At 53.4% G+C, this 122633-nt stretch overlaps 9 protein-coding genes across 15 annotated transcripts in view; 5 read left to right on the top strand and 4 right to left on the bottom strand.

The window, feature by feature from the left end:
• Positions 1-17756: 17756 nt before the first annotated feature.
• On the top strand, positions 17757-19173 carry Rpp25 (ribonuclease P and MRP subunit p25). Its single transcript, XM_070042893.1, has one exon. It carries the CDS (start codon positions 17965-17967, stop codon positions 18568-18570), a length of 606 nt encoding a protein of 201 aa, XP_069898994.1. The 5' UTR covers positions 17757-17964; the 3' UTR covers positions 18571-19173.
• A 5354-nt stretch (positions 19174-24527) lies between these two features.
• Positions 24528-38853, top strand: Cox5a (cytochrome c oxidase subunit 5A). Its single transcript, XM_070042867.1, has 5 exons — positions 24528-24715; positions 31250-31366; positions 34180-34301; positions 36503-36626; positions 38684-38853. Exons 1-4 carry the CDS (start codon positions 24616-24618, stop codon positions 36614-36616), a joined length of 453 nt encoding a protein of 150 aa, XP_069898968.1. The 5' UTR covers positions 24528-24615; the 3' UTR covers positions 36617-36626; positions 38684-38853.
• Positions 38854-41478: 2625 nt separating this feature from the next.
• Fam219b (family with sequence similarity 219 member B) lies at positions 41479-45982 on the top strand. Of its 3 annotated transcripts, none has more exons than XM_070042870.1 (5): positions 41500-41705; positions 41805-41892; positions 42898-42975; positions 43357-43402; positions 44577-45982. In XM_070042870.1, exons 1-5 carry the CDS (start codon positions 41549-41551, stop codon positions 44730-44732), a joined length of 525 nt encoding a protein of 174 aa, XP_069898971.1. In that variant the 5' UTR covers positions 41500-41548; the 3' UTR covers positions 44733-45982. The 3 variants fall into 3 exon arrangements, with proteins under 3 accessions (XP_069898972.1, XP_069898971.1, XP_069898969.1); XM_070042868.1 differs by having other exon boundaries at positions 41515-41705; positions 44574-45982; XM_070042871.1 differs by lacking the exons at positions 43357-43402; positions 44577-45982 and adding an exon at positions 43228-43346 and having other exon boundaries at positions 41479-41705.
• Positions 45983-49015: 3033 nt separating this feature from the next.
• Mpi (mannose phosphate isomerase) lies at positions 49016-55274 on the bottom strand. Its single transcript, XM_070042872.1, has 8 exons — positions 55211-55274; positions 54678-54805; positions 53394-53594; positions 52188-52329; positions 51707-51889; positions 50537-50710; positions 49729-49937; positions 49016-49628 (listed from the first exon to the last, which is right to left on the bottom strand). Exons 1-8 carry the CDS (start codon positions 55224-55226, stop codon positions 49410-49412), a joined length of 1272 nt encoding a protein of 423 aa, XP_069898973.1. The 5' UTR covers positions 55227-55274; the 3' UTR covers positions 49016-49409.
• Positions 55275-59867: 4593 nt separating this feature from the next.
• Scamp2 (secretory carrier membrane protein 2) lies at positions 59868-81549 on the top strand. 2 transcript variants are annotated; one of them, XM_070042890.1, is made up of 10 exons: positions 59879-60031; positions 71106-71174; positions 71324-71422; positions 71964-72086; positions 72995-73112; positions 74015-74143; positions 74855-75020; positions 76881-76982; positions 79842-79962; positions 80177-81549. In XM_070042890.1, exons 1-10 carry the CDS (start codon positions 59975-59977, stop codon positions 80309-80311), a joined length of 1119 nt encoding a protein of 372 aa, XP_069898991.1. In that variant the 5' UTR covers positions 59879-59974; the 3' UTR covers positions 80312-81549. The 2 variants fall into 2 exon arrangements, with proteins under 2 accessions (XP_069898992.1, XP_069898991.1); XM_070042891.1 differs by lacking the exon at positions 71964-72086 and having other exon boundaries at positions 59868-60031.
• A 386-nt stretch (positions 81550-81935) lies between these two features.
• Ulk3 (unc-51 like kinase 3) lies at positions 81936-90807 on the top strand. Of its 2 annotated transcripts, none has more exons than XM_070042873.1 (16): positions 81936-82121; positions 83179-83319; positions 83888-84008; positions 84759-84863; positions 85783-85926; positions 86084-86166; positions 86811-86966; positions 87085-87190; positions 87817-87857; positions 88059-88161; positions 88256-88320; positions 88402-88480; positions 88569-88609; positions 88723-88770; positions 88881-88947; positions 89040-90807. In XM_070042873.1, the coding sequence occupies exons 1-16, from the start codon at positions 82020-82022 to the stop codon at positions 89054-89056; spliced, it is 1419 nt and encodes a 472-aa protein (XP_069898974.1). In that variant the 5' UTR covers positions 81936-82019; the 3' UTR covers positions 89057-90807. The 2 variants fall into 2 exon arrangements, with proteins under 2 accessions (XP_069898974.1, XP_069898975.1); XM_070042874.1 differs by having other exon boundaries at positions 83182-83319.
• Positions 90808-95699: 4892 nt separating this feature from the next.
• Cplx3 (complexin 3) lies at positions 95700-100357 on the bottom strand. The gene is made up of 3 exons (XM_070042694.1): positions 100016-100357; positions 98675-98762; positions 95700-97389 (listed from the first exon to the last, which is right to left on the bottom strand). Exons 1-3 carry the CDS (start codon positions 100177-100179, stop codon positions 97165-97167), a joined length of 477 nt encoding a protein of 158 aa, XP_069898795.1. The 5' UTR covers positions 100180-100357; the 3' UTR covers positions 95700-97164.
• Positions 100358-101018: 661 nt separating this feature from the next.
• Lman1l (lectin, mannose binding 1 like) lies at positions 101019-114712 on the bottom strand. Of its 2 annotated transcripts, none has more exons than XM_070042696.1 (13): positions 114450-114712; positions 111899-112053; positions 111705-111812; positions 111566-111624; positions 109669-109768; positions 108854-108974; positions 107829-107884; positions 107494-107623; positions 106409-106560; positions 105328-105383; positions 103758-103881; positions 102709-102836; positions 101019-101297 (listed from the first exon to the last, which is right to left on the bottom strand). In XM_070042696.1, exons 1-13 carry the CDS (start codon positions 114613-114615, stop codon positions 101135-101137), a joined length of 1518 nt encoding a protein of 505 aa, XP_069898797.1. In that variant the 5' UTR covers positions 114616-114712; the 3' UTR covers positions 101019-101134. The 2 variants fall into 2 exon arrangements, with proteins under 2 accessions (XP_069898797.1, XP_069898796.1); XM_070042695.1 differs by having other exon boundaries at positions 101019-101300.
• Positions 114713-119074: 4362 nt separating this feature from the next.
• Positions 119075-122633, bottom strand: part of Csk (C-terminal Src kinase) — a 17572-nt gene continuing 14013 nt past the window's right edge. For both annotated transcript variants that reach the window (XM_070042875.1, XM_070042876.1), the window contains exons 6-13: positions 121419-121512; positions 121212-121277; positions 121035-121134; positions 120850-120940; positions 120546-120619; positions 120264-120459; positions 120084-120170; positions 119075-119988 (exon numbers count right to left, since the gene is read on the bottom strand). In XM_070042875.1, coding sequence (XP_069898976.1) covers positions 119806-119988; positions 120084-120170; positions 120264-120459; positions 120546-120619; positions 120850-120940; positions 121035-121134; positions 121212-121277; positions 121419-121512 — 891 coding nt within the window. In that variant the 3' untranslated portion in view covers positions 119075-119805. The remainder of the gene's footprint in view (positions 119989-120083; positions 120171-120263; positions 120460-120545; positions 120620-120849; positions 120941-121034; positions 121135-121211; positions 121278-121418; positions 121513-122633) is intronic.

The following is a 122633-nucleotide window of genomic DNA, read 5'->3' on the forward strand; positions in this document are numbered from 1 at the left end:
CCGCGGTGCTAGTTCTCGGGCCTGCCCGGGTCACGAGGTGAGAGGGCACCTAGGGGTCAGAAGGCACCTGGCAGGCCGGAGCAGCGCGAGGGAGAAGGGAAGCCTGTCACCCGCAATCCACGCTGCGGAGAAAGAACCTTCCAGAGCATCTGGGGCGAGCGCCAAGGCCCTCAGACCCCAGGCCGAGTGACGGAGGTGAGACAGACACGGACATCGGAAAGACGTGGACCGGAGGGTCGGTGTCCCGCCTGTCGTCCCAGCTACTCTGGAGGCTGAGCTCTGAGGACCGAGGTTCGAAGCCAGCCTGGGCAGGAAAGTCTGTGAGCCTCTTATCCCCAATGAGCCAACGAAAAGCTGGAAGTGGAGCCGTGAGTCAAGTGGTAGAGCACCAACCAGCCTTGAGCACAAAAGCTAGGAGACAGTGCCCAGGCCCTGAGTTCGAATTCTAGCACACACACACACACACACACACACACACACACACACAGAAACCCAGAAAAATAGATACTGCTGACCTATGGAAAGATCAAGACTTAGGCCAGGGTGTGGTTATGCTCCTCTGTAATTCTTCCTCCTGAAACAGGGTGAGGATGAAGAGTTCAAAACCAGTCTGGACTAGGTGATGTAATCTTGTCTCAGGAAAAATAAAGACATGAAAAGAAAAGGAGCAGGGCTGGGAAGGTGGCTTAGTTCGATTCCTCAGCACCACATATGCAGAAAAAAGAAAAAAAAAAGCTGAAAGTGGTGCTGTGGCTCAAGTGATAGAGTGCTCATTGCTGAGGGACAGCACCCAGGCACAGAGTTCAGGCCCCACAACTGACAAAAAAAAAAAAAAAGCCAAGTGGAAAATGATGAAAAGAAGTGACAAGAAAAAGGGACAGAAAGCTATCTAAAGCAATACATAGAGAGGGACAGGATTAGAAAAAAATACAGGAGGAAAAAGATTGAAGGAGCCAGGTATAGTAGTGCACACCTGTAGTTCCAGCAGACAGGAGGCTGAGGCAGAAGCATCATGAGTTCGAGACCATCCAGTACTGCATAACATGACATTGACCCTGTCAGAAAGGAAAGGGGAGGGGAGGGGAAGGAAAGCAGGAGAGGGGATGATATTCAGAAAAGAAACCCGGATAAATCTTCTCCAACTTATCACCTTGGAGAGTTGGTGAGAAGTGACCATTTAGAGATACAGGGCTGGGATGGGAAACAAGCTTTTATTGTGAGTGCTGTTTACACAGTGAGCCTCCTGTGGGATCTCCATACATAGCCAGCACCATTCTCTGTCCTTTCCCGACAGTGCCCTGCCACGTCCCACCCCACACCCCCACCATCCCAGGCCTGGAAGGGTGCCTCTGGCCGAGAGACACTGTAGAGATTCATGGGTAGAATAAAGGCCCATTGTCTTGACTCCAGCCTGCCAGGAGTAAGGCCTCACTCCCACAGCTGGGGTGGGAAGGGGAGAGGCGAAGAACAGGCTAGCAAGAACTAATGCAGGAAAGAAGAAGGAGTCCAGGTTGGCCAGGGCTGAGCAGGAAGGAACATTTACCAACTGACTCACCAGGAGGTAAAGAATCCTGGGTTATAGCTGGGCACCAGTGGCTCACACCTGTCATCCTAGCTACTCAAGAGGCTGAGATCTGAGGATCGAGGTCCAAAGCCAGCCAGGGTAGGAAAGTCTATGAGACTCTTATCTCCAGTGAACCACCAGAAAACCGGAAGTAGAGCTGTGGCTCAAGTGGTAGAACTCTAACCTTGAGCTGAAGAGTGCAGGGACAGCGCCCAGGCCCAGAGTTCAAGCCCCAAGACTGAAAAAAAAGGGGGGAGGGGGGAAGAGTGGAGTTGTGACTTAAGTGGTAGAGTACCCACCTTGAGAAAAAAAAACTCAGGAAAGGGAAAAACAAAGGAGGGGTTAACAATGCTCCATAGGAAATATACTCATTGCCTTACTCATTTAACTGTAACCCCTCTGTACAGTATCTTTACAATAAAAAATATATATATTTGGGCTAGGAAGGTGGCTCAGTGATAAAGTGCTTGCCTTGCATGCATGTGGCCCTGGGTTCGATTTCTCAGCATCACATAAGTAGAAAAAGCCAGAGGTGATGCTGTGGCTCAAGTGGTAGAGCGCTAGCCTTGAGCTGAATCACTAAGGGACAGCACCCAGGCCAGAGTTCAGGCCCCACGACCGACAAACAAATAAAATAAATATATATATTTTATAATAAAAGGAAAAGCCACCCAGGCCCTGAGTTCTTCAAGCCCCAGGATTGGCTCAAATAAAGAAGAAGAAAAAAGAATCCTGGATTATAGGCAGGACAACTGGGGCTGTCCCTTAGTGATTCTTGTCCCAGACTCATTGGCCTGGTCACTGTTCTCTGCCCCTGTAGCAATGGCAAGTACAGGCTGATGTTCAGAGCAGAACTGTAGGGAGGAGCCAATGAGAGCACAAAGCGGAACCAGCAGAGATCATAAGGCACGGCTCCTATAGGAGAGATGTTGAAGAAGATGGAGGACTTTGCATGGGTCTGAAGGAGAGGGGTCTGGGTTCCTCATAAAGTCCAAAGGGAGAAGAATCCACGTGGAATTTGACAAAAGGTATAATGTGGGTTATGTGGTTCTTACAGGGGAAATGCTGGGGTTCCCATCTGAAAGGGAGAAAGAGAAGGAGAGGGAGAGAGGACAGAGGACAAAGACGGAGGAGGAGGAGGAGGAGAAGGAGGAGGAGGAGGAAGAAGAGGAGGAGGAGGAGGAGGAGGAGGAAGAAGAGGAGGAGGAGGAGGAGGAGGAGGAAGAAGAGGAGGAGGAGGAGGAGGAGGAGGAGGAGGAGGTGGATAAGAATTGAGGTAGAAAGAAGATTGGAAGAATGACAGGGTCTTAGCCAGGCACCATGGCTCACATCTGTCATCCTAGCTACTCAGGAGGCTGAGATGTGAGGATCCAAGCCAGGCTCCAGTGGCTCATATCTAAAATCCCAGCTACTTAGGAGGCTGAGACTTGGAGGATCAAAATTTGAAGTTAGCCCAGGCAGGAAAGTTTGGAAGACACTATCCCTAAAATTACAAGCACAAAGCTGATCTGGAAGCGGAGCTTAAGCGCTAGAGCACCAAGCAAGCAGAATGAGCACAAGGCTCTGAGCTCAAACCATGGTTCTGGCAGGGAGAGAGGGAGAGAGAGGGAAGGGGGAAGAAAAAAAAAAGTGACCAGGTCCAAAATCAGAAAATAATTATAATAAAATGATTATAAAATAATAATACACAATAGAAGGAGCAATGCAGTGACAACCATTTAACAACCATTAAACAACTTTTATTTCACAGGTATGTGTGGAGGTATGTATGAGAAATAGTATACAGCAATGGTTAGGAATATGGACCATGGGAGATGGAGAGGGAAGGGGGGGACACTGTCCAAAAAGAAATGTACTCTTAAGACAGGCGCTAGTGGCTTCCACCTATAATCCTAGCTACTCAGGAGGCTGAGATCTGAGGATCATGGTTCAAAGCAAGCCTGGGCAGGAAAGCCCATGAGACTCTTATCTCCAATGAACCACCAGAAAACTGGAAGTGGCAATATGGCTCAAGTGGTAGAGCGCTTGCCCTGAGCTGAAGAGCTGAGGGACAGTGCCCAAGCCCAGAGTTCAAGCCCCATGACCTACCAAAAAGAAAGAAAGAAAGAAAGCCAGGTGCCAGTAGCTCATACCTGTAATCCTTGCTACTCAGGAAGCTAAGATATGAACATTGAGATTTGAAGCCAGCCCAGGCAGGAAAGTCCTTGAGACACTTATCTCCTATTAACTACAAGAAAACTGGAAGTAGCACTGTGGCTCAAAGTGGTAGAGCACTAGCCTTGAACAAAAGAGCTCAGGGATGTTAAGTGCCGACCTAGAAAACCATTTGGAAGAAAGAAGCATTTAATGTCAGCTGGAAGCTGACAGGCTATTTCTCGTGGGACAGAGAGTAGCAAATTGCTCTTGAAGCCATAGAGGTAGATATAGTGTCTGGAGTCTGAAGGCAGAAGGGCCTGGAGCAGGAAATCTCTGGGGGGGTTTTGTGTGTTGGTTTGTTGGTCTGGGCCTGGGCACTGTCCCTCAGTTCTTCAGCTCACAGTGAGCTCCCTACCATTTAAGCCACATGAGCACCACTTCCAGTTTTCTAGTGGTTTACTGGAGATAAGAGTCTCACGGACTTTCCTGCCTGGGCCGGCTTTGAACCATGATCCTCAGATCTCAGCCTCCTGAGTAGCTAGGATTACAGGTGTGAGCCTGGTTTGGGGCAGGAAATCTTTGTAGTCACAGCTGGACACTGGAGATATCAGACAGCCAGAGCAGGACATCCTATAGCCAGGGAAACTATCCTATATCTGGCACGGAGCAGAGACAATACATCTTATAATTGTCATGTAGCCAGGGGAAACATCCTATAGTAGAGACAATACATTCTGTAGCTGGCATCTTGTGACTATATACTAGAACCCACATGTGACTCAGACTGGGCATCCAGACTGTTACTGACACAGCTAGGGCTGGTGAGAATAGACAACTGTGCCCGGGCCTGGCTTGTGCATGACCCAGGGTGAAAGCTGTCAATCCAAAATAAGGGTGAATAAGTTTCCAAGGGACAGCGCCCAGGCCCTGAATTCAAGCCCCAGGACTGACTGACTGACTGACTGAATGCATGAGTGAATATGGACCATAAGCTAGGTACAGGTGGCTCATGCCTGTAATCCAAAGGAGATTGAAACCAGCCCTGGCAGGAAAGTCTGTGAAACTCTTATCTCCAGTGAACCACCAAAAAGCAGGAAGTGGAGCTGTGGCTCAAGTAGTAAAGCATTGGCCTTGAGTGAACAAGTCAAATGTGTATGTGAAAGGCCCCAAGTTCAAGCCCCACTACTGGAAAGAAAGGGGAAAAAAAGTCTTCAAAGAATACTCACAAATAGCCATAGACACATGAATACAGGCTTAACATAACTAGCTATCAGCAAAATGCAAATCTAAACCGCAATGAGAAACCACTTCACATCCCCTGGAATGGCTATAATCAAGGAGACAGACAAGCAGTAGCACTGAGCGGGGAAATGGGGCCTCTCAAACCATCCACCCATAGGGGAATTAAAAATGTAAAGAGCTACTTGCAGAAACAGTTTGCAGCCAGGTACTGGTGACTCACACCTGTAATCCCAGCTCCTCAGGAGGCTAAAATCTGAGGATCCCAGTTCAAAGCCAGCAAGCACAAGAAAGGCCGTGTAAGATTCTTATCTCCAATGAACCACCAAAAAAAGAAGAAGGAAGAGAAGGAGAAGAAGGAGAAGAAGAAGGAGAAGGAGGAGGAAGAGGAGGAGGAGGGAAGAAAGGGAGTAAGGAAGATAAAGAAAGAAAGAAAGAAAGAAAGAAAGAAAGAAAGAAAGAAAGAAAGAAAGAAAGAATAGAGCTATAATGCAAGTGGCAGAGCCATAGCCCTGAGCAAAAGCACCTTAGGAAAGGTGTCTAGCCCTCCTTCCTTTCCCCCAAGTTCAAACCCCAGGACAGGTATACAAAAGGAAAAGAAAACAGTTTGCAGTTTCTCTGATTTCTATTTTTTCTTTTCTTTTCTTTTTTTTTTTTTTTTTGTCAGTGGTGGGGGCTGAACTCTGGGCCTGGGTGTTGTCCATCGGCTCTTCAGCTCAAGGCTAGCACTCTACCACTTGAGCCACAGCACTACTTCTGGCTTTTTTTTGCTTATGTGGTGCTGAGGAATCAAACCCAGGGCCTCATGTATGCAAGGCAAGCACTCTACCACTGAGCCACCTTCCCAGCCCTATTTATTCGATTTATTTATTTATTTATTTATTCTATTTTTTTCTTCTGCCAGTCAGTCCTAGGGCTTGAACTCAGAGCCTGGGCACTGTCCCTGAACTTCTTCTTCTTTTTTTTTTTTTTTGCTGGTCATGGGGCCTGAACTCTGGGCCTCGGTGCTGTCCCTCAGCTCTTCAGCTCAAGGCTAGCACTCTACCACTTGAGCCACAGCGCCAATTCCGGATTTTTCTGTTTATGTGGTGCTGAGGAATCGAACCCAGGGCCTCATGCATGCTAGACAAGCGCTCTACCACTGAGCCTTCTTTCCTAGCCCCTGTCCCTGAACTTCTTTTGCTCAAGGATAACACTTTGCCATTTGAGCCACAGCACCACTTCAGGTTTTTTCTGTTATGTATTACTGAGGAATTGAACCCAGGGCTTCATGCATGCTAGGTAAGCACTCTACCTCTAAACCACTTTCCCAGTCCTTCTATTTAGTTATTTATTTTCTGTTGTCAGATGTGGGGCTTGAACTCGGGCCTGGGCACTATCCATGAGCCTCTTTGTGCTCAAGGCTAGCACTCTACCACTTGAGCCACAGTACCACTTCTGGTTTTTGAGTAGTTAATCAGAGGTAAGAGTCTCACAGTGATAGATTAAATTAGACTTTGCCAGAGAACCACGCAGACATACAGGTACAGAGAACAAAAAAAGGTTGATTGCTGACAAGACCCCTTCTCACAAGGGAGAAGTTTGAAGAAGCACCGTCTATTGTCTAGGATGATCTATATAACCTAGGAGGTCTAGGAGGGGCTAGAAGGGGCTAGGAAACAAGACCATGGTGTGGACGTGTGGGCCAGGGGCTTCATCATGGCCGACTAGGACTGATGGCTGCTGCCCAAGTAGTAGATAAGGGTCCTGCAGCTGCCCAGAGCTGAAGGTCACTCTAAGGGGCTCCTGTTGCCTTATATGGTGGTAGCTGCCCCAGAGAAGTGCCATCCCAAGGTAAAGGGGGCTGGCGGCTGATGATTTACTGCCTTTACTAAGTGAGCCTAGTGTTGCCTAGGAAGGGAGCATGCTCAGCTGTGGAGAGCGAAGGAGTGTGCTAGGCTATGGGAAGGCAGCTCATTTTGCTAACACACAGGAACTTTTCTGTCCTGGCTGGTTTCAAAGCGTGATCCTTAGATCTCAACCTCCTGAGCAGCTAGGGTTATAGGAATGAGCCACTGGAGCTCAGGATTTTTTTCTCTTTTTTTTTGCAATGCTGGGAATCAAATCCAGGGCCTGGCACACAAAGCACAGAATTCATGAACCTCTGAGTCATCCTCCCCAGCCCAGTTCAGAAATGTAAATACAGAGTTTCACTGGGCCTAGAAATTCTACTCGAGGGGCTGGGAAGGTGGCTCAGTGGTAGAGTGCTTGTCTTGCATGCATGAAGCCCTGGGTTCGATTCCTCAGCACCACATAAGCAAAAAGAAAAAAGCCGAAAGTGGTAGAGCGCTAGTCTTGAGCTGAAGAGCTGAGGGACAGCGCCCAGGCCCAGAGTTCAGGCCCCACGACTGGACCCCCCCCCCAAAAAAAAAAAAAAAAAGAAATTCTACTCGAAGAGAAATGAAAGATGTTCATAAAAAGATCAAGAATATTTATTGTAATGTCATTGATAGTGGCTAAGCCAGGGGCAGGTGGCTCATACCTGTAATCCTAGCTTCTCAGACAGTTAGATCTGAGGATGGCAGTTCAAAGCCAGCCAGAGCAGGAAAGTCCTTGAGACTCTCATCCAGTTAACCACCAAAAAAAAGAAGTAGAGCTATGGATCAAGTGGTAGAGCTCTAGCCTTGAGCAGAAGAGTTCAGGGACAGCACCCAGGTCCTGAGTTGAAGCCCAGGACTGGCACAAACACTCAAAAAATATACATCTTCTGATACATAAACCATATTTCAGTGTGTTATCATAAAAAGAAGATACTTCTGAGGCAGCTTGAGTCTCCAGGGCAAAAACACAGCCTGACCTCCTGTCTTGCCTTTCAATGGCCGCAGTGACTCCAAAAGACCACATGGGGGCACCCTTGTCTGCATGGACCAACACGTGCCAGCCAATTCTCCACTCTGGCCAGTTTCCCCCACAGCTCTAAGTGGTGCGGGATGCTGAGTAGCACACAGGCCTAGGTACAACCCAGCCTAATGATCACCTCTGCCAGCCTCGCCAGCAGCTCTGAACGTGGAATGAAGAACTCTGCACTGCTCACTTGTTCGTGTACAACAGGGACAGTAGCCAGGTGTGGGCTCAGGCTTGCAATCCTAGTTACTCAGGAGGATTGCAGTTCAAAGCCAGCTCAGGCAGGAAAGTCCATGAGACTCTTATCTCCAATTAAACAGCTGAAAAGCTGAGGGGCAGTGTCCAGGCCCAGAGTTCAAGTCCTGTGACTACAGGAAAAAAAAAAGAAAGAAAGAAAAAGCTGGAACCTACCAGCAACCACTTTTGCTGTCTCTGCCAATTGTTAAAGTTTCAATTTTAGACACTGATTTTTTTTTCCCCAGTCCTGGGCTTGAACTCAGGGTCTGGGCACTGTCTCTTAGTCTGTGCTCAAGGCTGGCACTCTACCACTTGAGCCACAGCACCACTTCTGGTTTTTTTCTGTGTATGTGGTACTGAGGAATGGAACCCAGGGCTTCATGCATGCTAGGCAAGCACTCTACCACTAAGCCACATTCCCAGCCTCCTCCAGCACTTTGTTTTTTCTCGATTGAGAGATTTGAACTCTGGGCCTGGGCACTATCCCTGAGCTCTTCAACTCAAGGCTAGCACTCTACCACTTGAGCCACAGTACCACTTCTAGTTTTCTGGTAGTTTATTGGAGATAACAGTCTCAAGGACTTTCTCAGCCTCTTGAGTAGCTAGGATTACAGGCATGAGCCACTGGTGCACAGCTACCTCCAGCACCTTTTATGCTGGCTATTTTGAGACAGGTTCTTGCTTTTTGTGTGTGTGCCTGTACTGGGGCTTGAACTCAGAGCCTGGGCATTGACCCTGTGCTCCTTTTACTCAAGGCTAACACTCTAATATTTGAGCCACAGAGCTATTAGTGGCTTTTTCTGTGATTAATTGGAGATCAGAGTCTCAAGGACTTTCCTGTCTGGGTTGGCTTCAAACCTTGATCCTCAGATCTCAGCCTCCTGAGTAGCTGGGATAATAGGCGTGAGGAAGCCACCAGTGCCTGGCTGCCGTGCAGTTCTGAGGGAAGTTTACAAGTCCCTTGGGGCGTCTGCTAGCTAAAGTCCACCGTCTTTGCTCCTCAGGAGTGACACGCTGTGCTGTCATTATCTGGAACAGTCCTAGGAAATTCAGCCTTGGCACAAAGGCAGTGATGAATCTGGGTTGCCCTTGGTTAATTACACTCCCTGCAGACAAATTTGGAAGAGCCATTCTCCTGTGCACCACAGGCAGCAAACACATCCATAGTATATGTGATGTGCATTTAGCCTTGCTGCCTAGAACACAAAACCCAGCTAAAGGTGGCTTGCACAAGACAAGTGTGTGTGTGTGTGTGTGTGTGTGTGTGTGTGTGTGTGTGTGTGTGTGTGTGTGTGTGTGTGTGTTGCCATCCTGGGGGTGAACTCAGGCTGGGCACTGTCCCTGAGAGTTTTTTTTTTATTTTATTATTTTTTTGGGGGGGATCTGGTCGTGGGGTCTGAACTTTGGGCCTGAGTGTTGTCCCTCAGCTCTTCAGCTCAAGGCTAGTGCTCTACCACTTGAGCCACAGCGCTACTTCCGGTTTTTTGCTTTTTGCTTATGTGGTGCTGAGGAATCGAACCCAGAGCCTCATGCATGCAAGGCAAACGCTCTACCACTGAGCCAACTTCCCAGCCCTCCCTGAAAGTTTTTTGCTCAAAGCTATCTGTGGCTCTACCACTTGGGCCACAGCTTTACTTCTGGTTTTGGGGTAGCTAATTGGAGATAGACTTCACTGCCCAGGTTGGCATTGAATTTTGATCTGATTCAGATCTCAGCTTCCTGAATAGCTGGGATTATAGGCATGAGCCACTGACACCTGGGTAAAACTTTTTCTCATATGAGAAGCCTAGGAAGGGCTGGGAATGTGCCTTAGTGGTAGAGCACTTGCTTTGCATGCATGAGGCCTCGGTTCAATTCCTCAGCACCACATAAGCAGAAAAAGCCAGAAGTAGTGCTGTGGCTCAAGTGGTAGAGCACTAGCCTTGAGCTGAAGAGCTGAGGGTCAGTGCCCAGGCCCAGAGTTCAAGCCCCACAACCAACAACAACAACAACAAAAGGCCATGGGGGCTGGGAAGGTAGCTCAGTGGTAGAGCGCTTGCCTTGCATGCATGAGGCCCTGGGTTCGATTCTCACCACATAAGAAAAAAAGAAAAAAGCCGGAAGTGGTGCTGTGGCTCAAGTGGTAGAGTGCTAGCCTTGAGCTGAAGAGCTGAGGGACAGTGCCCAGGCCCAGAGTTCAGGCCCCACGACCAGACCCCCCAAAAAAAAGAAGAAAAAGAAGGAGGAGGAGGAGGAGGAGGAGGAGGAAGAGGAGGAGGAGGAGGCCAGGCACTAGTGACTCACACCTGTCATCCCAGCTACTCAGGAGGCTGAGATCTAAGAATCGCAGTTCAAACCCAGTCTGGGCAGGAAAGTTTGTGAGACTCTTATCTCCAATTAACCACCAGAAAACTGGAAATGGTGCTGTGACTTAAAGTGGTAAAGCATTGTTAGCTTTGACCAAAAGAGTTCAGGGACAGCACTCAGGGCTTGAGTTCAAGCCCCAGTAGTGGCATGCCTGCATGTGTGCATGAACACACACACACACACACACACACACACACACACACACACAAAATGGTGACAACAGAAACAGTTCTTTTTTATTTTCTGTTGTGCAGCTTGAACTCAGGGACTGGTCACTGTCCCTGAGCCTTTTCATTCAATGCTAGTGCTCTACCACTTGAGCCATAGCTCTATTTCCAGCTTTTTGCTGGCTAATTGGTAATAAGATTTGCTTAGAGCCGGGCGCCGGTGGCTCACGCCTGTAATCCTAGCTACTCAGGAGGCTGAGATCTGAGGATCGAGGTTCAAAGCCAGCCCGGGCAGGAGAGACCGTGAGACTCCTATCTCCAATAAACCACTAGAAAACCGGAAGTGGCGCTGTAGCTCAAGTGGTAGAGCGCTCGCCTTGAGCTGAAGAGCTGAGGGACAAGCGCCCAGGCCCAGAGTTCAAGCCCCACAACCACCAAAAAAAAAAAAAAAAGAAAAAAAAAAAAAAGATTTGCTTAGACATTCCTCCCCAGGCTAACTTCACACCACCATCCTCAAATCTCAGCCTCCTGGGTTGCTAGGATGATAATACAGGTATAGGCTACCAGTGCCTGGCTTATTCTTACCAATGTGGAGAGAGGGGGAAGGGGAAATGGGCAGGAAGAGAGGTGACCCAGGAAAGAGGGTCCCATCTCCAGTGGTATTCCTAGTACTCCAGATCCAAGGTGTTGGGAACAGCAACAAAATGACTGTGTTTCTCAAAGAGCTGAGTCTGCAGCATGTGAAGTGAAGGCTGCAGGCTCTATGTAGAGAGCTTTCAGACAAGCTGATTCAGCCACTCCCCCACTGAAATGAAGCAGAAAATGTTCAATCACACACAATCACAATAAAACCACTGGGCCTGAATTCTTGCCTGTCAACACAAGCAGCTGGGGCCGGGCAGGCGGCCTTGGCTGCTCCGGAAGCTAGAAGCTAACATCCGTTTGTCTTTCCCTCCAGGCTGGCTTCTAAGCTTTACTGCTCTGTAGCTGAGTGGACCAGGCCAGGGTCCAGTCTATCTATGAAAATTGGGGTGACGATGTCCTGTAGGTGCCGTGAAGGACAACAAGACACAACTCCAAGAAGTAAGTCCTGCTACCATCATTTCCATTTTATTTTATTTTGGTGCCAGTATTAGGGCTTGAACTCAAGGCCTGAGGGCTACCCTTTAGCTAGCATTGATCACTGGAACCACAGCTTCGTGTGTGTGTGTGTGTGTGTGTGTGTGTGTGTGTGTGTGTGTGTGTGTGTGTGTGTGTGTGTGTACATATATATTTGATTTCCAGTCCTGGGCTTGAACTCAGGACCTGGGCACTGTCCCTGAGCATCTTTTGCTCAAAGCACTCTAACACTTGAGCCACAGCTCCACTTCTGTTTTTTTCTGTGTATGTGGTACTGAGAATCAAACCCAGGGCTTCATGTACGCTAGGCCAGCACTCCACCACTAAGCCACATTCCCAGTCCATTTCTATCTTTTTGCTGGTTAGTTGCAGGTAAGAATCTCATAGCGTTTCCTGCTGGGGCTAGCTTTGAACTTCAATCCTCAGATCTCAGCTTCCCGAGTAGCTAGGAGTTCAGGTTCGAGTCATTGGCACATGGCTTTCGTTTCCATTTTGCAGAGAAGGAAACTGAGGCACAGAGAAGTCCATGCTTAGCTTGACCAAGGGCAGAGTTTGCCAGGGTCAGAGTTGGGATTTAAATCCCTCCCTTCCACTAAATATATGGTAGACTGCCAGCTAAGCAAGCAGGTCCAGTTAGCACAAGGCCCTGAGTTCAAACCCAAGCACAACCAATAAAATAAGTAACCAACTAACAGGATTTCAACAGTAACAAGGGACTTCAGGGATAATAGCTGGCTTTTGATAAGTCTCTCAGGAGACATGAACTTTGCACAACTGAGTGGCTCTTCTGGTTATTCTGAGTCTGGTCTTTTGGCAATACTAGGGTTTGAACTCAGGGCCTCACATTTGACGGCCAAGTATTCTCTCTACATCTGTGTGTATGTGTGTGCGTGTGTACCAGGACTTGAACTCAGGGCTTGAGTACTGTCCCTTAGCTTTTTCACTCAAGGGTTGCACAGCTCCATGTCCAGCTTTTTGCTGGTTAATTGGAGATAAGTCTCACAGATGTGTCTACCCCAGCTGGTCTCAAACCATGATCCTTAGAGTTCAGCCTCCTGAGTAGCTAGGATTATAGTCGTGAGCCACCAGCACCCAGCCAGAGACCTTGTCTTTTTATTATTTTTATTTTATTTTATTTTGTTTTTGTCGGTTGTGGGGCTTGAACTTGGGGCCTGCTGTCCCTGAGCTGTTTTGCTCAAGGCTTAAACTCTGCCACTTTGAGCCATAGTGCCACTTCTGGTTTTTTGAATGGTTAAGAGTCTCATGGAGACTTTCCTGCCTGGGCTGGCTTTGAACCATGATCCTCGGATCTCAGCCTCTTGGGTAGCTAGGATTACAGGTGTGAGCTACCAGTGCCTGGCTTTAATTTTTTTATTGTTATTATAACAGTGATATACAGAGGGGTTTCAGTTACATAAGTAATGACTGCATTTCTTTTTGGACAATGTCTCCCCCTTCGCTCACTCTCTCCCACTTTTTCCCTCTCATCCCCACCCACAACTTGTATAATTTTCCATATAGTGTCTAGTACCACTGCTGCATCTGTTCACCCTTTATCCCTCCATTTCTGTGGGAGACGTTGTCTTTAAAACAAAAAAACTGGAAGCTAATTTCTCTGCTCTGAATGTGAGCTGGGCTCTCTTCCAACAGATAAAATGAAGCAGAAATGATGTGGAAATGAGGGTGGGCAAATTCAGAGGGGGCTGGGCTGCCAAAGGCACGGAGCCCCTGGCCTGCCTGCACACTCTCTCATCATAGCTCACTGTGGGGGAGGAGTTGGGGGGGGAGCCAGCTGCTCTGACATGGGTTGAGCAGTGAAGGAACCAGAAACCTCTGATCAACAGTCTGAATAAACCCAGCCAGAACCGGGAGAAGGGGGGGGGGGCTGGTGACTCACACGGAGTCCCCCTTCTGACTTTCCTGCAACTGGGAACAGAGGAGGAAGAGGAGGCTGAGCTCAGCATGCGCTGAGAGATTTGGCCACCAGGATGAGTGAGCCACAGAAAGAACCCCAGAGGCAAGGACTCTGGCAGGCCAGGCCACGCCCCTCCACCCACAGTGAGAAGAATTTCATTTGCCACTATGAGTTTGAAACACATTAGGGAAAGTAAGCCAGGCCCCCCAGCAGTGGCTCACACCTGTAATCCCAGCTACTCAGGAGGCTGAGATCTGAGGATGGAAGTTTGAAGCCAGGTCAGGCTGGAAAGTCCATTAAGATGCTTATCTCCAATTAACTCCCAAAAAAGGCTCAAGTGGTAGAGCATCAGGCAGGTGCCAGCGGCTCAGGCTTACAATCCTATAATGCCTACAATGTCTATAATCTCAGGAGGCTGAGATCTGAGGATCACAGTTTGAAGCCAACCAGGCAGAAAAGTCTGAGAGACTCAATTCCAATAAACTACTCAGAAAAAGCTGGAAGTGGCACTGTGGCTCAAATGGTACAGTGCTAGCCTTGAGCATAAAGAGGGGACAGCACCCAGGCCCTGAGTTCAAGCCCTAGGGCCAGCAAAAAATTATATATACATACATACATACATATATATATATATATATATATATATATGGAAAGTAGTGCTTTTTTCCAAGTCTTTCTCTACTTTTGCTCCTTTACCCCAGCTCTTTTCATCTCCCTTGTACAATTTTTAAAATTTATATTAAGCACGAATACTTGTGAAAAGTGATAAACAGCCAACAGCCTTGGTACCCAAGGCTCAAAGAGTGTCGCCTTTCTCCAGCCATTCTTTGTAGCAGTTTACTACAATGTGCCCCCTTTTGCAGATGACAAGCAAAGCCCGGGCCCAAAGAGGAAGAAAATCTTGCAAGGTCACAAAGGGGCAGGAAGAAGCTAATGAGGCCTTAACTCCAGGGTCTATATCTCATTTATCCAGACTCTTTGTTTGTGGTGCTGGTACTGAGGCTTGAACTGAATGGCTCATTGCTCTTGCTTTGTGCTCCTCCTCCTCCTCTTCCTTTTCTTCTTCTTCTTCTTCTTCTTCTTCTTCTTCTTCTTCTTCTTCTTCTTCTTCTTCTTCTTCTTCTTCTTCTTCTTCTTCTTCTTCTCTGGCTGGCACTGTACCACTTGAACCATGTCTCCACTTCTGGCTTTTGGCTGCTTAACTGCAGACGAGAATTTCTTGGATTTGTCTGCCTACTGAATAGCTAGGATTGCAGGCATGAGCCACTAGCATCTTAGTAGTTCTTTCTTTTGCAAGTAGAGCAACAAAAAATAAGTGTGGTAGAGATGTGACAAACCAGTGTACTGACTTCTTACAGGTTATTAAAAAAAAATTACAGAGCCAGGTACTGGTGGCTCACACCTGTAATCCTAGCTACTCAAGAGCCTGAGATCTGAAGATCAAGGTTTGAAGCCAGTCCAGGCAGGAAAATCTGGGGGACTGTCATCTCCAGTTAACCACCAAAAAAGCCAGAAATGGAGCTGTGGCTCAAATGGAAGAGCCCTAGCCTAGAGCAACAAAGTTCAGGGACAGCTCCAGGACCAGAGATCTAGCTGACAAAATACATTTACACTTAAACATACAAAGGGGGAAAAAAAAACCCTCTAATCTTAAAGTTAGGACCCTGCAGTCTTTGACTGTCACCTTAATCTTTCAGAATAATGTCCTTTTGTTCCTTTTTTTCTTTCCTTTTCCTTTTCTTTTCTTTTTGCCGGTCCTGTGGCTTGAACTCATGACCTCGCTGCTGTCCCTAAGGTTTCACTCCAGGCTGGCGCTCCACCACTTGAGCCATACCTGTACTCACGGACTTTCCTGTTTGGCCTCAAACCTTGATCCTCACATCTCAGCATCCTGCGTTGCTGGGATGACCCGCTTTCTCAGATGAGCCTCCTCTCTCCATCCTTAGGCGTTTGTCTCCTTCCCCAAGGCTCCCGCGTTTTGGCGGGGGTCCCCACCCCGCTTTCCTGCCATCCTTTCCTCTCCACCCTCCCTTCCCAGCCTGGTGAGTTTCTCCCTTGTCCCAGGTACTCTGGGCTCTTTCTGGCCTCCCCAGCTCACTCGTCTCTGCGGCCTCCCCCCACTCCCCTTCCCCTGTCCCCCCCCCCCTCTCCAGCCGAGGCTGCGCACCCCGCAGCGCCCGCGCTGACAGCCTAATGAATGGCTTCGGCGGTAATTAGCGACCCCGCGGCTAATCAGGACGCGCATTTCCATTTTAAGTGCTGCGGTAAGGGGGGGGGGGCTCCTCGCCGATCTCTCCCCGAGTCAGGAGCGGGGGCGCACGGGGGGAGGAGAGGAGGGTCGTCCGCCGCTGGGCCCTGGGCGGCCAGCCGGGGGTCCCCATCTCCACTCCGGGGAAACCGCCGCTCCAGGCCTCTGTCTCCAAATGGCAGACCGACCCCGGCGTGCATGCGTGTGCGTGTGTGTGTGTATGCGTGTGCGTGTGTGTGCCACAGCTTGAGCCACAGCTCCACGTCCAGCTTTTTCTGTGTAGGTGGTACTGAGGAATCGAACCCCGGGGCTTCTTGCAGGCTAGGCAAGCACTCTACCACCGAGCCACGTTCCCAGCCCGGGACAAACCTCTCGTTCGCGTTTCCTGGAGTTCATTTCCATAAGCATTACTTTGTGTGATCGGATGGACGGCCTCCTTTCCCAGTCCCCGCCGCCCTCCTCGCGCAGGCTCCGCGAGCCCGCAGGACCTGGGGCGCGAGGGTGACAGCACCCTCCCCCGGACCCCAGGGCTCGGTGCATGCGCAGGAGATCGGAGAGCCGGGGGGGGGAGGGCCCGGGGCTCCAGCACCCCCGGGGGGCGGGGAGGGTGTGGAGAAGGGCGCGCCCCGACCGCTGGAGCGGACAGCTGTCACTGGCGGGAAGACAATAATGGCGAGCGGGAGAGGAAGGCGCGCGACCCCAGGCACTTAGCGCCCCCGCATCTTTCGGGGTCACCTACACAAGCCCCACCCTGGGTGCGACCCTCACCACGCCTGGTAGTTACCAGCGCGCGCCCGATCAGATCTGCCCTGCTCCCTCCTCGGTTCTGTCGGGGAGGGGGGGGGCCCTGGGCGGCTCCGAGTCCATCCCCCACCCCACACCCCGTTTCTTTTGGGCCTTTTCTGGGTTCTGAACTCAAGGCCTCGCGCACTCCCTTGGGCCACACCTCTACTTCTAGCTTTGGAGGTGGGAGGGCTGGTCGGTAGTGGGGCTTGAGCTCTTTTGCTCCAGGCCAGCGATTCACCACTTTGAGCCTCGGTGGGGCGTTGGAGGCTGAGATCTGAGGGCCACGGTTCAAAGCCAACCTGAGCAGGAAAACCCATGAGACTCTCATCTCCCATAAACCACTCAAAAACCGGAAGTGGCGCGGTGGCTCAAGTGGTAGAGCGCCCGCCTTGAGCTGAGGAGCAGGGGACGGCGTCCAGGCCCAGAGTTCAAGCCCCACGACCGACCAAAAATAAAAATAGAGGAACTCAAAGGGCCTGAGAGGCCCAGGCCGACCAGGGGTCCCACCCACTCGGGGAGCAGTGCGGGGCGCACCCCACAGCACGCGGCCCGGCGGGCCACGTCCGGGCCCGAACCTCGGCTCCGCCCCCCGCCCTCGGGGAAGTCATCCCGCCGAGCGCAGGGCGGCCCTTGGGGCAGGAGGGAAGGGTCCCCGAGGGTCCCGGGCCGAGGTCCCCCGTAAGCCGCCGGGAAGCCGGGGAGCGGGGGACCAGGGAATGAACCGGGCAGGGCTCGGAACCTGGGGTACGGAGAGCCGTTTTAATTCAGGTCGTTCCTTTAGGGAGGTCGAGGGGGATTCGGAAGGGACTTGATGTCGATTACCGGGGAGACCTCGCCTCCCAAGTTACCCCAGGGCGCTGCTACCGCGCGCCGCGGACTGAGCCACCCCGGCGCCGGGCAACTGAGGACGCGGACTGGACACCAGAGGCGGGACGGGGCGTGGCCGGACAAGGGGCGTGGCTTCTTATGGTGTTTGACGGTCGAGGAGGGGCGGGGCTTGGAGAGCGGGGACGTAGCCTCTTAGGTTCCAGGGAGGCCGAGTTGGGGGCGTGGTCTATAGAAAGGGGCGGGGTCTCGCGCTCCGGGCGTGGCCTCGGCCAAAGGCGCGGAGCACAAGGCTCGGAGCGCGCGCGGGTTAGAGCTGCGCCCACCGGAGCGAGAGGCGTGGGAAGCCGGCGATCGCGGGGTCCCGCCAGCGTCCACGCCTTTCCTGCATCCTTGGTCCCCTTTCCGGGCGCCCCTCCCAACACCGCCGCGGCCATGCAGCCCCGGTGGGGTTGAGGCGTCCCCATGGTCGAGCCAGCGGTCGCGACGACCAGGGCGCATGGAGAACTTCCGTAAGGTGCGCTCGGAGGAGGCGCCGGCGGGGAGCGGGGCGGAGGGGGGCGGCGCAGCCCCGGGGCCCTTCGCCGACCTGGCGCCGGGCGCCGTGCACATGCGGGTCAAAGAGGGGAGCAAGATCCGCAACCTGCTGGCCTTCGCCACCGCCAGCATGGCGCAGCCGGCCACGCGCGCCATCGTCTTCAGCGGCTGCGGCCGGGCGACCACCAAGACTGTCACGTGCGCCGAGATCCTCAAGCGCCGCCAGGCCGGCTTACACCAGGTCACGCGGCTGCGCTACCGGAGCGTGCGCGAGGTGTGGCAGAGCCTCCCGCCCGGGCCCGCGCCCTCCCCGGCCCCCGCTCCCGGAGAGCCCGCCGCCAGCCTCAGCGTTCTGAAGAACGTGCCCAGCCTCGCCATCCTACTTTCCAAGGACGCGCTGGACCCGCGACAACCCGGCTACCAGCCCCCGAACCCCGATCCCGGTCCTTCTGCGGCGTCCACCGCGCCCACGTCTAAAAGGAGCCTGGGCGACCCCGCGGCCGGAGAAGGCGCCGCGAAGCGGTCTCATCCTGGACCCGGGGAGGGGGGCGCGGGCCGGACTGCCTGAGGTGACAACTCCCTGGCTTGGGCCACTTAGAGCCACTGGATCTTTTCCCCCCAACACCTTCAGTCTTCTGTATCTGGGTACCCCCCGGGTGCCCACAGCCTGGACACAAACTTCTCAGACTGGTGTCATGGACCCCTCTCCCCCGCAAGGCCACAAGAGAGGGGGCCCAGGAGTGGCAGGAGGAGAACCCGGAGTAGCTTCGAGGGATGTGTTGGCCGAAGAGGCAAAAACTTCACTTTTTTTCTGGGGCTGTAACTAACTGGGACATGCTTCAGGAAGGCAGGGGTGGGTGGTGGGACAGGACCCTCAGTATGGATGAGTGGGGAGCGGGGACTCTGGTAGCTAGGGAGAGCCCTTGGAATCAGCCCCGCAATTGACTGGAGGGCACAAGCTAAGGAACTATAGGGGAGTCTGAGATGTGGGGGAGTCCTAGTCTGTGTCATCGTGTCCCTCGCCCCCCTGTAACAACCTGGTGGCTTGGCCCAGAGCGAGAAGCCTGGACAGAATATCCCAAGCTTTCCCCCCTTGAGCCCTACAGCTGGAGGAGTTTTGCTCCCAATAAAACAAATACAATAATAGCTCTGTCCCCAGGTCTTTTCCTACTCACCTGCCTACTCCCCCTCCCCCTTCTGTCTCCATCTTAGCCTTGGCATCTTCAGGGTTAAGCAGAACTTCAAAATGGTTGCAAGGGGACACACTGCCCAAGGCCCGGCTCTCCTGCCCTGCTTGGCTGGGCTCTGGGAATCAGCAACTGCATGGCTGGAAGAAAATCTGTGCCCCCTCCCCCTTTTATGTCCCTACAGAGGGGGAAAGGGGCAGCTCCTCCTTTGGGGGTAGGGGAGGGAGAAGAACATGGTGGAGCTCTTGTGAGGGTCACCGTGAAGGGCACGAAGGTTCCTAAGCTTGCAGTCTTCTTTGCCATCCACAGCCTTGCCCAGAAGCCTGGCACGAAGTGCCCGAAGCAGGATCTCCCCTTGACTGCCCTTTCTCTGCAAAAGGACAGCACACCCTTGGGAAGAGGGGGGAGGAGAGAAGCTGAGCACAGATTCACGGCCAGAAATTACTATTCAGCACAGAAGCTGGGACTTGGGCTCTGAATCACTGCAGGCTCCCTGATAAGCTGCCGCTTCCAGCTACCGAACAGCTGTGCTGTCAGATAACAGCCTTGGAGCCCTGCCTGTCTCCTCGCCCAGCTCTGAAGTAGGCTGAGATGGGGGGTGGGGGGGGGTACTGTGTGCAAAGAGTGGGAGGGGTGAGTGTAACCCCATGGTCTCAGGAGCAGACTCCCCCCACTGCAACTCAGCAGAACCCCTGAAAAGGGAGAGATGGGAAACAAAGCCTGTGTGAGTTATTTTGCTGGCAGACCCCCTAAAAGAAATCCTGTGCTGGGCTGGGAAGGTGGCTCAGTGGTAGAGCGCTTGCCTTGCAAGCCTGAGGCCCTGGGTTCGATTCCTCAGCACCATATAAGCAAAAAGAAAAAAAGCCGGAAGTGGTGCTGTGGCTCAAGTGGTAGAGCGCTAGCCTTGAGCTGAAGAGCTGAGGGACAGCACCCAGGCCCAGAGTTCAGGCCCCATGACCGGACCAAAAAATAAATAAATAAATAAATAAATTAAAAAAAAAAAAAAAGAAATCCTGTGCTAATGACAAGAGGTAGGCTTCAGTAATTGTGGGGGGGGTCTCCAGGGAGGGTGGACATCCCCCCCAAAAAAAATCTCTGCTTATACTTTGAGCCTTGTCCAGACTCCCTGATTGCCCCTTCTGATTTCCTTTGTTGTTGTTTTTTCCCCCTTGTATCATCCCTGGTGCTTGAACAGGGCCTAGATGTTCCTGAGCTTTTGTGTTCAAGGCTAGTGTTCTACCGGTTGAGCCACAAACTCCACATCTGGCTTTTTGGTGGATAATTGGAGATGAGTCTCACAGACTTTCTGCCTGGGCTGGCATCCAACTGTGATTCTCAGATCTCAACCTCCTGAGTAGCCAAGATTATAGGCCTGAGCCAGGGGCTCTTGTGTGTTTTTCTTTCCTTTCTTTCTTTCTTTCTTTCTTTCTTTCTTTTTTTTTTTTTTTTTTTGAGACAAGAGGTAGTACAGCCTGATCTGCTCTTGAACTCTAGATCCTCTTGCCTCAGCCTCAGGGTGCTAGGATTACTGCCATTAACCTTCTCTAGCTTGATTTGCTCTTCTTGATGAGTCCCTAAGGAGAGTCAATAGGTTTAGGTGTTCTTGGCTGACCCTCTCATAGGCAACCCAAGAAGCATGGAAAAGGCCAGGCACAAGTAGTTCATGCCTGTAATTCTAGTCCATTTAGGAGGCTGAAATCTGAGGATCTAGGTTTGAAGCTAGCTTGGTCAGGAAAAGTACATGAGGGTCTTATTTCTGATTAACCACCAACAAGCTGCAAGTGAAGGTGTGGCTCAAGTGGTAGAGTGCCTTGATTGAAAAAGGCAACCAAGAGCATGAGGCCCTAGTTCAAGCTCAGTTGCAACACACACACACACACACACACACACACACACACACACACACACACACACACACACACACACACACACACACACACACACACACACTGTAGTCATGGGGATGGAAATGGGGCAGACTGGAAAGCTAGCGAGGCCAGGCAGCCTGGAACTATAGGGCTTCTCTTACAGCATTAGGTCTTCTGACATCCAGGAGACCGGCTATGCGAGGACCAAACAGTGAATTAGGGGTTTGTAGAGGAGGAAAGGGGAGGCTTCCAGATTCAGCACAGTAAAAGCTTCAGAAGCCCAGTGCCAGTGACTCACGCCTGGAATCCTAGCTACTCAGGAGGCTGAGATCTGAGGATCAAGGTTCAAAGCCAGCTTGGGCAGGAAAGTCCCAGAGACTCTTATCTCTAATGAACCACCAGAAAACTGGAAGTGGTGCTGCGGCTCAAGTGATAGAGCACTTGCCTGGAGCTGAAGAGCTGAGAGACAGCGCCCAGGCCCAGAGTTCAGGCCCCAAGACCGACAAACACACACAAAAGCTTCAGAAGCTGCCTGTCCTCTGTTAGCCACGAATCTGCCATGGCAATCATTCCAACTTCCAATCAACTTCATACACTGCCCAGTTGTGGAGGGAGATATGTCCTTTGTGGGGTGACATACACATTGTCCTCTCAACCCTGGCTCTTTACCTTCCAACCCCATTAATTGAGTAGTTTATGTTGTTGCTTTTTATTTTCTTTTTGATCCCAGTCCTGGAATTTGAACTCAGAGTCTGGGTGCTATCTCTGAGTTTCCTCCCCTCCCCTCAGGGCTAGCACTTGACCAATTGAGCCACAGCTCCACTTTTGACTTTTTTTTCTTTGTCAGTCATGGGGCTTGAACTCTGGGCTTGAACCCTGTTCCTCAGCCCTTCAGCTAAAGGCTAGCGTTCTACCACTTGAGCCACTGGGCCACTTCCAGTTTTCTGAGTGGTTTATTGGAGATAAGAGTCTCATGGACTTTCTTGCCTGGGCTGGCTTTGAACCGTGATCCTCAGATCTCAGCCTCCTGAGTAACTAGGATTACAAGCGTGAGCCACTGGCATCTGGCACACTTTTGGCTTTTTTGATAGTTCACTAGAGACAAAGTCTCATGAGCTTTCCTGCCCAGGCTGGCTTTGAACTGTGATTCTCAGATCTCAGCCTCCAGAGCAGCTAGGATTACAGGTGTGAGCAGCCAGAGACCAGCTTAGGTGGGTAGTTTTTGTCATCATCCTGTCTATAAGGGCTCACAGATGGTGTAGACTCCTAGATGGCTGAAGGAAGGGGTAGAGAAGAAAGAAAAGAAAAATTCAGCCTCAAGATTCTCACAGATACTTGTGTGAAATTGTGCCCTCACCAGTATAATCCTTTGGCAAGCCTTATGGGCACCTGCTGAAGCTTAAGCCCATAATTGAATGAATCCTGCCAGCCTGCCCTGCTCCCTGCCCAGCTCCTGACACATGAGAAGCCATTGGAGAGTTTCTGAATGGACTCATAGAGCCACATTTCTCAACTATGATGATGCTGGTGGGATTGGAGGTGACTAAATTGGTAGAGCACTAGCCGATGAATGAACGTGTCAGGTATTGAGTCCAACTCTCAGTATTAGACAAAAGGAAAAAGAAAAGAAAGACCGGGGCTGGGAAGGTGGCTCAGAGGTAGAGTGCTTGCCTTGCATGCATAAGGCCCTGGGTTCGATTCCTCAGCACCACATAAGCATAAAGAAAAAAGCTGGAAGTGGTGCTGTGGCTCAAGTGGTAGAGCGCTAGCCTTGAGCTGAAGAGCTGAAGTACAGTGCCCAGGCCCAGAGTTCAGGCCCCACAACCGGACCCCCAAAGAAAAGAAAAAAAGAAAGAAAGAAAAGAAAGACCTGATGCCACATGAAAGTCTGCAACTGTCCAGCCCCAGAGACAATGTCCAAAGTTGTCTGTCCTCACTGCAATCTCATTCATCTGCACTCTTGGAGTCTCCTGCCCTGCGAAGATGCCAGGGTTACCACGGTGATTGGGTGTTTATACCCAGCAAGAGGACTCCAGTGTTTCTTTCTCCTTTGTTCATTCTGGGGTTTGAACTCAAAACTTGGGCTCTGTCCCTTAGCTTTTTCTTTTCTTTTATTCTTTGTGTTGGTTTTAGGGCTCAAACTAAGGAACTTGTACTCTCCCTTGGCTTTTTTTTTTTTTTGCTCAAAGCTGATGCTCTACATACTTGAGCCATGGGAGCTTTTTGCCACTTAATTGGAGATTAGAGTCTTACAGACTTTTTTTGGGGGGGGGTTCTGGTCGTGGGGCCTGAACTCTGGGCCTGGGCGCTGTCCCTCAGCTCTTCAGCTCAAGGCTAGCGCTCTACCACTTGAGCCACAGCACCACTTCTGGCTTTTTTCTTTTTGCTTATGTGGTGCTGAGGAATTGAACCCAGGGCCTCATGCATGCAAGGCAAGCGCTCTACCACTTAGCCACCTTCCCAGCCCCTTACAGACTTTTTTTTTTTCTGCCTGGACTGGTTTGGAACCATGATCCTTAGATCTTGGCCTGCTGAGTAGCTCGGACTGAGCCACTAGTGCCTAGCTTCCTCTTTTATTTTTAAATATAATATACCTTAGTTATACAGAAATGGAAGGATAAAGCATGAACAACTGCAGCAGTGGAACTCTCTAGATACTATATTGAAAATGAACTATACAGCTTGTGGGTGGAGACAGGAGGGAAAAACTGGGAGAGAGTCAAGGAAGGGGAGACACTGTCCAAAAAGAAATGTACTCATAGTCCGATGCTGATGGCTCACGCCTGTAATCCCAGCTACTCAGGAGGCTGAGATCTGAGGATCGAGGTGTAAAGCCAGCGCAGGCAGGAAAGTCTGTGAGACTCTTCTCTCCAGTGAGCCAGCAAAAAGCCAGAAGCGGGGCTGTGGCTCAAGTGGTAAGGCGCTAGCTTTGAGCAGAAAGCAGCCCTGGGACAGTGCCCAAGCCCCGAGTTCAAGCCTCACGACTGGCACCAAATAAAGAAAAAGACAAAACAGAAGTCAGACTCATGGACTTTACGCATGGGATTCTGAGATCTCAGCCTCCAGAGCCGCTGGATGACAGGCGTGCGCCTGGGGCGCCTGGCTCACAGTAATTGCTATTATAATCCTGTCCTTGTTATTGTCATCCTTCCCATAAAGAAGTGGTAAGGTCTGCTCCACTACGGGACTCGAACCTTGATATTGTCTATTGTCTGTCCCTTACTTTCCTCCCACCCTCAACTCACTCCGACCCTCCAGGTCGCGGGACTAGCGGGAGAAAAAAAAAAAAAACAATACGCGGAGCTAGCTAAGTTTGTCCTCCACGCGCCGCCTTCGTCCGCCCAGGGGCGCAAGGTGCGTCCTCCCGGAGGCTCCGCCCACCGGCGTTTGGTGCGTCCTTTCCCCAGGCTCCGCCCACAAGCGCGTGTTTCGTCCTTCCGGAGGCTCCGCCCCTGACGTCCGTGCGTGAGTCCGGCCCCCCGCGCGCCGGATCCGGAGCGGCCCGCGAGCTCGCACCGGCTTCTCCGCAGCCTCCGCCACCGCGCCGCCATCGCCGCGATGCTGGGCGCCGCTCTCCGCCGTTGCATCGTCGCCGCCGCCGTCCGGGCGGGTCCCCGAGGCCTGCGGCACTCAGCCCCGGCCCTCAGCCCCGCCGCCGGTAAGCCCAACGGCTGCCGCCGCCCGCGCCCGCGTGTCCTTGCGGTGACCTGGGCCCCCGCCGCCACTCGAGGGCAGGCTCCCCCCGCGGCCTAGGCCGGGCCCCGCGCGCCGGCGGCCGAGCCCGGCCCCCGCGGCCGCCCCGGCTGCTCCCCGGGGGGTCGGCCCGCGGCTCGGCCGGCCCCGCGGCGGGTCGGAAGCGGGGTGCGGCGGACCCCTTGGCGTCCCCGGGGGCCCGGCCGTGACCCGGGCCGACCCCGCCGCCGGCTGGCCCGCGGCGCCCGGCGAAGGTGACATTGAGCCCGGGGCGCGGCCCGCCCTTCCCGCCCCGAGACCCCGACGTCCGGTGAGCGGCCGGATCCGGGCGCCGGGGAAACGGTCGTGCCGCGTTCCGACCTCTCGGCGCTCGGAACCGACGGCGGCGAGGTGCTGGGATACGCGGCGCTGGCTGCCCTGACCCAGAGCCCGGCGGCTTCCCGGGTTCCCCTCGCTCCGAAGGTCATCGGCACCCCCCCCCCCCCCCCAGCTCGGAGGAAGACTCTGGGTTGCTGGAGTGCGAACCATGGCTCCTCTTTCGCGGCCTCTCTGCATATGTGCTGGGAGATTCCGTGTCCCAAACGATGTCGTTGATTTTTCTTCTGGTTCTGGGCCTGGTACCCAGGACGCTGCACCTGCAAAGCTTTGCCACAAAACTACCTACGTCGCAGCCACGGCTTATTTACATCCCAGCCATATTTTATTTGTCTGACGCCAGGAGAGAGGGTCTCGCCTGGGAACCCGTTAGTGCTGTACTCTTCCTTTCTTCCTTCTTTTCTTTTCTCTTTTCTTTCTGTGTGAACTCAGCTTCTGGGCGTTGGTAGATTCACCCTTCTCTCCCCCCCCTCCCACCCCCCCACAGGCTGCTGCTGCTCTACCACTTGAGCTTGCAGCTTCCTCCTTCCCCCGCCTTCCCTTTTTCTGGTCTTAGACTTTAACTCAGTCCGGGCGCTGTCCCTTTGTTTTTTCCTCGCCTCAAGGGTAGTGCTTTACCAGCTTTACCACTCGGGCCACACCTCCACTTTCGTCTTTTCCGGGGTTAATTGGAGATTAGAGTCTCCGAACTTGTCCTGCCCTGGACCCACGATCTCAGATCTCAACCTCCTCTGTAGCTAGGATTACAGTCTTGAGCCACAGGCACCTACCTACCTAGCACCTTGCCTTTTAGTTAACAGTCGTTGCCCTTGAATGCTAGTCCATGATTATGGTGTAAAATATGAAATGTAGGTTTTAAGGCCTACATTTAGGCCCATTGAAACATTAACTCACACATTGAAAAACTGACATTATCTGACTCTTTGAACCTAAAGGATACTTTTCACCTCATTCAGTTTGGGCTTAAGTGTCCTAGAACAATAGGGCTGGAGTAAGCTTAGACACCATAGAAATTCTTGTTTTAGAAGAAAATGAGGCCCACCTTGAGAACTAGCTCTTCAATTAGCAGGGGAAATGTCTTCTGTTTCTTAGCTTTGGTTGTTAGCCTTGACTCACTCTGCTGTTCGGACTTTGTGGAGTCATTTTTTTTTTCCTTACTGCAAAAGTAGCAAATACTTTCTTAAACTTTTTTTCAGATGACATTTTGGATTTTTTTTTTTTTTTTTGGTCAGTCGTGGGCCTTGAACTCTGGGCCTGAGCGCTGTCCCTCAGCTCTTTAGCTCAAGGCTAGTGCTCTACCACTTGAGCCACAGCGCCACTTCTGGCTTTTTTTCTTTTTGCTTATGTGGTGCTGAGGAATCGAACCCAGGAGCTCATGCATGCAAGGCAAGCACTCTACCACTGAGCCACCTTCCCAGCCCCTCTTCTACATTTTTAAAGCAGGTTTGGGAAATGGCAGAAATTTTTGGCAAACCATACAGTAAGTAAATTATTTCCTTGTTGATTTATCTCTCAGGTATTCTGTTCACCCTCCCAAGCCAATAAACTAATGGCTTTATTTTAGATGTTTGTCCCATGTCATTGCCACTAGGAGGCAGTGTTGGTCATAAGCAATGTCAGCTGCTTTTTATATGTGTGATTCTTGGCATGTTACTTTACCTTAAGTCTCAGCTGCCTTTTGTGTAAAGTCAAAGTAATTTGGGGTAGTTGTGAAGCTAAATGAGATAGTGTAACTTATCATCTTGTCTAGCAGAAGTACTTAATACAACTGTGCCTTGGTAAAGGATGAAATTGAGTCTGATTAGTGCCTCCTAAGGGTTAGGGGATTTTGTGGCCAGAACATAACAAAGACATAGCTTCAAGGCTACATAACATATTCCATCCTCTATGTAGCGTAGTGTCTAAACTGCATGGATTTGCTGTATTACTATGCATTTCAGTTTTGGATTTTTCAATGCTATGGATGGAATCTAGGGCCCTATAGGCAAGCACTGTACCACTGAACCATGTCCCTAGCCCATTCATTTTTGGGTAACACTAGTGAAGATTTGTGCCTCATAAGGACCAGTATGAGACTAGAGGTTTACTCTATTGAAAGTCAGAGAAGAGAGCCATTATGGTGCTACGCATCTGTAATACCAGCTATTTGGGCGAGGTGGAGGCAGCCAAGATAGGGAAAGTGAGCCGCGACCCTATCTCAAAAACAGAGTAGAGAACAAAAGATTGGGTTCGGTTCTCAGCACCACAAAAGCCAGAAAAGCTAGGCATAGTAGCCTGCATATATATCATCTCAGCACTAGGGAGGCTGTTACTTAAAAAACCCTGTCTCAAAAAACAAACATGAAAATTAATTTTATTTCTTTTTTTGGTCCAGGCGCTTGTACTCGGCCTGGGGTCTGGGCACTGTCCCTGAGCTTTTTCTCTCAAGGGTGGCACTCATCACCCAGAGCCACAGGCTCCACTTTCAGTTTTCTGGTGGTTAATTAGAAGAGTCTCATGGACTTAATTTTCCTTCCTGGCTTTGAACAGAGGTCCTCAAATCTCAGCCTCACGAGTAGTTAGGATTATAGGTTTGAGCCACTTAGCATTCAGCATGAATTTCTTTTTCTTTTTCCTCTCTGTTCTGGGGCTTGAACTCAGGGGTTGGGTACTGTCCCAGAGACTTCATGCTCAAGGCTAGTGCTCTACCATTGAGCCACAGCCTCACTTCCCAGCCTTTTCTGTTCTCTTTTTATGTGGTACTGAGGAATCGAACCCAGAGTTTCATGCATGCTTAGACAAGCACTACCAGTAAGCCACATTCCCAGCCCAAATTTCATTTCTTGAATGAGGATAAGGTCAAGTGAATCTAGAGGATTTAGAGAGGAGTCTAACAATAAAAAAGTTAAGCCGGGCGCTGGTGGCTCACGCCTGTAATCCTAGCTACTCAGGAGGCTGAGATCTGAGGATCGCGGTTCAAAGCCAGCCCGAGCAGGAGAGACCGTGAGACTCCTGTCTCCAATAAACCAATAAACCACCAGAAAACCGGAAGTGGTGCTGTAGCTCAAGTGGTAGAGCGCTCACCTTGAGCTGAAGAGCTGAGGGACAGCACCCAGACCCAGAGTTCAAGCCCCACGACAGACAAAAAAAAAAAAAATTTAAGTCTCCAGTTTGAAACATAATATAATAGTTTCCCAGTTACATGCTGAGTTGATAGATTATTCCAACTAATGGTTAAGTTCTCCAGTCGGGCCTTTAGAACCTGTGAAGTCCAGGCCGGCAGCCTCACCTGGGAGTGGGTAGGGCTTCTCTCCCTCTGAGCAGCACAGGCAGCTTATCAACCTCTCTCTTTTTCTCCTCTGGTATCTTCAGGTTGTATCAAAGCAAAGGAATTCACCATAATTTGCCTTTTGAGTGTAACTACTAGGTGGTGGTAGAGATACCTGTATCATTTCCTCTAAAAAACAATGATGAGGGCATGAATTTGTATAAAGTACACAGTATACATGTGGAATTATCTATCCCTTATAGTGTTAATATATACTAATAAAAACATTAAGTGTATGGGAGAAAAGTATTAAGAATACATCTGCTGTAACACTGCAGTTAAGGACTTTTTTTTTGTGCCAGTCCTGGGGTTTGAACTGAAGGCCTTGGCAGTGTTTCTGAGCTGCTTTTGCTCAAGGCTAGTGCTCTACCACTTGAGCAACAATTCTACTTTTGGCTTTTTTTTGTAATTTAGTAGAGATAAGAGTCTCATGGAAGCTGGGCGCCGGTGGCTCATGCCTGTAATCCTAGCTACTTTGGAGGCTGACATCTGGGGAACATGGTTCAAAGCCAGCCTGGGCAGGAAAAGTCTGTGAGACTCTTATTTCCAATAAACCACTCAGAAAACTGGAAGTGGCGCTGTGGCTCAAGTGGTAGACTGCTAGCCTTGAGCTGAAGAGCTGAGAGTGCCCAGGCCCAGAGTTCAAGACCCACAACTGACAAAAAAAAGTCTCATGGACTTTTTTGCCCTGGCTGTCTTCAAAGTGATCCTTAGATCTCAGCCTCCTGAGTAGCTAGGTTTATAGGTGTGTCACTGTTGCCTGGTTTAGGAATATAATTTTATTCATGGAAGAGATGTATGTGTATTCCCAATGCATGAAGTCCCATATGGGCCCAGCAGTGAGCAAACTGAGTAGAAGAGGGTAAACTTACTAGGGCTAGGATAAAGATTGGAGATGAAGCTTTTTTTTTTTTTTGGTCGGTTCTGGGGCTTGAACTCTGTGGACCTAACCTTGAGCTCTTCAGCTCAAGGCTAGTGCTCTGCCACTTGAGCCACAGTGCCACTTCCGGTTTTCTGGTGATTCATTGGAGATAAAGAGTCTCATGTACTTTCCTGCCTGGACTGGCTTTGAACCATGATCCTCAGATCTTAGCCTCCTGAGTAGCTAGGATTACAGGTGTGGAGCCAACAGCCTGGCAACAGATTATCAGTGGAGAAGAGGGTTATGACAACCTATGTTTTCTGATACATCAATGTATTAGTCTTGTAAGCTCATTAAATGTCTACATAGTCTCAATTATTTGGGTATATTGAAGTGGAAACATGCCTCCCCCCTCCCTTTTTAAAATTTTTGCTAGTCCTGGGGCTTGAACTCAGGGCCTGAGCACTATCCCTGAGCTTCTTTTGCTCAAGACTAGCTCTCTACCACTTGAGCCACAGTGCTACTTACAGCTTTTTCTGAGTGGTTTGGGGATGAGAGTTTCATTGACTTTCCTGCCCAAGATGGTTTCCAACCTTGATCCTCAGATCTCAGCCTCCTGAGCAGATTACAAGTGTGAGCCACTTCAGCATGGTTTTTTTTGTTTTTTTTTTTTGTCGGTCGTGGGGCTTGAACTCTGGGCCTGGGCGCTGTCCCTCAGCTCTTCAGCTCAAGGCGAGCGCTCTGCCACTTGAGCTACAGTGCCACTTCCGGTTTTCTGGTGGTTTATTGGAGATAGGAGTCTCACGGTCTTTCCTGCCCGGGCTGGCTTTGAACCGAGATCCTCAGATCTCAGCCTCCTGAGTAGCTAGGATTATAGGCGTGAGCCACCAGCGCCCGGCGTGAGCCACCAGCGCCCGGCAACTTCAGCATGTTTATGCACACATTTTACTTCATTCTTGCCCTCTGTTGTGAAGATAAGTTATATCTCTGGGAAAATTGAGGCAGATATTTTGCTATAAGCTTAAACAACAATTTAGGTGAGAATTACAATCTAATAGTGACATCCATCTCCTGAATTGGCTCCTCTTCTCTGATTTTCCTCTATTCTTCCTCTTGCCCACTCTTACATTAGAGATACAGAAGATCCTCTTAGCATTTAGGTTTCTGTGTGTCCTTAGCACTATAGTATTTATCGAGAGGTTTTTGGTAAGGTAGGGTGTGTGTGTGTGTGTGTGTGTGTGTGTGTGTGTGTGTGTGTGTGTGTGTGTGTGTGTGTGTGTGTGTGTGTGTGTGTGTGTGTGTGTGTGTGTGTGTGTGTGTGTGTGTGTGTGTGTGTGTGTGTGTGTGTGTGTGTGTGTGTGTGTGTTGGTAAGGTAGGGTGTGTGTGTGTGTGTGTGTGTGTGTGTGTGTGTGTGTGTGTGTGTGTGTGTGTGTGTGTGTGTAGCATGCAAGAGCCCAACCTTAAAAAATAGAGCTGCTAGCACTCTTGGCTCATGCCTGTAATCCTAACTACTCTGGAGGCTAAGATCTGAGAATCTCAGTTTGAAGCCACGCCAGGCAGAGAAGTCCCTGTGAGACTCATCTCCAATTAACCACTCAAAAACCAAAAGTAGGACTGTTTCACATTGGTAGAGTGCTAGCCTTGAGTAAAAGGGCCCTGAGTTCAAGCCCCACAACTGACCAAAAAACCCCAAAAAACAGAGCTGCTGTAATCCCATATGGCTGGAGGATTGTACATTTGGGGCCAGCTTGTGCTACACAAACCTTGTGTCAAAAAAAATAACTAAATACACTAGGCAATATATGTCAAGGACTGGCTTTATTACTTTTCTTCTCGTTACTGAGGTTTGAAGCCAGCCTTGGGCTTCTTCATAGGTGTTCTTACCACTTGAGCCACTCCACCAGCCCCCAAGGACTATATCATGCATTGAAATCATTATTCACTTTCCTTGTAGCTATCCAGTCAGCTCGCTGCTATTCCCATGGGTCACATGAGACAGATGAGGAGTTCGATGCTCGCTGGGTGACATACTTCAACAAGCCAGACATAGATGCCTGGGAACTGCGTAAAGGTAAGTGGAATATGGGCACAATGTCTGTTTTGGTATGTAAGAATGAACTGAATTCACTACTTGGTTGAAAGCAGTTATTTTGAAAACATACATAGTGTAAACAAGTTTCTAAAGTGTTTCCGTAAAGTAGAATTTTTAAGCCTGGAATTTTTTTTTTTTTTGTTGGTCATGGGGCCTGAACTCTGGGCCTGGGTGCTGTCCCTGAGCTGTTCAGCTCAAGGCTAGCACTCTACCACTTGAGCCACAGCACCCACTTCCAGCTTTTTCTAGTTATGTGGTGCTGAGGAATCTAGGGCCTTATGCATGTAAGGCAAGCACTCTACCACTGAGCCACCTTCCCAACCCCAAGCCTGGGTTTGTGTTTTGTTTTGTTTTGTTTTTTTGTCGGTCGTGGGGCTTGAACTTGGCCTGAGTTCTGTCCCTCAGCTCTTCAGCTCAAGGCTAGCACTCTACCACTTGAGCCATAGCGCCACTTCTGGTTTTCTGGTGGTTTATTGGAGATAAGAGTTTCGCGGACTTTCCTGCCCGGGCTGGCTTTGAACCGGGATCCTTAGATCTCAGCCTCCTGGGTAGCTAGGATTACAGGCGTGAGCCACCAGCACCCAGCTAAGTCTGGGGTTTTAAACCAGGATTTTTAAACTACTTAACATTTTGAGCCAGACAGTTCTTTGTCATTGGAGGAGGAGGGTGTCCTTTGCACTATAGAGTACTTAAGCAGTATCCTCGCCCACTAGATACACACATAAATGCACACATACACATGCACACACAAAAACTATAGTTGTAGAAATAGTTGCTCAGTGTTCCTTGGGTGGCAAATTCCCTAATTGAAAACCATTGCAATAGAAATAGGGATAGCTGAGTAGAGAGAGGTGAGAGTTCTATCCCTTTCACATACTTTATACAAGCTGTCACTTGATTCTCCTCTAGTCTGGGTAATGGGCTGAGGGTTTTCATTTTTATTCTCAATCATGAGTTGCTTTGTTCTGGACTTGCATGTTTCTTTTAACATGAACAAGTGGCATTAATTATTATCTCAAACCAGAAATTCCATATCTGGTTGTATGGCTTACACATGACTATGTTCACTTGTATCCTTTGTTTAAATATCTTACAATAATGACAGCAATAAACCTAAGTGCTTTAAGGCTTCTCTGCTGGAATGTAATGACTTCATTGTGCTGTAGCCAAGGAACTTGTTACTGAATAATCTTTAGAAGAAGTAATGAAATAACAGCAATTCTGCATTCCCATTAAGAGAGTCTAGTGGATCTGTCATTTGTGCAGACACAAAAGTAATCATGCCCAGTCATTTTATGGTTGAATGTTTATGAGTCTGCCCACTAGCATTTCTCTATAATGTCTCCTTAATACACTCATTTGGGCTTCATTAGCTCTCTCTCCTTAAGCATTTCTCTGCTTTCAATTGCTTTCCCAGGGGATCTATTTTAAAGCATTCAAAATATGTACATGTTAAGAGTTGAAGAGGTGAATTGCAAGTTACTTTCTTTTTTTCTTTTTTTGTCGGTCATGGGGCTTGAACTCTGGGCCTGGGCGCTGTCCCTGCGCTCAAGGCGAGTGTTCTGCCTCTTGAGCCACAGCGCCACTTCAGGTTTTCTAGTGGTTTATGGAGATCAGAGTCTCATGGACTTTTCTACCCGGGCTGGCTTTGAATCGCGATCCTCAGATCTCAGCCTCCTGAGTAGCTAGGATTACAGGCATGAGCCACCGGTGCTCAGTTTACTTCCTTATTTGAAAAGATATTATTATGAAAATAGAACTTTAATTGGTCTGGGAAGGTGGCTCAGTGGTAGAGTGCTTGCCTCACATGCATGAGGCCCTGGCTTTGATTCCTCAGCACCACATAAGCAGAAAAAGCGGAAAGTAGTGCTGTGGCTCAAGTGGTAGAGCACTAGACTTGGGCTGAAGAGCTGAGGGACAGTGCCCAGACCCAGAGTTCAGACCCCATGATCAACTGAAAAACAAAATAAAATAGAACTTTAGTTGATAAAGAGTTTTTCCTTTAGCCTGTGAGCGATTTATTTTTGAATCAAAAAATTCAATCATCAATTTTATTATTAGCTGGGTTTTTTTTGTTTGCTTTTTGGTTCCAGTCTTGAGGCTTAAACTCAGGGCCTGTCCCTGAGCTTTTGTACTCAAGGCTAGTTAGTGCTCTACCATTTGAGCCACAGCTTCACTTTCAGCGTTTTGGTTAATTGGAGATAAGTCTGAGATTTTCCTGCGTGGGCTGGCTTTGGACTGTAACTCTCAGATCTCAGTCTCCTGAGTAGCTGGGATTATAGGCATGAGCCAGCTTACTATTATTTTTTTTTTAATTGTGATTAAGTGATTACATAAATTTCACAAAATTCACAGTATTGTGAGATAATGATATTTAAAGTCACAAACACATTCTAACCTTCCTGGGGCAAGTTGTTTTTTATCATGGTCTATAAAGTTTATGAATTCTATGAGCTTTGATGATACAGTTATTTCTTCCACATCGGGTAATATGTACATTTCTATCCTTTCGCTTTGTGTCAGTTGTTCCCTCTTTCCTGCTCATTTCCTCCCTCCCATCGCTGCCATTGAGTTGCTTAGTTCATTTTGATCAATGACCAGTGCAGCTAAGGGGTCCTGCTGTTGTATGTTTTCCCCTGTGTGAGTTATTTATCATATAATTCAACTAATACACTGTGGAAGATCCCCTCTGATCTTACCATCTAGAATGTGTTAATGCTAGTTTCTCATGGGTTTCATAGAAAATAGAGGCTCAAACAGATAAAGTTGCTTGTCTTCTTTTAAATTGACAGGGATGAACACACTTGTTGGCTATGATCTGGTTCCAGAACCCAAAATCATTGATGCTGCTTTGCGGGCATGCAGACGGTTAAATGATTTTGCTAGTGCTGTTCGCATCCTAGAGGTGGTTAAGGTCAGTGAAACAACAGTGAATGGAACTGGGAACCCTGTTGATAAGGTATCAGTGTATTGTATATTTGAATTTGTTAAAATAATCTAAAATTTGGGTTTGTTGTTGTTGGGAGTGGTGGTCGTGGGGCTTGAATTCTGGGCCTTTGTGCTGTCCCTCAGCTCTTCAGCTCAAGGCAAGCGCTCTACTACTTGTGCCACAGCGCCACTTCCGGTTTTCTGGTAGTAAATTGGAAATAAGAGTCTCACAGCTTTTCCTGTCTGGGCTGGCTTTGAACCGCGATCCTCAGTCTCAACCTCCTGAGTAGCTAGGATTACAGGCGTGAGCCACCAGCGCCCAGCCCTCATGACTTTTACCTCCAGCAAAAAGCTGGAAAAGGAGGCATAGCTTAAGTGGTAGAGGTTTGGTGATCAAGCTCCAGTACTGACATTTAAAAAAAAAATGCACAAAGCTGGGCGCTGGTGGCTCATGCCTGTAATCCTAGCTACTCAGGAGGCTGAGGTCTGAGGATCGGTTCAAAGCCAGCCTGGGCAAGAAAGTCTTTAAAACTCTTATCTCCAATAAACCACCAGAAAACCAGAAGTGGTGCTATAGCTCAAGCGGTAGAGCGCTAGCCTTGAGCTGAAGAGCTGAGGGACAGCGCTCAGGCCCAGAGTTCAAGCCCCACGACCAACCAAAAAAAAGAAAAAAATGTACAAGATATCTTTTTATTCAGTTGTTTACAATTCTATTTGAGAATTTATCTGAAGGAGATAACGGACATGAGCAAGCTTAACTGCAAAGTTTTTTTTCTTTTGCTTTTGGGGGAGGGGAGGTTCCATTTGTGGGCCTGAACTCTGGGCCTGGGCACTGCCCCTCAGCTCTTCAGCTCAAGGCGAGCGCTCTACCACTTGAGCCACAGAGCCACTTCTGGCTTTTTTTTTTCTGCTTATGTGGTGCTGAGGAATCGAACCCAGGGCCTCATGCATGCAAGGCAAGTGCTCTGCCACTGAGCCACCTTCCCAGCCCTGCAAAGGGTTTTTATCTTGTTGCTCTTTGTGATATGAAATGAATGTTAGTGGTTTCAGAACAGGTTATATCCAACTCAGTACTGTAGAAATGACTGTTAAACTAAGTATTTGTCAGAAGTCTCCTGTCCTGGACATGCATGTTCTCTGTCTGTAACAGAGAAGTTCAAGGGGGAAGTGACATTCTTTTTTTTTTTTTTGAAATGGAAGTGACATTCTTTATAACGGGTAAGATAATTAAACGGCTCTGTAGGCGATCAATCCATTCAGCACTGGTAGTTAATTCAGTTAGGGTCTCAAATTGGAAGCAAATTAAAAAACTTTCCCTGTGTTAATTTAATTTTTCTTGTTGCCTGCTGGGCATATTTAATTATCTTTACAAAATTCTGTCATCACCATCTTCTTTTCCAATCATTCCAGATTTGTCATTTATTTTTTTATTTTTTTGTTGGTCATGGGGCCTGAACTCTGGACCTGGGTGCTGTCCCTGAGCTCTTCAGCTCAAGGCAAGTACTCTACCACTTGAGCTACAGCACCACTTCCAGCTTTTTCTGCTTCTGTGGTGCTGAGAAATCGAGTCGAGGCCTCATGCATGTAAGACAAGCACTCTACCACTGAGCCACTTTCCCACCTGTCTTTTGTTATTTTTATTTATTTTTATTTTTTGTAGTATTGGAGGTTGAACTCAAGGCCTAGAGCATGCTAGGCAAGTGTTTTCACATATGGGCCATGAACCCCGACTCATTGTTCTATTGGTTTTTTGGTTTGGGTTTTTTTTTTGGTCAGTTGTGGGGCTTGAATTCTGGGCCTGGGCACTGTCCCTTCACTCTTCAGCTCAAGGCGAGCACTCTACCATCTGAGCCACTGTGCCACTTCCGATTTTCTGGTGGTGAATTGGAGATAAGAGTCTCACTGCCTTTCCTTCCCTGAGCTGCCTTTGAACCATGATCCTCAGATCTCAGCCTCCTGAGTATCTAGGATTATAGGCATGAGCCACTGGTGCCCAGATATTTATATGAGTTTTTGAGACAGGGTCTCATTAACTTCAAGGCTCAAATTATCTTTAAAACTATGAGCACAGAACCTGTGTTGAGTTTGCTACCAGCTTCTATATATGATTAAAAGCTTTTTCAAATTCCTTTTGTTAACAGACAGCTTTTCAAGAAAGTTAACTGTGACTATTCTCTTTGCCAACAGGACAAAGCAGGACCTCATAAGGAAATCTACCCCTATGTTATCCAGGAACTTAGACCAACTTTAGATGAACTGGGAATCTCCACGCCTGAGGAACTGGGCCTTGACAAGGTGTAAACCTCCACAGGTAAGGAGCATGCCACTTCCTGAGAGAGGAGATTGGAGGTTGATGCTCAGCACCCACAGAGGCTGGTCTGGCCAGAGGTTGTGGCCCAGTGACAAGTGAGATGAAGGTTTCTAGCTGTTAGCATTTGTACCTCTTTCCATGATGTAAAGATGCCATGAGGATGCCATAACTGAAAAGTGTCCATGTGAACTCCTTCAGGCATAAAGTAGCATAGATGACAGACAGCACAGTGTGTTCATGTATCTGCACTTGCATTTCCAAATGAGGTCATTTTGCCATAGTTCATTTGTGGGTTGGTTGTTTTTTCCCCAAGAAAACAGTACTCTACATAGTTACATTAGAAGCCTCTGTGTGCCCTTATTTGTAGTAGAGTTTGTGTGATAGCACTGACTGTTTTATTAGAACTAAATAATAGGTCCATACCCATCATTCAGTGATAAAGCTTTGTGGTTAACTTGTTCTCTATGGAAAGACCAGACCAATACAACCACAGGATAGGGTACAGAGCAGTTCTTTCTCAAAAAACCACCAGATGGCGGGGGCTTATGCCTGTAATCCTAGCTACTCAGGAGGCTGAGATCTGAGGACCACTGTTCAAAGCCAGCCCGGGCAGGAGATTTATCTCCAGTAAACGACTAGAAAACTGGAAGTGGTGCAGTGGCTCAAGTGCTTGCCTTAACAGCTGAAATGCTGAGGGGTGCCCAGGCCCAGAGTTCAAGCCCCACAACTGACAAAAAAACAAAAACTAGGCTAGGTGCAACTGGCTCACATCCATAATTCTAGCTGTTCAGAAAAGCTGAGGTTGCTGGGAATATGGCTCAGTGGTAGAGAGTGCTTGCCTAGCATTCATGAATCCCTGGGTTTGATTCCTTAGTACCACATAAACAGGAAAGGTCAAAAGTGGCACTGTGGCTCAAGTGGTAGAGTGCTAACCTTGAACAAAAGAAGTTCAGGGGCAGTGCCCAGGTCCTGAGTTCAAGTCCCAGAACTGCAAAAAAGAAAAAGAAAAAGAAAAGAAAAAGAAAGAAAAAAAGGCTGAGATCTGAAAAATATTGTTCAAAGTCAGCCTGGGCAGAGAAATCTGAGAGATTATCTCCAGTATATGAGGCCCCGAGTTCTGATCCTTCCATCAGAAATAATGCAAATAAAACAACTTTAAAAGCTTTTATTTTTATGTATTTTAATTTTTTTTTTAGTTTTGTCAGTTGTGGGGCTTGAATTCAGGGCTTGGATGCTGTCCCTCAGCTTTTTTTTTTTTTTTTTTTTTTTGCCAGTCCTAGGGCTTAAACTCTGGGCTTCGGTACTGTCTCTTAGCTCCTTTTTACTTAAGGCTAGTGCTCTACCACTTGAGCCACAGTGCCACCTCCAGCCTTTTCCATGAGTAATAGGAGATGAGTATCACAGACTTCCTGCCCAGGCTGGGTTTGAACCACAGTCCTCAAATCAAATCCTCCTGAGTAGCTAGGATTGTAGGTGTGAGCCACCAGGGCCCCGCTAATTTTTTTTAATTTTTGGTGCTGCACCTCAGGCTCTCTTGCTCTCACTTGGCTTTTTTCCTCAAAGCTGGTGGCCTGTTACATGAGCCACAGCTCCACTTTTGGCTTTTTGCTTGTTAATTGGAGCTAAGAGTCTCCTGGACTTTCCTGCCAGGGCTGGCTTTGAACGACAATCCTCAGATTTCAGCCTCAATCCTGAATATCTAGGATTACAGGTGTGTACCACTGGTTCCTGGCTTACTTTTTTAAACACTTTTTACCAAACACCTTTTTTTTGTGTGTGTGCTGGTCATGAGCTTGGCCACTGTCCCTGAGCTTTTTCACTGAAAGCTAGTACTCTACCACTTAGAGACACAGCTCCATTTCTAGTTTTCTGGTGATTAACTGGTTATCAGCATCTCGTGGACATTACTGCTGGGGCTGGCTTTGAACCATGATCCTCAGATCTCAACCTCCTGAGTAGCTAGGATTACAGGTGAGCCACTGGCACCTGGCTTATTTCTTAAATAGAATTGCTACCTATTATTAATCCTTTCTTTAATGATTCTTCATGTTTTACAGATGGGCTTCCCACAGACTTATTGGAACTGCTACTTGATTGTCAACAGTCACCTGGAAATGCTGATGATGACATATTACCTTATTTGAACAAATTTTCCTTTATTGAGTATCAAACCATGTAATGGTAACTTGGACTTTAATAAAAGGAAAATGAGTTTGAACTGAAACAAGCTGTCGGCTGTCTGCATTGAGAAGTAGAAGATGCAGTGTGCTGGGGCACTGCTTTCGGTTTCGTTGTCTTCCTATAACACACTGGCTGCAACGCTGGAGAGCTTCGGACGTGAAGGCTGTTGCCCCAGCATAGTTAGTGCTCTGCCTGATAAACTAGCTGAAGGCTAACATGTCACTGCAGCGATCCTATTGCTTTAAGTGGCAGGGCCATCAAGCACCTGTGTTAGGAACAGATTATATAATTCCCGAAGCAGGCAAAGTAAGTTTCAAAGTGGTCACTGAGAAATGGTTCCAGTAGTAGAGCACCTGTTCAGTAAACGGGAAGTCATGCATTTAAGTCCCAGTCAGTACTGGAGAGAAAAATGATGCTCTTTTGCGTTGGGATGTGGCTCAAGTGGTAGAGCACAGGTCTAATAAGCATAAGGTCTTAAATTTAATATTATTCTCCCTCTCACCACCCCCCCCCCCAAAAAAAAAAAAAAAGAGAAGTGATCACTGAAATAGTCTGGAGAATGCTCACGCCTGTCATACCTGTGTTGTGTTCTTCCCTGCCTGCTTTTTTTTTTTTTTTTCCCTTGGCCATTCCTGGGGCTTGAACTCAGGGCCTGGGTACTGTCCCTGAGCTTCTTTTGCTCAAGGCTAGCACTCTACCACTTGAGCCACAGCAACACTTCTGGCCTTTTCTATGTATGTGGTACTAAGGAATTGAACCCAGGGCTTCATGCATGCTTGGCAAGCATTCTACCACTAAGCCATATTCCCAGTCCTGCTCTTTTGTTTTTTTTTGGGGGGGGGTCCGGTTGTGGGGCCTGAACTCTGAGCCTGGTCTCTGTCTTTCAGCTCTTCTGCTCAAGGCTAGCTAGCACTCTACCACTTGAGCCACAGCGCCACTTCTGGCTTTTTTTTCCCCTGCTTATGTGTGCTGAGGAATCGAACCCAGGGACTCATGCATGTAAGGCAAGTGCTCTACCACTGAGCCACCTTCCGAGCCCTAGCCCTGCTTTTTTATTATGTGCCTGCCGTTACTTGGGCTTGAACTCAGGATTTAGGCACTGTCCCTTAGCTTTTTCTCTTAAGCTTAGTGCTCTATCACTGGAGCCACAGCTCTGCTTCTGGTTTTCTGGTGGTTAATGGGAGATAAGAGTCTCAAGGACTTATCCTGCCTAGGCTGGCTTCAAACCATGACCCTCAGATCTCAGCCTCCCAAGCTAGGATTACAGGCATGCACCACCAGTATCCAGCTTTTCTTTTCCTTTTTTACGGTTGTCAGGCTTGAATTCAGGGCCTTGCTTGTGTCCCTCAGCTCTTTTGCTCCAAGCTAGAGCTCTACCACTTTGTGCCACAGCTCCATTTCCAGTTGTCATGTGGTTCATTGTAGATGAATGTCATGGATTTTCCTATCTGGGCTGGTTTTGAATCAAGATCCTCAGATCTCAGCCTCCTGAGTAGGAAGAATTACAGGCATAAGCGTGCTGGCTAAATCTGAGACTCCTACCTTCAGCAATTAACCAGCAAAAAGCTTAAGCAGAGCTGTGGCTCACGTAGAGTTCCAGCCATAAGTGAAAAGGCCAATTGAGAGGCCAAGCTAAAAGAAATGTATGTTATTGGGGTTGGGAATGTGGCTCAGTGGTACAGTGCTTGCCTAGCATGCATGAAGCCCTGGGAAGTGGTGCTGTGGCTCAAGTGGTAACGTGCTATCCTTGAGCAAAAAGAAGCTCAGGGACAGTGTCCAGGCCCTGAGTTCAAACCCCAGGACTGGCAAAAAAAAGGAAAGAAAATGTCATTTTTGTCTTCATTTTTAGTTAACTTAGACCCATAAAACTTTGAAGACAGAAGGATTTACAGAATAGTTTAAATAAATTAATAAATTGTAATCTGGTGATAATTATGCTGAACTTTCTTGGCCCATTTAGACATCAAAATAATGAAGTTTTATATTACTGATTTTTCAAAAACTTCCCTCCTATCTGGTTAGGACCTACTTGTAATCAGCACTCTTACTTGGTTGGCTCTAGGGGCTTGGAGCTGCAGTGTTGACCTACCCTTCGGAGGCCAATTTATTAGCCTCGGAACTAGTCTCCTGAGATTCGGCAGTTCCAGCAACCATCTGGAGCTTATTTCCAGCCAGCCACAAACGAGCAGAAACATCCCTGAGGGGCTGGGGAAGTCAAGAGCCTCGACACGGCCCCTGCCCTGCCACACACACACTCAAGGGTGCGCCTCGCCCCTGTTCATTTGGGTCTGGGGAACAGGTACTGACGGGCCCGCCTTTCCCCGGCCGTGCTGGGCCCGGCCCGGCCAGCCTAGCGCCCTGGCCCCCGCGCAGCCCTCCCCGCTCCAACGTTCCATTTTAAGAAGCTGGGGCTTGGCTGAGGGTCAGCCTTAGCCAAGCCTCAGGCGAGCCCAGGGCCTCCCCGTCCGCGCCCCGACCGTGGCGGCTGACCTGGGGAGCTCCAGCCGGCCTCCGCCCCACCGTGTTTCCCAAGGTGCAGTTAAAACCACTGAAAAGGGCGGGGCGGGGCGGGGCGGAACCTTTGTGCCGACCCCCCCCAGCCGGCGGGCCGGAAGGCGCGGGCAGGCACGGCGGCCCGCGTCTGCGCCTGCGCACCGCCTGCACGCTGAGGGGAAGCCGGCGGCGGCGGCGGCGGCGCGGTCGTCGCGAGGCGGGGCTGCGGGGCGGGGCGGGGCCTGGCCATGGCGACCGCGGAGCTCTGCGGGCACGCGGTGCGGGGTTCCGCCCCGGGGCCGCGGCCCGGAGGGACCCCGCGGCCGGCGGAGCGCGCCCCCGGGGCCGTGGAGAAGCGGGGGCCCTACATGGTGACGCGCGCGCCGTCCCTTCAGGCCAAGCTGCGTGAGTGGGGCCGGAGGGGGCCGGGGTGCGGGCCGGGTGCGGGGGCGCGGGGACGCCCGCGCGGGGCAGGCCGGCTGACCCGGGCCCTTTGGCTTGCAGAGAAGCACCGGGACCTGGCCAAAGCCGTTCTGCGGAGGAAAGGCATGCTGGGGGCCTTGCCGAGCCGCCCCGACGCTTCAGGGAAAAGGTCTCCGCGGGCGCCGCCTCCTCGCCGGCGGCTTCCCCAGGCGGGCCCGGGTCTGCGCCTGCGGGGAGGCCGAGCTAGTGATGCCCAGCCGGCGACCCGGCCAAACATGGGAGGAGGGACCCCCTCCTTCCTCCCTCTAAGGCCTTGACAGTGTGGAGCGAAGGGCATGAGAATAGGGATTTGTGTCAGCCGATAGGATCCATCCCAGGATCTCGGGGTTGGGGTGGAGGGGGTCTGCGGGGACGGCCATGCTGAGTGGTGGTGGTGGTGGTGGTGTTTAAATCTTTTGTGGGTTTTGTTTTTGTGTGCCTGTACTGGGGCTTGAACTCGGGGCCTGTGCAGTGTTCCTTAGAGTTTCCGTTCAAGGCTGGAGGGTCTACCACTTGAACCAGACCCCCACGTCCGGCTTTTTGCTGATTAATTGCAGATAAGAGTCTCATCGAGTTTTCTGCCCAGGTTGGCAGATCCTCTGATTTCTGCCTTCAGAGTAGCTGGGACTACAGGCATGAGCCACCCACTCCTGGCTCTGTGCTTCTTTTTTTTTTTTTTTTTTTTTGGTCAGTCATGGAGCTTGAACTCTGGGCCTGGGTGCTGTCCCTAAACTTTCAGCTCAAAGCAAGCACTCTACCACTTGGAGCCACAGCACCACTTCCGGTTTTCTGGTGGTTTATTGGAGATGAATCTCAAGGACTTTTCTGCCCAGGCTGGCTTGGAACTATGATCCTTAGATCTCAGCCTCCTGACTAGTTAGGACTATGGGCGTGAGCCACTACTCCCAGCATTGCTTTTTATTTTTTTAAATCCTCCATTTAAATAAGGGAAGCAGGGTGGTTGCTTTCCTTGGTTTATGAAAGGGGGATTGGTGTGGTGGTATTTGGAGCTACAGTCATGAGAGCCGAGCAACCAAGTAGAAGGCAAGTCCAGAGGATGGCAGCTCTCCCTCAACAAGGGCGAGGCCTCTGGCTTTCTCTGAACTTCCCGGTGTCTCATCCCCTCTCCCCTCAGGTCAGTGAAGTTTAACAAGGGCTACACTCCTCTTAGCCAGAGTCCAGATGAGAACCTGGTGTCCCTCGACTCTGACAGGTGAGTGCTCCTTCTGCAAGTACCCCTTGGGGGAGTGGCTGGGAAACACCGCAACGCTTAGTGCCTCTGCTTGTTTCCTGACTCCTGCAAGCCCTCCGTGTGCATTTCAGGGCTGTTCTTTCCCTGGCATGGCTGGGTTCTAAGATTCATTGGTGATTGGGAGATTGTCCTGACCTCTGGTCCCCGCACTGTTAGTGTAGTGATCCTAGTCCTGCTGGAGCCAGGTGAGGGAGCCGTTTGTACTCCCCGCAGGTGCTGGGCTTGCATCCTGTGGTGTGTGGTCTTTGCTTCACAAGTCCTGCAGACCCTGCTGCATGCTCTGCTCTCTGTCAGCCACTGTGCCCAGCAGGCCTCCTGCAACTGACCATGTTCCTCTTCCAGCGACGGGGAGCTGGGATCCAGATCCTCCGGCTACTCCTCTGCAGAGGCAAGTCCAGAGCGTCTGCGCAGGGCCAGGCTGCAGGCTGCACCTCCACCACTGGCAGTGGTGTACGGTGTCTGTTGTATGCAGGGCACTTTATCGGGCTTCTGGGCTGCTCTCCGACTTTCCATTCTACCCTCTTCCTCTAGCAGAGGTATAGGTATCTTAGGAAAATCCAGGGCTGTAAATGACCTCAATCATCTTTAAGTTTTAGCTGGATAAATGCTGGTGGCACACAGCGGTACTCCTGTTCAGAGGGCTGAAATCAGGATTATGGTTCCATGTCAGCCTGGGCAAAACAGTTCATAGGACCTCTACTCAATAGAAGAAGCTGGGTGTGGTGGTGTACTCCGGCCATCCCAGCCATACAAGAAGCATAAACAGAAGGATTACTGGGCACTGGTAGCTCAATCCTCTAATCATAGCTACTGAGGAGGCTGAGATCTGGGGAGTCTGGTTAGAAGCCAGCCAGAACAGACAATCTGAGAGACTCTCTTCTCCAGCTATCCACCAAAAAGCCGGAAATAGAGCTGTGGCTCAATTGGTAGAGCGCCAGCCTTGAGTGAAAAAGGTAAGGGTCATTGCATAGGTCCTGAGTTCAAGGCCCTAGGACCAGCACACACAAAACCTAGGAAAAAGGAAAGTTAGCCCAGAAAACTTTCCCCAGCTTTGCATATTTCATCTACTCAGTTGAATGGTGAAAGCCTGTTGACTGCCCCACTTTATGGAGCCCCAGAGTTCTGCCAGTGGGAGGGTGGTGAGCCTGAGGGTGGCTGATCTGACAAGTGCAGACAAGACTACCCCCTCCCACCCAGACCCATCCTCCTGGACCACTCCCTCCATCCTGCCCTGCTGTCACACCTGTATTCAGCCTTGCTTCCCAGTGGGGAGGGGCCATAGAATAACTTAGAAACCTTCTAAAATATGACATTTGTATCCAATGTCTCAGGACTTCTCATGAGATCGGCTCCCCCAGGGGTGGAGTCCAATAAGCCTGGACAGTACTGGCCAAGGCTGCTGGTGCCCATCCACCCTGCTGCACCATGACACAGATGTTGCCTGCTCCTCTAGTCACAGGATTGGGTCTTGGGGGCAGGGTGTGGCCAGGAAGCACTGGTGTGGAAGCCCCGCCTGCCTTTTGCATCTTTGCTCATAGTTCCCTGTCTCCACCTCTTAGCAGGTGAACCAGGACGTGAGCCGGCAGCTGCTAGAAGATGGCTACCACCTGGATGAGATCCCAGATGATGAGGCCCTTGACCTCATCCCTCCCAAGCCCATGGCGTCCTCATGCTCCTGCTCCTGCTGTCTTGGGGACTCGTCCTGCACCCTTCAGTAGGCACAGCCTCCCAGCACGGGCCCTGCTGTCAGCCCGGAACTGCTGGAGGCACAGTTGGGGACTTGCAGGCTGCTGCCCCCCCATGATTCAGGAGTTAGGTGGAATTGTGCGGTTCGTTAGAGTCAGGGCGCTGTCTGTGATGGTGGCTGGCAGAGGTGGCTCAGAACCCTGCAGACATCTTGACTGGAGCTTGATAGTAGGGTGTTTAAGGGAAGGGGAAGAGCTGCACCCAGTCTGCGCCAGGCAGCAGCATATCAGGGTAGAAAACAGCACTCCAGCTTGCCGCTGGAGTCTAATGACTCTGGGTCCATGCGTGCTCCTCGTTCTAGCTCTCAGGTGGACTAGCAGCAGCTTCACCTGTAGGGATGCACAGTGCTAGGGCAGGAAGTCTTGAAGCTGGTCTTGTGTGCAGCTAGGCTGTGACCTGGGGTGTGTTCTGCTGGTCTAGCCGTCAGGGTGGGGCTTGTGACTGGCCAGCCCTTCCCAGGTAGGATAAAATGTCTCATACTTGTGTATTTATTTGTATTTCCTTGCCTGGGATGTTTCTTCAAAGGTTAAAGTTACTGCTGCTGTTCTCGTAGCTACCAGCAGGGGGCAGCGCAAGGCCAGTCAGTGCCTTCCTAGTTGGCCTTGTCCAACTTGAGTAGCAGTGGGTGAGAGGGTGTGACTGTGTGGCTTTGGCCACGGGACAGGGAGGAAAGCCCTGAGAACTCCCAGGCCCTGCCTGAGGTCAGTCTGCAGCTCAGAAGCATGGGCAAGGGCCATCCCGGGGCCTTTTCCTCTGCCCAGCTCCCTCTTACTCAGAAGCTGGAAGTGTGCCCCTGCCAGAGCACTTGCTTGGCATGCGGAAGTGCTGTGCTCAGGCCCTGTGTGCAGAGCCAGGCCTGAAGAGGACAGCTGGGGTGGGCAGCCACATTTCCGTGAGGGACCTGGGCTACTGGAGAAAGTGGCAGAACCCAAAAACCACATCCTCTTCGTGGCCATTGCTGTAATGCACAGAGAAACATGGCCGTCTGGGGGGAGGGCCTCAGAGCCAGTGACCCATGGGGGAGGCTGCAGGACCAAGCAAGGTGGAGATGGCTGGGTGTTTACCACAGACCCAAATACAACCCATAAAGGGTGCCAAGAGCCAACCTGCCTTAATTCTGAGATGGGCTATGGAGAAGGTGATGGTGGAGCGCTCACCTGGGTCTGGATGCTTTCCAGAGGTCTTGCACTTGACCTTTGTAAAAATAAATGCAATCATTCCAGCTGTGCTGTGTCTGTTGAAACAGGTTTAAGAAAGGCCTGGGTGTCCTGAGGTGAGGACAGCAGAGCGTGCTCGTGTCTGTGGCCAGGCCTCCCTGGTGTCCCTCCCCCTCTGTGCTTCCCCCTGAGCCTTTTTTCCTTTTCTGGTTGTGGGATCTGAACTCAAAGCCTTGGCACTGTCCTTAAGCTTCTTTTCTTTTCTTTTTTTTTTTTTTGGGGGGGGAGGTCGGTCATGCGGTTTGAACTCTGGGCCTGGGCACTGTCCCTGCGCTCTTCAGCTCAAGGCGAGCACTCTACCGCTTGAGCCACAGCAGCCACTTCCGGCTTTCTAGTGGTTTTATTGGAGATTAGAGTCTCATGGACTTTCCTGCCTGGGCTGGCTTTGAACCATGATCCCTTGAGCTTCTTTTGCTCAAGGCTAACGTGCTACCTCTTGAGCCAAACCTCTACTTCCAGCTTTTTGGTGGCTAATTGGAGATGAGTCTCATGGACTTTGCTGCCCAGGCTGGCTTCAAACCACCATCCTCTGATCTCAGCCTCCCAAATAGCTAGGATTGTGAGCTACTGGTGCCAGGCTGGTTTTGGGGGTTTGTCTCATTATAGGCCATGAGTGAAATGAGTAAGGTTTTTTTGGTAGTCGTGTCTTGAACTCAGGGTCTGGGCGCTGTCCCTCAGCTCTTCAGCATAAGGCTAGTGCTCTCCACTTGAGCCACAGTGCCATTTCCAGTTTTCTGGTTGTTTGTTGGAGATGAGTCTCATGGACTTTTCCTGCCTGGGCTGGCTTTGAACCGTGATCCTCAGATCTCAGTGTCCTGAGTAGTAGCTAGGATTACAAGTGTGAGCCACCGGTGCCCGGTGAAATGAGTTCTTATAAATCGACTTTCTTTATAGTGGGCTGCCCTTTAGTAAAAAGTTTGAAGCTCAAAACACAATTTTTTTTGGTGGGGGGGTCCGGTCTGGTCATGGGGCCTGAACTCTGGGCCTGGGCACTGTCCCTCAGCTCTTCAGCTCAAGGCTAGTGCTCTACCACTTGAGCCACAGCGCCACTTCTGGCTTTTTTCTTTTTGCTTATGTGGTGCTGAGGAATTGAACCCAGGGCCTCATGCATGCAAGGCAAGTGCTCTACCACTGAGCCACCTTCCTAGCCCTCAAAACCCAATTTTGCATGATCTTTCAGGACCACGTTTGTATAGCCCAGGCTGATCTTGAACTTACAACCCTCCTGCCTCAGTCTGTTCTAGCTTGCAGTGGTGCCACCATACCAGCTGCAAACCATTTTGAAGGTGGTTTCCTGATGAAACTGCGGTGTGAGCAGAAGCCCAGCTTTTTTGTCTTTTTGGTTTGTTTTGCAGACAGGGTCTGTGTAGCCCAAGCTGGCATGGAACTTGGGGTCCTCCTGTCCCAGCCTTCCCATGCCAGCCCCTGAGATAATTTCTCTGAGCCATAGCCCATTGGAGGAAACCAGTGGACCTGTCTCTGCTTACTGTGGAGTGACAGCATTTCTGAGCACCACTGCACAGGCATGAAGGGGACGTGCTCTCCTCTCCCTGCCAGCTTGGGAGAGGTGCTAGGCTTCAGTATTCCCTGCCTCCTTGGAGGAGGGACTGAGCCTCAGTACTTCCTGCCAGCTTGGAAGAGGCTTTGGCCCTCAGTACTCCCTGCCTCCTTGGGAAAGGTGCTGGGCCTCAGTATTCCCTACCAGCTTAGGAGAGGCACTGGGTCTCTAATCCTTGCCAGTTTGGAAGAGGCACTAGCTTGGGCTCACAGCGCTACATTGGGGAAAAAGACCTGGCAGTTCCCTGGGCCACATGTAGCCCACTGGGCTAGGGCTGGAGGTGCAGCTCCACAAGCACACACCTCGAAAGCACCAGGTCCTGGGTTTGATCCCAGCCGTGCCAAAAAAGTTGCAGCTTTGTGGCTCAAGTGGTAGAGCACTAGCCTTGAGCTGAAGAGCTGAGGGACAGCGCCCAGGCCCAGAGTTCAGGCCCCACGACCGGACCCCCCCCCCCCAAAAAAAAGTTTCAGCTTTGCAGGCCAATTGGTGGGGTAGCCTCAGTGTGTGAGCAGAGCCAGAACTTGCCTGGTGGCCGATGTGCTAACCCCTACTGAGGCATGAGTTCCAGGCCAGCCAGAGCCACACAGCCTGACACCACCCACTCCCTCCACTGGGGTGCTCTACCATTTGAGCCACACCTCCAACCTGGCTTTTTGCTGGCTATGCTGGACTTGGAGTATCATGGGCTTCCTGCATTGATCTCACCACAATCCTCCAGATCTTGGCCTCCTGAGTAGCTAAGATTACAAACTTGAGCCCCTGGCCACACCCTGTTTAAAACAAACCAAAGCAGCTGGGTTCAGCAGCTCACACCCATAATCCCAGCTCCTCAGTAAATGGAAATTGAGATGTGTTTGAGGCCAGCCCAGGCAACAATGTTAGTGGAACCCCATTGGGAGGTACACATGTAACCACAGCTATGCAGCATGCTACGTGTGTGGCCAACATTGAGGCCCTTTGTGAAAAATAATCTAAAAAGGAGCTAGAGGCATGGCTCAAGTGACAGAGCCTTGCCTAGCAGGGCCCTAAGTTCAAACTCCAAAACAGCCCTAAGAAGTTGAGAAGCTGGGTTGCGAATGTAGCTTAGTGGTAGAGTGCTTGCCTAGCATGCATGAAGCCCTGAGTTCGATTCCTCAGTGCCACATACACAGAAAAAGCTTGAAGAGATACTGTGGCTCAAGTGGTAAAGTGCTAGTCTTGAGCCAAAGCTGCTCAGGGACAGTGCTGAGGCCCTGAGTTCAAGTCCCATGACTGACAAAAAGAAGTTGAGAAGCTAGATGTGGGTGTGGTGACTACTGGAGGCTGCTCAGCAATCATGACCTTCAATTCGGGTCTGCAAACCTTCAGGAAAGGAGCAGAAGGCCTGCCTGCAAGCTGCGCAGCGGAGGCCAAGGCAGCCTCCCTCCCACACTTTCCACGAAGAGGCTTCTGGAATCCAGCCCACCCACCCCAGAACACTGAATAGAGCAAAAGCAGTCACTTCCAGGGAGAAATTCCCGCCCACTTTGGGGGAGAGGAATACCAGAGGCTGCGTGCACACTGCCCCACAGCCTCTGCACGCTATCTTTAATTGCACAGACAAGATGATCTGGGATTCTCTCTGCCTCGCTGGAGCCGAGGCCGCTGCAGGAGTGGGTCTAGAGCCTAGGAGTCACCACAGCCTTATGGCAAGGCTGGAGCTGCGGCCCGGGGAACGCGGGCCTGGCTCAGTGCATGAGGTCCTGGAGTGCTTGACTAGGGCAGGGCCAGGGCAGCCTGGACCTGGACTCCTCCAACAGCTCCTCTGGCTCCGCCCCCAGCAGGGAGGGGCCTGAGAAGGCTGAGCTAGCACAGAGTTGGGGTGACTGGCCATGAGGGCAGGGAGGCTGTGGCCTCTACAGCAGACAGCAGGCCCGGAAGAGCAGCAGGTCTTGGGGTGCGGTGAGCTCCAGTGAGACATTCTCATTGGCCCCGATGAACAGCACAGCGCCCCGCTGCAGGGGGATGGGGGCCTGGGCCGCGGGGGTGCTGGCCGTCACCAAGCCCCGCACCACCAGGAGGATGCTGGCCGAGTCCACCGCCAGAACCTTGTACTCGGAGACGGAGCCAGGGACCTGGTCGGGAAGCAGAGGGGGGCAACATGGCTGGGCCTCCCTGAGCACAGCCCACCCCAGGCCCCGGCTGCCTGGTGGGGTGTGGCTGACCCCCACTCACCTCCATTTTCATGACAGTGAAATCTGGCACAGGGGGGTCGTAAATGAAGAGGTAGGGGTCCCCCGGACTCTGTGTTGGGGGGAAGAGCCGGTCCTGGCTGGGGCTTGGCGTGTAGTTGAGCATCTCACACAGGGTTGGCACGTCGATGAACTTGGGTGTCAGGCCAGCGCGCACCGTGTTGTCGGAGCACGCCATACACTCCACACAGTCTAGGGACCGGCAGCCGTCAGGACTCCCCTGGGCCCACTGCCCTCCCCCAACACACACAGCCTTCAAATCCCAGCAAGCTGAGCTCAGGCTGGGCATGGGGGGGGTCGCATCAGCCACAAGGGGGCGCCACTACCCTGCAGTGGCCTGTGCAGAGGGGGCCTGAACTCAGCGCCCCGGAGCTCTTTTCCCTCAAGGCGGGCCCTTTACCACTTGAACCACAGCAGCCTTTTGGTGGTTCATTAGCGTTAAAGAGTCTCACGGACTTTCCTGCCTGGGCTGGCTTTGAACTGCGATCCTCAGATCTCAGCCTTGTGCGTAGCTGAGATGACAGGCGTGAGCCACCAGTGCCCAGCTTGGAACATGGTGTTTTAGTGTGGGAATCTGGGTGGGGACTGCAGAGGCGGAGGCTGGAGGAGAGGACGGCAGGCAGCCGGCCCGTGTTCAAGCTGGGTCCCTCACCCGCCCCTCGGACAGGCACAGCACACGTAGGGCCTACTGTCAAGCTGACCTTCACCACCCCTGCTGACTGGCCAGGCCAGAGCTGGACGCCTCTCCTCTCCCTGCGCCCCCAGGACCTCGCTGATCACCCGGAGCTCACCTCCCTTCAGGTAGGCGTGGGGTACGTTGGCCTCCAGAAACATGGCCTCTCCAGGCTGGAGGGTAAGCAGGTTCAGGAAGTAGATGGCAAAGCACCCGATGTCTCCCGGGTACTGCCGGTGCAGCTGCAGCAGGAGCTCCCCGCAAATGTCCTCCACGCTGTTCCCAGCAGACACTAAGGGTTACAAGCGCCCACGGCTGTGTCCACAGCCATGCCCTGGCCGAGGAGACTCAGCGTCGAGTCCCTGCCTGCTCAGGGCTGTGCTGTGCTGGGCGGCGACCACCAGCCCATCTCTTCAACTGCCTGCAGCCTGGCCTCTTTATGTTTGCATCCATACTGGAACTTGAACTCAGGGCCTGAGCCTTTTCACTCAAGGCTGGCACTCTACCACTTGAGCCACAGCTCTGCTTCTAGCTTTTTTGGTGGTTATAGGAGAAAAGTCTCACAGAGGTTCTTCCCTGGGCTGGCTTTGAACCTCGGTCCTTAGACCTTAGCCTCCTGAGAAGCTAGGATCACAGGCATGCCCACTGGTTCCTGGCAAGTCTTTGTCTAGGTTTAACTGCTTGTCCAAAGGTGAGTGACACACCCATCAGCCATGTCTGGTACTCTCCCCAGGCCTGCCTGCCCCCTGGAATGCATCTGAGGAAGAGCTACCTACAGAGAGCACTAGACTTGGTCCTATAGGAGAGGGGTCTCCTGTCCCCTTCCTGCTCTCCAGCCACCAGACACTAGGTCTGTCTACACACAGGAAACAACCGCAAGGCTGGGAAGCAGCTCTGAATGTGTGTGGGAAGATACCAGAAGCTTCTAGGCTAGCCTGCCCTCAACCACCTAGAAAGGCCAGGAAGTAGCACTCCACAAACGGAGGTGGCCAGCCGTAGATTGCAGCTGGGCTAAGTGGTTAAGAGCCCTGTTCTTGGCTGGGAAAGTGGCTCAGTGGTAGAGTGCTTGCCTTGCATGCATGAGGCCCTGGATCTGATTCCTCAGCACCACATAAGCAGAAAAACCCAGAAGTGGCGCTGTGGCTCATGTGTTAGAGCGCTAGCCTTGAGCTGAAGAGCTGAGGGACAGTGCCAGGCCCAGAGTTCAAGCCCCACGACCGACAAAAAAAAAAAAAAGCATCTTGTACCTGTCACCTGGGCACCTGCTCCACCCAGCCGCCACGCTCACCTTGCTGGGAAATCCTCTTCACCAACAGGTTAAGCTGCTCCACCACCACCTTCTTTTCACTCCTCATGAGATTGGAGAAGCAGCTGCGCAGAGCTGAGGCTGCAGCCTGGGTGTCGCTACTCGTGCTTTGCCTCAGTTGCGTGGCTGCCTCATCTCCTATCAGGAACTGGAACTCAGGCACCTCTGCAGGAAGCCACACATGGGCCCGTATCAAGAACTGTAAGATAGAACCCTTGGGGTTCCCGTCCCATATCTAACCACAGAGCCAGGCAACACTGAGCAAACTCGGCACTACAAAACGGCTGCTCGGTACCAGCCCTTGACAAGCCCACCCAAGCCTGATCTCAGTAATCTGGCCCCAAGCAGTCCTCTAGTTCCTGACATCCAGCCCTGTGCCTCATCTCTGTTCCTGCTCTGGCCGAGGTCCCCCCACATATCCCATGTTGAGTGCACATGCCCTCAGCGCTCAGCCCCACCGTACTCTTCAGAAAGGTCACAATCTCCTCAACTGGTCGGAAGCCACACAAGCCCTGGAAAGGGGTGAGGGCAATGGCCATCTCGGGCTTGTGGTTGGCATCGGGGTAGTGCTGTGGAGCCTGGAGATGCAGCTTCTCTGCTAGGTCCTGTGGGTGGCAAGGGAGAGGATGGTCAGGGAACAGGGTTTACTCAGCAAGAACCTCGTCCCAGCTGGGCGCTGGTGGCTCATGCCTGTAATCCTAGTTATTCAAGAGCCTGAGATCTGAGGGTTGTGGTTCAAAACCAGCCCGGGCAGGAAAGCCTATAAGACTCTGATCTTCAATAAATCACCAGAAAACCCGAAGTGGTGCTGTGGCTCCAGTGGTAGAGCGCTTGCCTTGAGCTGAAGAGCTGAGGGGCAGTGCCCAGGCCCCAAGTTCAAGCCCCACAAACCAAAAACCAAAAAAACCTAATCCCAGCTGTGCACTAGTGGCTCACGCCTGTAATCCTAGCCATTCAGGAGGCTGAGATCCGAGGATCACAGTTCAAAGCCAAGCCTTGGCAGAGTTCTCTCCAATGAACCACCAAAAAAGCCACAAGTGGAGATGTGGCTCAAGTGGTAGAGCATCAGCCTTGAGCACAAAAGCTCAGGGGCAGCGCCCAGGCTCTGAGTTCAAGCCAGTCACGCTGAGGCTTGCTCTCCACTCTTTACCAGTTTCAGACATCAGTGGCTTGCTTCTTGTATCTGGTCAAGGCATGATGCAGAAATTAGGGGGTTCAGCCAACCCAGGAAAACAGTGCCAAATTTGGGAGGAGGGGAGGAGACTTGGACAACCTTTTAAGAAGCTTGGCCCATGAGGCAGGAAAGCCAAACAGCAAGCCACGCCATGTGTGACTTTGGCGACTCCTTCCTTCCCTCTTGTTGACCTATTTGGGCATGGCTGGGGTGTGGAGCCTCGGGAAGACTGGCTGCCTGGGTGCTGCCCGCTCCCACAGAGCCAACTGGAACACAGCAGGGTGGGTGAGGGGCAGCCAGAAACAACTCGGGCTTGGAGAAGCTCCCCTGGCACAGGCTGGCCAGCTGTTCACTCAGGACTTCAGACATGTCACCAGCTTCCGGCCTTCTGCAGCTAAATCAGGAGCCATCAGGCCTGCATTTAGCTCTGGGCTGGACCTCGGCCTAGGTGTCAGGGCCTTCTCTGTCGTGACCTCTGCTCCCCTCTGGCTTTACCTTGTTGGGGTGCGCCTGGATGGACAGGGCTGTTTCCACTGAGAGCACTTTGAAGAGGAAGGGAAGCTTGCCCTGAAAGGTGTCTTTGACCTTGGAGCCCAAGCAGTCCTGGTTCTCGGCAATCCACTGGCCGAGGGTCTCCTGGGCGATGCGATTGTCAAGGATCTTGGCATCACCCCGGGGGTGCGTCCCCATCCACAGCTACAAAGACAGGAAAAACCTGGTACCAACAGTTGTGGTCTGAAGGGTAGAGTCGGGGGGGTGGTCCCCTAAAACATGCTCCAGGCCTGGGCATGAAGGATCATGCCCTAGACAAGAGAGGCAGCAGACCCTAGAACAGCAGGCCCTGCCTTGAAGCAGCTGGAGAGCCTTGAGCAAGTTTCACCCTTCTCCTAGTTTTCCTTTGGTCAGTTGGGGGCTTGAAATCAGGGCCTGGGCGCTCTCTGGGCTGTTTTGCTCAGGGCTACTTCTCTACCACTTGAGCCACAGCACCCCATCTGGCTTTTTGTGGCTCATCAGAGGCCTTTATTGGCTGGGCTGGCTTTGAACCACGATCCTCACATCCCAGTCTCCTGAGTAGCTAAGTCTATAGGTATGAGCCACTGGCACCCGGAATTCTTTTATTTTTTTCCTAGGTTTGAGAACAGGACTTGAACTAGGTACCGTGGCCTCGTTCACTCACAGGTTACTGCTATACCAACTGAGCCACGCCTCCAACCCCAAGTGTCAGTTTCCTTATCTGTCAGTGAGAATGACCACTGCACTGTCAAGGTCACTGGGAAAGGGAGTGTCTCAAAACACCTCAGTAGATGTTGACTACATTCTAGTAGCAAAAGAGGATAAAGCTGGACTGCTGGTGGCTCATGCCTATCATCCAGTCACCTGTCACCTTACTACTAGGAGGGTGGGATCTGAGGATCTCAGTTCAAAGCCATGTGGAGGAGGAAAGTCTGTGAGAGTCTTATCTCCAGTTAACCAGCAAAAAGCCAGAAGTGGAGGTGTTGCTCAACTGACAAAGCATTAGCTTTAAGCAAGTCACTCAGAGACAGTGCCCAGGCCCTGAGTTCAAGCTCTCAGATTGGCACACACACACACACACACACACACATGCACCAGTAAGTGCTGAGTTGCTGGAAAGATGGAGAGCACCAGAGATCTGAGATTGCTTTTTCTAGGACAATCTCTCCCTTCTTTTTGTTGCCATCCCCTGGCTCACTGACCAGGAGCCAGAAGGGCGTCTCCTGCTCCCTCGCTTCCCAGCCGGTCAGGTCTCTCTGGTCTCACCTCGGCGTAGGGCTTGTCCTCGGCGATCTGGGCCAGTGGGTCATTGCTGGCCAGCAGACAGGCCACTTCGCTGGTGGAGCCCTTCTTGCCCCAGGCGTACTGCTGGGCGACGCAGGAGAGGGGGAACACTGCGGGGACAGGCGGAGGGTCAGCCCTGGCCTGGGGTCAGCCCTGGCCTGGGGGCAGCTCGGGCTTGTGATCAGACCTGGCCTGGGGGCAGCGCGGGCCGAGGCTCCAGAGGAACCAGGACCAAGGGGCGGGTTCTGACTGGGGACTGAGTGGAACAGGGGTCTGTGTGTAGGCTGTGGGGAGGGACCCCTCTCTTCTGCAAGCCTGTGTCCCGTCTGCGGGCGGTTGCAGCCCAGGCCGCGCTCCCGCGGGGGGCGGGGACCCCCCTCAGGCCCTCCCGGCGCCCGCCACCCCCCCCCCCCGTCTCCCCTCCAGCCTCAGCTGTGAGGCTCGACCCCGGGCCGCGATCCTCCCCCCGCACCCCCGGCGCCCCCGCCTCGCTCGCGGGTCAACCGACAAATCACCTCTCGGAGTCGCCATCCCGGCGGCCGTGGACCCGGCTACCGGCACGTATGCCTTCCCGGCAGCCCCCGCGGCTCCGCGCGCGGAGCTTCATGGGAAATGGAGTTCCTGGCTGCTGCCTCCGCGGTCCTGCGCGCAGAGCTCCACGGGAAATGTAGTTCCTCCCTCCCCCCCACCCCCCCACCCCCCCAAGAGTCTGGGTCTCAGCCTTCCTTCCTCCCTTCTCTCAAGTTCCCTGGACGGTGTGCGATGGGCTGGGAAGAGATGTCAGACTCCGAGAAAACAGCACCATTTTGCCTTTGCAGAACTTCTCCTCTGGCCTAGGAAGACAGGTCTACCAGTGTAATGCGTGAATCATAGAGTATGGCAAAAGGCACTGAAGAGCCGGGCATGGCTCCTGCCTGGGATCCCAACTACTGGTTTTCTGGTGGTTGATTGGAGATGAGGCTCACCTGCTTTCCTGACTGGGATGGCTTTGAACCAAAATCCTCAGATCTAAGCCTCTTGTGTAGCTAAGATTATAGGCAGGGGCTGGGAAGGTGGCTCAGTGGTAGAGCGCTTGCTTTGCATGCATGAGGCCTTGGGTTTGATTCCTCAGCACCACATAAGCAGAAAAGGCCAGAAGTGGTGCTTTGGCTCAAATGGCAGAGCACTAGTCTTGAGCTGAAGAGCTGAGGGACAGTACCCAGGCCCAGAGTTCAGGCCCCATGACCAACAACAACAAAATAAAAATAAAAATAAAAATAAATAAAATTACAGGCATGAACCACCAGTGTCTGCCACTTGATTTTTTTCTTTTCTCTCTCTTTTGTGTCAGATCTGGAGCTTGTGATCTGGGCCTGGGCCCTGGTGTGAGCCACCGGCTCCCAGCTTTCCCACTTAACTTACCATTTCTTCTTTTGGTGTTGGGAATCAAATGCAGGCTCTTGCACATTTTAGGTAAGTGCTCTACCACCAAGCTATAGTCCCCAGTCCTCAGCCCTCTAAAATGTAGAGATGAAAACTGAGTCTGTGGAAGGTGGGGCATGCAGCTACCCTTTCCTCACTGAATGAATGAATGAATGAATGAATGAGCAAAATGGTGTCTCTCCCAGGGTAGAGGGCACATCCTAGAAATGTTCAGAGATTGATGGGAGGGCAGCCTCCACAGTGATCAAAATGTTTGTTGCTTCACTGGTCCAGCATCATAGCTGCTACAGCACAAGGAGGGGTAGATGGCCTGGTAGTTTAGTTTTGTTTTGCCAGTTTTGTTTTGCTTGAATTCAGGGTCTGGGTACTGTCCGTGAGCTGCTTTTGCTCAAGGCTAGCACTCTACCACCTGAGCCACAGCACCATTTCTGGCTTTTTCTGTGTATGTGGTTGGGAGGACTCAAATCCAGGGCTTCATGAATACTAGACAAGCACTCAATCACTAAGCCACATTCCCAGCCCAATGGCTTGGTTCTTATGCCAGGGACTTCTCCCAGGATGCAGACAGCCAAGATCCCTGCCCTTGGAGGATGACCTTAGGGGCTGGGAGATGGGGGTTTGGTACTCATCCTCCACCCCTATCCTCACTCCATATCCTGAGGATAGTGCCTGGAAACAATAAAGTTGAATCTTTTTTTTTTTTTGTCAGTCTTGTGGCTTGAACTCAGGGCCTGGCCCCTCTTCCCGAGCTCTTTTGCTCAAGGCTAGTGCTCTACCATTTTGAGTCACAGCACCACTTCCAGTTTTCTGGGGGTTAAATGGAGATAAGAGTCTCACAGACTTTCCTGCCCAGGCTGGTTTTGAACTATGATCCTCAGATCTCAGCCAACTGAGTAGCTAAAAATATAGTTGTGAGCCACCCATGGCCAGTGCATGATACTCATCTCTAACTACCAAAAGACTGTAAACCAGTGGTGAACTGTTAGCCTTGAGCACAAAAGCTCTGGGATGGCACTCAAGCCTGAGTTCAAGCCCCAATATTGATACATTCTCACAGAGTGAGGCAAAAACACTCTTGTGGCGTTTCCTGTCTAGTGGAAGAGACAGACATAAACAAATAACTACCTATACAGGTCTACAATTACAATCTGTTAATGAGCTTTATGAAGGAAAATTACAGGGTGATATGAAATTTTATGATGGGAGCATGGGCTGAACTAGCAAAGGAAAGCCCTTTTTTTTTTTTTTTTGCTTGTAGGGCTTGAACTCTGGGCCTGGGCGCTGTCCCTCAGCTCTTCAGCTCAAGGGGAGCTCTCTACTACTTGAGCCACAGTGCCACTTCTGGTTTTCTAAGTGGCTTATTGGAGATAAGTGTCTTACTGACTTTCCTGCCTGGGCTGGCTTTGAACCAGGATCCTCAGATCTCAGCCTCCTGAGTAGCTAGCATTACAGGCATGAGCCACTGGCACCTAGCTTGGAGAGTCTTTCTAAACATGGACTTCAAGAGTAAGTTGAAGATGGGGCATAAGGAATGGGGAAATACCAGTGATAAAGGAAAGCATGTGCAAGGATACCAAGGTAGGAGGGAACAAGGGAAGTGTAAGGAATTTTTTTGTTGTTGGTCGTGGGGCCTGAACTCTTGGCCTAGGCCTGGGCGCTGTCCCTCAGCTCTTCAGCTCAAGGCTAGCACTCTACTACTTGAGCCACAGTGCTACTTCCGGCTTTTTCTGCTTATGTGGTACTGAAGAATGGATCCCAGGGCCTCATGCAAGGTAAGCGCTCTACCACTGAGCCACCTTCCCAGCCCCCAAGTAAGGAATTCTTGTGTTACTAAAAAGGCTAAAATATAGCAGGGTAGGCAAGTGAGGGGGAAAGATGGATAGATGAAGGCAGATCCTGAAGAAACTTGAGGCTAACTTAAGAAGTTAGGCCTCAATAGACGTTAATAGACGTTAAATAGCAAGTTTCATGACTGTTTTATTCCCTCCTAACAGATCTCTGGAGCTAAGCATGGTAACACAGGCCTATAGCCCCTACTTGGGAGGCTAAGGCAAGAGGGTCATTAAGTTCAAGACCAGTCTGGAAAACATAATAAGACTCTGATCTCAAAACAAACAACAAACAAACAAGCAAACAAAAATGATGTTTGTTGCCAGTGGTGCACATCTGTAATCCTAGCTACTCAGGAGGCTGAGATCTTGAGGATTGCAGTTTGAAGCCAGCCTGGGCAGAAAAGTCTGTGATGTGTGTGTGTGTGTGTGTGTGTGTGTGTGTGTGTGTGTGTGTGTGTGTGTGTGTGTGTGTGTGTGTGTGTGTGTGTGTGTGTGTGTGTGCCAGTTCTGGGGCTTGAATTCAGGCCCTGGGCACTGTCCTTGAGCTTCTTTTGCTCAAGGCTAGTGTTCTACCACAGTACCACTTCTGGCTTTTTCTGTTTATGTGGTACTGAGGAATTGAACCCAGGGTATCATGCATGCTAAGCAAGAACTCTAGCACTAAGCTACATTCCCAGTCTAAGTTGGTGATATTTCTCTCTCCAGTTAACCACTAAGAGGCCAGAAGTTGAGCTGTGGCTCAAGTTGTAGAGTTTGAAAAAGCTCAGGAACAGCGCTCTGGCATTGAGTCTCAGTTCTGGCATACATGTGTGTGTGCGTGTGCGCGTGCACACACACACACACAATAATGATGGTTTATTCCTGTAATATCAGCATTAAGGAGACCAAGACAGGAGCCTCACTCTACATAGCAAGACTCACAAAACCAACACCCTACCTGGTTGCCAGTGGCTCACACCAGTAATCCTAGCTATTCAGGAGGCTGATATCTGAGGATCATGGTTCAAAGCCAGCCAGGGCAGGAAAGTCAGAGAGATTCTTATCTTCAATTAACCACCACCAGAAAACCGGAAGTGGGGCTACGGCCCCAGTGGTAGAAAAATAACATATCTGTAGTTACGACACGAAGAATAAGATATCAATAGCAACTGTCATCTAGTCCTGGGTAAAAAAATGATGGCGGCTGAATTCCATAGCAGATATGTCAAATTCTGAATTGGGCACGGTGGTGCACACCTGTAATCTCAATTCTGAATTGGGCACAGTGGTGCACACCTGTAATCTCAACGTAAGTATAGCTGAGACAGGAGGATCAAATAGAGTTTGATGACAACCTGGGCTACATAATGAATCTGAGGCTGGCTTGGAGCTAGAAGCTGAGATCCTGTATAATAAAAGAATTATAATGTCAAGGGAAACAAAACCAGGAAGGTATGAGTTTGTAGGGAGGAGATAGCCAGGTTCCCACGACTGATGGACGACTCCATGACTGACTCCACAAAGAAATGACTCCATCCATAAATGCTGATGTCCAGGTTCAAATCCCCACTCGCAGGAGCCAAGGGATCCTCAAGCTTGACACACAACTGGGGACCAGAAAGCTTTTCTGCCAGACCCCAAAAGAAGAGGGGGCTCAGCCAGGGTGGGGTACTTTTGCATGGCCCTCTCTGCTGGTCCTTGTCACCCCGGTCCCACTTTGGGGAGTTTACTGCAGGCTGAGAGGCATCTGGGAAGGCCTGCGGCCCCTGGGTTCCCCCTGCGCCCCTGGGACCCCGGGGTGGGAGTGCCGGGGGGAGGAAGTAGAAGGAAAGCAAATGTCCATCCTTCACTGTGCAGAGGGCGGGGCGGGGGGCGGGGCTGGCCTCTGTGACGCAAACAGACCACGCTCCCTGGGAGGGCACTACGCATGCGCCAGAACGGCTTCCTGGCTCCCGGAAGTGGAGGGTCTACACAGATCGCCGCTGGGTCTGGGTGCCCGGAGGCGGCAGCGCTCTCGAAGTTCGCTGGCTGCGGCCTCCGACCGCCATGTCGGCCTTCGACAACAACCCTTTTGCGGACCCAGTGGATGTGAACCCCTTCCAGGTAGGACTCCCCTCAACTCACAGTAATTCTTTCTAGGGCAAGGGCCGACGCCCGGGCCTCTTTCGCCGGAGCCCGGAGACGTGGCGTTGGAGGGACGGGGCCTCTGTCCAATGGGAGAGCGGGCTCTGAAGAGCTGGCCTATTGGAGCGTGCGGGGGGCGGGACTAGCAGCAGGTGGCTCCGCGAAGGGGGCGGGGCGCCACCGTGTTGGGAGAAGTGGGGTTTTCTCGCACCGGGGGGGGGGGGGGGGGACTCGGTACCCTTGCGTCTGGGGGCTGCCGGGAAAGGGCCTGGAGCCGGCGCGATAGGACCCTCTCGGGGCCCCCTTCTAGCACGAGAAGGAAGCCTTAGTGTGGCGATCGCGTTCCTGAAGTTGTGAGCACACACCTGTTTCGAGTCACCTTAGGAGAGGGGGGTGACGGGAACCATAATGAGGAAGTCGTCTGATGGGATGGAGAAGTGTGGAAAGCCCAAGACATGCCGCCACCACCACCACCTCCACCACCCCCGTCACCAGCAGCAGCAGCAGCTGCTACGAAACTGGCAGAGAAAAAGTCTAGGAGAGTCCCCTCAAGGCTGGGAGAACAGAACAGGAGAGCCCAAGTTGAAAGACTGGATGAGAATTCCACACCTTGCCTGGTGCTGGTGGCTCACGTCTATAATCCCAGCTGCTCAGGAAGCTGAGGTGTGAGGATGGACGTTCGGAGCCAGCCCCCCCACTGCGGCAAGAAAGTCTGTTGTGTGACAGTTTCATCCCCAATAACCCACCAAAAAAGCTGGAAGTGGAGCTGTGGTTCAAGTGGTAGAGGGCCGTCCTTAAGAACAAAAAGCACCTTGGCCATGGTTCCCCTTGGGAGTGGTTTTTGGGGACTGATAGGAAAATCCCCCAGTTTGGTATGGAGGAGCGGTGAAGGGGCACCGAGTGCGTCTTGGAACACGGGAAACACCCATGAGTGGTTTAAAGTGCACTGACCTATGAGCTGGACTGACCTTTGGAACAATCGAGCAAGAAATGATCTTCTGACTTAGTGCCAAAGCTTCCTGCCCGTGAGCAGAGAGCACAGAGGTGTTCATTTTCTAAGGTGAAGGGGCTGGGACTCTCTTCATGACTGCTCAGAACCAGTTCTTGGGGAAGCGTGTTTGGCTGACTGCTGACTGATGCGCCCTGATGTTTCTGCTCAGTCAGGATGTCAGCAGGCACATGAACTCATCTGACTTGCACTTTAGGTCGATCATGGGTAATTTCCAAATTTCCTGCAGGTGTTAGGGGAGCCCTTTCTCTGACTCGGACCTTGAATCCTTTCAAGGGTCAGAGCAAAGGAAAGGAGACTTCAACGGAAAAATTCCACAGTCAGCCAGGCACCAGTGGCTTTCACATGTCATCCAGGCTGCTCAGGAGGCTGCGATCTGAGGATTGAGATTTGAAGCCAGCAACTTGGGCAGACAAATCTAGGAGACTCTTATCTCCAGTTAATCAGCAAAAAATCTGAAGTGGAGGTGTGGCTCAACTAATAGAGCACCAGCTTTGAGCAGAAAAAGCTAAGCAAGGGTTCAAGGCAAGCCCTTGGACCAGCGCACACACAAAAACATTTCCAGTCATAAGAGTGGAAATTTCAAGCTGCTTGGCCAACAAGGTGACTTAGCCAATAGGAGCCCTGAAGGTGAAGTGTGGTTGCTCATTCCTCGCTACACTGGAGAATCCTGAGCATTCCTTTTGGGCTTGATGCTCCCTGGCAGAGTGATTGCAAGGCCCTCGTGTCTTACATAACACAAATGAGCAGCCATCTCCATTGAGTAGGGAGAGAACATTTGCATTTGTTTCGTTATTGTCTTCTGCTGTTTCTCACTTTATTTATAAAATGCTGTGTATTACTGGGATTTGGGTTTTACTGTTTAATTATGATCCTTTTGTAGTTGTTGTTGTTGTTGTTGTTGTTGTTGTGTGTATAGTGATCCTGGGGCTTGATCTCGGGGCCTGGGTGCTGTCCCTAAGCTTTTTTTGGCTCAAGGCTAGCTCCCTGCCACTTGAGCCACAGCTCCACAAAGTGTCAAGGACTCTTACCCTGGCTGGCTTCAAACCTGAGTCTTCAGATCTCAGTCTCCTGAATAGGTGGGATTACAGGCATAAGCTACCCATGTCCTGCTCCCCCCCCCCTTTTTTTTTCCATCAGAATCAAATAAATTTTTTGCTGACTGCAGCAGCAGTCAGCTGTCCAAAACTGCTAGAGAGCTTTTTTGGTCAGTGGGTAGAATTGTTCTGCCTTGTATTAATAGTTCCTTCAATGTCTTCACCCACATCTGTGGTCTCAGAAGTGATTATGCAAACAGAGAGAAGCAACTTCTGTATGGCCACAAGTCAGCCCGCAGACAGCCCCAGGATATGGCAGGACAGGAAACAGCTGTTGGCCTGCAAACCGGCAACATCTGGTGAGGAGCCTGTGTGAGCACAGAGAGGGCTGCTGGCTGCAACACTGCACCCCGCATCCTGGCTGCACCCCCTCATCCTGGGCTGGGCTCAGTTTCCCTTTGTTGTTGTTAAAAAAGTTAAGCTTGTTGTTTAACTTAAGGGCTGTCTCTTAGTTTTTTCGCTCAAGGCTAATGTTCTACCACTTGAGCCACATCTTCACTTGCAGCTTTTTGTTGGTTAATTGAAGATAACAGTCCTCATGGACTTTCCCTGCTCAGGCTGGCTTCACACTTCGATCCTCAAGTCTCAGCCTCCTGAATAGCTAGGATTATCAGCATGAGCTGCCTGAGCCCTGCTTGAATTAACTTTTCACCGTTGGCCCCGGGCACTAATGGGAGGCGCAGCTTTGGATATGGGTTCAACACTCTTAACATCTCCCCCCTCGCCCCCCAGTTCCTCTTGAGCAGAGCTGTGGGACGTGGCTTCCTCAGTTGACTGGGTTTGAGCCCAGCTTTCTTGACTCAGGGTGTTGGCACAGAGATCAGGAAGGAGCAGGTGGAGAGGTGGCAGACGCAAACTGTCACACCTAGTCAGATTCCAGACCAGTCGGTGTTTTTTTTTTTTTTTTTTTGTCACACCATATAATGCTGGATTGCAAAAATAAATTTGGCATTCAGAGTCTGTGGTTTGAGGGTAGGAACTGAGAAGTTTCTTAGAAATCTATTCTGACCTCTTCAGGGGGTGGGACACATCCTAGTCACCGGCATTGCCAGCATTAGCAGCAGAAAGGGGACCAAGCCTGGGTCACAGGCCCCAGACCCTGCTGTTTTAAAAATGTGTGTGAGCTAGGCACCAAGTGGCTCAGGCCTATAATCCTAGCTACTACTCAGGAGGCTGAGATCTGAGGATTGAAGTTCAAAGCCAGCCCGGGCAGGAAAGTCCATGAGACTCTTTTTTTTTTTTTTTTGGTCCAGTCATGGGGCCTGAACTCTGGGCCTGAGCGCTGTCCCTCAGCTCTTCAGCTCAAGGCTAGCGCTCTACCACTTGAGCCACAGCACCACTTCCACCTTTTTTTTCTTTTTGCTTATGTGGTGCTGAGGAATCGAACCCAGGGCCTCAGGCATGCAAGGCAAGCGCTCTACCACTGAGCCAACTTCCCAGCCCTCCATGAGACTCTTATCTCCAATAAAGTACCAGAAAACCGGAATTGGTACTATGACTCAAGTGGTAGAGCGCTAGTGTTGAGCTGAAGAACTGAGGGACAGCGCCCAGGCCCAGAGTTCAAGCCCCACAACTAACAGAAAGAGGGGGAAGGAGGGAGAGGGAGGGAGAGAGGGAGAAAGAAAGGCAACCAGGCTCTGCCTACCCTGTATTATTAGAAAACTTCAGCCATGTGCTGGTGGCTCACACCTGTCATCCTAGCTATTTAGGAGGCTGAGATCTGAGGATCATGGTTCAAAGCCAGCCCAGGCAGGAAAGTCTGTGAGACTCTTATCTCCAATGAACCACCAGAAAACCAGAAGTGATGCTGTGGCTCAAGTGGTAGAGTGCTCACCTTGAGCTCAAGAGCTCAGGGACAGCGCCCAGGCCCACAGTTCAAGCCTCACAACTGACCAAAAGAAAAAAAGAAAAGACTACTTCCTTCAGAGGACAAGCTGTGAGTAGAAAGTTAAGTCGCTCCGAGGAGGAAGCTGGGACCTGCAGGGCAAGCATGGTTTTCTCGCCCGCACCAGCACCCCTGTGCCTCTGCTAATTATAGCCCATGCACTCTGTGCTCTGGCTCCTCGGGGCCCTCTTTACTTGGGACCAGATCCAGGGTGTCTGCTTCCAAAAGTTTCTCATGAGTCTTGTCAGGTGATGGCACAGAAAGCTAAAGGGAGGCATTGTACGGTTTTATGTTTTGGCAGTCCACTAGAAATCAGACCACCCAGGCGAACGCCAGGGCTGCTTTTCCTATGCATACTCCTGCCAAGTGATCGCCAGCTCAGGAGAGGGGGTGTGAAGGAGGTTGGGGTGCCAAACAGAGGAACCCTTTCAGCGGCAGTCTCCTGTTCACACATTGCCTCCTTACATTTGAGAGTCTTGGCGCTGTAGCTCAAACATTTCCTCTGCAAAGGGAAGAGGGCCAGGGGGGCAGCAGATGTGCGGTGTGGGTGTGGACACAAATACATGAAGTTTCCTGCTCCTCCTGAGGGTATCAGTGCCCCCCATCAGCTTTGGGAACCCCCCAAGACAGGACCAATTGTCTTAAGAAATTTGAAATTATCGTAATTGGGGGCAGGGCACATGCCTGGGATCCCATAGGCAGAGAGCGTGAGGATCAAGGTTCGAGGATGATCAAGGGCCAGGGCCAGCCCTCCAAATAGCAGAAACCTTGTCTGAAAAATAAAGAATAAAAGAACATGAGGTCAGTGCTGCCTAGCAGATGTGGGCCCCTGAGTTCAAACCCCAGAACTGGGCAGGGGGAGAGGGGGAAGAAAAAAAGAGAGATTTTGTCAGCTGCTGGTGGCTCGTGCCTGTAATTCTAGATACTCAAGAGTAGAGATCAGAGCCGGTACCAGTGCCTGTAATCCTAGCTACTCAGAAGGCTGAGATCTGAGGATTGCAGTTCAAAGCCAGCTTGGGCAGGAAAGTCCATGAGACTCTTACCTCCAATAAACAACCAGAAAACCAGAAGTGGTGCTGTGGCTCAAGTGGTAGAGCACTAGCCTTGAGCTGAGGGACAGCACAAAAAAAAAAAGAGTAGAGGGGCTGGGAAGGTGGCCCAGTGGTAGAGTGCTTGCCTTGCATGCATGAGGCCCTGGGCTCGATTCCTCAGCACCACATAAGCAAAAAGCCGGAAGTGGTGCTGTGGCTGAAGTGGTAGAGCGCTAGCCTTGAGCTGAAGAGCTGAGGGACAGCGCCCAGACCCAGAGTTCAGGCCCCACAACCGGACCCAAAAAAAAAAAAAAAAAAAGAGTAGAGATAGGAGGATTGTCATTTGAGACCAGTCTGGGCAATAACTTGTTAAGACCCCATCTTCACAGAAAAGGCAGGGTGTGATGATGCATGCCTGTTTCCCCCTAAGGTGGAAAGTATAAATAGCATCATAGGTCTAAGCTGGCCTGGGCAAAAAGTGAGATTCTGTAACCAAAGCAAAAGGGCTGGAGGTGTGACTCAGGTGCTAGAGCACCTGCCTAGCAAGCTTGAAACCCCTAAATGTAGTACTTAGTACTGCACCCCCTTTTTTTTGTTGGTCATGGGGCTTGAACTCTGGGCCTGGGCGCTGTCCCTCAGCTGAGATCTAAGGATTGAGGTTCAAAGCTAGCTCGGGCAGGAAAGTCCGTGAGACTCTTGTCTCCAATGAAGCACTCAGAAAACCAGAAGTGGCGCTGTGGCTCAAGTAGTAGAGCGTTCGCCTTGAGCTGAAGAGCTGAGGGACAGCGCCCAGACCCGACAAAACAAAACAAAAAAGCCAAAAATAAGAGAGAAAAGAAATTTGAAAATGGCAAGTTTCTAATAGCTATACACAATCGGATGGCAGTGCCCCTACCCTTATGCTTAGTAACTGAAGACAGGCAAGGTGTCAGAACTTGGCCAGAGAACAAGAGAACGTTATATTGTCTCCATGGGTAAGGTAATCCTGGGTTCAGAGAATGGTAATGTTTAACCGAGGCAAACGCTTGCTGCCCATCCAGAGGAGAGAGCTCTGTGCACGGCCTTTGTGACTCAGCGGGCGGGGCCCCTTCAGGATGCCCATGGGCCCCGGCTGAATGGTGACGGCCGACCCTGTCCCACAGCACAGCTGAGCGCTGGCCACCCATAGTGACCGCACACCAGGCATGGTGAAAAGCTGTGGGCTCAATAATCCCAGCTACTCAGGAGGCAGAGATCTGAACCTCACAGTTCAAAGCCATCGTGAGTAGGAAAGCCCATGAAACCTAGTATCAACACACTCACACAAAAAACAAACCCAGGACTGGGTAGGTGGCTCAGTGGTAGAGTGCTTGCCTAGCACGCATGAAGCCCTGCATTTGATTCCTCAGTACCACATACACAGAAGTGGCGCTATGGCTCAAGTGATAGAGTGCTAGTCTTGAGCAAAAGAAGCTCAGGGACAGTGCCCAGGCCCTGAGTTCAAGCCCCAGGACTGACAACAACAAAAAACCTAAACCCATACTTGGTTGTATGTGCTCACCCCTCTGCTCCTGTGTGTAGCCTGGGCTGCTCCTCGCTCTAAGGTCCTGTGGTCTCCATGAGTGGGGAGCCTGGAGACCCCATTGCTGAGGTACATGCTTGTTTATTCCCTGGCTGCTCCCTCGGCCTGCTCAGCCTGTTTTTCAAGAGACCCCATCCTCACTGTCCAACAGTGAGGACATCAGGGCCCCTGAATTACATCTGCATGTGGGAGTCTAGATCCCTGGTCTCAGCCCCTCCACAGCTTCTAAGCGATATCTCAGGCCTACCCTGCCCACATCCTTATCCTCCACCTCCCTCCACGCCCAGCCTGCAAAACCTGTTTCTCCTTTCCCACAGTCACCAGCCCGGCCGAAGGTGGCACTTTAACCAGCCATCCAGGCTGGCACCCCTCCCCCCCCACTCTCTCCTCCTTCCTTCCCCTCCATTCCTGCACTGTAGTCTTTCCACTCCTGATCACCCCACAGTGCTGAGCCAGTGCCGCCACCTCCTCCTCTTCCTCTTTCTCCTCCTTCCTCTCCCCCCTCCTCCTGTCCCAGCAGTTCTTACCACCATCCATCTCTGGTTCTCATTGCAGCCTGGATGCCTGGATGGTCATTGTGCACACCCAGCTCACTCAGCCCCAATTGTTCCCCATTCTGAGTACCCCGCCCCTCTTTTTTCTTCGTCGTGGGGCTTGAAGTCTGGGCCTGGGCGCTGTCTTTCAGCTCTTCAGCCCAAGGCTAGTGCGCCACCACTTGAGCCAAGGCACTACTTCCAGTTTTCTGGTGGATCATTGGAGATGAGTCTCATGGAGGGCTGGGAAGGTGACTCAGTGTTAGAGTGCTTGCCTTGCAGGCATGAGGCCCTGGGTTCGATTCCTCAGCACCACATAAGCAGAAAAACCCAGAAGTGGCTCTGTGGCTCAAGTGGTAGAGTGCTAGCCTTGAGCTGAAGAGCTGAGGGACAGCGCCTAGGCCCAGAGTTCAGGCCCCACAACTGAGAAAAGAAAGAAGAAAAAAAAAAAAGGAGTCTCATGGACTTTCCTGCCAGGTCTGGCTTCGAACCTCGATCCTCAGATCTCAGCCTCCTGAGTAGCTAGTATCACAGGCATTAGCCACTGGCACTCCAGCAGGTGATTGTGTTTTTAAGGTAAAAGGAGCTTTGGGGGCCTACAGGATGCCTATCTAGCCAGCACAGGCCCTAAGCGCAAACCCCATTACTGCCAAAACAACAACAAAAAAAGTAAAACTAACAATCCACTGATAGAAAACGTGGCAGCTAGGGCAGAAGGCATCCACACTGCCTGTGCTAGCCATTGTTTCGATGTGTATTCCTGCCTGAATTTTTTCCTGTGATTACTTTTGACAAAACTAATGTGGCACTTACATAACAAAGCCCGTTCTGTCTGCCTGCCACCTTGCAGCTGTGCCCGGCATGACGCTGTGCCCTTCCAGGGGACATGCGCAGAAACCTACCTTTGCTCTCCAGTGCCCCTGACTGCCCCCCAGGGACAGTCGTACATGGTTTGTCATATTTCCTGCGGAAGGATTCTCGCGTTCTGGGTCAGGGAGCTTCAAGGTCACTTGTGGCTTGTGTGCCAGGGCCCTGACAGCCCTCTGGGGATAGCTTTTCTCGGCCTGTGACACTCAGCCTGGTTCCCAGCAAATGGGACTTCACCACGGCTCAGAGCTTCAGGCCATTGGTGACTCTTGCCTCCCAGAGAGAAACGCCTGGGATTTTTAGCTTGTGGGGTATTTGTTTGTTTTTGTGCTGCTACTGGGGCTTGAACACAGGGGTCTGGGTGCTGCCCCTGAGCTTTGTCATCCAAGGCTGGCACTCTGCCACTTGAGCCACAGCTCCACTTCTGCCTTTTTGATGGTTAGCTGGCAATAGGAGTCTCACAGACTTTTCTGCCCAAGCTTGCTTTTTTTGTTTGGGTATTTGTTTTTGCCCATCCTGGGGCTTGAATTCGGGGCCTGGGCTGTGTGTCCCTGAGCTTCTCTGTGCTCAAGGCTAGTGCTCTACCACTTGAGCCACAGCACCACTCCCAGCTTTTTTCTGGTACTGAGGAATCGAACCCAGGGCTTCATGCATGCTAGGCAAGCACTCTACCACTAAGCCACATTCCTAGTCTCCCAAGTTTGCTTAGAATGTGGATCCTCAGCTCTCAGCCTCCTGAGTGGCTATAGAATTACAGGCATGAGCCACTGGACATGTCTCTTATGAGGTCTTTCTTTCTTTCTTTCTCCATTGGTATTATACAGTTATGTATAATTGCAGTTATATAAGTCAGGTAAAGAGTACATTTCTTTTTGGACATGGTCACCTATGGGATATTTCTTGAGTGTGTTTAGAGGGAACAGAAGTCACTCTTACACTGGGAGCTTGCTGGGGGCAGCCATAGCAGGAAAAGACTGGAGAAAGTCATCTGACTGTGGCTTGCAAAATGGCTAGGGCTTGGCCTGCATGAGCAGGATGACCTGGCACACATTAACTGTTGCATCTGAATGAAAGCAACTGTGTTCAGGAGTTTATTCCAGGTTATTAATTCAGTAACGGGCGTGAACCAGGCTGGGCAGCTAGGGGCTCAGGTTACTCTTACTGGGTGAAATTTTAGTCTCCACCATCCTGTCTTAACTCCTTGACCCACTTAGAGCAGTTGACGTCATTTGGTGAGAGGAAGAGGAGGTTGGTGCTGCCAGCATCTGTTTGCCCCTTGGAGTAAAGCTTTAGTCTGCAGGCCGTAAGTGTAGCCTTTGCTGGAAAGACCATCTGTGGGTCTGGGGTGCTTTCTCCCCCAACTCCATCCCACCTCTGCATTGGAAAGGGAAAGGGCGTCTTGTGTGGGCCTTGGGCTTCCTCGCAAACGTGCACCTTGGGCATGTGTGTGCCTGCACCTGAAACTGCTCCTCAGTTGTCCCTCCAGTCCCCTGTCCTGTTGTGACTCAGACTCCAGTAACCCGTTCCTGGGCTGCTGGGTCTGATTTCAGTGACCTGAGCAGCCTCGCTCGGCTCAGGGTGGGTATCCGCTGACTAGGAAAGGAGAACACTAGATACTGAGTCCCAGTCTTCCTTGCAGGGAGCCAGGTGATTCTGGGAGAAGACTACTAGTTGAGGCTGGGTGCCGTGACTCAAGCCTGTACTAGGTGACTCAAGCCAGCTACTAGGAAGGTAGAAATGAGAGGGTAGTGGTTTGAGGCCAGAAAAAAAGTTAGAGATTCTATCTGAAAAATAAAGCAGGAACTGTGGGGCTCAAAGTGGTAGAGCACTAGCCTTGAGCAAAAGAGCTCAGGGACAGCACTCAGGCCCTGAGTTCAAGCCCCATGACCGACAAAAAAGAAAAAACTGAAGCAAAGAGGGCTGAGGATGTGGCTCGAGATAAAGTGCTTGACTAGCAAGTATGAGGCTTCAACCTCTAGGACCACAAAAAAGAGAAAAAGAGCAAGGTTGCTAGTGGTTCATGCCTGTATCCTAACTTCTTAGGAGGCTGAGAGCTGAAGATCGGGGTTCAAAGCCAACCCAGGCAGGAAAGTCCATGAGACTCCTAATCTCCAAATCACCAGCAAAAAGCCAGAAGTGGAACTGTGGCTGAAACGGTAGACAATTAGCCTTGACCACAAAAGCTCAGGGACAGCTCCCAGGCCCTGAGTTCAAGCCCTAGGGCAGGAAGGAGGTGGAGGGAGAGAGGGAGGAAAAAGAATTATAACTGTTTTTTTGTTTTGGGCCAGTCCTGGGGCTCGAACTCAGGTCCTGGACACTGTCCCTGAGCTTCTTTTGCTTAAGGCGAGTGCTCTACCACTTCTGGGTTTTTTTTCTGTGTACGTGATACTGAGGAATTGAATGCCAGGTTTCGTGCATGCTAGGCAAGCACGCTACCGACTAAACCACATTCCCAGCCCCAATAAATGCTTTCTATAGAACAATAACTAAAAGAGTGCAAGTACGTACATCTCCATCTCGGTCACTCGCTACCACCTCTCCACAGACCCTGGTTCCTGTAGCAAATTCAATATAAGCACAGTCCTGTGAGTGCAGGGTGCTCAGGGCCCTTAGATGGCTGCCTGCCTCCCATTTCCAGGGGAGAAGGGATTCCAGCTATGTAGGAACAGAGTGTGTGCAGCCTCTGATTGAGGCCGCCCTGGCTGGGCAGGTGATCAGCAGCCTCAGTGCTGCTCTGCATCACAGGGGTCCTGCTGACTGCTGCCCAGGGTTCACCCTCTCCCTGATTTCTTATTTATTTATTTATTTTGATGCTGGGGCTTGAACTCAGGGTTTGGGCACTGTCGCTGAGCTCTTTTGCTCAAGGCTGGCACTCTGCCACTTTGAGCCACAGCTCCACTCCAGTTTTTTTGGTGGTTCATTGGAGATAAGCGTCGCCTGGACTTTCCTGCCTGAGCTGGCTTTGAACCGGGATCCTTAGATCTCAGCCTCCTGAGTAGCTGGGTATATAGGCATGAGCCACCGTGCCCCAGCTTCCCCAGTTTCTAATGCTGCTTTCTCCCCTTCTCAGGATCCCTCTGTGACCCAGCTGACCAACGCCCCCCAGGGTGGCCTGGCTGAATTCAACCCTTTCTCAGAGGTGGGTGACGCGGCCCTGGCTGTGACCTCGGGGTCGGCCATTGGGGGTCTGTGGGCCAAGAAACTGCTGAGGAAGGCCCAGGGCGTGGCCCTTCCCTGGGGGTGCCACAGCCAGGCCCCTCATCTCCCTCTGTGCTCCGACCCACACAGACACATGCGGCCACCACGGTTCCTGCCACACAGCGCCCCGGGCCCTCGCAGCCAGCGGTTCTGCAGCCCTCCGTGGAGCCCACGGAGCCGCACCCCCAGGTACGGTGGCTGCCGGGGCTCTCCTCCCCGGAGGGAGGCCACCCAGACCCGGAGCGGGACCCCAGGCTGCTGGTGGGGAGAGGACCCCCTTGCCAGTCCCTGTAGATCTATGGTCACTTGCAAGTGGAGAGACCGCCTTGCCAGTCGGTACTGCCACCCACCACCCACCGCCACCCCACCATACCCTCTGCTGACAGAGAGCATTTGCCCCGCCACCCAGGGCGCATGCGGCCTTCTCTTCTCTTTCCTGGGCCCTGGCTCTGTGTGCGCATGTGCACATGCGCGCACAGCTGGGGCTCACGCAGTGCATGTGAAGCCCAGGCTCTACTGCTGAGCTCCATTCCCTGCCTGTCTCCTCCCCGCTGCTCCCCCAATCCCCTTATTCCTGCCCCTGTCTTCCCACTTCTTGTTGTCCCATCCCCAAGTCCGGTGACCCTGGTCTGCTTTGTGCTTACCCCCCTCCCCGCCATCCCCTTCCCGCCCTCCTCTGGGCCCCTGGCTGCCCCCCGAGCGCGTCCCACAGTGGAGTTGTGTGTTCCAGCTTAGGCAGGCCAGCAAGTTCCTTCCCGCCCGGCTGCTGGCGGCGGGCGAGCTCTCAGAGAGGCAGATGCTGCTAGGAGGAGATAATATCCTCAGAGACAGCTACCTGCGAAAGCTGCCCAAGGTAGGCCCAGCCTAGGGGAGCACGAGGGGGGCCAGGCAGCCCCCGAGCACGGCGGGGCTCAAGCCCAGGGTGGTCTGCAGGGACCCAGCCCTGCTCTCCTGGAGGCACTGACTTGGGGAGTTGGGGCTTGAGACCCTCAGTGAGGTACTGTGTGCTTGGTTCTCCTGACCGCACCGCCTCAGTGTGACCCCTCTGGTCTGTCAGAGGACCCACGTGCCATCTGCTCCCCGCAAGGAAGCCAGCCGGAACCGGGGTGGCCAGTAGCAGCAGCAGAGCCCCAGGCCGAGTTCTGCCTGCCCAGGAGGAAGAGCTTGGCCTCGGCATGCATGGAAGCCAGGCAGAGCAAGGCGGTCCTTAGGTGGTTGGCCAATCACGAGGGGTGTAGGGTGGGCCAAGAGAGTGCAAACCCCTGGGCTCCAGTACACACAGCCTGCCCTGCACGTGTCCCCTGCTGCCAGCTCTTCACTGTCCCCAGTCTCCCCATGGCCCCCTGCGCACAGCCTGCCCTGCATGCACAATCTGCCCTGCACGTGTCCCCTGCTGCCAGCTTTTCCTGGTCCCCACTCTACTCCTCCCCGCCCCCAACTCTGCACACAACCTGGATCTCTGGGTTCTGACTTCAGCCAGGGCTCTTGTGAGGTCTTTTCCCCCTCTCCTTCAAAAGTGTCTATAAGAAGTGGTCAAGGGGACATTTCAGGGCTGAAGGACAGGAGAGCCCTGGAGTGGGCAGAGTCAGAGGTGGTGTGGGGGTGCAGGGAGACGGGTCCCCTTGGCCCATCACTGTGGAGCTCCTGGTCCCTCAGACATGCTGTGGGGGGGGGTACTGTCTCGGGCTCTGCCCATCTGCCTAGGTTGACACTGTCCTTCTGTCTTTGTGTCTGGCTGCCTCCGGTCCCCATTCTCTCCAGGCTGTGGTGGCTGCAGCCCAGGCAGGCCTGCTCAGGCAACAGGAAGAACTGGACAGGAAAGCTGCTGAGCTCGAGCGCAAGGAGCGCGAGCTACAAAACACCGCAGCTAACTTGCATGGTAAGGGAAGGCTGCCAAGGCCCTGGCCAGAGACTGGCCATGCAAGGAGCCCTCCCCACACCCACCTGAGCCGCCTTTCTCCTGGGCATCTGCAGAGCTGCCAGCGCTTCTGATGTTCTCAGAGGTTGTCAGTCCTGGGAGAACTGGGGAGGAAAGTGAAGACAGGCTGGGTGCTACTCAGGAGGCTGAGATCTGAGGATTGAGGTTCAGAGCCAGCCAGGGCAGCAAACTCCGTGAGACTCAGCTCCAGTAAAAAAAATAGGGCTAGGGAAGTGGCGCTGTGGCTCAAGTGGTAGAGTGCTAGCCTTGAGCTGAAGAGCTGAGGGACAGCGCCCAGGCCCAGAGTTCAAGCCCCACGACCGACCAAAAAAAAAAAAAAAAAGACACACAAAAATCGGGCTAGGAAAGTGGCTCAATGGTAGAGTGCTGGCCTTGCATGCATGAGGCCCTGGGTTCGATTCCTCAGCACCATATAAGCAGAAAAAGCTGGAAGTGGTGCTGTGGCTCAAATGGTAGAGCGCTAGCCTTGAACTGAAGAACTGAGGGACAGCAGACTGACAGAAAAAAAAAAAAAAAAAAGTTGAAGATACACTTCATCCCAGCTCTGAAATTCTTTGCCCTGTGTGTGTACATGCCAGTACTGGTGCTCATGTTCTTGCATAGTTTTTCCACAGAGGGCTGGCACTCTACCACTTGACCCACACCTCTACTTCCAGCTTTTTGCTGGTTACTTGGAGGGAGAGAAGTGTCTTTGGAAGTTGTCTGTTCCCCCAAGTTCACTCCAGATCACGATCCTCAGATGTCAGCCTCCTGAGTGGCTGGGATTACAGGCGTAGGCTACCAGGGCCCAGCTTGTTGCTGCTCCAGAAGCTGATCCCTCCCTCACTTCCTGTCTCCTGCAGTGCGGGAGAACAACTGGCCCCCACTGCCCTCTTGGTGCCCTGTCAAGCCCTGCTTCTACCAGGACTTCTCCACCGAGATCCCCGCCGACTACCAGCGCATCTGCAAGATGCTCTACTATCTCTGGATGTGTGAGTCCCACTCCTGCCGGCGTCTCTGCCATGCGTGTCTTTCCCTGCTGTGTGGGGTTTCTGCAGATGTTGCCCTCCCAGGGCTGGGGCCGAGTGCACGGTCCTTGCACCCACAGGCCGCTCCCTGTTCGGGAACCGTCTCAAGAGGGCCAGCTAAGCAAGGAGACTTCAAGTCCCTGGACAATTCCTGTAGTAAGCGGCCTGTAGCCAGGCACTCATGTCTCACTGGCTGAGATCTGAGGATCACAGCTAAAAGCCAGCCCAGGCAGGAAAGCCCAGGAGACTATGTCTGATTAGCTACCAAAAAGGCTGGAAGGGGAGCTATGGCTCAAAGCTGTGCAGCACTAGTCTTGAGCCAAAAAGCTCAGGGATGGTGCCCTAGGATCTGAGTTCAAGTCCCAGGGCTGGCACCAAAAACAAGTGGTGCACAGTAGTGAAAAGCCTCTAGGCCCCCTGGATGAGGAAGGGGGCGCTAGGTCACTTCCTAAGGCCCAGCCCTGAGTGCACCCCCCCCCACCTGCCTCCGGGAGACAGGGGGGCTTGTTGCTCCTCGTGTGAGGGCCTAGGAAGCCGGGACTGGAAGCTCACCCTGCCTCGGCCAGACCCAGTCCTCCCAGCATGGTCCTCATCTCCTGTCCTAGGGTGGGCGCCCCGTGGGGAAGCCCTTCACCCATCTTGGCTCAAGCCCCGTCTCTCCCTGCCCTCCCCCAGTGCACTCACTGACTCTGTTTCTGAACCTGCTTGCGTGCCTGGCCTGGTTCACCAGCGACATGGCCGGTGGCGGAGGAACGGCCTTCGGTCTCTCCATCCTGTGGTTTGTGATCTTCACCCCCTGTGCCTTCCTTTGTTGGTACCGACCCATCTACAAGGCTTTTAGGTGAGTGGAGTGGGCGCAAGGGGCGAGGGTATGGCTGGGTCCCAGGCCCCAGGCCCCTGTCTGGGGCTCAGCTTTCCTGTGCCCGCCTGACAGAGCCAGGATCACGAGCCCCTTTCCTCAGTTGTACCTCAGGCCTGCCCAGGCCCCGTCCTTATTGGGAGGGAACTTGGCTTGTGGGCAGGTGCTGAAAATAGGTAGCTCTTCTCCAAGCACCAGTAGCTCACGCCTGTAATCCCAGCTATTCAGGAGGCTGAGCTGCGAGGGTTGAGGTTCAAAGCCAGCCTGGGAAGGAAAGTCCCTGAGACTATTAATTCCAGTGACTCACCAAAAAGCTGAAATTGGGCAGGGAGTGTGGCTTAGTGCTTAGCATGCATGAAGCCCTGGGTTCGATTCCTCAGTACCACATAAAAATGGGAAGTGGCGTTGTGGCTCTCAAGTGGTAGAGTGCTAGCCTTGAGGAAAAGAAGCTCAAGGACAGTGCCCAGGCCCTAAGTTCAAGCCCCAGGGCTTCCTCTCAAAGGTTCTGAATCAGTCTCTGTAGAGTGCTAGGTGGGCACACTCAGCGGCCAGTCCTGTGAGCCTGAGTTTGCACGGGCCCCCTCCCCCAGGTCCCTGGGGTCACACTTGATGCCTTGAGATCTGGGGTCCCAGCAGGACCCCCTTGTCCAGGACCCCCTTGCCTGAACCCCCACTGCATTCCAGTACTCAAGGACATACAGGTACACCGCACCACTCAAGCACTTGGGGAGTTTATTCAATGTTGGTATTACCAGATCCTACTTCTTTTTTTGTTGTTTTTGGTGGTGGTCCTGGGGCTCGAACTCAGACTCTTGTGCTTTGTTTAGCTTTTTCACTCAAGGCTGGTGTTCTGCCACTTGAACAACACCTCCACTTCTGGGTTTTTGCTGGTTGATTGGCAATGAAAGTCTAATACTTTACTGCCCCACATGGCTTTTTGAACCTGTCCTCAGATCTCAGCCTCCTGAGTAACTAGGATTACAGATGTGAGCCACTGACTTCTCAAATAACTTGTTGCAGAAGCTGGGAAGGAGGCTCAGTGGTAGAGTGCTTGCCTCTCATGCATGAGGCCCTGGGTTCAATTCCTCAGCACCATATAAGCAGAAAAAAGCCAGAAGTGGTGCTATGGCTCAAGTGATAAAGTGCTAGCCTTGAGCTGAAGAGCTGTGGGACTGCGCCCAGGCCCAGAGTTTAGGCCCCACGATTGACCAAAAAAAAAACCAAAAACTTGCACCCAGGGGAGTTTTGGAGATCAAACTCAGAGCCTCGCATACATCCTCAGCCCTTGGTCTGCAGTGTTTTTATGATTGTGCCTTTGGCCTTGACTTTCTTTCCTGGTGGTACTGCAGCAAGCACTGCACGAGATGGTTGCTAGGCTCTTTATATTGTGCACTTATCTGGCCCCCAGTCCTGAGGCTTAAATTCAGGGCCTGGGTACTGTCCCTGAGCTTTTTTGCTCAAGGCTAGCACTCTACCACTTGAGCCACAATTTTGGTGCTTTATTGGAGATAAGAGTCCAGAAATTTTTCCTAACCCAGGCTGGCTTTGAACTGTGATCCTCAGATCTCAGCCTCCTGAGTAGCTGGGATGACAGGTGGGAGTCACCAGTGCCCAGCTATATTATGCCTTGAGGGACCATCTTGATCAGAACTGTACGCAGCAGGAGGCAGTGCATTTCCACTGTGGCGGCATTGCGTGTGCACGTCCTTAGGGACATGTGGCTAGTCCATGGGGCTCTGTCTCCTTGTCCCCTGGCTCCGTGAGGAGAGGCGTCACCCCCACTAAGGAGTGGAGAAACATGGTCCAACCCTCATGACTGCCCGTTTCCCTATCTCCCCACAGGTCTGACAACTCTTTCAGCTTCTTCGTGTTCTTCTTCGTGTTTTTTTGTCAAATAGGGATCTACTTCATCCAGTTGATTGGCTTGCCTAACCTGGGCACCAGGTGAGACTTGGGGCATTACAGAGGGAATTCGTTTTGGGTGATGTAGAAGAGCCCCACTTTTGCCATGAAAGGAGGAACTCCTGGGCCTGCTTAGATCCATCTTGGACTCCTTTCCCTAGTGTTTTTTCTTTTTATTTCTATCCTGCTGGGGATGGAACCCAGGGCCTTTATACAGACTAGGGTAGGTAATAAGAGAGGAGAATCTCACAGACTTTCATCACAGACTGTCATCTTCAGATCTCTGCCTCCTGAGTAGCTAGGATTACAGGCGTGAGCCACGGGCTCTGGCCCCTTTCCAGTTCCTTATCAGTAGCCTTTCCCGTCTGCCCGTGCTCTCTGCTGTGGGGTATGCGTGGACTTGGCTTGAACTGTTAGAACTGCGGCTTTTCTCTTGTCACACTTGCCTGCAGGCCGACGGAGGCTCAGGCTTTCACAACCCCAGAGCTGCACACCTTTCTCCAGAGGCCTAGGGCCTGCAGAGATGGCCCCACCTTCCCTGGCTGGCTGCATCCTGCCGTCCTCCTTGAGTCCCCCATCTTCCTTCCTACCCCAGTGCACAGGGAGCACTGCTGAAAGGTCAGGCTGCCCTTTGCCTGAGCATGTGAACCTGGAGACTTTTATTTTGGTCCCTGCTGCCAGTCTCCCTGCTGATTCTAGTCTGGCCTCTTGTGGTTGATGGCCCCAAGCAAGATCCTGGTAGCAAAGCTGTGATCAATTAACTGTGTGGACCTGGATTCAGAAGCCTCAGTTCTGGTCCCAGCCCTCACTGCCCTACCTGGGTTCACCAAGACGAGCTCAGCCTCCTCTCTACCCCCCTGCAGAACATTGCTGCCACTCTAGATGGAGATCCTATCCCCTTCAAGCTCTCATTCCCAAGCCCCTGGCTGCCATTAAACGGGCCTTGGTGCTCATGCCTGTATCTCATACTCAGGAGGCCGAGATCTGAGGATCAAGATTTGAAGCCAGCCTGGCCAATAAAGTCTCCATGAGATTTTTATCTAATTGCCACAAGTGGAAAAAATCCACAGGGTGAGGTGGCTCAAATGGTTGAATACCACTCTTGAGTGAAAAAGCTCAGGGACAGTATCCAGGCCCTGAATTCAAGTTCTAGTACTGGCACCAAAAAAAAAAAAAAGTCATCTTGGGCTACATAGTGATCCTATGTCCCCAAAACAAAAGTTACTTCTGTGTTCTTCTAAGAATTGCATAGTTTTAGCTCCTTATATTTAGAATTTTGTCCTGTTTTGAACTAATTTTCACATATGGAGAGGTAGGGTCAGTTCTGTATCATATCTGGTGAAGTTGTCCAGTACCATCTGTTAGGGGCTTTTTTTTTTCTTCTGCCTATTCTGGGGCTTGAACTCATGGCTTCCCACTCTTACTGGCTTGTTTGCTTAAGACTGGTACTCTAGCACTTGAGCCATACCTCTAAGTTGCCTGGTTTTTTTTTGTTGTTGTTGTTGGTTGTGGGGGTTGAACTCAGGACCTGGGCACTGTCTCTGAGCTCTTTTGCTCAAGACTAGCCCTCTACCACTTTGAGCCACAGCTCCACTTCTGGTTTTCTGGTGGTTCATTGGAGATGAGTTTCACAGCCGGGTGCCAGTAGCTCACACCTGTAATCCTAGCTACTCAGGAGGCTGAGATCTGAGGATCAAGGTTCAAAGCCAGCCTGGGCAGGAAAGTCCGTGAGACTCTTATTTCCAATAAACCACTCAGAGAACCAGAAGTGGCACTGTGGCTCAAGTGGTAGCCTTGAGCTGAAGAGCTGAGGGAAAGTACCCAGACCCAGAGTTCAAGCCCCACAACCGACAAAAAAAAAAAGTTTCAGAGACTCTTGCCCAGGCTGGCTTTGAACTGTGACTCTCAGATCTCAGTCTCCAGAGAAGCTAGAATGACTACCCAGTTAGTTTGGCATTTTTGCCGGTTAATTGTATATAAAGTCTTGGGGCTTTTCTGCCTGGGCTGGCCCTAAACCTTGATTCTCAGATTTCAGCTTCCTGAATGGCTGGGATTACAGGCCTTGCCCCACTGGCACCTTCCTGGTTGAAGAAACTATTTTTTCTTCTTTGGTTTTAATACTCTTGTACTCTTATTACTTAGTTGGTAGGAATTTGGGTTTGTTTGTAGATTCCTGGATCCTCTCCATTATCTCTCGGGCCATAGATCTGGGGTTTCTTTCTCCAGGCCCACGTGTTCTTTTGATTTCTGTGGCTTTGTAGTAAGCTTTTGAAATCAAAAAGTAAGAGGAGGGCTGTGTGGCTCAGTGGTAGAGTGCTTTCCTAGCATGCATGAAGCCCTGGGTTCGATTCCTTAGTACCACATACACAGGAAAAGCCAGAAGTGGTGCTCTGAGGCGCAAGTGGAGAGCACTAGCCTTGAGCAAAAGAAGCTCTAGGACAGTGCCCAGATCCTGAGTTCAAGCTCCAGGGCTGGCAAAAAAAAAAAAAAAAAAAAAGCATGAGAATGTCCCTTTATAGGTTGAGAGGTTGAGGATACTGGGGCTCAGCAAGTGACATGATCCATTAAAGACAGACAGAGTCCCTGGGTCCTGGCGAGAGAAGCTGAGGTGACCGGATGATGCCCAGAGAGATGCCTCAGGAGTGAGGATGGAGGCGGCCTGTGCCCGCCCCCCCCCACGCATGGGATGAGGCCCTGCCCACTGCTGCACCTGACACCTCGCTCCAGACTTTCACAGTCTAGATTCCCTGTGGGAGGCTACATTCGGGCATCTGCGCAGTGCCCAGCCCCCTTGTCAGTGCCAACCCCCATGGGGGGGGACGGAGGCCCACAGACTGGTAGGTGCCCAGGTGGTGGGCGGGGCCAGTGCTGACTCCTCCCACCGACCTGGCTTCCCTCTAGTGGTTGGCTGGCAGCCCTGTCTTCCATTCATCAAGGACCCTTGGCTGTGTCGATCATCATGATGGTGGTCGCCGGCTTTTTCACCCTCTGTGCTGGCCTCTCACTCTTCCTCCTCCAGCGGGTAAGTGGACTGGGGGGGGGGGTGCCACAGCAACCCAGCAAACTCCTGCCCCCCCCCTCCACAGTTGGGCCCCCAGAAGTCCAGGGCCTTGGTGTGAGGCTGTGGGGCGGGCAGCCAGGCAGGGTTGGGCTGTAGGCAGCCCCTGTTAGAGTGTGGCTTGGGTGGCCAGGCCTGGGCACCCCGGGGCAGGGTCCTCACCCCAGCCTCCACCCAGGTGCACTCCTTCTACCGGCGCACGGGAGCCAGCTTCCAGCAGGCCCAGGAGGAGTTCTCCCAGGGCATCTTCAGCAACAGGACCTTCCGCAGTGCCGCCACCTCTGCCGCCCAGGGAGCCTTCCAGGGCAACTAAACCTGCTGACTGCCCTCCTGCCCCGGCCTCCCCTCTCGCCTGCCTTCTGAGCTGCACTTGCCATGGGTGCTTTATGCAGTGGCTCTGCCCAGCACAGACCTGCGGGGTCCTTCCTCAGCAATCAGCGCCTCCCCAAGGACCCCAGGACCCCAGGGAAGGGCGGGGGCAGGGACAGGGATTTTTTTTTTTTTTTTTTACATGCGAGAAAAGCAAAAATAACATAACTGTCTTTCCTTCTCTGGTAATGGTTTGGTAGGGGTTTTGTCTGGAAGCAAAAAGTCCTTTTGAGTGAAAGCTGTCTTTCTTCCTGAAACACGCAGGAAGACGCACACGCGTGCACATACACACGAGATCATTGCCGAGCCAGGCCCCACTCCACCAGGAATAGTTAGCTGGCAGCCTAGACTCCACGCCTGCCCCGCCTGCTCAGGCTGGATAGCTCTCCGCTTTTGGGGGCTGCAGTGTGGAGGAGCAGGCTAGCCCGTCGCTCTTCTCCCCAGATCACTGTGCAGTGGTCTCCAGGACCTCCAGGCTGGCTGCCCATATTCCTCATGGACAGATCCAAGCCACCTTTAGGCCCCTGCATGGTCCCATGCGCCCACCCCTGGTGCCCCTGGGAGCCCTCCCTGAGCCCTTCAGACTTTCTGAATGTATAATGGGTCGGTTGGCCTTGGAGGATGGGGAGAGATGGACAAGGTTGTTCACAGGGCTGTGCTGCCCAGTCTCTGGCAGTGTTTTGGGAAGTCTGGCTTCCCGATATGATCTGCTTGGCTCTGGTTGGTTTGACTTCCTGTCCTCCCAGAGGCCCGCTGCCCTGCCCTGTGCCTTAGCCACACTCCCAACCTCACCCTCCGCAGTACCCAGCTTGGATGGCTCCCAGGGAGGGCGGGGGTCACCCCAGAAACCGGGTCCTGCAGGCGGGACTGCCGCACCTTTCCTGGCTGTCTCCCACACCACAGTAGAGGCTAGGTCCCCTCCACTCTAGTGGTCTCCGGGTGTGTCTCGGCAGCGCCCGCGCCCTGCCCTGCAGAGCTGGGGCAGCTGGTGTGGGCGTGGAACTTGCCCCCAGCTGCCAGCGTCGGACTGTGGGCCCAGCCGGGGCCGTCAGACCGCACAGGTCTACACGCCCGGACGACAGCCACCAGGGTTTTGTAAACTTTCTGGTATTTTTTTTCCTCCATGTACAAATGTATATGTATGTCTCCATTTTTGTGCTTAAATAAAGACATTTTCAGAGAGCCCCGGTCCTGCTGCCTTGGTGAAGATGAGCGGACTGGGGACGCAGCCTGGCCCTTACCGAAGGGTGTTCCCCATCCCCGCACTCCGGGCACCGCTGAGCCCCCGGCCCCAGCACCCTGATGGCATGTGGGGGACCTCCAGGCATCGACCCCGCGGGGTTCCCAAGCCGTCCTGGGGGGGGGGGCCTAGCGGCCGGGGGCGGGGCTTCGCGGCAGGAGTAAGGGCCCAGACGCCAGACCTAGATCTAGGGGCGGGGCTTCGCGGCACGAGGAGGGGCTCGGGGGCGGGGCTTCGGTATGAGGAGGGGCCCGGGGCGGGGCTTAGTGGACTAGGGGCGGGGCCCTGCTGCGCTTCCGGCGGGCGGGGCCGGCCGCGTGGAGCCCAGCCCCCTAGACGCACGCAGGGATCGTCGCGCCCGGGCCGGAACCGGCGCTGGAAACCCGGAAGGCCGCGGGCGGGCGGGCGAGTGATGGCGGGTCCCGGTTGGGGTCCCCCGCGGCTGGACGGCTTCATCCTCACCGAGCGCCTGGGCAGTGGCACGTACGCCACGGTGTACAAAGCCTACGCCAAGGTGAGCGTGGGCGGGCCGTCCCGGAGGGACGCGGGACAGCGGCCCCGAGCCCCCGTGGGGCGCGACGCCAAGGGCGGGCGGGCGGGACTGCGCGCGCACGCGCACACAGGCACGCGCCGCGGGCGGGCCGGGACTGCGCGCCCGCGCACACAGGCACGCGCGCACGTAGGCACGCGCCGCGGGCGGGCCGGGACACCGCGCGCGCGCACACAGGCACGCGCGCACACAGGCACGCGCGCACACAGGCACGCGCCGCGGGCGGGCCGGGACTGCGCATGCGCGCACACAGGCACGCGCGCACACAGGCACGCGCCGCGGGCGGGCCGGGACACCGCGCGCGCGCACACAGGCACGCGCGCACACAGGCACGCGCCACGGGCGGGCCGGGACACAGCGCGCACACAGGCACGCGCACACAGGCAAGCGCCGCGGGCGGGCCGGGGCTGCGCATGCGCACACACAGGCACGCGCGCACACAGGCACGCGCGCACACAGGCACGCGCGCACACAGGCACGCGCGCACACAGGCACGCGCGCACACAGGCACGCGCGCACACAGGCACGCGCGCACACAGGCACGCGCGCACACAGGCACGCGCGCACACAGGCACGCGCCGCGGGCGGGCCGGGGCTGCGCATGCGCGCACACAGGCACGCGCGCACACAGGCACGCGCGCACACAGGCACGCGCGCACACAGGCACGCGCCGCGGGCGGGCCGGAGTCCGCAGGCCGGGCCGCGAAGCGGGAGTGGTGGACTCTACATCAGTGGCAGTGACCGGCCACGGCTGGGCCCGCTCTGCAGCGCAGGGTCACGGCTGCGTCGCTGGGGGTCGGAGAGCACCGGGTCGGGCTAGGCAGCCGCAATGGGTCCGGAATCCAGATCCAGGTTCCAGATACTTCCCTGGCCCGGACTGAGTGAGGCTGACCTGGAGGGTGGAGAGCTGAGCGTGGTTAGGCCCAGGTTGAGGGGCGGGAGCAGAGGGGCCGGAGCCCCTGCAGCCAGCTGCGGCCCTGGCCGCCCTCAACTGCAGAGCCCCGAATCTCCTGTCCCCTAGAAGGACACTCGCGAAGTGGTTGCCATTAAGTGTGTGGCGAAGAAAAGTCTAAACAAGGCCTCAGTGGAAAACCTCCTAACCGAGATCCAGATCCTTAAGGACATCCGACACCCCCACATCGTGCAGCTGAAAGACTTCCAGGTACAACCTGGGCTGGGACTCTCCGGAAGGGGGCAGACGGCAGGGCGCAGGGACCCACGCCTGTCATCCTGGCTACCCAGGAGGCTGAGATCCGAGGATCACAGTTTGAAGTCAGTGCTTGAGAAAGTTCTTATCTCCAATTAGCCATTGAAAAGCTGAACGTGGAGCTGTGGCTCAAGCGCTCTTAGAGCACTAGCCTTGAATGAAAAAGCTTAGGGACAGCACCTGGGCCCTGAGTTCAGGCTTCAGTACTGGCACAGAAAGGAAGCAGAGGCCAGGTGCTGGTGCTCACACCTGTAATTCTAGCTAGCGGGAGGCTGAGATCAGAGCATGACGGTTCAAAGCCAGCCTGGGCAAGAAAGGCTGTGAGATTTTTACCTCCACTTAACCACCAGAAAACCGGAAGTGGCGCTGTGGTCCAAGTGGTAGAGCGCTTGCCTTGAGCTGAAGAGCTGAGGGACAGCGCCCAGGCCCAGAGTTCAAGCCCATGATAGGGGAAAAAAAAACCGGGGATGGGGGGCTGGAGAAAGAAAAGAAACTGTCTTCTGATCTCTACCTCTAACCACAGTGGGACAGTGACAACATCTACCTCATCATGGAGTTCTGTGCTGGAGGTGACCTGTCTCGCTTCATCCATACTCGCAGGATTCTGCCTGAGAAGGTGGCCCGAGTCTTCATGCAGCAGTTGGGTAAAAAGCCTCAGATCCAAACTTGAGATCCTTACTGTATTCCCTGGTCTTTACCCATGCTAGGCTTTGCAGTTGTCCACTGCCAGGCTTAATTCTGAAAGCCTCTCCTTTGTTTCCCATCTTCCTAGGTGTAGGATACTGTGAAAGATGGACAAGCCTCCATCTTCAGGGTTGAACATTCCAGGGCAGGGTGGAACCCAAGTGTGTTAGCAAGGAAAAGCATATGGTTCCAAAAGGCTCTAGCTGTTCAGGCTTCTGGGGGAGGAGGGACTTGTGAAGCGCTCGGAGCCAGCCCAGAGAGCGTTTTTGGAGGCAGCAAACTCTTAGAAGTGTAAAGAGCCAGGTGCTGGTGGCTCACAACTGTCATTCTACCTACTCGGGAGGCTAAGATCTGAGGATCGAGGTTCAGAGCCAGCTTGTGCAGGAAAGTTTGTGAGACTCTTCTCTCTGATTCACCAGCAAAAATTTGGGAATGGAGCTAGAGCTATGGTTCAAGAGATAAGAGTGCCGTCCTTGAGCAAAAAAAAAAAAAAAGCCAAATGAGAGTTCAGAGCCCTAAGTTCCAGCCCAGTACCAACACTTCCTCCCCCCGGCCTCCCCACCTAAAAAAGAACTGGCAAGAGTTTGATGCTTCTATGCAGATCAGCCAGGCCCTGCAGGGGGTTGTAAGGCTTTGTGGGGCGGATTGTCTGGGAGAGGCAGGTGGAAAGCGCTCCTCTGACCTGTCTGTCTGTCTGTCTTCTTCTCCAGCCAGTGCCCTGCAGTTTCTGCATGAGAGGAACATCTCTCACCTGGATCTGAAGCCACAGAACATTCTGCTGAGTTCTCTGGAAAAGCCCCACCTGAAACTGGCAGGTTTGAGTCTGGAGCAGCCCGGGCAAGGGTTTAGGGTAGCAGAGCAACATTTGTCCTCTGCTTGGTTCTCAGGAAGGCCACCTCTGAGTAAAACATCAGAAAGCGACCAGCAGACATCCAGGGCCAGGCCCATCTCCAGAAGCCTGCACTTTTCTCAGGCTGCCCACCCCGGCAGTGGTGTACGCAGAGCTGGGGTTCAGGAGGCTGAGATCTGAGGATGGTGGTTTGAAGCCAGCTCTGCCAGAAAAGTCTGTGAGACTATCATCTCCAATGAACCAGCAAAATGCTAAAGTGGTGGGGTGGCTCAAGTGGTAGAGCGCCAGCTTGAGCGAAAAAGCCAAGCAAGAATTAGAACCCTGAGTTCAAGCCCCAGCACCAGGGGGAAAAAAAAAAAAGAATGGATTTGAGGCTGGAGGCCAACAAACATTGCATGACCTAAGTTTGATGTAGGGGAGAACAGAAAGGGCTGGTACAGCCTCCAGATAGCCCTCCCTGTACAAAGGTGCCCGAGGGGCTTTGCAGAAGGGAGATACAGGAGAGTGTTATGGCTCACACCTGTAATCCCAGCTTCTCAGGAGGCTGAGTTCTGAGGATCACACTTTGCCGCCATCCCAGGCTGGAAACTCTGTACTGACACTTCTCTCCAGTTAACTTAGCAAAAAGCCAAAAGTGGAGCTGTGGCTCAGGTGGTAGAACACCAGCCTTGAGCTAGCTAAGGGCTAGCACCCAGGCCTTGAGTTCAAGTCTACACACAGACACACAGACACACACACACACACAGAGTGCTGCAGGCAGGTGAGCGTGTGCTGGGGAACACGATGGTCAGTGTGAGTTGGGTTGGAACCACCCTGCGGCTGGAGCAGATGAGGAGCGGGAGCCGCTGGGATCTGAGCCCTGCCTCCCGGTCTTCCGTCCGCAGACTTCGGCTTTGCACAGCACATGTCCCCGTGGGATGAGAAGCACGTGCTCCGGGGCTCCCCCCTCTACATGGCTCCCGAGATGGTGTGTCGGCGGCACTACGACGCCCGCGTGGACCTCTGGTCTGTGGGGGTCATCCTGTATGGTGAGACCTCGGTCCCCTGCTCCCCACCACCGTGGACCCTCGGGCCAGGCCTGAGCGCCAGGATCCCTGCTCTGGGGGGCCCTAGGGCCTAGGGCCTCCTGAGGGGTGGGCCAGGCTCTGCCCACACCCCCAGCCTCGCCTCTGCCTCCCTCCGCAGAAGCCCTCTTCGGGCAGCCCCCGTTTGCCTCCAGGTCCTTCTCAGAGCTGGAGGAGAAGATCCGTAGTAACCGGGTTATCGAGGTGAGCCCCTCAGGGCCTTGCTGACAGCTGGTGGGGACCCCTGTCTGCACAGATTCCTGTGCACCCCACGCTGCCTTCCTGTCAGTGGGCCCTGCTCCAGAGCCTACCTACATCTGGAAGGTTCTGGCTCATTCCAGGGACTCTCAAGTTAGCCATGGCAGGCAGCAAAGGGCCTGCTTTGCAGACTGCTGTGTCGGCCTTGGTCTAGGAGACCACAGCAGACCACAACAGCTCACGCCTGTCATCCCGGCTACTCAGGAGTCTGAGATCTGAGGATCACAGTTCAAAGCCAGCCCAGGCAGGAAAGTCAGTGAGACTCTTATCTCCAGTGAACCACCACAAAAGCCAGAAGTGGAGCTGTGGTTCAAGTGGTAGGGCGCTAGCCTTGAGCACAAGATTTCTGGGACAGCGCCCAGATCCTGAGTTCAAATCCCAGAACCAGCACACACACAGACAAGAAGGCCACAGCAGAATCGGGCCATTTTCTCCGGGGAAGGAGGCCTCGCGGTCAGCCCCTTGACCACGCGTTCTTCCCCCGTGGTCCGAGTCTCTGCCTGTCAGATATGTCCCTGTGGGTCCCAACAGGCCCCTGGCTTGGGGCGCAGGAGCCCCGGGTGACCTGCCCCGCCTCACCCCTCCTGCAGCTCCCCCTGCGGCCCCCGCTCTCCCCAGAATGCCGAGACCTACTGACGAGACTCCTGGTGCGGGACCCCAGCCACCGCATCTCCTTCCAGGACTTCTTCGCCCACCCGTGGGTGGACCTGGAGCACATGCCCAGCGGGGAGAGCCTGGCCCGGGCGGTGAGCCGGCATGGAGGGTGTGGGGTCCCCTCCACCCCTTCCGGTGGGGAACAGGGCCTGGGCCACCGAGGCCCGGGGTGGGCCGAGGGGCTGATGGCGGTGGTCCTGACTGCCCCAGACAGCGCTGGTGGTCCAGGCCGTGAAGAAGGACCAGGAGGGGGACGCTGCGGCTGCCCTCTCCCTCTACTGCAAGGCTCTGGACTTCTTTGTGCCTGCCCTGCACTGTGAGTGCCCCGCCCCGCCCCAGGCCCCGCAGCCCTGGGTTCAGAGTGGGGGTGTCAGCTCTAGCTTCAGTGATGGGCCCCACAGTTCCCCATCTAGAGTCTTACAAGAGAGCCTGGCAGCTGTGGCTCACGCCTGTCATCCTGAACTCTGGGCCGGGGCGCTGTCCCTCGGCTCTTCAGCTTCAAAGCAAGCACTCTCCCACTTGAGCCACAGCGCCACTTCCGGCTTTTTCTGCTTATGTGGTGCTGAGGAATCGAACCCAGGGCCTCATGCATGCAAGGCAGGCGCTCTACCACTGAGCCACCTTCCCAGCCCCAAGGCCCGCCATTCTTAACCAGCCTGAGCAGACAAATTCAAGAGATTCTCATGTCCAGTTAACACCAGAAAGCCGGAAGTAGAGCTGAAGCTCCAGTGATAGAGCGCCATCCTTGAGCTAAAGACCCAGGGACAGTGCCCAGCCCCTGAGTGCAAGCCCCAGGCCTGGCACCAAAAACAAAAGCAAACCTTACAGGGGACAAGGTAGAGGATCCACGTGGAGCTGGGGTGTTTTTGCGGGGAGGATTCTGGAGGGTTTTGTGTAAGGCAGAGGCTCTCCCCCCCCCCAGACTGAACCCCTTTCCTGCAGATGAAGTGGATGCCCAGCGGAAGGAAATGATTAAGGCAAAGGTGGGTGAGGTCGTTGGGGTGGGGGGAGAGGGCCCAGGGGTCCCAAGCCTCGGGGGGTGATGACCGCCAAGGGACATCACTGCTGATGTGGAGGTGGAGGTGGGGGTGGGGGTGGGGGGGGAGTGGGGTGGGGAGGGGGGTGGGGGGGAGGGTGGGGGGGGTGCCGCCGGGCGGCTGGGGCTTCCCTCTGCCCCTCCACAGGTGGGACAGTACGTGTCACGCGCCGAGGAGCTCAAAGCTGTGGTCACCTCCTCCAACCAGGCCCTGCTGGGCCAGGGGGCCTCGGGCCGAGACCTGCTCAGAGGTAAGTACCCCCCGCGGCCCCTGGCTGACCATCCGCCCCCCCCCCCCAGTCCAAGGGGATCTCCCTCACCCCGCACCTCTGCCCCTCACCCCAGAGATGGCCCGGGACAAGCCACGCCTCCTAGCCGCCCTGGACGTCGCCTCAGCGGCCATGGCCAAGGTGTGTCCTGGTGGGTGGGGCGGAGGGCAGGGAGCCCCCCCCCCCCCAGGACTGGCGTGACCCGTGACTACGTGGCTGCAGGAGGAGGAAGCTGGCGGGGAGCAGGACGCCCTGGATCTGTACCAGCAGAGCCTCGGGGAGCTGCTGCTACTGCTGGCGGGTGAGGCCCCAGCACCCCCGCCCCCCAATACCCTCGTGCCCCCAGGCTGCTGGCCGCCCTGCCCTCACCGCCTGCTCTCTCTTTCCAGGGGAGCCCGCGGGCCGGAGGCGGGAGCTGCTGCACGCTGAGGTGCCCAGGGCTGGGAATGGGGGGCCTAGGGGTGCTGCGGCCTTGGAAGGCTTCGTGGAGGAGGGAGCCATTGGGATGGGCACGCGGGTCTCACGGGCCTGTCTTCCCTGCAGGTCCAGAGCCTCATGGCTCGAGCGGAGTACCTGAAGGAGCGGGTTAAGGTGGGCGTGGTGGGAACGGCCCGGGGGGGGGGGGGCAGGGGGTCCTCTTCATCTGCGTGGTGCATGCTGGGTCCCGGGCCTGGCCTCGACCGTCTCAACCCATCCTGCAGATGAAGGACTCTCCATGGGGAACGGACAGCCTGGACCGAGAGGGCCTGTCGGAATCAGTTCGCAGCTGTGAGTTTGGCCCCGGCCGCCATGACGGGGGGGGGGGTGGCTTTGGCCACTCTTGCCAAAGTCCTGAGTGTCCCATGTCCCCCTTCCTACAGCGTGCACCCTACAGTGACCCCAGAGGGGCATTGGACAGAGCAAAGGGACACACTGAGCCAGGCCGATGCCAGAGTGGCACGCGTCCCTGGGGAGCTTCCCGGATGGACACTGGCAGACCCCTCCGTCAGGAGCTACGCCTCCCCGAACCCCGCCCGCCCCATGGGTCTGTGCAGTGGGAGCACTACGGCCCACACTCGGGGAGGAGTTTCTTTTTCCTTCCCCCCTCCCTTTTTTGTGTATATGTGTGTGTATATGTGTGTGTTGGTCCTGGGGCTTGAACTGGACTTGGCACTGCCTAGTAGTTTTTAGGACTGGTGCTCTACCACTTGAGCCACACCTCTGCTGCTTTTTCGTGGTTAGAGAGAGAAGGGTCTCATGGACTTTTCTGCCCAATCTGGCTTTACAACTCCATCCTCAGTTTGGAGTAGCTGGGATTACAGGTGTGCACCACCGTGCCTGGATAAAGGGGCGTTTCTTTGCTGAGACGTGAGGAAGTCTGAGCCGTCTCAAGGCATCAAGTTCCCTGTGGATTTAAGAAGTTGGGGGTCTGAACAGGACACTTCTGCACCCTGAGCCCCTCTTCCAGCTCACTGGAGGGGGCGCCCGAGACCCTTCAGGACTGTCCACTCCACCGTGCGCGCTCAGCCCCACAGAGCGCTCTGGGCTTTGGGGTCACCGCCTGCTGCCACGTGGCGCTTCAGGACAATCCTTCAAGTATGAGCGCCATCGCCTTTGTGAGCCTCTGTCCCCGTACAGGGTAGAGGTCTTTGATCTTCATCCTCCTTCTCTAGCCCTCTGCAGGGACTGGCCGCAGAATGAGCCCCGTGCTGGGCTTCGGGCCTGTCGAGGCCTGGTTCTCCCACCTCTGAGTGGGGTCCACACCACGCACAGACGAGTTTTACCCAGAGGAGATTGGACCCATCTTTAGTTAATTCGATGGTATTGTTTTGGCCTTTCTGGAGGACTTGAACTCAAAGCCTTATACCTGTGCTCTACCGTGTGAGCCACATCTCCACTTCCAGTTGGGTTTTTGGGTGTTTGTTTTTTTTTTCTGGTTAATTGGAGATAAGAATCTCTCAGATATATCTGCTTGGATTGGCTTTGAACTGTGATCCTCAGATCTCAGCCTCCTGAGTAGCCAGGATGACAGATACCGGTGTTGATGGTTTCTTTTTTAACAATCACAGTGTTGGGGCTGGGAAGGTGGCTCAGTGGTAGAGCGTTTGCCTTGCATATATGAGGCCCTGGGTTTGATTCCTTAGCACCACATAAGCAGAAAAAGCTGGAAAATGGTGCTATGGCTCAAGTGGGAGAGCACTAACCTTGAGCTGAAGAGCCAAGGGACAGTGCTCAGGCCCAGGCCCCACAACCGACCCCCCCCCCCAAAAAAAAAAAATCACAGTGTTGGCTGGCATTGGTGGCTCACGCCTGTAATCCCAGTTACTCAGGAGGCTGAGATCTAGGGATTGCAATTTGAAGCCAGCCTGTGCAGAAGAGACTGTATCTCCAGTCAACCAACAAAAACCATGGCTCAAAAAGGTGTGGTTCAAGTGGTAGAGCGCTAACCTTGAGCAGGAAAGCTCAGGGACAGCACCTAGGCCCTGAGTTCAAGCCCCAGGACTGGCCAAAAACAACAACAACAAAAACCCACCACAGTGTTGGTGATCCCTAGCTGCCCCCGCTGCCGGTTTTGGCAGCGGCTCCTCTGCGGGAGGCTGCGCTAGACAATGCAGCCCCTCATCGTCTCTATTAAATTATTTTTTGGTACTTGTATATCTCTTTCTTGCCCTTGGAAAAACAGACCTGGCCCTGCTTGCCGGTTGGGTGAGATAGAGAGAGGGCTAAAGCATAGAAATCCAGCTGGAGGGGCTGGGAAGGTGGCTCAGTGGTAGAGTGTTTGCCTAGCATGCATGAAGCCCTGGGTTCCATTCCTCAGTACCTCAGACACAGAAAAAGCCAGAAGTAGAGCTGTGGCTCAAGTGGTAAGAATGCTTGCCTTGAGCCAAAGAAGCTCAGGGACAGTGCCTAAGCCCTGAGTTCAAGCCCCAGGACTGACAAAAAAAGAGAAAGAAAATGCAGGTGGAACCCAGGAAGGTAGCATCGAGAGGATGGCAAGCAACCTCTTGCCCTCAGCCCCCAGAGGTCTAGCAGTGTCCAGCCAAGCCTAGGGGGTCAGGAAGCCATGGGAGCCCAGCAGGGCCCCTTCCCTCTGCTCCCCAGCCAGGTGCCTCAGCCCCCTTCCCTTCCCTCCATTGTGCTTGGATTGGGGAAAAGACATGCCTGTCATCCTAGCTGCTCAGGAGGCTGAGACTGAGGATCGTAGTTCAAAGCCAGTCAGAGCAGGAAAATCTGAGATCCTTACCTCCAACTAACCACTGAAAAATCCAAAAGTAGAGCTGTGGCTAGTGCGCTAGCCTCGATCAAGAAAGCACAGGGACTACTCACTCACAGACCCTGAGTTCGAGCCTCAGGACCAGCATAGAAAACAAGCTTGATTTATACAGGAGATCAGCTCAAATGCTTTTGTCTCCGGAGGTGACGCCCACCATCCTTTTCCCCCATGGCCATGTACACAGCTTTGAACTCTTGGGATACACACACAGAGAGACGGAAAGCCATACGCAAGCTCCCGGGTACTGACAGATGCCCAGCTAAGCTGTACACTGGCCAGGCTGGAGGCAGGGCAGCCTCAGGTCAGCGGGATGGAGGACGGCCTGGGCTGAGCATCAGCTGCGTCGGGAGGCCCTGCCAGCAGCTTGGCTGGGCAAATGAACATGCCCAGATGTCCCAGGCCCTCCAGTGTCTGAGGAGACACCATCTGGCTGTAGCAAAGGCAGAAGCTGTGACGCCAAACCCAAAGCCACCCGCCCCAGCGCCTCCCCGGACACCAGATGGCCACTGGGAAGTCACTTGCTCTCGGTACCCCTTCCCAGTGGGGCTCAGGCCTGAGCTCTGTGGGCGGGGGGACACAGAAGAAGGGCCTGGGGACTCCTCGGATGGGGCCCGCGGGTGCTGAACTCTGAACTGGGAACGGTGGAGCCAGAGCACTTGATGGAAACAGGCCAGCCATCGTGGTCTCCCCTGTGGAAGATGGAATTCTCACTTCCCTCTGTGTGTGTGTGTGTGCGCGTGCGCGTGCGTGCATGTGTGTGTGTATGCGTGCGTGCGTGTGTGTGTGTGCGTGTGTGTGTGCGCGCTCTGTGTGTTTAAGGCTAGCATTCTGTCACTTGAACCACAGATTTCACTAATGGGCTTTTTGCTGGTTCATTGGGGATGAGAGTCTCACGGACTTACTGCCGTGGCTGGCTTTGAACCATGATCCTCAGATCTCAGTCTCCTGAGTAGCTAGGATGACAGGCGTGAGCCACCAGCTGCCTGGCAAGAGTGGCTTTCTTTATGGCCTTCTCCCCACAGGTGGACCTGTCACACAGCTTAGAGTTATCTAGAATTACAGTGGACACAAGATGGGAAGAGAGCCAATGGGTATCAGGCCTCAGGGCCTAGGAGGTGGGGCCAGCGCAGCAGAGGGCTCCTGATTGGCCAGCTTGGCCCCCAGGGGAATGCAGGGCAGGTGTAGGATGAGGCAGAGGGGTGGGGGTGAGGACACAGGACATGGTGGATGGAGGACCCCACATGGCAGGCTGATGGAGAAAAGGCCACCGCAGTCTGCCCTCTTCCCCCTTCTCTACCTAAGCCCCCAAACCGGCTCCTTCTTGCTGAGCACCTGTGAGTCAACTTGTCATCATAGCTACTCAGGAGGCTGAGATCTGACAATCATAGTTCAAAGCCAGCCCGGGTAGGAAAGTCCTTGAGACTCTTTATCTCCAATGAACCACCCAAAAACCGGAAGTGGTGCTGTGGCTCAGGTGGTAGAGCGCTTGCCTTGAGCTGAAGAGCTCAGCATCAGCGCCCAGGCCCAGAGTTCAAGCCCCACGACAGACAAAAAAAAAAAAAAAAAAGCTCAGAGGAAATGCCCAGGCCTTGAATTCACACCCCAGGACAGACACAAAAAGTAAAATCAAATCACACACACAAAATAACCAAAACAATGGACTCCTTCCTTAGGGCTGTTTACACCCCATTTCTGGATCCTGTAGCCAGCCAGAGCCTCTTGGGGTTCCCCAGTGTGGAGGCTCAGTCCCCTCCCCCTTCCTGACCCCAGGTGCCAAGCAGCCCGGCGTTGACAGGGTTCAGTGAGTGCCCAGCCTGCCCTCCTCCCCCTCGGAAGCACTGAGGGGGAAGGTGCTGTCCAGTTCCATTAGGCAGAAGGCCGCTGGAGGGCAGAGGCTGATGCGGCCCCGCCACCGGCGCCCCGCTGCCCCTACCCCCAGCTCCAGCTCTGGGAAGGTCAGGACAGGCCTGGGGCAGTGGCCCTGCCAGGCCGTCCCCACAGACCCACCAGGAGCAGCTTGGAACCCAGGAGAGAGGTGACAGCCCCCCAACCCGGAGTCTGAGTCCCTGCCCACCAGCAGCCTCAGCCCTGTGCTCGCTGTCTGTGACCTGCCCCCAGGACACCCACTGCATTCCTCTGTGTGTGTGTGTGTGTGTGTGTGTGTGTGTGTGTGTGTGTGTGTGTGTGTGTGTGTGTGTGTGTGTGTGTACAGAGGCATGAACTCAGGGCCTGGGTGCTATCTCAGCTTTTTTATTCAAGACTCTACCACTTGAACCACCCCTCCATTTCCAGCTTTTTTCTTCCTTTTTTCTTTTTTTTTTTTTTGGTCGGTCATGGGGCTTGAACTCTGGGCCTGGACACTGTCCCTCAGCTCTTCAGCTCAAGGCAAGTGCTCTACCACTGGAGCCACAGTGCCACTTATGGTTTTCTGGTGGTTTTTTTGGAGATAAGAGTCTTATGTACTTTCCTGCCTGGGCTGGCTTTGGACTGTGATCTTCAGATCTCAGTCTCCTGAAAAGTTAGGATTACACCAGCTTTTTTTTTTTTTTTTAATTGAAGATGAGTCTCTCAGATTTATTGACCTGACTGACTTCAAATGACGATCCTCAAATCTCAGCTTTCTGAGTTGCTAGAATTACAGGTGTGAGCCACTGGCTCCCTTTTTTTTGGGGGGGAGGGGTGTTGGTTGTGGGGCCTGAACACTGTCCCTGAGCTCTTCAGCTACTAGTTCTCCACCACTTGAGCCATAATGCCATTTCTGATTTTCTGGTGGTTCATTAGAAATAAGAGTCTCATGGACTTTCCTGCCCAGGCTAGCTTTGAACCGCAATCCTCAGATCTCAGCCTCCTCAGTAGCTAAGATTACGGATGTGAATCATTGGTGCCTGGCTTTACTAAAGAGCTTTGTTGTTGTTGGTTGTGGAGCCTGAACTCTGGGCCTGGGCGCTGTTCCCCAGCTCTTCAACTCAAGGCTAGCGCTCTACCATTTGAACCACAGCTCCACTTCTGGCTTTTTCTGCTTATGTGGTGCTGAGGGATTGAACCCAGGGCCTCATGCATGCGAGGCAAGCGCTCTACCACTGAGCCACCTTCCCAGCCCTAAAGAGCTTTTAAAAAATATAAATAAAAAGGGGCCAGGCTTGAGTTAGTGGCTCAAGTGGTAGAGCACACACCTTGAGCTGAAGAGCTGAGGGACAGCGCCCAGGCCCTGAGTTCAAGCCCCACAAATGGAAAACAAAAATTCTACTGAGGCACAAACTCATCTGAAGACCAGGACGAACTTCCTACCTCAGCCCCGGTACTAGGCAACTCCTTTCCAAGGCAGCCCAGCAGGGGGTGCTCACCCCGCCCTTCCTTGCTTATTTACAGGATGGGTACCAGTTATGGATGGACCCTATGGCCTTCCATGTACAGGTAGCTCAATGGCACAGCACTTGCCCAGCATGCACCAGACTGTGGATACTGCCAGAAAGAAAGAAGAGAGGGGAAAACAACAACAAACATGAACACCCTTTGAAACTTGTGCTGTTGCTATTGATTATCATTCTGGCGCTCAGAAACTTTTTTTTTTTGGCCAGTCCTTGGGCTTGAACTCAAGGCCTGGGCACTGTCACTTAACTTTATCATCCAAGGCTGGTGCTCTCCCACTTGAGCCACATCACTACCAGCTTTTTGCTGATTAATTGGAGAGGAAAGACTTGGAATTTCCTGCCCAAGTTGGTGTCAAATCACAATCCTCAGATCTCAGCCTCCTGAGTAGCTGGGATGACAGGCGTGAGCCACTAGCGCCCAGCTTGAAGTCACACATCTTATAAGGGCTGAGCTTTGCAAAGGACCCTTCCTCTCTCAGGGATGGATGTTTCCTTCCACTATGAAGCTAGAAGCGAGGAGTTAGAGGACTCTCTCACAAGGGTAGGTTTGGAATGGGGGCTGGTGAACTCCAAGACTCAAGATCAATGATGAGCTGGGCGCTGGTGGCTCACGCCTGTAATCCTAGCTACTCAGGAGGCTGAGATCTGAGGATCGTGGTTCAAAGCCAGCCTGAGCAAAAAAAGCTGTGAAACTCTTATCTCCAATAAACCACCAGAAGACTGGAAGTGGAGCTGTGGCTCAAGTGGTAGAGCGCTAGCCTGGAGCTGAAGAGCTGAGGGGCATTGCCCAGGCCCAGAGTTCAAGCCCCATGATGGACAAAAAAAAAAAAGAAAAAGAAAAAAAAGAAAGAAAAGATCAATGATGACAAATAGGAAGCCATCCATGTCATCTGGAATCTTTATTTGTTAGGAGAGGAGATTCGTGCTATGGAATCCAGAGAGAGAGAGAGAGAGAGTTCTACAGGAACAGAACAGAAACTGACGAGGCCCTGGGCCCAGAGAAGGCCGGGAGCCTCCTGGCTGCTCTGCAGTGCCAGCTTCCTCGCTGGCCTTCTGCTCAAATCCCAGAGCCCACCGCGGCAGCTGCTACCCTGCCTGGAAGGGCATGGGCTTGGCTCCAAGATGCCCAGAGGGATAGAACTTTAGAAATCAATTTATTCCCGTGCGTGCCTGCGTACACACTCTGTGTGTGTGTGTGTGTGTGTGTGTGTGTGTGTACATACTAGGGCTTGAACTCAGGACCTGGGTACTGTCACTTAGCTTTTAGCTTTATCCACAGCTCCCTTTCTGACATTTTGGTGTTTAAACAGACATAAGAATCCCTTGGATTTCTCTGCCTGAGCTGGCTTTGAACCTCAATCCTCAGATCTCAGCCTCTTGAGTAACTAGGATGACAGGCGTGAACCACCGGCACCCAGCTAGTTTGGTCCCCTTTTACAGATGGTAAAATGAAGACCAGGGGCTGGGTGTGTGGCTCAGTGGTAGAGTGCTTGCCTGGCATGCTTGAAGCCCTAGGTTCAATTCCTCAGTACCACATACACAGAAAAAGCCAGAAGTGGCGCTGTGGCTCGGGTGGTAGAGTGCTAGCCTAGAGCAGAAGAAGGTCAGGGACAGTGCCCAGGCCCTGAGTTCAAGCCCCAGGACTGGCAATAAATAAATAAATAAATATATAAATAAATAAAATAAAGCCTAGAAAGAGCTATGGCTTTCTTTTCTTTTGCTTTTTCTTTCTTTTTCTTTTCCTTTTCTTGCCAGTCCTGGGGCTTGAACTCGGAGTCTGGGCTCTGTCCCTGAGCTGCTTTTGCTCAAGGCTAGCACTCTATCACTTGAGCCACAGCCCCATTTCTGGCTTTTTCTGTGTATGTGGTACTGAGGAATGGAACCCAGGGCTTCATGCATGCTAGGCAAGCACTCTACCACTGAGCCACACACACAGCCCAAGAGCTGGGGCTCTCAAGAGACAGGAACTCAGACCTCTTGTCTTCCTAAAGCCTCATGTTGGGATGCCGGGGTGTTGGGGTGTCTGGGCATTGGGGTCTGGAGGGACGCAGGCACCCTGAGGACACAGCTGTGTGCGTCAGGATGTGTGTGTGTGTGCATGGCCCTTGGTGAGCCCCCCTCTCCTCAGGCTGAGTAAAAATTGGGGTTCTGGGGGGCCGAAGGAGCACTACCAACTTTTCCCAGTGGAGAGGGGAAAGGCAGAAGGCAGGTTTACTTGGAGCATGGATGAAAGGGGTTTGAGGTTAGAGGAAAGGGAAGCAAAGCCCCAGTGGGGGTCTTGGGCCCTTGGACAGCTGTGAGCCCACAGCCCTTGGGTGGGCTTGGCCGTCTGCACACGCCACAGGTGACCGCAGGACGCGGTCACATGACGCGGCATCTCTCAGCGGACTGCTTCAGGTCCCCCAGCGTGCTCTGAGCCTTGTCCTTGAGTGAGCCCAGGTCCAGGCCCGGGAGGCTGGCCAGCTGCCCAAGCACCGAGGCCTTCTCCTCCTCCTCCTCCGTGTCCTCCTCGATCATCTTGGCCAGTTCCCGGGGCAGCTCCACGTCCCCACCGGCCATCTGGATCTGATTCTCATCTGTCTCGTTCTGTAGGAAGAAAGGTGGGGGGGGAGGTGGAATGCTGTGAGGAGCCCAGGGCTGGGGGAGGGGCAAAGAAAAAAGCCAGGACTGGGGTTCTAGACACCCTGCTTTGTGTGACAGTTGTGGGCTTGAACTCAGGGCCCGGGCGCTATCCCAGAGCTTTTTCACTCAAGGCTGGTGCTCTACCACTTGAGCCACAGCTCTACTTTGAGCTTTTTGCAAAGATCCCAGGTGTGAATCATTAGTGCCCAACCCTCCCTCCCTTCCTCCCTCCCTCCCTCCTTCCCTCCCTCCTTCCCTCTCTCCCTTCCTTCCTTCCTTCCTTCCTTCCTTCCTTCCCTCCCTCCCTCCCTCCCTCCCTTCCTTCCTTCCTTCCTTCCTTCCTTCCTTCCTTCCTTCCTTCCTTCCTTCCTTCCTTCTTTCCTTCCCTCTTTCTTTCCTTCCCTTCCTCTCTCTTTCTCTCTTTCTCTTCTTTCTCCAATCCTGGGATTTGAACTCAGGGCCTGGACTTTCCTGTCTGGACTGGGCTGGTTTCAAATCTCCATCCTCAGATCTCAGCCTCCCGAGTAGCTGGGATAACAGGCGTGCACCATGAGCTCCCAGACTCCCTATCATTTGCTACATTTTTTCCCCCTAGTGCTAGGGCTTGGGCACTGTCCTTGAGCTTCTTTTGCTCAAGGCTAGCACTCTACCACTAAGCCACTTTCCCAGCACCGTTTGTTACATTTCCTGCAAAGAAGACATGGTGACTACAACTAGGAAACAGGATCTAGATTTGAACTCATGTCCCCTTCCTGACACAAAGGTTCACATCTCCAAGTGGAGATCACGAAGTTGAGGCTTGAGGCCTGCTCAGGCAAAAACAAGCTATCAAAACCCATCTTCAGCCGGGTGTCAGTGGCTCACGCCTGTAACCCTAGCTACTCAGGAGGCTGGGATCTAAGGATCTCCATTCAAAGCCAGCCCAGGCAGGAAAGTCCGTGAGACTCTTGCTTTCAATTAACCACCAGAAAATTGGAAATGGTGCTGTGGCTCAAGTGGTAGAGCATGCACCTTGAGCTGAAGAGCTGAGGGACAGTGCCCAGGCCTTGAGTTCAAGCCCCACGACCGGCATTCACACACACACACACACACACACACACACACACACACACACACACACACACACACACACACACACGGAAGTGGAGGTAGGAAGGATTATCTCAGGGCTGAGGACTGCAGTGTCTGCCCCCTGCCCGGTCAGGGCCAGAGTCCAGCTCAGGATGCTGATCCTCCGGCCAGGCCCTACCTTAGGTAGCCGGTACTTGTCACGAAAGTGACTCCGCAGCGTGGCCCTCTCGGCCTTCCTCTGGGTGAACTGTGCATCCCGCTCCATCCTGCAGGGGGAGGGGGGAGAGGAGCGGAGTCTTCAATGCGGGGAGCCAGGGTGAGGTGAGGGGGGCGCAGCGGGATTCCCACCAGCCTGGGAAAGTTGGGCACTCCAACCATTTGCTGTCTCTCCTCATCCCTACACTGGACAGAGCCAACCAGGAAGGGGTGCCACTGAGTCTCTGCAGACCCTAATGTGCACTCCCTGTGGACTTCCATTCAGATCTTTCCCTCCACACCCCTTGGGTGGAGGAAGATGTTGAGGGCCGACTGGTGCTCCAAGCACAACCTTGAGCAAGTCCCTCTTTCTCTCTTGTAAAATTAGGCTGAAATAAACAGCACCAGTGGCTCACGCCTGTCATCCCAGCTACCCAGGAGGCTGAGATCTGAGGATCACGGTATGAAACCAACCTGGGGGAAGGAAAAGTCTGTGAGACTCTTATTGATCTCCAATGAACTAGTAAAAAGTCCAAAGTGGAGGTGTGGCTCAAGTGGGAGAGCACCAGTCTTGAACAAACAAACAAACAAAGCTAAAGGAGAGCACCCGAGCCCCGAGTTCAAGCCCCAGTACTGGCACAAGAAAGAGAAAAGTGGAAGAGCAGTTGGTAATGTTTCAGGATGTGTTATGGGCTGGCTGCTGTGACTCGATGATTTTATGCACCCCAAGTCACTTAGCCTTCATTCCTATGCTAATTATGACACCCCCCATTTTCCAGAAGAGGAAAGGAGGCAAGGAGGAAAGAGAAGGAACTTCTAAGTTATTCCGCGGGTAGAGAAAGCAAAGCCAAGATCTTTGGGAACCCAGGCAGCCTGGCCGGAGTCCAGAGTCTCCGCTCCAGCTACCTAGGGCCAGAACCAATGCCTACAAGTGGGGCTCAGTGCCTGTGCGCCCCCAACTCAGGATCTGAGCCCCCCCTCTTGTTTATTTATTTGTTTGTTTGTCTGGAAACACAGGCTTCCTTGCTGGAAGCCAGGGGCAGGCAGTGGAGACTCGATCGGATTAAAAGATTACCCAGGGAAGCGAGTGCGCCCCTCCCCCCCACCCCCTCTGAGAATCAAAGCGGGGGGGGGGGTCCTGGGGGTGTGAGATGGGGTACCTGGGAACATCATAGAGGCTTGGACCCCCGTCCCAGCCTCTTGTCAAGTTTAGGAAGAAAGGGGAGAGGGGCTTGGATGGAGGTTTAGCCCTCCAGAGGTTTAGGTGGCTTGGGGTGCTGGGAGGTGGGGGGTGTCTCTGGAGCCAGGGGGACCCCCCACTTACTTTTCTTCCACTAGTTGCTTCTGATACTCCTCGTATTCCTCCCGGCTCATGCCCTGTGCTTCGGCCGCCGACTTCTCCCCGTCTCCCTTCTCCTCACCGCCCCCCAGGCTCCCGGTGAGATTCTTCAGCTGGCCGCCCACCATCGTCTTCACCATGAACGCCATGGTCCCGGGCAGCCTCTGCGGCCGGCGTCTCTGTCACCACCCTGGCAATCGGCTTCAGCACCGGGGCCCCTGGACAGCTCCGGCAGCCAGCCCGGGCTCTGCGCTGCACCTCCTTCCCCACGCTCCCCCCACGGGGGGCGGGGGGCCCGCACGGGGCTGGCGAGGCCGGACCACGTGCCCAGCCTCACCCCCGCCTCCTTCAACGCCCAGCCCGGCTGGCCACGGCTGACAGCCCGCCCGCCCAGGGGGGGCTGCTTCCTAGAGAAAGAAGGGGGGTCGCCTCCATACACACAGCCCGGACCCCTGCTCCCTCCCCAATTTCAACTTTCTCTCCAGGATTTCAGCGGAGAGACCCAGGTCGCTGCGAGAAAGCAGACAGACACTCAGAGTGGACCCCCCCTCCCCACACATTGGGTTCCCCCCCCACAATGCTGGTCCCCCCCCAACGCTACCTCCCCCCAAAGGAGAGCAAGGTGCGGGATTCCCAGGGATGGATCCCCGGATTCGCCTGGCAGAGTTGAGGTCACGTGCCACCCTGCCGGCCCTGGGGTGCCGAGGGCCAGAGCCTGGTGATGCTGGAGGAGCAAGGGCAGGGGGGACACAGCCAGACACCTCGCACCCAGTGGGGGGTTGGGGGGGCTCTGTGATGGAATTCCACCCAGACGTGGACCTCCTTCCATCAGCAGTTCAGAGGAAAGGGGTGCGGGGAAGCGGGGTGCAGTGGGAACAAAGCCCCCCACGTTTCCCTGTCCTTGGGACTCCCTCCCAGAGACCTCCCCCAGAGGATGGCAGGATCCATTGGGGAGGCTGTGAGGGCACGCGGAAGCTCAGCAGGGGGAAAGCCGCTTTAATTTGGAGAAGTTCTTCCAAAGCCAGGCTGTGGGCAGGAGCAGGGGGCTTAGAAGAGGCAGATACAGACCGACCAGGGCCCCAAGACACGAAGCTTGGAGGGGGCTCAGGCATTCATGCTGGAGGAGACCGGCTGCCTTCTGAGAAGCCCCAGCACCCCAGGGATGCGGGGTGCAGGGGTGCGGGGTGCAGGGGTGCCGGGTGCAGGGTCCAGAGGAAAGGGAACTGTGGACAGACATTCCCGAAGGCTCTCCTCCAGCTCCTGCCTGCTGCTGTCAGAGACAAGGAGATTGCTTGGGCCTGTGTGTGTGTGTGTGTGTGTGTGTGTGTGCGCGCGCACGCGCGTGTGTGTGTGTGTGTGTGTGTGCAAGCAAATTCAGGGCCTGGATGCTCTCTCCCTAAGCTTTGTTAAAGCCTAAGGTTGGTGCTCAACCACTTGAGCCATAGCTCTACTTCTGGCTTTTTGCTGGTTAGAGATAAGAGTCTCATGGACTTTCCTGCCTGGGCTGACTTTGAACTGTGATCCTTTGATTTCAGCCTCCTGAGTAGCTAGGATGACAGGCATGAGCCACCAGTGCCCAGATCTTTTCTTTTTTTTTTTTTCTTTTTAATTTTAAGATGGGTCTCTCTGGGCTGAGAATGTGGCTTAGTGGTTGAGTCTTGCCTAGCATGCATGAAGCCCTGGGTCCGATCGATTCCTCAGTGCCATATACACAGAAAAAGCTGTGGCTCAACAGGTAGAGTGCTAATTTGAGCAAAAGAAGCTCAGGGACAGTACCCAGGTCCTGAGTTCAAGCCCTAGGTCTGGTGGAAGGAAGGAAGGAAGGAAGGAAGGAAGGAAGGAAGGAAGGAAGGAAAGATGGAAGAAAGAAAGAAAGAAAGAAAGAAAGAAAGAAAGAAAGAAAGAAAGAAAGAAAGGAAAGGAAAGAAAGAAAGAAAGAAAGAAAGAAAGAAAGAAAGAAAGAAAGAAAGAAAGAAAGAAAGAAAGGTGGGTTTCTCTATGTGATTCAGGCTGTCCTCAAATTCTAGATCCTCCCAGATCAGCCATTGCCTCACAAGTGCTGAGCTTCCAGGCACACACTGCCACAGCTGGCTTCTTTGCCCTATTCCACTTCATTGGCTCTTCCATTTACTTCCACTGTTAAACTGTGACATTTCTCCCCAAAATATGCTTTTTTGCAGTTGGGTGCTAGTGGCTCACGCATGTCAACCTAGCTACTCAGGAGGCTGAGATCTGAGGATCGCAGTTGGAAGCCAGCCCAGGCAGAAAAGTCCCCATGAGATTCACATCTCCCATTACCCACTCAAAAACTGGAAGTGGCACTGTGATTTGAGTGGTAGAGCGCTGCCCTTGAGCACAAAGAGGCTCAGGGACAGCACCCAGGCCCTGAGTTCAAGCCCCACAACCGACAAAAAACAAAAGAGTAAAAAATAAAGTTCTTTCTCTCGCACACCTATCATGTGCCATCAAGCATCGTCCATTTGCTTGTCAGCTGTCGCTTTCTCCCTCTCGGGGACCGAGGTGGCCTTGGTGAGGGGAAGAAGGGTCCTGGTGCGCTCCGCTCTGGCTGTGGGGCAGACCATGCAGCCTCCCTCCAGGCCTCAAACTGAGCAGTTACAGCCCAGAACCAAGCCACGCTGGGCAGTCTGGGAAACTCTGCCCACCCAGGGAAGGCTCACCTGAAGTTCACGTAGCAGAAGAAGCCAATGGTCTGGAGGAGGAGGAAGAAGAAGAAGAATCCGGGCTGCAGGCATGCGGGTGCCCCGGGGTGCCAGCCAGCAGGGCGGGGCGCCTTGGCTGCCATCTTCTGCAAGATGGAAGGGAAGTCTGAGGTCCTGGCTCGGCTTCTCAGGCGGGAGTAGACCTTCGGCCTCCAGCTCGCATGGCCCCTGGTGCTCGCCCTGGCTGTCACCGAGGCCACAATGGCCGCCCCCCACCCTCCCTCCATGGGAACCTCCAGGAAGACATTCCGAGGTCAGGGGATCACACATGCCATCCCACTACTCAGGAGGCTGAGATCTGAGGATCTGGTACTAAAAGCCAGTAGCCTGGGCGGGAAAGGCTGTGAGACTCTTATCTCCAACAAACCACCAAAATGCCAGAAGGGGAGTTCAAATGGTAGCGCACCGGCCTTGAGTGAAAAAGCCAAGTGAGAGCATAAAGCTCTGGGTTTAAGCTCCGATAATTCACACACACACACACACACACACACACACACACACACACACACACACACACACACACACACACACACACACACACACACACCCAAAGAGAGAAAAAAGTAGAGGAAGAAAGAGAAAGGCAGAAGAAAAAGGAGGAAAGGAAGAAAGAGAAAGAAGGAAGGAAAGAGGAAGGAAGGAAGGAAGAAGGGAGGGAAGGAAGGAAGGAAGGAAGGAAGGAAGGAAGGAGGAAAGAAAGGAAAGAAGGAAGGAAGGAAGGAAGGACAGCACCATAGAGTGAACTCTAAGTTGTATCTCCTTTTGGGATCGAGGGGTTGGGCCAAGGGGTCTCCAGGACCCCTGGAGCAGACAGACAGAGAAGCTGAGATTGTGCGTCTCTGCAGGGCTGTGTGCATGCATGCGCACGCGCAGATGCAGGTGCCTGAGGACTCCCTAGAAGGATGGTGGAGGAGGCTCACTGGGGGCTGCAGAAGTGTTGGAAGGAAGGTGGCGGAGCCCCGGCCTCGGGGCCCGGCCCCTGTGCCCCCCCGACTCCCTCCCCTTACCACCAGGCCCCGGAGGTCCTTCTGCAGGACGCTCATGATCTGGTCCAGCTCCAGGAAATGATGCTTGGTGCCCACAGGGAGGTAGAGGCCTCGGGCATCCGAGGCCATGCGGACAGCTGCATCCCTGATGGGGCGGGGTGGGGGAGGAAACAGAGGGAGGTAAATCGCTGTCCAAGTCATCTAACCACTCCCATCTTTGCTCCGCCAACAGTTACCATCCACCGAAGCTCTGCCCTGAGTCTCCTTATACCCCAACATGGCTCGAACCCACACACGAATCTTCCGAAAGTTGGCACAACTCCCAGCCCCCAGAGCTCTGTCACCCTCTTCCTCCTCTACCTTTCCCAGGCATGGAGATGGGGCAGGTGTGGGCAGGGGCGGGGGCATTCACAGCTCTGAGGGTTCTCTCCCCATCCCCAGGGCCTTTGTTCTGCTGGGCACCAGTGGCTCATGCCTGTAATCCTGGCTACTCAGGAGGCTGAGATCTGAGAATCGTGGTTCAAAGCCAGCTCAGGGAAGGAAAGGCCGTGAGACGCTTATCTCCAATAAACCACCAGAAAACCAGAAGTGGCGCTGTGGCTGAAGTGGTAGAGCACTAGGCTTGAGCTGAAATGCTGAGGGACAGTGCCCAGGCCCAGAGTTCAGGCCCCAAGACAAAAAAACAAAACAGGGGCTGGGAAGGTGGCTCAGTGGTAGAGTGCTTGCCTTGCAAGCATGAGGCCCTGGGTTCGATTCCTCAGTACCACATAAGCAGAAAAAGCTGGAAGTGGTGCTATGGCTTAAGTGGTAGAGCGCTAGCCTTGAGCTGAAGAGCTGAGGGACAGCGCCCAGGCCCAGAGTTCAGGCCCCATGACCAACCAAAAAACAAAACAAAACAAAACAAAAAACACAAACACATTTGTTTTAGCTGAGTACTGGTGCTCATGCCTGTAATCCCAGCTATTCAAGAGGCTAAGATCTGAGGACTGAGGTTCACCAGCCTAGACAGACAAATCTGCGAGATGATTTTTTTTTTGGGGTCCAGTCAGGGGCCTGAACTCTGGGCCTGGGCGCTGTCCCTCAGCTCTTCAGCTCAAGGCTAGCGCTCTACCACTCGAGCCACAGTGCCACTTCCGGCTTTTTTCATTTTGCTTTATGTGGTGCTGAGGAATCGAACCCAGGGCCTCAGTCATGCAAGGCAAGCGCTCTACCACTGAGCCACCTTCCCAGCCCCGAGATGATTTTTTTTTTATCTCCAACTAGCCAGCAAAAAACCAGAAGTGGATCTGTGGCTCAAGTGGTGCAGAGCCAGCCTGAGCGGAAAAAGTTCAGGGACTGTGCAGCGGGCTTTGAATTCAAGCCCCAGGATCAGCACCAACAAACAACAATAACAACGAAAAACCTACCACTTTGAATTTGATTCCACATTCCCCCAACCTCTCGCATTGCCACCCTCTGAGCTGGGTGTCCAGGGGATGATGGGAGGAATTGGGGGGAATCGATGCAGGATCATGGAGGCACTTCCACAGAGACTCAAGCTGGTAAAAGGCTGTGTCTGTCATTCTCAGTTCCTGGGCCCCTTGGTCCTTACCTCACCTCCTGCAGGGCACTGAGCAGAGTCCGCTGTCCGGACAGCAAGGTGAGGTCCTGCGGGAAGGCCAGGCTCTTGGCTAGCTTGGGTGTGGGGCCCAGTCCCCCTGCTCCCTCCCAGCCTGCCTTCCATGGAGAGCCCTGGGGTCTAGTTCCCTGGGGGGCGGGGAGCCAGGATGGTTGCAGAAATGAAAATTTGGATGAAAAGTGAGCATTAAGCAAACAGTATGCAAATCGCATGCAAATCCCATGCAAATCCGCACCTAATCTATTTCTGTCATAGGTCTATAGATCTGAGTTTAAAAAACATGGCATCTTCTCTCCCCAGCCCCAGCCATGTGGCTCTGGCAGGCATTTACTTGTGGGATGATGTTCTTTTTGCAGCCGGTGGCTCACGCCTGTAATCCTAGCTACTTAGAAGGCTGTGATCTCGGGACTGTGGTTCAAAGCCAGCCCAGGCAGGAAAATCCATGAGACTCTTACCTCTAGTTAATCACCAAAAAGCCAAAGTGAAGCTCTAGCCCAAGTGACAGTGTTAGCCTTGAGTGACAAGCTCTGGGACAGCGTGCAGGCCCTGAGTTCAAGGCCCAGGACCTCTTCTCCCCCCTCCCCGCTTCCACACACAGATGTAAGATCTAGCACATAGCCCTGTTTCATTCAATGACTTGTAGTCTTTCAACCTTGTCCACATTTCCCTGCAGTTTTTAGGGGTGGCTAGCTTTTGGCTGCAGCACTTTTCCTCTTTTTAATTTTATTTTTATTAATTAATTTCGCATGTGTGTTTTGTCTGCGTGCCAGTCTTGGGGCTTGAACTCAGGGCCTGGGTGCAGTCTCTGAGCTATTTCACTCAAAACTGGTATCCTACCACTGGAGCCACAGCTCCACTTCCGGCTTTTGGTGATTAATTGGAGATAAGCGTCTCACGGACTTTCCTGCCAAGCCTGGCTTCCAACTGCGATCCTCAGATCTCAGCCTCCTGAGTAGCTGGGATGACAGGCGGGAGCCCCTGGCACTGGACTAGCAATTTTCCTCTTGTGGACCCCCAGGAGAAGCCTGGGGTGTCTGCCTGCTGGGCTACTTACCCAGCCTTCCACAGGCCCTGCCTGGCCTGGGAGCCTCATCTGCTCCCTCCATTGCTTCTCGGCCTGGGCCATCTGCTCCGAGAGAGCCCGGAGTGACTGCAGGATCCTTGTCTGTTTGTCCAGTGTCTCCTCCAGGTCAAAGAGTTTTTCCCCTAGGTTGGGTGGAGCAGAGATGGGGGTGTGTGGCCAAAGCCAGATAGCATCTCCTCTCTTGGAGGCAATATCTGGAGAGAGGCTTGAGAAGGCATAGGGCCGGACCCTGAGCCTGTGGTCTTAACGACTATAATGGGACAGAGCTACTTACACTGATAGTTCAAGGCCAGACTGGGGAAAAAAAGTTCAGGAGAGAGCCCATCTCAACCAGTAAAAGCTGGGGGTGTGACACCTGTCACCCAGGAAGTATAAACAGGAGGATCACGGTCCAAGCTAGCTCAGGCATAGCCAGGAGAACTTAGTCGGGCGCTGGGGGCTCCCGCTTGACATCCTAACTACTCAGGAGCCTGAGATCTAAGGATCCCCCAATTTGAAGCCAAGTGTGTGTGTGGGAGTAGAAAACGTTTGAGACTCTTAGCTCTCATTAACCAGCAAAAAAAAGTTGGGGACTGGGAAGGTGGCTCAGCGGTAGAGTGCTTGCCTCGCATGCATGAGGCCCTGGGTTCGATTCCTCAGCACCACATAAGCAGAAAAAGCCAGAAGTGGTGCTGTGGCTCAAGTGGTAGAGCGCTAGCCTTGAGCTGAAGAGCTGAGGGACAGCACCCAGGCCCAGAGTTCAGGCCCATGACCGGCAAAAAAAAAAGTTGGAAGGGGAGGTACGGTTGGAGTGGTAAAGCGCCAGCTTGGAGCTGAAAAAGTCAACTGAGAATGACTGGCTCAGAGTTCAAGTCCCTGCACTTGCACACTCAGACACACAGAAAAAGTGTGCCTTCTGCTTCCAAGACCTGAGACCCTCCCTAGGGAGTGTGTCTGGGGCAGGCGGGGATAGGAGAGGCCCAGGTCCTCCTTACAGATGGCCTCCTCCTCCCTCCTCCCAGGGACCCCAGGTCTGTGGCGGTCAGATGGGCCGCCAGGCCTTCCTGCTCTCCTACCCTCTTCCTGGGCTTTGAAGTCAGGCTGGGCAATGCTGTCCCGGGTGCCCAAGGCCAGCTGTGCTGTTAACTCTTCCAGCTGCCTGGCCAAGTGGAGCTGCTCCGTGTCTAGGAAGGCCTGGAGGCCAGCCTGGAGGAGGAAGACCAGGGGTGAGGCCTCTGGTGGTTCGGACCCCTCCTCTGCCCCCCCACTCCCCAGCACTGCCCAGCGTAAGATCCAGAACACGCAGGATGGTGGGGGTGAAGAGGAGGAAGGGCTGGAATGGCAGCATCTGTGGTGGGGGGACACAGAGCAGAAGCATCCGGGGAGCCCAGGGCCCCCCACAGGGCCTCACCTCCAGGCCCGGCTCGTGCAGACTGAAGGTAAGGAAGGATAAGATGTCGTGGTCATCTGGAGGAGGAGTTCACAGAGGGAGGTGAAGCCCTTCCATGCCCCGCCCACCCACCCAGGCCACGCCCACCCACCCAGGCCACGCCCACCCACCCAGGCCACGCCCCCAGCACACACTGCCCCCTGAGAAAGTCAAGAGACTGGATGAGCCCAGTGCCCTGGTAGCTCACAGGGCGGAGGGGAGGGGGGGGTGTCATCCCAGCTACTCAGGAGGCTGAGATTTGAGGATCACGGTTCAAAGCCAACCCCGGGCAGGAAAATCTGTGAGACTCCTTCACCTCCAATGAACCAAGCCAAAAGCTTGAAGTGGCAGCGTGGCTCAAGTGGTAGTGTGCCAGGCCTGAACAAAAAAAGCCAAGCGAGAGTGCAAGGCCCTGAGTTCAAGTCCCAGGACCAGAGCAAAGAAATAATGAAAGAAAGTAAAAGTAAAAAGAACTCCCAGCCAGATAGGCGCTGGTGGCTCACGCCTGCAATCCTAGTCACTCAGGAACTGGAGATCTGAAGATTGCGATTCCAAGTCACATTTAGCAGCAAACGTCCATGAGACTTTTTTTCCCCCTTGGTGCAGGTCCTGAGGCTTGAACTCAGGGCTTGGCGCTGTCTCTGAGCTGTTTTGGCTCAGGGCTAGTGCTCTACCGCTTGAGCCATAGTTCCACTTCCAGCTTTTTGATTATTTTGGTGGTTCGTTGGAGATAAGCGTCTCACGGAATTTCCTGCCTGGGCTGGCTTTGAACTGTGATCCTCAGATCTCAGCCTCCTGAGTAGCTGGGATTATAGTCATGAACCACTGGCCTGGGACCGTTTGAAACTTTCAATAATCCCTTGCAAAGCAGATGTGGCGTTCTCCTGGGAGGGAGCTGGCATCTGCCCGGATCACGGGGTGAGAAGACCGTGGACTCTGTGCCCAGGTGAACGGTCCTTCACCAAACACCGCCCCTCAGCTCCTTCCCCACCCAGAGGGGCCCTTACCTGCCAGAGTGCTGGTGGCTGCAGAGACCCCAAAGAAACCTTCAGGGGCCAAAACCAGGGGCCCGACGTCAACACAGACCTCATCCGAGTCTCTGGGTGTGAGGCCACTACTCAAGGATACCTGAGGGTCATGGAGGGGGTGAGCTGGGCACTACTCATGTTCAAGTTCTGCACACAGCTGGGGGAAGGTACCTGGGTCCCCTCATGGGTGTGAGGACTCAGGGGTTTCCCACAGAGACCCCTATGCTAACACGCAACTCTGTGGGGGGATGCACAGCAGCTCTATATCTCCTTTGTGGCTTCACATTTTGTTGTTGTTGTTGGTCTTGGGTCTTGAACTCAAGGCCCAGGCACTGTCCCTGAGCTCTTTTTGCTCAGGGCGAGCGCTCTACCACTTTGAGCCACAGCGCCACTTGTGGTTTTCTGATGGTTCCTTGGAGATAAGAGTCTCATGGACTTTCCTGTTCAGGCTGGCTTTGCATCATGATCCTCAGATCTCAGCCTCCTGAGTAGCTAGGGTGACAGGCGTGAGTCACCAGCATCTGGCCAACAAGAGAAATGTAGTTGCCTCAAGTTCTAGAGGCTTGAAATCCCCAGTGGCAGCGTGCACAGGGCCCTGCTTCCTCTCCATGTCCTGTGGGAAATGCTTGCTCCCTTGCCCTTCCCAGTGTGTGTGGCGGGTTGCCTTGGCTCGTGGCCCCAGCATTCCAATGGCCGCTAGGTGTCACATGATCTCTGCATCAGCTCTACATGTTGAAGCTCAATGGGAGGCGAGGGGCGGGGGTTTGTCCCCCAAAAGCAGGAAGGAAACTCACACGAAGCCTCTGCCCCCAGTAGGTGATGCGGACTTTGAAGGGGTGGGGCCGGTTCCTGAAGTCTCGGTGACAGGAACCAAGCACAGCGTCATCTTCGTACCTGTGAGACCCGGAACTCAGCGTTGTCACGCAGAACTCAAGGCCTTGGCCAATGGGGATGGGTCTCAAAGCCCAGGCCTGCAGTGCCACTCCTTTCCTCCTTCGGAGACTTAGCATGGGACAAGTTCCCATTGTCTGGCTTGAGTCTCCCTTGCAAAGTCACCAGGCTCCAGTGACTCACGCTTGTCATCCTAGAGCTCCTTGGGAAGCTGAGATCTGAGGGTTGTGGTTCAAAGTCAGCCCAAGCAGGAAAGTCCATGAGACTCTTATCTCCATAAACCACCAGAAAACCAAAAGTGGCGCTGAGGCTCAAGTGATAGAGCGCTAGCTTTGAACTGAAGAGCTGAGGGACAGCGCCCAGGCCCTGAGTTCAGGCCCATCATTGACCAAAAGAAAAAAAAGGAAGTTGATAAAACTGGGTGCTGTGGCTCATGCCTGTAATCCCAGCTACCCAGGAGGTTAAGATCTGAGGATCATGATTGGAAGCCTGTCTAGAGAAGACAAACCCTTGAGATGCTTTATCTCTAAATACCCTTCAAAAAGCTGTAAGTGGAGCTGTGGCTCAAGTGGTAGAGCATCAATCTTGAGCCAAAAAAAAAAAAAAAAGCAAGAAAGTCAGGTACCAGTGGCTCACACCTGTAATCCTAGCTACTCGGGAGGCTGAGATCTGAGGTTCATGGTTCAAAGTCAGCTCGGGCAGGAAAGTCTATGCAACTCTTATCTCCAATAAACCACTCACAAAACAAAGTGGTGCTGTGGCTCAAGTGGTAGAGCACTTGCCTTGAGCTGAGGAGCTGAGGGACAGCACCCAGACCCAGAGTTCAAGCCCCACGACTGACCAAAAAAAAAAAAAAAAGGCTAATAATTGCAAATACCTCCTAAGGCGGTTATGAGGTTTAGTTCCTTCAATGAGCATCATGCCTGGCATGGGGCCTGCTGACAGTACACTCCCCCCCATAAAAGCAATTATTCTAATTGATGTGAGGTCAGGGATGTTTGCTGAGAGACGGACAAACTGGCCCGGCAGGGAGGGCAGGAGGCCACGTCATCTGGGAGAAAGGGATGGGTGTGCGGCCCTGGCGGGAAGGGTGTGGATCCACCCCGGGGGCTGCAGCTCAGCACTCAGTGCTGTGCTTGCTGGGTGAGCTTTCCACGTCACCCCACCTCTCTGTTTATCTTGAGTTGGTGTTGGCCAAAGACTTGACGACTCAGCCTGGAAGAGCAAGAAACTCTGGTCTTGGGGACCCAGAGGCACAGCTGAGATCCATGGGGGAGGTAGGAGAGAGAGAGAGAGAGAGACAAAGACAGAGTAGCAAGAGCAGTAGCTCTAGCCAGGCACCGTGCCCCATGCCTGTAATCCCAGCTACTCAGGAGGCTGAGATCTGAGGATCATGGTTCAAAGCCAGCCTGGGCAAGGAAAGTCTGTGAGACTCTTATCTCCAATAATCCACCAGAAAACCAAAAGTGGTGCTGTGGCTCAAGTGGTAGAGCTCTAGCCTTGTGCTGAAGAGCTCAGGGACAGCGCCCAGACCCAGAGTTCAAGCCCCACAACCAACAAAAGAAAAAGGAAAAAGAAAAGAAAGAAAGAAAAAGCCATGTGCGTGTGTGAGGGCCTGAATTCGAACCCAGGACCAGTACACCCCCCCACACACACAAAGGCACATGCATGCACACATGCACACACACACACACGCACATAGCATTGGGAGAGGTTGGCACTGCAGGGTAGTGACCCAGGAAGGAAGGAAGGAAGGAAGGAAGGAAAGGGGGGGTTCAAGCCCTGCCCCCAGACTCTTACCCAAACTGCCCTGCTGGGGAGGGCGCGCTGCGGCCCAGCACGCGGACAGCTGGCCTGTTCTGAACGTAGAAGGCAACACTCAGGGAGGAGGTCCGGAGCGGGCGCAGAGGGCACACTCACCTGGCCCAATGCCACCCACCTGGGCATCCATGATGGTGGAGTCCAAGACAATTCCAAGGCTATCCCCCAGGGCCGGCTCACCCGGGACAGCGCTGGCCTGGCCCCTGTCCTGAGCATACCACACGCCCTGCAAGGCCCAGGCCCTCAGCTTGGGGAGATCCTGACAGAGCACCCGCCCTGCCTCCCCCCTGCACACCGGGCGGGGTCACTCACCACGCCCTGGGCTCCCCGGGCCCCGGGGCCTGTCACCCTCATCCGCACTTCTACCTCCCAGGAAGAGAAGGGGACAGAGGTGCTGCTCCACACAGCCCCGCTGCGGTGTCTCATAGACGGCGCCAGCCGCACCTCCTCTAGGCCCACGATGGCATCTAGAGAGCAAGACAGTACAGAGCCATGCTACATACACACACACACACACACACACACACACACACACACACACACAGACCCTCACCCCCACACTCCACCAGCCACAGGTGGAGGTCCGACCCACCAGCACCTGCCATTTGCTAAGTAAAAACCCAGGCCAGTAGCTCATGCCTGTAATCCCAGCTACTCAGGACATTGAGATTCGAGGATCACGGTTTGAAACCAGCCTGAGCAGGAAAAGTATGGGAACTACTTATCTCCAATAAACCATCCCAAAAGTCAGGGGTGGAGCTGTGGCTCACGCGGGAGAGCGCCAGCCTTGAGTAGAAAAGCTCAGGGACGGCACCCAGGCCCTAAGTGCAAGCCCCAGGATTGGTGGCACACAGACAGACAGACAGACACACACATGTGCATACACACGCACACACAAAGCACTCTGCTCAGAAGCAAGAGGGCTCTGAAGTAGAGTCAGGGCAATACAGGCTGGACTTTGTCTGTGTCTTGCTTGTGGTGTCTGGTGTTACTGTTGTTTTATTTTGTTTTGTGCTGGTCCTAGGATTTGAACTCAGGGCCTGGGTTCTTTCCCGAAGCATTTTTCTTTTTTGCTCAAAGCTAGCACTCACCACCTGAGTCATAGCTAATGGAGATAGGAGTCTCATGGTGCTGAGCGCTGGTGGCTCACGCCTGTCATCCTAGCTCCTCAGGAAGCTGAGATCGGAGGATTATGGTTCAAATCTCTAATGAACCACTAAAAAACCCCAAGTGGAGCTGTGGCTCAAGTGGTAGAGCACTAGCCTTGAGACAAAAGAGCTCAGGGACAGCACCCAGGCCCTGAGTTCAAACCCCATGCCTGCCTAAAAAGAAAGAGTCTCACAGGCTTTACTGCCTTGGCTGGCTTCAAACCACGATCCTCAGATCTCAACCTCTGGAGTAGTTGGGATGACAGATGTGAGCCACTGGTGCCCAGCTATGGAGTGTTAAGAGTTTTCCCTGATGCTAGAGGGTGGCGTGGAGGGAGCCCTTTATGACCGAGAAGGGTGGGGAGGGGGAAAGGGAGAGAAACTGAGGCAGACCTGGCAGGAAGTGGGGGAAAGGAAATCCGAGGCCCCGCCCAGCTTGCTCTTCATCCTCCATCCTCCATTCTGCCAATCTGGAACCTGGCCCAGGGCCTAGACCTTGCCAGAACTTTCCGGAGGCTGCTAATCCAAGCTGTTTGCTCTGCAGAAGACCCAGGATGGGGTATGGAGGGACAGAAGCTAAAAGTCAGAGGTGACCGGGGCCCTGGAAGCTGACTCTGCTTCCTGTGTGTGTGTGTGTGTGTGTGTGTGTGTGTGTGTGTGTGTGTGTGTGTGTGTGTGTGTGTCTGTGTCTGTGTGTCTGTGTGTCTGTGTCTGTGTCTGTGTCTGTGTCTGTGTGTTTCTTTTTGAGGCAGTGTCTTTTTGTGTAGCCTCAGCCTCTGGTTCTGGGGCTGGGCATAGAAGAACGGTGAGAATTGAGTGCTAGTGGCTCAGGCCTGTCAGCCTAGCTACTCAGGAGGCTGATATCTGAGGATTGTGGTTTGAGTCTGTGAAACTGTTGTTTGTTTTTGGTTGATTGTGGGGCTTGAACTCTGGGCCTGGGCGCTGTCCCTCAGCTCTTCAGCTCAAGGCTAGCACTCTACCACTTGAGCCACAGCACCACTTCTGGTTTTCTGGTGGTTCACTGGAGATGAGTCACAGACTTTCCTGCCTGGGCTGGCTTTGAACTGTCGTGATCCTGAAATCTCAGCCTCCTGAGTAGCTAGGATGACAGGCATGAGCCATCAGCCCCCTGGCTATCTGAGAAACTCTTATCTCCAACTAACCAGCAAAAAGCTGGAAGTGGAGCTGTGACTCAAATGGTAGACCAGCAGCTTTGAGGCTGAAAAAGCTCAGGGAGGGGGCTGGGAAGGTGGCTCAGTGGTAGAGCGCTTGCCTTGCATGCATGAGGCCCTGGGTTCAATTCCTCAGCACCATATAAACAGAAAAAGCTGGAAGTGGGTGCTGTGGCCCAAGTGGTAGAGCGCTAGCCTTGAGCTGAAGAGCTGAGAGATAACACCCAGGCCCAGAGTTCAAGCCCCAGGATTGGTGCGTGCACACGCATGCGCACGTGCACGCGAACACACACACACACACACACACACACACACACACACACACACATGCACATATACACAAGGGGGGGCAGAAAGTTAAAACTGAAGCTGGTATCTGGGAATGAATTTTTTTTGATGACTGGAACACAAGGGCAGCCTGGAAGGTTCTGGACCCCTGGTCCCATCACCCCAGCCTGGCCTCACCCTGGCCACTCCCTCCCTCCCTGGCCATGGCTCCTGGACCCTCTTGGGTCCTGGGCATGGCTGAGACCCTCTCCTCACCTCCATGGCAGCTCCAGAAGGGAATTCCTGCCCCAGGCCACGGCCCCTTGAAGCTGAGCTTGTATTCGAACCTGCGTCTTAGAGGAGGGAGCCCTTCCGTGCCGTGGGGGGCAGGGCACAGGAGGAGCAGGCAGAGCAGCGGGGCGGACGTACAGAGGCCAGGCATGGTGAGGGGCTGAGGTCCGGCTGCCAGGCTGGGCGGCGGGCAGGCCAGGTAGGGAGGTGCTGGGCACCAGCCAGGCCCTGGCTCTTCCTCACCGCCAGGATCCTGTTCCTTGCAGATCTGATCTCAGGCCCCACCTCCTCCACCTCCAGCAGGGATGGGCAGCTGGCCCCGGCTCACCCTCAGCTCTGTCCCTGGGCCTGGCCATCTTCCCTGGGTTCTAGAAGCTGATGACAGAGGCAAGTGTCCAGGGAGGCACAGACACCTTGTAGTACCCAGTTGTGGGAAGGTCTCTTGGTTGTGTGTGTGTGTGTGTGTGTGTGTGTGCACGCACATGCACGTGCAAGTGCATGAACTCACAGTCTGGGTGCTGTCCCTGAGTTTCTTTAGCTACAGGCTAGCGCTCTACTACTTGAGCCAGGACTCCACTTCTAGCTTTTTCTGAGTAGTTTAATAGAAATAAAGAGCTTCACTAGACTTCCTGCCTGGGCTGGCTTTGAATCACGATCCTCAGATCTCAACCTCCTGAGTAGCTAGAATGACAGAGATGAGCCACTAGTGCCCAGCTCTACTGAGTTTTCTTGCTCACAGCTGGCACTCTACCATTTGAGCCACCCCTCTAGGCCTGTATTTTGCTGGTTAATTGGAGATGAAGTCTCAAGAGACTACTCTGCCCCAGTTGGCTCTGAACTTGGAGCCTCAGATCTCAGCTTTTGGAGTAGCTGGGATTACAGACGTGAGCCACGGGCCCCAGCGGCTTCCTCCTGTCCCTGGCCGTTATTCAGCTTTCCTGTCCCCTCAGCACGTTTGTATTCTTAACAAATAAGTGACATAAAGGGCAAATAAATGCAATGCATAGATCTCGTTTGCAATCCAAAGTTAACCCGCCAACCAGTGGAGAAAATGGGACAATCGGGGAAATTTGAACAATGGATATTTGATTCGGTTTGAGAATCATCATTAATATTGCTAGAAGTAGCCAGGCACTGGTGGCTCACGTGTCATCCTAGCTGCTCAGGAGGCTGAGATCTGAGGATCTGTGCTGGAAGCCAGCCTGGGAAGACAAACTCGAGAGACTGTGATATCCAATTAACCAGCAAAAAGCCCAAGGGGGAGGTGTGGCTCAAGTGGTAGAGCACCAGCTGGAAACACACACACACACACACACACACACACACACACACACACACACAGCAAAAGTGTGAGGTTCTGAGTTCAAGCCCCAGTACTGCTTCCTTAGGAGTAGAGGGAAAAACAGAAAGAAGGAGAGAAAGCAAGGGGAGGGGAGACACTATCCAAAAAGAAATGTACTTTTAACCTGACTTATGAAACTGTAACCTCTCTGTACATCCCCTTTATAATAATAAAAGAATTTTTAAAAATATAATACTGTAATTATGGTTATTTTTGAGAAATATGCTAAACTTTATGAATAAATTCATAGAAAGTCCGGGATTGGTGTTTTTGTTGGTTTTGTCTGTTGTGGGGCTTGAACTCAGGGCCTAGGCACTGTCCCTAAGCTTTTTTCACTCAAAGCTAGCACTCTACCACTTGGAGTCACAGCACGACTTCCAGTTTTCTGGTGATTCATTCCTGGGGGAGGTAAGAGTCTCATGGACTGACCCAGGACTGCGATCCTTAGATCTCAGCCTCCTGAGTAGCTGGGATGGATGGGCATGCGCCATGAGCCACCAGTCCCCAGCTTCCTACAGTGTTTGACTCTTCACTTAACAAAGCAGGCTTCCATTGTGTTTGGCAGTGTGTGTGTGTGTGTGTGTGTGTGTGTGTGTGTGTGTGTGTGTGTGTGTGTGCGCGCGTGCGCGCGCTGGTACTGGGGATTGAACGCAGTGTCTGGGTGCTGTCCCTGAGCTTTTCCACTCAAGGCTGGTGATCTACTATTTGAATCACACCTCTGGTCCTGTTCCTTTATTTTTTTCAGATAAGTTCTTATGTTTTCACTCAAATGGAGATCCTCCTATCTCCTCCTCCCTTATAGCTGGGATTACAAGTGCAAATACTATGTACCTTCAAACATGGTTTTTATTTGTTGGTTGTTGGGTTTAAACTCTGGGCCTGGGCGCTGTCCCTCAGCTAGTGCTCTATCACTTGAGCCACAGCGCCACTTCCAGTATTCTGGTAGTTTATTGGAGATGAGAGTCTCACAGAGTTTGCTGTCTGGGGCTGGCTTTGAACTGTGATCCTCAGATTCCATCCTCCTCAGTAGCTAGGATGACAGGCGTGAGCCACTGGCATCCGGCTTCTAATTCCAATCTTTCAACCAAATAAAGGTTGATTTTCCTGTCACTCATTTGGCAAGATGCATAACCAGAGCTGTGTTTTCTGAGCTTTGGTAAGATTGTCACTGACTTTCCACGGAGTGACTTGGAAAGGTTCTAAATGGGTAATTTGAGGACATGCAAAAAGGAGGTATTTTTTTGGTGCCGGTCCTGAGGCTTGAACTCAGGGCCTGGATGCTGTCCCTGCGCTCTTCAGCTCAAGGCGAGCGCCGTAACGCTTGAGCCACAGCGCCACTTCCAGTTTTCTAGTGGTTTATTGGAGATAAGAATCTCATGGACTTTCCTGCCCGGGCTGACTTTGAACCTCGATCCTCAGATCTCAGCCTCCTGATTAGCTAGGATGACAGGCGTGAGCCACCGGTGCCCGGCTTCCTGAGCTTTTCTGATCAAGGCTGGCACTCTACCACTTGAGCCCCAGCTCCATTTCTAGCTTTTGTTTGCTAGTTAATTGGCGCTAAAAGTCTCACAGACTTTCCTGCTCAGGCTGCCTTCAAACTGTGAGCCTTGGAGCTCAGCCTCCTGAGCACCAACGTGTAACTCTGCACCACTCTGTGGGTTCAAAGCCATCCCTGGAACCCAGCAAGTCCATCATAGAGCCCAAATCCACCCCCCCCCCAGTTACCTCACTCAGAGGAGCCCTACGGCCTGGAACCCCCAGAACCCAGGCTTTGGGGTGAGCCGGACTGTTGGCTCTGCGGTTGCTTCGAAATACTGCCGCTCTCTTGCTCCGAATCTGGCTCTTGTCCTGTTGCTCCCCCTCTCCGTCCCTGCCGGGCAACTCAGACCCAGGCTGCTGTAACCTCCCCCCCCCCACTTCCTCCCAGGTCCTGGAAGGCTCTCAGGAAGTGTGCCCATCCCTAGGTGCAAATACCGCTTCCTCCAGGAAGCCCTCCATCCTGACACAGCACACTGAGCTTTCCTCCTAGTGCAGGCTACTCCAGCTGTCCCGGTCTGTCTTGCGATCACCTGACTGTCCTAAGTGGACTGCACAGGTAGCACTGGTCTCCAGGCAACCACCAGCATACAGCAAGAATGCAATCCTTGAGCTGGATGATTGACTGAGATCTACTTCTCAGTCCTGCTTAGCAGTGTGTTGGGGAGGGCTGCAGGGGAGAGGGCTGAGCCTGGGAGCAGGAGATGGAATGAGAGGGGACCGGGCCACGAGGGGGTTAAGGATGGGGGTCCTAGAGACTCAGGAGGGGGCCCCCACTCCCTGCACAATGTGTGCACGCCAGTCCCGGGGATTGAACTTGGGGCCTGGACACTGCCCCTCAGCTTTTTTTCCTCAAGGCTGGTGTCCTACCACTTTTGCCACAACTCCACTTGGGTTTGTTTTCTTTTGCTGGTTAATGGGAGATAGAGTTTTGTGGACTCTCCTGCCTCACGGACTTCAAACTGTGATCCTCAGATCTGAGTAGCTGGGATTACAGACGTGAGCTACCACACCCAGTCACTGGCGGCCCATGGCATGTCTTCTTCAGTCTTCTTGGAGCCCCGGGAAGGCTGAGGGGAGGTGTGGAGCGCTGCCTGGGTCCCCTCTGCTCCCGGTCCAGCAGGACCACCCCGCCGAGGGGACCAAGGCCCCCACAGAGCCTCCCATGCCATCTTTATTCGCGGGGCTTGAATTGAGAGCCTGCGTGCTGTCCCTGAGCTTTTCCAGAGCTCAAGGCGAGCGCTTTATCACTTTGAGTCACAGCACCACTTCTACTTTTCTGGTGGTTCACTGGACACAAGAGTCCCATGGACTTTCCTGCCTGGGCTGCCTTTGAACCTCCATCCTCAGATCTCAGCCTCCTCAGTAGCTGGGATGACAGGCGTGAGCCACCAGCGCCTGTCTTTCCCAGGCCATCTTCTGAGACCCAAATCTTGTCCCCAGCCCAGCGGCTGTGGCATCCCGCCTTGTGCCGTGGTCCTGAGTGACAGCAGGAGGGGCGGGCACAACTCCAGACAGCAGCCTATGAATTGGGAGGGCCCCGGATGCTCCCCACCCTCACCCCCAAGGGCCTGAGGGACCCTGGTGCCAGGCCCAGAAGGCAGCTGGAGGGGAGAGGGGTGGGCAGTCAGACACAGGACACTCGCTCGTGCAGCTGACACAAAGCGGCCATGCTGCCCCAGCCCCACTCACGAGAGACAGGGACGGACAAGATGGCACGTGGGGAACGGAGCTCGGCGGGGCACCGAGGCGGGCGCTGGAGCCGCGTGGAGTGGTTTATTGAGATCCATCTCACAAGGCAGGGATGGGGGGGGATGGCGGGGGGGGGATGGCGGGGGGGGATGGGGGGGATGGCGGGTGGGGCGACAGCACAGGACAGACGCCTGCCTCGGGCGCATGCAGGCTGCGACACGGTGAAGCGCAAACGCGGGGCGACCGAGGCGACACGGGACACGGGGCGGGGACACGAGGCTGGGGCCATCGGCCGTCCCCCCATCCCTCCCCCCCCCCGACCCCGGAGGGGCAGGAAAAGAAAAAAAAATAAGATTCGTACTTCTTGTAAAACGCCCATTTGGCTGGGTGCTTTCTTTCTCCTTCTCTTGAAAAAATAATAAAAAATGAACACACCAAAAAAAAAAAAAAAAGTCTCAAAAAAAGGAAAAGGAATTAAAACCTCAATGGAAGGCGAGCGATCGGAGGCCAGAGGAAGGAGGCCCGAGGAAGGAGGCCGGCCGCAGTGGGGGCGCTGCCTCCCGCTCCTCAGCCCCCCCTGACCCCAAGCCCTATAGAAGTGGGTCCATGAGAAAAGGTGCCAGACCTAGGCAGGGGGGCCCCTGGGGGCCAAGTGAACAGACCGGGTCGGGGCAAGGGGCCGACCAGCCCGCCAGGGGCTCAGCTCACGTCCAGGCCCAGTGTGGGGTCCCGGGGCCCCGATCGGCCCCTGCCTGTGGGCCCGGGTGTCAGTCACAGATGCAGCTCGTGGGTCTTGATGTGCTCCAGTTGTTCTCGAAGCTGCAGGAAGGAGGGCCTGGCGGCCGCGTCCAAATGCCAACAGTTCTTCATGACGTCGTAGACGGCGGCCGGGCAGCCGTCGGGGGCGTCCATCTTGTAGCCCTTTTCCACCCGAGGGATGACGTCCTTCAGGGGCTGGGCACAGGTGTGGGGGGGAGAGGAGTTAGGGCCTTGACGCAGGAGGGGGCCGCCACCCCTCCCACCCCCCCCCAGCCCTCGCCAGGACTCACGATCCGTGGGTAAGGCACTCGCCCGAAGGAATAGATTTCCCAGAGAAGGATCCCGAAGCTCCACACGTCGGATTTGGTGGAGAATTTCTGCCGTGTGGAGGGAGAAAGGGTGTCAGATCGCTGGTGGGGGGGAAGGGAGGGGAATCGGAGGGTTGTGGGGGCTCCAGGGAAGGGTCCCACCTTCTCTCGGAGGGCCTCAGGGGCTGTCCACTTGACGGGCAGCTTCCCGGTGTCCTGGGTGCTGGACGCCTCCTTGGTGAGCCCAAAGTCGCTGACCTTGGCCACGTTGTCCTCCGACACCAGCACGTTGCGGGCCGCCAGGTCCCGGTGCACGAAGTTGTTACCCTCCAGGTACTCCATGGCCTCGCACACGTCTCTGGGGGGAAAGGGGGGGGTTAGCTGCAGGGGCCCTCAGATTTTGGGGTGACCCTGTGGAGTGCCCCCCCAGGCCCCATGACTCACAGCGAGAACTTGAGGAGACAGTCCCCGCCCAGCACCGAGCGGCCCCGCGATCGCAGGTAGTCCACGAGGCTCCCCTGGGGAAGGGCACATGACCGCCCCGTCAGACCCCCCCCTCCAGCCACCCCCCCCAGCCCACGGGGGCGCCAGGGCCCCCGTGCTCAGTCTCTCAGTGACATTCAGAGAAACAGACTCGGAGAGGTGGGCTGACTTGTCCAGTCATTCAGTAAGGCAGGCAGGGCTGGTGACAGCAGTGGGGGAGGGGGGGCTGTGTGGGGAAGTGGGGTACAGGGGGACGGGCGCCCACCTTGGCCATGTACTCCGTGACGATGTAGAGCCCGCCCTTCTCCTCCACGATCACGCCCAGGAGCTGCACCAGATTGCTGTGCCGAAGTTGCCTGGGGCAGGGCACGGGGGTCAGAGCCGGCCGGCCACCCCCCGGCCCCCGGCCCATCCCCCAGCCTGTCCCCCCCCGGCCCGGCCCCAGCTCACGTCATGACGGAAGCCTCAGCCAGGAAGGCCTGCGCAGTGGCGTCGTTCTTGATGCACTTGACGGCGACCTTGTTCCCCCGGTAGTCGCCCAGCATCACGTCTGCAGGAACAGCAGGCTGTGTTCTCTGGACCCTGCCCGCCCCATCTGCCCCAGGGGTCCCCTGGCCCCGCACTCACCTCCGAACTCCCCCTTCCCGATGGTCTGCAGCAGCTTGAGCTCCTTCATGTTCAAGGCCCAGCCGCCTGCGGGGGGGGGGGGGGGGGGGGAAGGTGAGCAGCCAAGGGAGGAGGGACAGGGACAGGCAGGCAGGGAGGGGGACGGGGGGATGCGGGGGGGAGGCCTGGGAGGCAGGGAGCCGCAGGTTTGGGGTGATGAACACTCACTGCGGTAGAACTCGTCCTGAGCTGCCACAGTGCCCTCCATGACCTTTGGCTTGATGAGGCGCGTGCAGAGGCCGTCGGCATCCGTGGTATAGTGCTGGGGGCAGAGCGGAGGGAGATCAGGGCCCCGCCCCCCGCGACTCCCATGCACCTTACAGGCCTCACCACCAGAGGGCGGCAGAGGCCGGGCCGCCCAGCCCAGAGCTGCTCAGCTGGGAGAGCGGCCCGGCCCGCCCCCCCCCCCTCCCATGGCACCCTCCGGGAAGGGCCTGATGCTGATGCCTGGGCCACAGGCCGCGCCGCCCAGGGAAGGAGGCAGGGGAGTTGTAGGTGTCAGCTGCGGCCTGGCCAGGGCTGGCCACGCCCACGTGGGCAAAGGGGCCTGGGGTGACCTGGGCACTGAGGCAGGTAAGTGCATGTGTGTGCACGTGTGTGCACGTGTGTACTAGACCCTGAACTCAGGGCTAGCACGCTCCCCCCTGACCCACAGCTCCACTTTTGGCTTTTTTTGGTGGTTCATTGGAGATGAAAGTCTCATAAGACCTTCCTGCCCAGGCTGGCTTCGAACCATGGTTCTCAGATCTCAGCCTCCCAAGTATTTGGGATTATGGGTATGAGCCATCAGCTCCAGGCCACAACTCATTTTATTTATTTTTGGTGGGGGGCAGTCCTGGGGCTTGAACTCAGGACCAGCGGGCTGTCCTTGCGTCTGTTACTCAAGGCTAGTGCTCTATCACTTTAGCCACAGCATCGTTTCTGGTTTTTCTTTTCTTTTTTTGTTGGTCGTGGGGCCTGAACTCTGGGCCTGGGCGCTGTCCCTCAGCTCTTCAGCTCAAGGCTTGTGCTCTATCACTTGAGCCACAGCGCCACTTCCAGCTTTTCCTGCTTATGTGGTGCTGAGGAATCGAACCCAGGGCCTCATGCGTGCAAGGCAAGCGCTCCACCATAAGCCCCCTTTCCAGCCCTGCTCTGGCAGCTTTTTCTAAGTAGTTTATTAGAGATAGGAGTCTCACAGACTTTTCTATCCAGGCTGGCTTGGAACTGTGATCTCACATCTCAGCCTCCTGAGTAGCTGGGATTACAGGCGTGAGCTGCCAGCGCCTGGCTGTAACTCAAGTTCTGTGACTGGAGGTGAGTTTGGGGAGGAGTTGGCTCAGATTCCACTTGGGGCCAGGGACAAGGCCACGCTCCCTGTGGGGTTAGCCCTGGCATGAAGCC

This window comes from Dipodomys merriami, unplaced genomic scaffold, assembly GCF_024711535.1.
Source record: "Dipodomys merriami isolate MVZ:Mamm:240054 unplaced genomic scaffold, mDipMer1.0.p SCAF_33, whole genome shotgun sequence".
Classification (NCBI taxonomy): Eukaryota; Metazoa; Chordata; class Mammalia; order Rodentia; family Heteromyidae; genus Dipodomys; species Dipodomys merriami.

What these genes read in the sequence shown, in the direction of transcription:
- Cox5a (XM_070042867.1), top strand. Translation starts at nt 24,616, where the DNA reads ATGCTGGGCGCCGCTCTCCGCCGTTGCATCGTCGCCGCCGCCGTCCGG. An exon ending in GGCCCTCAGCCCCGCCGCCG is followed by an intron (nt 24,716 to 31,249) that starts GTAAGCCCAACG and finishes CTTTCCTTGTAG; the next exon opens with CTATCCAGTCAGCTCGCTGC. An exon ending in TGCCTGGGAACTGCGTAAAG is followed by an intron (nt 31,367 to 34,179) that starts GTAAGTGGAATA and finishes TTAAATTGACAG; the next exon opens with GGATGAACACACTTGTTGGC.
- Lman1l (XM_070042695.1), bottom strand. Translation starts at nt 114,615, where the DNA reads ATGCCTGGCCTCTGTACGTCCGCCCCGCTGCTCTGCCTGCTCCTCCTG. An exon ending in TCCCCAGCAGGGCAGTTTGG is followed by an intron (nt 109,769 to 111,565) that starts GTAAGAGTCTGG and finishes CGGGTCTCACAG; the next exon opens with GTACGAAGATGACGCTGTGC. An exon ending in CAGGGCCTGTGGAAGGCTGG is followed by an intron (nt 105,384 to 106,408) that starts GTAAGTAGCCCA and finishes GCCTTCCCGCAG; the next exon opens with GACCTCACCTTGCTGTCCGG.
- Scamp2 (XM_070042890.1), top strand. Translation starts at nt 59,975, where the DNA reads ATGTCGGCCTTCGACAACAACCCTTTTGCGGACCCAGTGGATGTGAAC. An exon ending in ACCTGCGAAAGCTGCCCAAG is followed by an intron (nt 72,087 to 72,994) that starts GTAGGCCCAGCC and finishes CATTCTCTCCAG; the next exon opens with GCTGTGGTGGCTGCAGCCCA. An exon ending in TTGCCTAACCTGGGCACCAG is followed by an intron (nt 76,983 to 79,841) that starts GTGAGACTTGGG and finishes GCTTCCCTCTAG; the next exon opens with TGGTTGGCTGGCAGCCCTGT.
- Rpp25 (XM_070042893.1), top strand. Translation starts at nt 17,965, where the DNA reads ATGGAGAACTTCCGTAAGGTGCGCTCGGAGGAGGCGCCGGCGGGGAGC.
- Cplx3 (XM_070042694.1), bottom strand. Translation starts at nt 100,179, where the DNA reads ATGGCGTTCATGGTGAAGACGATGGTGGGCGGCCAGCTGAAGAATCTC. An exon ending in AAGCAACTAGTGGAAGAAAA is followed by an intron (nt 98,763 to 100,015) that starts GTAAGTGGGGGG and finishes CTCCCCCTGCAG; the next exon opens with GATGGAGCGGGATGCACAGT. An exon ending in ACAAGTACCGGCTACCTAAG is followed by an intron (nt 97,390 to 98,674) that starts GTAGGGCCTGGC and finishes TTCTTCCTACAG; the next exon opens with AACGAGACAGATGAGAATCA.
- Mpi (XM_070042872.1), bottom strand. An exon ending in AGGACAAGCCCTACGCCGAG is followed by an intron (nt 53,595 to 54,677) that starts GTGAGACCAGAG and finishes CTGTCTTTGTAG; the next exon opens with CTGTGGATGGGGACGCACCC. An exon ending in GAAGAGGATTTCCCAGCAAG is followed by an intron (nt 50,711 to 51,706) that starts GTGAGCGTGGCG and finishes TGTAACCCTTAG; the next exon opens with TGTCTGCTGGGAACAGCGTG.
- Ulk3 (XM_070042873.1), top strand. Translation starts at nt 82,020, where the DNA reads ATGGCGGGTCCCGGTTGGGGTCCCCCGCGGCTGGACGGCTTCATCCTC. An exon ending in TGTACAAAGCCTACGCCAAG is followed by an intron (nt 82,122 to 83,178) that starts GTGAGCGTGGGC and finishes CCTGTCCCCTAG; the next exon opens with AAGGACACTCGCGAAGTGGT. An exon ending in CTTTGTGCCTGCCCTGCACT is followed by an intron (nt 87,191 to 87,816) that starts GTGAGTGCCCCG and finishes CCTTTCCTGCAG; the next exon opens with ATGAAGTGGATGCCCAGCGG.
- Fam219b (XM_070042868.1), top strand. Translation starts at nt 41,549, where the DNA reads ATGGCGACCGCGGAGCTCTGCGGGCACGCGGTGCGGGGTTCCGCCCCG. An exon ending in GTCCCTTCAGGCCAAGCTGC is followed by an intron (nt 41,706 to 41,804) that starts GTGAGTGGGGCC and finishes TTTGGCTTGCAG; the next exon opens with AGAAGCACCGGGACCTGGCC. An exon ending in CCCGACGCTTCAGGGAAAAG is followed by an intron (nt 41,893 to 42,897) that starts GTCTCCGCGGGC and finishes CTCTCCCCTCAG; the next exon opens with GTCAGTGAAGTTTAACAAGG.